The sequence below is a fragment of the Gopherus evgoodei genome, chromosome 2 (assembly GCF_007399415.2).
Source record: "Gopherus evgoodei ecotype Sinaloan lineage chromosome 2, rGopEvg1_v1.p, whole genome shotgun sequence".
In the NCBI taxonomy this organism is placed as follows: domain Eukaryota; kingdom Metazoa; phylum Chordata; order Testudines; family Testudinidae; genus Gopherus; species Gopherus evgoodei.
Genome location: NC_044323.1, coordinates 72,142,492 through 72,286,670, shown reverse-complemented (window position 1 = coordinate 72,286,670; position 144,179 = coordinate 72,142,492). Strand labels below are relative to the sequence as shown.

The following is a 144,179-nucleotide window of genomic DNA, read 5'->3' as shown; positions in this document are numbered from 1 at the left end:
TGAATAAGTGTTTCGGCATAATCTTAGTGGAGAGGGTACGACCAAGCTTTTGCAATATTGCATAAATGTTAATAGATGGCCATTAATGTGTCAGATAAATTGGTTTTAAAATATAAAATATTATCTGAGTGACTCCATGGGAATGAAGGCTGAATATATTTCAACATAAGTTACAAGATGACTTTATTTTACAGGAGTGAGTGAAGTTACATAGTAAATTAAGTCTTGGAATGCATTAAGATGTAGAATAATATTAGCAGTCCAGTTCTGCATGGTTGGGAAGCAATTCTGAAGACTAACAACCAATGAGATGCCCCTTTTATCCAAACTAGAACTATGAGTCATTTGCACGAAGATGGACATTCATCCCAAAGCTCTCAGTAAGGTTACCCCAGGGAAAGATGGAGAGCAAAGCAGGGCACTAGTGCAGTGTCTTAGATTTCATAGAATCATTTTCAGGACTTTTCTTCTTCAGGAAATCATTTGGCTATTCCTGAGAGATCAGACCATAAACGCTGAATGATCTTTGGGTCAAACCATAATTGTAAGCTATTCAACATTATGTCAAGGTTAGCAATACTAAAGGCAATTGAAATAACTGAAAGAAAAGGATGTCACATAACTATGAGTTAACTAATGCCAGTAACAAATCATTTGTAAAGCACTACAGTCAGTGCTACAGTATGTACACATAGGCAGTAGATGTCTACGGCTAGAGAAGGCTCAGGCCCCCAAATCTATTTTCTGAGCCACTCTGCCAGCCCCATGTCTATTCACACTAGGGACAGGAAAGGAGTGGGGCTGAGGTAGGACCCTACCTGTGCATTGATGCAAGGGTCAAGTGATGCTACAATGGGGTCTTCCGAATCTGCAAGCGGTAAGAATCAATGGGAGAGTGCAAGGCTGACTCAGCTCGCTGAAAGAATATTTTCACCAGCTGCCATTGTATATATACACATCAGAGGGATAAATACCAAGGAAGGAGAGGAGTATTTAAATTAAGTGCTGGCACCGTGCCTCAGTGGGTCACAACTGAGAAATTGCTCTAAGGACAAACTGCTGAGAAATAGGGCAGAAGTCAGAAAAGCAGTTTCCTTGGGTATTCTAGTCCTTGCATCACCACCAAAAACACTGGATTTAATGATCAGTGGTTCTTTAAAACCAATTTCATCAACCAAAGGCTTCCTCTGATCCCAAAGGACCAGCCACATACCCAAGTCAATATATAACTCAGATCTTACCCAATACTCACACGGTTGACAATCCTTTAGTAAAAAAGAAACAAAGAAAGAAAGAGATAAAATTGGTTAAACGAATCAAATATATACAATAAAGGCAAGGTTCTTGGATCAGGCTTGTAGCAGTGATGGAATAAATTTCTGGCTTGTTAAGTCTCTGGCTGCTTCCAGATCATTAGAAGATCCTCAGTCCTTTGGTTAGTATAAGTCCATAATCCAGAGGTTGGAGCTGGAAAGAGGCAAAATGGAGATGTTTCCAGGGCCTTTTATAGCTTCTGCCAAGTGAAGGGAAACCCATTGTTCTAGTTTGTGGAAAATTACAAGTAACAAGACGGATTTTGGACACACCTGGGCAAGTCACATGTCTATGCCTGCTTCACTTAGTCATAGCAAAGGCCGTCACCCATACTCAAGTTAGAATGTTCACAGAAAAGTCCTTCGGATGTGGATAGGATCTTCCATGGTCCATTGAGAGTTTAAGTGTTCCCTTATGGGCCATTTAACTTGAATAGTCCCTTCACGATGTGCTGGCTAAATACCATGTGGGTGTTACTACATGAGCAAACACATTCGAAATATAGGTACATAGTTAATATTCATAACTTCAGATACAAAAATGATACATGCATACAAATAGCATAATCATATTCAGCAAATCATATCCTTTCCATAGACACCTTATTTAATTATTTGTTGCAATTATATAACAGGGGTAGCAACAATGATCTACATGCTCATATTTAACCTGATAATGTCACAAGTGCGAATGGGAACTCAAGAACAAATGGATATAAACCCACCCCAGAGCCCATACCCTCAGATGGAGCCCTCACCCCCGCCCACACCACAGCCCCCTGAGCCAGCCCATGAAAATGAGCCAGTAAATGAGGCTGGGGAGTGCAAGCAATGGGGGGTAGGGAGAGGTGGCATGAGCGGGGCCTCAGAGGAGGGGTGAGGCATGGGTGTTTGGCTTTGTGTGAGTAGAAAGTTGGCAACATTAAATGTAGACATAACCAAAGAGATACTCCCTTCCCCCAAAGAGTTGAAGAGCTTATAATCAAAATATGGTGGTGTTGGGGGGTTTGATGTCCAAGACCAGCAGTATCACCTAGCGGCGAGGGTCCATAGCCATAGCACCAAGCCATAGGGGATCCCAGGTGCTCCCTGCTTCACTGGGTTCCAACCCAAGGTACTATGACTGGCTGGTCAGATATGCAGCCTGAAGGGCAGACACCACCAAGCCTGTTCCCTGGGTCACTTCCTAGCACGTTCTCAGCCCCCTCCAAAGTCGCAACAGGGGCCAACTTATGAATTTACTGGGGTAGATCTCACTGACCCAGAGGCTCTTCTCTGTTAGTAACAGTCATCCATTCCTGGTCTCCACAAGGGTCAGTGGTAGCTCTGCAGCAGGGTCTTGTCTAGGCAGTGTGGAGCTCCAGCAGCCTTTCTGCAGGAGCTACCAGCATAGGACTTCTGCCTTGCTCTGTCTACCCTGACTGAGATGGGCCACTCCCTTTTGAGCTCTGCCTCCACTGAGAGTGTGCCCAGCAGGTGTGGCTGGGCGGGGCCTTACTAACCCTTGGTTCCCTAGTGTGAGGTCTATACAACCCATCACAGGTGGATACAACAGATTGATTCAGACAGCACAAGTTATACATAGATCATATAAGTTAAGGGTGCTAAGTATAACTGCTATGTTCTTGAATACAAAAATAAAATAAAATAAATAAATACCCAATGCAACGTTGTGTTTGAGATTTTCCATGACTGCTAATTCATATTAATGGATATCAGATGAAACCAAACCAAATAAATGAGTACATTTATTTTAATGTGTGATTATTATTGTGTGTCATATCGTCTGGAATGGCTCACCAGCATGACTGCCTATCTCAGGGCAGACTATCAAAAACAGGGCAGACATCCCCACAGTGGTGGTATGTTCTATCTCTCTCTCTCATACATATATACACATACACATACATACACACATACATACATATACATATACATATACATATATATATACACACACACACACACACACACACATAAATACATAGATATAGATATATAGATATATATAGATATATAGATATATAGATATATAAAACAAAATGTGAACTCCTGGATCACTATAACAGTCTTACCATGGAGTCATAGACAATCCTGTTACACTCTCCAGTCTGTCTTGCCACCCAGGCAGCTGAACTTAGTGACAAATGATCACTTACGCCAAAAATCACAAAACATTCAGGTTGCTCCAGCCCCAGGAGACTAGTTACTTACCCGAGATCAACTGATACCTTAGACCTTACACCAAAGACAACACCTGTAGCCAACTCTGTAATAAATTATCTAATGGTTTATTAACTAGGAAAATGAAATAAGAGAATTATTTACAGGTTAAAGCAAGCAAACATATATACACAATTTTGTAAAGATAAATTTGCTTATTTTTGATAAGATCTTTAAGGCATTGTGATGTTCACAAAGGGTGCTACTTTGCCATGTGTGCTGTGGAAAGAAATATTTCAACAGCAGACTGGAAATCAGTTTTTATGTATAATTAGTAAGAGCAATGCTTCACTCATTTACTGACAGTTAAAGACTGTGCAGGGTAATAAATAAATCTTTTTGATTTTTAAAATGAATCTTCACAAATGAATCACACAAGATTAAAGATTATCATGACACCTAAATTCAAATAGAAGTGTCTCGATTTTCAACAGTTCTTTATGTGTGTTGGCAATTTATTGGGTGCCAAATAGTGATGGCTGGAGAGCGAACTTCAAAAGGCTCAAGAACACATAACCAAATTACTTTGGCCTGGGGAAAAAAATCAATTTTTCAGATTAAATAAATATGATAAGAACAGATGCTCATACGGGGTCGGGAAGGAATTTTCCTCCAGGGCGGATTGGCAGGGGCCCTGGAGGTTTTTCGCCTTCCCCTGCAGCGTGGGGCACGGGTCGCTTGCTGGTGGTTTCTCTGCAGCTTGAGGTCTTCAAACCAGTTTTGAAGATTTCAATAACTCGATCCTGGGATAGGGGTTGTTATAAAATTGGATGGGTGGGGTTCTGTGGCCTGCCTTGTGCAGGAGGTCAGACTAGATGATCAGATTGGTCCCTTCTGACCTATTAGTCTATGAGTCTATGAGTCTATTTCCTATACGTCCTAATGTTGAGCAGGTAAGAACAATGATGACAATATCTTCTCCTGGTATTTAAAGATTGTCACTTCCTGTCCTATTTGACTCCAAGTAATGCAAAAGTTTCAAAAATGTTTTTGAATAAAGTTTACTGAACTTTTTGGAATCTCAGAGAAAGGTATAGTTGGTCTGAGATTTATGTGAAAATTAATGCCAGCTCTTTTTATTAAAATCTGAACCAATTCAGCCATCCTGAGGTCCAAAGCACATAGGCAGTACTGCCAACCCCAAGTATTCAAAATTCATGAGTCAGGTCCTAAAAATCAAGAGCTTGGCAAACAAATCATGAGATCTTAAAGATAAATCATTTTCATTTCTTCTTATTTGCCTGCTGTTTTTTGAGCCTTTTGGAATAATGTTTTCAAGCTTTTTCTCTGCAGTCATAAAGGCTATAAAATTACCTTTTGAACAAAAAAAATGAAACCTGAAATTCTCACATAAACATAGGACTGAAGGAGCTGGCGCTTTAAGAAAAATACCAAATATTGTAAGACTTGGCAACACTGCATAGGATACTTGGATCAAGATCAACAATGTCTCAGCAACATTTGGGATATATGTATATAAGCTAGCATGGAAGATTTAAAATGAGTACAGTACAAACGGTCTGTGAGTTAGTGCAATATTCTCTCTCTCTAACATAGCCTCTAGGCATTCCAAGCTCTTATCTTGGAAGCAAGGAAAAGAGTATCTTCATTCTTGAATGGCAAAATAAATAATCCCAAATAGCTGTAGGCTTCAAATACAAATGAGATAGAGGAGTACATTGACCCAAAAGGAAGCCTTCCCAAGTGACTTTCACTGTTTCCTAAACTAACATGCAGAATCCTTTTCAGGTGTGTAGTAATATTTTGCAAATCTCTCTTTCATAATCCATCCTACAGTGAAAGTCTGGACCTACTGACGGGCGTGGGAACAATATTTATAGTGGGGGTGCTGATGATAGAAACCATGTATTTGGGGTTTGTTATTACTACTTCAAGCTTCAGGGTGCAGCAGCACCCCCAGCACCCCTAGTTCCAGCACCACTGTCTACTGAGGTAAACAGGAGTTTTGCCAAAGTCCAGAGACTTCAGTGGGGGCCATGATTTTACCCCTAGGATGGAACGTGAAGTCAATGGCAACACACATTTATTTCAATAGGGCCAGGATTTCAGTCCAGGTTTTTACATAGACCCAGTGATTCTGGGAAATGACTTCACGACTATCACTAGGTTTTATGTACTGGAGACTTCTAGCAAGAAGCAAGTGTTCAATAAAACAACCGTTTCTTTACATCACTGCTTAATCGTATCATACTAATCCTAAATTCCCAGAAATCTGAGACAAAAAACTAAGCACCACAGGGTAAAACTGAAATAGCTCCTTATTAAGGCAAGACGCTATGAATTATCAGCTAAAGATCCAGAAGTATCTAAACTCAGCATAGAGTAGAGTATACTACTAGAAAAATAATGAACACAATTCATTACAAAAATACATCTCTTGGATTTATAGATGAAGAAACTTCCCAGTGAAAAGAAAACAAAAAGAAAAGCCTATTTTCTTGCACTCCAGCAACTTTTATTAATTCTGCCCAAGCTTCCTCCCTTGTCGGTTTCCTCTACTTCCATCTTTACCCCCATTTCCTCTTTACCAGCTAACAGGAGCAATCTCCCTGCTAGTTTGCACTAAATTCCTTTCATTTCCTCTTTCAAGGAACAAACAAAAACCAATTTATTTCATGAAGTGTACAAGTTCTAAGGGCCAAATGCTTCTCTGTTTGCTCCATTTGTCTTCACTTGTTTTCCTCATTTTCCAGCCCATCAAGAACTTTCACTATTTTGTCCCATGTGCACTTATGGTGCTATAGAAATGATTATTTCAATAATACTGCGATAAGGAGATACAAGGTGGGTTTATATTATTTTGCGCCTACTATGGAAAGAATAGTTCTTAAGATTTGCAGAGAAATAAGTAAGGCAAAGACTTGAAAAAAGAGGTTTTTCTATAGAACTCAACATCTTACTATCTAAGCAAGAATTTTTTAGTAATACGAAATCAATTTAATCAGCACCCTGAAGCATATCAGGTTGGCATAATTGGTACATTTGCCAGGAAACAGATTCAATGTGTTATACAATGAATAAATTTCAGACATAGCCACTGCTTCACTAGGTAGCCCGTCTGCTCATCAGAAACAGTTTGCAAATAAGATGCTCCATGAGATATCTAGGATTTTGCTTTTAATTGGACCACTTCTATTTCCACCAAGATCTGTGCCAATTAAGAGGATTCTAGTGTGAAGAAAGAAGGGATTATGTATGCAACAGATATGAGAAAAATGGATTACCTATCCAAAATGTGCAAAGATAGATAATTACAGAGCATACAGTTTCAGGTGAATCAGACCTCCATTGAGTCCTTCTACTGAATGTCTGGCTGCATATTTAATTACAGCTGCCATGGGAGTAACAGATTCATGGACAGATTAAAAGTATCTATAACTTTTGACATTTTGGGATTTTTGCTCACTAATTAGCGATAGGATGAGTTGGTGAGTGAACGTCCAGCCATGCAAGGGTCTGAGGTTGCATATTCTCACTGAAGCTGCAAATTTGGCATTTGATACTGCGATGGGATATACAAACCCCACAGTGGACAACAAAGGGTTAAGGAACTGCTCTGGGCTCAGCTAGCTCCATCTCACCACACCTGCAAAGCATGAACAGGGTAGGGGGAAGAGTTTAAAAGGGTACGCAGACCAGGGAAGAGAACAGACTAGGCCTTCAGTCCTCTGCTCCTGAGGAAAGGGCTGACTGAAGGCAGGAGCTTCCCAGACAATCACTGCCTGACAGCCCCTCCCTAAAGGAAGGGAAGGCCAGATCCTGATGGATCCTGAAAGGAAGTCATTCCCCTCTATCTCTTACTAACTCAGTTTGTGTTCATTCCTCTTGCGTTTTGTTCAAGATGGACTACCCTAGAAATGGAGAGACTTTGAAGTGACCCTACCAGGCCTAGTTATAGGAAGAAGCAAGTCACTGCAGAAGTGGAGCAGCCACCATCTGAAGACCCCAGCAGAGAGAGAGCTGCCACTCCACTCCTAACAATGAGGAGGCGCCAGCAATGAGTTAGCACTTTCACAGATACCCATTTGAGTGAAAAATGCCCAATTTGCAAATTGCTGAAATAAAATAGTCATAGAAAATGCATGTGGGCTTCAACTTTCTGAAAAGTATGCCCTCAATCTCTAACTAGTGGCCTGCTGAGACACTGCTAAATTCACCTTGGAAATATAATGAAAGAGAAAAAGCATAATGTTTATAAGACAGATGTGATGTAAAAGTCTGATAGTCCCCCCTCTTCCAAAGATAAAAACACTTTGCAGGAGCAGTACGTTTTCCAATCACGGCTATGGGGCCAAAAAATTTCAGTCACTCAACATTTAAAATTCACACAGCCCTACGTATTACTATAATAACGCACTAGCAGCTCAACAAGAAGGTTGTAGACAACAATTCAGAAGACAACAATGTATATACATATATATGCATATATACATACCTGCCCCTGGAAATTTCCACTACATGCATCTGATGAAGTGGGTATTCACCCACGAAAGCTCATGCTCCAAAACGTCTGTTAGTCTATAAGGTGCCACAGGATTCTTTGCTGCTTTTACAGATCCAGACTAACACGGCTACCCCTCTGATAGAAGACAATAATTATACACATACCACATCCAGTTGACCACAAATCCAATCTGTATTCTTAATGTCAAATTCTTTTCATCATTAATAGCACCATTCACAAAGAGGCTTGAGATTTGTTTGCTGGTTTAATACACACTAGTAATGTTGCTGTAGAAGGCTAGTGATTCATCAGCAATTTCTGTGCAAAAGAATATATGTGTAAGAACTGGAGCTGACCGGAGGACGATAATTCTATTTCACAACTACTTCTGAGATTTCAAAATATGTTTTCTTTCCAGATTGGAACAAAAACACAACTTTTCAAAAGTTTTTGCAAAAATGGAATTGTGTTGAAATGTCCATCTTTGGACCAAAACTTGAACCATTTAATTTAGGAAGGGGTGTGTATATGTGTACCCTAGTGGGTAGGCCGCTGGCAGAGGTTTTCATCTCAGATCAGTCTGAATCAGGCAGAACAAGGCTCTCTACAGCCCAGGTCAGTGCCTTCACCACCAAGCAATCAGTGACATGGAATCTCTCTCACACACTCTCCCTCCTCACCTCTCTCTCCTTAATGCAAACTTAGTTGAAACCAGTACATCTCTGTGAAAGGTTTCAGCTCTGATGAAACACCACATGTCTCAACCGGCTCTAAAGAGAACTTGTGAATTGTTCCATTTCAGATTGATTATAGCATTTAAACAAGCAGAAACAAAAAGGACAAATCAGTTAATCTAGTTGACACAGCAGTACATGAAAGTGTGATGGGTAAAACTCAGTGAGAGGATCATCAGAAATGTCTTTGCAGATAGACAGGAAAGGAGCTCTCTTCATCTTAAAATAACAGAAGCCACAAGAACTTAGCAGAACAATGGGAACAAAGGCTATAAGACCTACAATTAGAAATTCTGCAAAGATGAGCAATGCTCAACACCCAGACAGAGCCCATTTGGCCCAATGAACCCAAGAGCATAGCTGGATGCCTGGTGAAGTGACAAACAGAGTGGGGAGAAAAGAGGTTGTTAGATGGAACAGAAGGCAGGGTGGAAAGTCAGCCATGGGGTGAGCTCAGAGCACAGTATGCTGAGAGTGGTGAAGTAGCAACCTAAAGGCTGAGTGTGTGTGTGGGTAACAGGAGGGTGAATGGATTTGCTGCAACTCTGATCTATGAGCAGCTCCAGCAGGCTACTGAAGTGGCATCTCCAGGTGAAAGAGTTAAATAACATCAACATTAATTGCAATTCATTTAAAACCAAACCAGAAATTTTTTAAAAGGTTCAATAATATAGGGGAAAGCACAGTGTGTCGGCTCTAATTTCTTGGTTTTACTCACAACTAGCCCAGTTAATTAAAACAAGGATTTGACAATATTATAAAATATAGCACTGACCAAACATCAGAATCTCTGTCCCATGGGAAATTTGGATATGCTGACATTTGTTTTCATCTCGAATTGGGATGAACAGTTGAAATATTGACATTTTTCACTGAATAAAAAGTTCAAAACGTTTTGATTTGAAAATGTCAAAATACTTTGTTTAGGTATGGTTTGACATTAAACTGCATCCACCTGAGCCATTGCAATGTGTCATGAGTAAAGCTGCAAGTTTGTCACAGAGGTCACAGAAGTCACGGATTCTGTGACCTCTGTGACTTAAGCGGCAGAGGGCTTCGGGCAGCACCTACCTCGGGGGGGATCCCTGGAAGCGGCGACATCTCTTAGCCCCTAGGGGGAGGCACAGCCAGAGGGCTCTGCTTGCTGCCTCCGCCTGCAGGCAGTGCAGTTCCCAGCCAATAGGACCTGCAGAACCTGCGCTCAAGGAGGAGGCAGCGCGCAGAGCTGCCTGGCCAGACCTCCGCCGGAGCTGAGGGATGTTGCCACTTCCGTGGAGGCACAGAGCTGGGTAGGGAGCCTGCCAGCTCTGCCAACCGCACTCCCCCCAGCACCATCACAGGTCCCTGGCCATATGCCACCACCACCCCACACACATACAGCATCAGCAGGGGTCCCACTCCCCCACCCCACCCCAAGCACTGGTGGTGCCCTGCCAGGCCGCCCCCGTCCCCAAGATTTAGTCAGGGGTATATAGTACAAGTCATGGACAGGTCACGAATTTTTGTTTACTGCCTATAACCTGTTCATGACTTTTACTAAAAATACCCTTGACTAAACATTGTAGGTTCGGTCCTTTCTGCCCTCATCTTCCCACTTGGACCAGGTTTCCCAGCCAGACTACATCTCCCAGATGCACTGCACACTCTCTTCTGGTTGAGCTTCTGTGGCTACGTCTACACTACAGGATAAATTCGAATTGGCTTAAACTGATTTTATAAAACAGATATTATAAAGTCGATTGTGCGCGTCCACACTAGGCACATTAATCTGGTGGTGTGCGTCCATGGTCCGAGGCTAGCGTCGATTTCTGGAGTGGTGCACTGTGGGTAACTACTGTAAAATAATGAGGCCAATAACGTCAATTTGCGTCCACACTAACCCTAATCCGATATAGTAATATCGATTTTAGCGTTACTCCTCTCATTTTGTAGGAGTACAGAAATCAATTTAAAGAGCCCTTTAAATCGATATAAAGAGCAGTGTAGTGTGGACGGGTGCAGTGTTAAATTGATTTAACGCTGTTAAACTCGGTTTAACAGCGTAGTGTAGACCAGGCCTGTGTGTTGGCAATGCAGTCCAGCAAGGAAAACGGAGACAAGAAGCACCTAGATGGATAATGATTAATTTTGAATTGACCTGAAACAAAGCATTTGACTAGGTTTGCCAAACTATAATGCTTTGATGTGGGTCAACATGACATAAAATATTTCATTTAAATTTCCTCAGTGGAAAACTGAAAAATTTCAGGAAAATTAACATTTTCCTGCAGAAAATTTTAATTCTGCAGAAACCATATTAGACATCCAAGTTTGGAAACTCTGACCAATATTACTAAAAATTTTAATAACATTGATAAGGCCAATGTTCATGTTGATGTGAAATCAGGCACTGCATGATTAAAATACAATAATAAAAATAATAAAATACACAAAGTGAAATCCGACTAAGGCCACTGGGAGTTTTACCAGGATTTCACCCACAAGCAGAACATTAAAAAGTCAAACAAAACAACACCATTAGAAATAGGGATCACAATAAATTATACCATTGTTTATTTAACACCTTTTCATAATCTTGGCTGGAGGCTTTGAGGCCTTACATTAGAGTCTCTACCCTTTTTCGTGGAGTGAGAGAGAGGGTGTAATTTTTGTTTAATATAAAAATAGCTCTAGTCTGAATCAAAGTCTTCTCTGGGTAAATCTGAGAAAAGTAGACAATACTTCATTTACTTCACAAAAATATAAGGAAAATAAAATAAAGTATTTGAAATTAAATCTTTGTAGGTAAATATCTTCTCTATTCAATTTTCTGTTCAAAATTTATAGCTAAAGGGTGAAACCCAGGCTTCAATAAAGTCAATGACAAAACTTCCCTTGACATCAGTGGGTCCAGGATTTCACCTAAGATTTTTATTACAGTGAAAGAGTCTTATATTTTGAACAAACAGCTTCTCTTTATGCAATAATTGGCAGTTATTAGTGTCAGTTTGGCAGATACAATGTTGCATGGGTCTGTGTGAAATTTGTGCCTGCCAGACTGTCATGCTAAATTTAAACTTGCTGCATAATATGCAGCTTCATTGCCACACATATAACACAGCTAAAAATATCTACAGAGAGTTCTAGGGAATTTAATATTCATACAAAATAAAATAAAAGGGTTCAAATGTGTCCTGGCCTTTGCCCCATAGAACAAAAAAGCAATAGTAAATTTGTGAGACACCCAGAAACCACAGCGATCGGCTCAGAATAAAAATGAGAGCAAGAAAGATAGGAGAAGAACAAAAAGGAACGCTCTGCATGCCAGGCCGCTCTTAGTCCCAGCTGCACATACACAAGAGACTTCTGAAGAGCTCTGTAAAGTTCAGATGCTTTCCAGATTTCAAAACTGGGTACCCTGCCTCCTTCGTGTCTTCCTCCATCTCTGGCCCTTTTTCTAGGTACCTAAAAAAACCTTGCTCTCACAAGATTTTCAGTGCTTTCTGTACTGGTGGGGCCAGTGAGACCCCATGGAAAACCTTTCTTGCATTTCAGCATTTTTGCTTCTGATCCCATGTGGGACCAGCAAATAGAGGCACACTCAAATAAAAACTGAGTATGCAATGGAAGGAATGTTATCTAATACTTACACCTTTCCGACCAAGAAAAATTCACTTGAGTTCTAGATGAAAGTTCTGGTCAGTTCTTATTTCCACACTCTTCACCTATCTCTAATTAAAAACCCGGATTAAATAAGGGAGTCTGATGAAGTCTTGTCTCTTTGACATTCAGCACTCCTGCTTATCCTTAAATGAAAACTTCCAGAAACATCAGGAGAGCAGTGAAAGAAGAAAATAAGGTTTCTTTTTTCTGTTGTGAAGGTTCCCTTCTGTGATGGATCTGTGGCAAGTAAAGAACATGCATGTACTACAAGAGGATCAGCAGCAGTACCACATGTACTGTATCACACACGTGGCCACTTCTGATTTTGTATGCACCAGCTAAGCAGCCTCAGCCAATATTTTTTTGGAGGCTTGCACACAGATGAGAATACTTCACCTATGATCTTATATACATTCACTTCTCAAGCTATTGCTCTTGCTCCCTTGCCCACTTACTCTTGATATATTAACATAAATTAATTCAAAGTGGGTAAAGCTAGGTCGGAACCTATGCCTAATTCCCAAGTTGCACACAGACCTTTTCCTACAAAATAAGAAGTCCATTGAGTCCAGGACTGGTTGCTCGCCTTCAAGTTTTGTGAATTCCTGGGCTTCTCCTGGGTCTGTGGGAGCTATGCCTTCTGACAAAAATATGAAAAAATAAAATAAAGAATTTAAAATTAAACCTTTGTAGGTAAATATCTTCCTGCAGTACTTCTGACCCGGAAGTCCTAGATTACACTAGATCTGTATAGAAAAGTCAGTTACCAGCACTGAGAGCAACAGACCTGAGAAGCACCTAACACCATCACTAGGAAGATATCATTAAGCAAAAGCTAGTCAAAAAGTCCCAAAATTCAAGTTTTCAAGGAAACATTAAACTTGACATTTTTCAACAAAAATTCAGGCTAAAAATTTCATTTTTTCAACCAGCTCTTTTTTCACAATAGAAAAATTTATATTAAATTTTGAAAAAACAGTAAAAAGAAAATTGAAAAATTCTTGTCAAATTTTTTACTTTTCCCCCCAGCTCTAGCCAAGAAACAGAAGCTGGGTAAGGACTACAAAAGAGGAGTTATATTTTCAGTGGTGAATCAGGGGCTCAGTACAGGTGAGGAGAAGGAATCTGGGAGGGTAAAAGTAACAAAAGGCTGAGATCAGGTTGGGGGAAGAACAATATACATAGGATAGGGAGAAGGATGAGAGGTAATTAAAGCAAACATTTTTAATGGTGAGAGTAATTAACCATGGGAACAATTTACTAAGGGTTGTGGTGGATTCTCCACCAGTGACAATATTTAAATCAAGTTTGAATGTGGTTTTTTTTTCTGAAATAGATGCTCTGAGAATTATTCTGAAGACGTTCTCTGGCCTGTGCTATACAGCAAGTTAGACTAGATTATCACAATGATCCCTTCTGGCCTTGTAATCTTGGAATAAGTGAAGAAGGGAGACCTGAAAAAATGTGGATAGGTTCCAAAGGAATACCTGAGCTTTGAGGGATTTATATAAAACATTTAGGTTTGCCTGCCACTGAAAACAATGCCCCAAAAAAATGAGAAGTGTAAAAGTAGAGATGGTGATAGGAAGGAAGTACCTGTTCTCCCTGGTCTGCCAGAGGAGCAGGTGGGCTGTAAAGGCAGTAAGTCGCCAAAGGCTTCTGCTCAAATATTTATGGTTACTCCAAGATTGTCTTCCACTTTTAGGACGCATGCAGGTGGGTGATGTAGTCAAACTGTTATCACAGGTCCATTGTAGTGTAAGAAAATAAATGTCTTTTTTTTGCCTCATTGAGCTTCAGATCACTATTCAGATTAGGGTTGCCAACTTTCTAATTCCAGAAAACCAAACACACTTGCCCCGCCGACTGCCCTGCCTTGCCCCTTCCCAAGGCCTCACCCCGCCCCCACTCACTCCATCCCCCTCCCTCTGTCACTTAGTCACCCTAGCTGCAGGAGACTTCCCATACCTGCGGGCCCCTCGCCCAGGAGGCTGCAGTGCTGCTGTGCCCGCAGGGCCATCCTTAGGCATATGCAGCATACATTGCTGTGTAGGGCACCAGAAAATTAGTGTCCACCATCCGGCCTCTTCCTATCCCTGTTCTGACCCTTCCTGCGGGCTCCCACCACAGCTAGCTGCTACAGCCTAGTGAGTCTTCCTCAGGAGGGGATCTAGTACTTAAAAATGAAAAAGCCTTCCAGCCTGCAAGACCTATTAGCTCAACATTGAAACTGTTAATTCAAGTGGTAATGAAACTATTTAACAGGCATTTGTCAACCCCCAGGTATATACTGTCAGTTTCTGAATTTACTGACAAAAACAATTGTGCATTATTGTAATATTTACTCAGAACATGTTAGCCTGCAGGACCTTAGTTTAAAATTTGCTTTAAAAATATGTCATTAATGTGTTGCTGAAGATTATAAAATCACATCTCTAAAAAATCCTTGCACAGATTTTTAGACGTACAATCTGAGTATTCATCTTTAGCCTTTAATGCTTGGATCTTCAGACATATAGTTTTTTTAAATAAATCCTTCAAAACACCACTCTTATCTAAAATACACATGTGAGCCTGGGCTGCCCAGGCATAGGGGCACCAGTTTAATAATACTGCCGGGCCGGGCCTGCCCCGACTCCCTGAGATGGCCAAGCAGGGCTGGACACTGGGTTCATCTCATTCTCCTCTCCTCCCCTTCAGCAGCCCGATTCCCAGCACTCAGAGATGGGGATACATACCTCGAACTCCTGGGTGCCGGCGATGGGGGCGACAGACAGCAGTTCACTGCAGGGCATGTGCCGCAGCTTGAGTCCAGCCACAGGAGGAGCGCGAGGGCCAGCAGCACTGGGAGAAGCACGTACCACAACCCTTCAATAGCTGCTGAGCGCTCACGAGCTGTGCTAGTTCGTCTCCTGCCCTGACCCAGACAATAGGAGCTGCACCTGCGGGCGGAGGGCGGGGCAGCACGCAGACTCCGTTGGCCGCTTCTAAGCCTAGGAGCCGGACATACCGGCTGCTTCCCAGGAGCTAAGTGGTGCAGAGGCTAGCAGGGAGCCTGCCAGCCCCACTGCATGGCGCTGCCAACCAGACAGTCAACAGCGCTGACCGGAGCTGCCAGGATCCCTTTTTAACCGGGTGTTTCAGTTGAAAACTGCACACCTGGTCACCCTAATTTCAGATTTAGAGATAAGGCTCTCAAGGTATTTTGTGTGAAATGTTACATTTTCGCTGGATATATACATTTTCATATGTATTTCCAGGCCCTATGTCTAATGTCTCAGTAGCTATTTTACATTTGCTTCCTTGAACATTGTAGAAATAACTGTTCAACTGAATGAGCAATTTTGACAGCAGACTAAATCTTTCAACCCAAATCCAGGCTGCAGAAGGCTATGAGGTTCAGCTAGGGACCAGATCACAGAGAGGCTACATCTGAAGTCCTGCCAGTGAGCCTGTAAAGAATGGGAATTTTCAGGGCAAGTCAGGGAGGCACGAATAGTGAATGTGTAACTAGGACCTTGTTTATGCTAGGAAATAGTGCCATTTCCGCCAATGCTTGTCAGTAATTCATTCAGCTAAACAGGTACTGACTGCAGTTGAGCTTAGCTGACAAGCACAGACCATAGCCAATTACAGTGATTGCTCAAATTGTGCCATTTCTTGGTGTAGATAAGACCTAAGAAAATCCACTGACTGAATCCCATATGTAGGGACTACACAGTGCAAGACGGACACTAATGCAGCTCGAGACTGATGTGATATCTCCAGAGGGACTCTGCAGGTAATTCATACCCTGCCCCCATTTGGGAGGAGTAGGAAGGATTCCATAAGCTCCCCTGTGCACAGCCCATGGAAACCAAATCCCTTTAGTGGGGTTTCCTTGTATTCTTCCTCATATGTAAGCTCCTTGTACTTGCCTTCCAGGCCCTGCAGAATTTAGCTGTTCACTTCCTCTCTACTCTCATCACTTTTCACCCATTCCCATCTCTCTGCCCAAGCTACTGGAATCATTGCCCCTTTGTTGTCCTCTCCCACTTCTGCCCATTCTTCCAAATGGATACATCTCCTTATAACTCCTCTTCCTGACCCAGCCTGGAAAAGTTCTCCTCCGCCAAGTTCCCTCTTAAAACAAGTTCCCTGAACATCTTCCTGAAGGCACAGACCCTAGCTCAACCCCATCCAAAATTAACCAAATAGGTGGTGAGAAAAAAAAATCCAGCCACAAAAATTGTGGAAAGGATACATTGCAAGAAAAGCACAATGCTTAATTACTTCACTGGCTGCTACTTCCTTCCCCTACTCCTCTGTACAGACTGTAAAGCAAAGTAACTTTTTCTTCATATCTTTCTGTTGAAGCTATATAAATACTAAATAATAATAATAGCCTACAAAGGCTGTGACCAGATACCAGGATTTGACATACAGTAAACACTACTAATCTGACACACACATCACAGGAATACAAGTGGGATTACTTTAATGATTTTTCCTTACTAGCTATTTTATATATGTGTATAATTTTCTTAACACAACCAAATGGCTTTGAGTCTCCCTTTCACATTAAATATCTTGTGATTATTTCTGTTACAGGTGAAATAGCCTAAGCACATATTGCCAAATCCCCAGACCAAGTGAGAGCTGCAGAGAGCACTGATCTTAAAAGAACTAGTGCAGTTGCTCTGTGTAGTGCCAGCTGATAGCACAAAGTCCTTGTGCCGACAAGCTGAGCTCTGCAGCAGATCATTGAATGTAGGGTAGGGTTGAGGTATTGCAGCTGGATGAGCAACTATCTCGATTGTGCCCAAATTTTTCTCTCTTTCCCTCTTTTGTCAAACGCTATAATAGAACTTACTCTCCAGCCAGACCTCTTGGATACACACAAGATTGACAGTGCTATGGTAGAAGACAGTGTGACACAGCCCCTCTTCATAGGTGGAGAGCCTAATGTCATTTCCAAATGCAGGTTCTCCCTTGTGGCAACATGCTGTTCTACAACCAATTCACTGGAACTAAGTTCAGAGACTTTTAGTAGAGTCAGGAAATTATTTATGCAATTCCTTATTCTTTAATCGCTCATTTACCGCACTGAGCTGGAGATACTGGGACCTGGGGGAAAGCACATTAGGTTTACAGGGCCTGGTACTGATCACTCAATACTTTCACGTTTTACACTAGGTGGAATTACTCCTGATTTATACCTGGCAAAAAAGAGTAGAATCAGACACACATAATGTAAATTACATTTAGATTTAGAATTACACAGGAGACGAATTTGAACCAGTACATTTTTTAAATGACGAGGTCTGTCTGCTTGTTTTTGCTACTCTTTCTGACCCAATCAAAGTTTGTTCAAACTAGCAATATTAAACTACGCAAAGAGAAGATTAGCTTCAAAAGGTAGTATTAAGGGAAGAGAAATTACTCACCTGAAAGGTTTTTTAAACAATCTTGAGAACCGTAGTCACACTATAGAAACCTTTTTAATCCCTAGAGTACCGAATGACATGCCGTGCAGGGTACATTCAGGCCTGACATACTAGTGAAATAAACTATTTTCCTATTGAAGACTACTTCCATAAATATCTATCGTATTTTCCAGCAGCAGCAATGGGCCTAAATCAGACAGCTCTCTGAAAATTAGTATTCAAAATTCAATAGTTCATCTGTTTTGTGCTAACCCTAAATCAGCGGTCGGCAACCTTTCAGAAGTGCTGTGCCAAGTCTTCATTTATTCACTCTAATTTAAGGTTTCGTGTGCCAGTAATACATTTTAACACTTTTAGAAGGTCTCTTTCTATAAGTCTATAACATATTAACTAAAACATTGTTGTATGTAAAGTAAATAAGGTTTTTAAAATGTTTAGGAAGCTCCATTTAAAATTAAATTAAAAAGCAGAGCCCCCCAGACCGGTGGCCAAGACCTGGGACATGTGAGTGCCACTGAAAATCAGTTCGCATGCCACCTTTGGCACGTGTGCCATAGGTTGCCTACCCCTGCCCTAAATAATGATAAGGAAAAGCACCTCTAGCCAGATAATTATAATCACAGACACTAAGGGTGCCTATAATCTAATCTATATATGAAGTAGGTGGGAGGAATTTAGGGTCCTAAAACTCTCATCTGAGGAGCACTGCAGGCCAAGTATATTAAGTTTAGATGTTAAGACTGGTTCTTAATATCAAGATTCACCCACCCTTCACAAATATAGGACTGAGAAAAGTTGGATTGGCTGTTGCCATTCTCCTGAGAGTTAGTGTTTGCTGCTTTGAGAAGAGTCAATAACTCATTTAGGATAATTTTTAGCAGATTAACTGAGTAGTTCATTGATCATTAGAATCTGGATGGAGGGTGGAAGATGAATGTGTGTCTTCAGCACCTTGCACAATGGAGTTATGATCTCAATTGGGGCCTCTAGGTGCCACTGCAATAAATAAAAATATAACAACAAAAGGCAGAAGCTGATATGATGGCTTACTTTTCCCTCCAGACGTGGTGCTGTCAATCAAAGGGCAGAAGAGAGGAGGAAGGTGAAGGATTGAGAATGAAGACCATGGCTTCTTGGCTCCCCGAGACATTTCAGGGGTAGTGGTAATACCACTTAGCACAAAAATGTCTATTTCACCTCATTCTAATTGGCTCTAGCTGTCTGTATAATAAAGCCAACCTTTTGCTTGACAAGAAGTTGTTTGTCTCCCTGATTGCACCTGCCATTTCTATGACTGTTTCAATGTAGAAAGAGGCTTGAATGAGGGAGTAAATCTTTTTCTTGTCATCAATGATGAAGTCAGGCTGTTAAATATTGCTTTCTATATATATAGTGGAGTTAATTAGCACTGGAGTTATAAGGCGTGCTGTTTCACTAGAAAGTCAGGCTTGTGTCCTGAATATGTTATTTTACATAAAAGTACAGAGGAGGAATGCTCTTTTGGTAATGCAGCCTGCATGTCTAAAAAAAAAAGTCCCTCACTTCTCTTTCTATCTCAAGACGTTTCTTATACTTTACAAACTGCAAATCAATTGTTCCAGTAGCAACACTCAGAAGGAGTGATGGGATTTCTGAAAAATTATTACATCCTTACAGAAGGACAGTAACTTGGGGTCAAATCCTGACCCCATTGTAATGAATGGCAAAACTCTCACTGACTTCATGAAGCCCAGGATTTCATCTCTGATGAAGAAAATGTTTGAAAATTGCTGGCTTGCAAGGCACTCAGAATTAGCATCTGTTGCTATAGGCACTGGCAGGTATACATGATACCATATTTAATGGTAAATACATTTTTTGTCAGTGACTGTAATTTTCTACAGTATTTCTGAAAGGAGAGCCATTCTTCAAAGTGATACAGCACTTCTCAAGCAGACATCATAGAATTAGGCAATCGGTGGTGTTACTTTCAAAAGTGGAACTTCCCATAATGAAATTCTAAAAGACATCAGTTCAGTTTTCAGGGAGTCAGATAACCACCCTGAACATTTGGATGATTTTCTAAATCAACACTTAAGGTTGGTTTTTCCAGCACCATTAAAATCAGGTATGAGACAGGAAAGATCTGGCAGAATTTACTGCAATTTTGCTGTCTTTAATCTGCTTTTCTCTTTTACTCTAGCTGATTATTAAGCAGTATGTATCATCATTCATCTATGAATGTGATTTGAAATTTTCTTCTTTCAAGTCCCCCTAAAGACTCTTCTTTTTGTTTCATTACAGAACACCAAGCTTAGCAATTCAAGAAATTCTCCAGGGAGCATAGAGGAAGAGGGAGGTGGAAGGAAACAAGTATGTAATAAGTAACTTTAAGAATGGAGTCACATTCACTACTTAGTTGATAAGAACTTTAAGGCTACCTCTATTTCTGTTTAAAAAATGATCTGGTATTCTGCAGGAAATTAATGATGCTAAAATATTAATGATGAAAACTGAGAGCAAGGAAATGTATAAGGAGACATATATATTCAATCTTCCCTGGAGACTGTGTGTATAGTCCATCGGTTCAACAATGATGTTTTCATACTCTCTCTTTTTGTGGATTCTGGAGTGACTCTGAAGTCCAACCTGTGTCGCACGTGCTCGTGAGCAGATTGGACAGACAAAGTCATTGGTGAGCATCTTGGTAGCTATAGCAGTAGTATGTCGCTTTCCCCTTGAAACTAACAATCGATGATTTATGTCCTCTTCAAGGCTTGAAAAGCTCTGAGTGTTGTGTGTTGCCATGCTGATCTATGTAATGCAGCCTTCTTGAGATCATTTGGTTTTATTGCAAAGTGTATGCTGTTTCGTCCTTGTAGTGCTTTCTGGGGAGGCCTTGATTCTAGTGTTCTTATGCCAACTCTCCATAGAAAATTCTTCTGGGGAGTCGATATTCAGGCATCCTAATGATGTGTCCAACCCAGTGTAGTTAAGCTTTTATCAACATGACTTCAATGCTCATGGCATTTGACTTTTGGCAAACCTCCAGGCTGGTAATTTTGTCCTGCCAGCAGATCCCCATAATGGCACACAAAGACCACTTATGGAAAGCCTTTAGCTGTTTGATATGCCATTTGTATGGTGTCCAGGTCTCACAGTCGGGGAGACTAAGGTACCTCCAAATATGGGGGATTCAGAGGCACAGTAAGGCACTAGAACACATGGTCTATTGGATACTATTTCTGAAAATGAGCCTTTCAAGTATATAGAGATTTGTTTCCTTTTCTAAACAGTGTCTGTGCCAGAAATTCAATAACGTGGCAGAAGTTTTGTTTTCAAACCTTACAGCTCCTTCAGGGCTGGAAACTATAGGGGTGTATCTCTCTGCAAACACCTATGCTCAGAGACATTCCATACCTTAGGCCACCTCTATTCTCTTTAATCTTGTTTTTTCCCCTTCTTTTATGTGTATGGGTGGATTTGATCCTTAGGAAGGAAGTTCACTGGCAGAGTTTCCGCCACTCATAGCTCTGCCAATACCTCTCATTCCTCACTTTATAGCAATACAGCTTTCCCAGGTCTCTCTCCCTCCCAAGCCTCTCCAGTTAGTATAATGGGCCTGTGGCTGCTGTGTACTCACGTGGCTGAGTGAAATGAGCTTTCTTCAGGGCAGGGAGAGGGGGGAGGTTCTATTAAATTTGCTTACTGCTGTATTCCTTCTTCCTCTCTCTCATCTCCCTTCCCTCCTCCTTCTCTATAGCTAATGCCATGGTTGTTGCTGTGTTAAAGAGAAGTGATTATTTAAATTGAGGTGAGACGTGAACAGTTACTTCTCCGAGTCAGTCTATACCACATACAGCCACCCAACTACTGAGGTTTTGGTGCCATCATGTGGTCATTCTAATTCTGCCCAAAGATGACATGGTTTTCTCTGTTTAGAATAACTGTGATTGATTTGGTTATGATCTTGTGATAACAAGGTAGAACTTAGCCTGTATTTGTGAGAAAAGGGCTGAGATTTAGTGACTTAAATGGACCTATGTGGGCCTAACCAAAGCTGTATTTTAACATTTAAGGTCTTCTGTAGTGTAGGTAGGCACCTTTGCCCATGCCCAGTTGATCCCCCACTTGTGCCCTTTCTTCTCCACCCCTGAGGATAAGCAGATAGATGGAGATAGGTTTCCACACTGTATCCAAAATATAACCATTGTAACTGGCACCCTCATTGACAGTCTGAGGTGGGACAAAGACTAATGAATGAAGTCTGAATTACTTTCTCACCTCTAGAGGCTGTTGCTCCAGGTCAGGGTTGAGGGACAGTTTAGAGAAGCTGGTACAAACATAATGGCTGTGCTTTGGATAAACAGACTACCTCATTCTCCAGGACTATCAGTCACAGCACCCAGTAAAGATGGAGAAGACTGCTAGGTTTCAGTAGATTTGAGTTTCGGAAGCAAGACAGTTTGGCTCCTATTCAATTTAGAGACACTACATTTTCCTTTAGGGTCTCTGTGTAATAGAAATTAATTCTTTTTTTCTATTATACAGAAGTATGCTGTCCTAATCCTGTAAAAACACACAAAATAAAGGGCGAGGAAAACCCTTGCACAACTTACATTATAAAAAAGACGGTTACTCACCTTATAACTGTTGCTCTGCAAGATGCGTTGCTCATATCCATTCCAATTAGGTGTGTGCGTGCCGCGTGCACGATCGTCAGAAGATTTTCACCCTTGCAACACTCGGCGGGTAGGCTGAGGCACCCCCTGGAGTGGCGCCCTTATGGCACCACATATATGCCCCTGATGACCCAGCGCCCCCTCAGTTCCTTCTTGCTGGCTACTCCGACAGTGGGGAAGGAGGGCGGGTTTGGAATGGATATGAGCAACACATCTCGAAGAACAACAGTGACAAAGGTGAGTAACCGTCTTTTCTTCTTCAAGTGCTTGCTCATATCAATTCCAATTAGGTGACTCTCAAGCCTTACGTAGGCGGTGGGGTCAGAGTGAGATGTCGCGGAGTGAAGGACCGCTGAACCAAATGCCGCATCATCCCTGGACTGCTGCACTATGGCATAGTGGGAAGTGAAGGTATGCATGGATGACCAAATCACTGTCCTACAGATCTCCTGCATGGGCACATGAGCCAGAAAGGCAGAGGACGAAGCTTGAGCCCGAGTAGAATGGGCAGTGAGGCGGGTAGCTGGGACATGAGCCAAGTCATAGCACGCATGGATGCATGATGTAATCTAAGACAAGATTTGCTGTGAGGAGACCAGGAGGCCCTTCATCCAGTCTGTTACCGCTACGAACTGCTGGGACGTCTTTCTAAAAGGTTTTGTTCATTCGATGTAAAAGGCGAGAGCCCTACTAACATCCAGGGAATGTAGCTGTTGCTCTCGTCGCGAAGCATGCGGCTTCGGAAAGAAGACCAGGAGGAAGATGTCTTGGTTGACATGGAAGGCAGATACCCCCTTAGGGAGGAAGGCGGGGTGTGGTCGCAGTTGTACCTTGTCCTTATGGAACACAGTATATGGTGGGTCCACTGTGAGAGCTCGAAGTTCCGCTCCAATAGCCAGGAGCACCTGTACCTCCTGTAAGAGGAATTGCTTGTGAGAGAGGTCCCTGAAGAGGGACGGGGAAGGAGACTGGGAATTGGGGGGTGAAACTGAAGATGGTATCCAGTTTCCACTATGCGTGGGACCCAGCTATCTGACGTTATTCGAGACCACGCCGGGAGGAAATAGGAGAGATGGTTGAACAAAGGCGGGAAAGGATCCTGCAAGGAGACTGGTGCTCCATCCTCGAGTGCACCTTCAAAAGTTTTGCTTGGGCCCCGCCGATGGTTTTGGGGGGCCCTGATTCTGGCCTGATTGAGGACCAGATTGTCTCCTCCTATTACCACAGCCACGCCTTCTAGCAAAGTCTTGTCGCGTTCAAGGGTTAGGGTAGGTGCGCTGTGACTGGGGCCAGAAAAGCCTGCGTTGCGTCACCGGGATATGCATGCCCAATGAGCACATGATGGCCCGGTTGTCCTTCAGACTCTGAAGTCTGGGATCAGTTTTATCTGAGAATAGCCCCTGGCCATCAAAGGGCTGGTCTTGAATCATCTGCTGCAGCTCCGGTAGAAGACTGGACACTTGTAGCCATGAAATGCGGCGCATAGCCATGCCCGAGGCTAGAGTCCTAGCCGCTGAGTCCGCCGCATCTACAGACACCTACAGGGATGTCCTCGCCACTTTCTTGACCTCTTCGAGCAAGGTCGGAAACTCCTCCCCGGACTCCTGGGGAACCAACTTCTTGAACTTCCCCATCAAGTTCCAGGTGTTATAATTATAACGGCTCAGGAGGGTCTGCTGGTTAGCAATCCTGAGCTGTAGGCCACCAGCTGAATAAATCTTGTGCCTAGCGTCCTTGGACTTAGGGGTGGGCGCTTGCTGGCCGTGTCTCTCCCTCTCGTTCACAGACTGTACCACGAGGGAGCAAGGCTGGGGGTGAACATACAAATATTCATAGTCCTTAGAGGGCAACATGTATTTCCTCTCCACCCCTCTGGCTGTGGGAGGAATAGATGCTGGGAATTGCCAGATTGTATTGGCATTAGCCTGGATGGTCCGAATGAAGAGTAAGGCTACACATGTGGGGGCATCGGCCAATAAGATGTCCACCACTGGATCCTCAACTTCCACCACCTCCTCCACCTGGAGGTTCATGTTCTGTGACACCCTACATAGCAATTCCTGGTGTGCACGAAGATCTATAGGTGGTGGGCCAGAAGACGACATGTCTGCTACAGCCTTGTTAGGTGAGGATGAGGAGGACACCCCTGGGACTAGCAGATCCTGGGGAAGATCTGGTTGAGGAGGGTCCGGTTGCCCTAAGTCCCCCACGCTAGTGGCATGGGTCTGATCTGGTGGCAAGGCAGTCGCCTCCGAGGCTACTGGGGGAGGGTGGCTCACAGTGGCCTCAGGCATCCAAGGCTCCGAATGGGCAGATCGAGAAGCGCCTGAGGAGACACCTTGGGCTTGATGATATGCACAAGGAGTCCAGAAGGACCATTGTGGGGGTCCCTGGTCAGGATCCTGTCCTTCATCTTGCCCCTGGCTAGCACCATCAGCGTCATAGCCCTGGATGTGGTAGCCACTCCCCACTTGGGACGACGTCGAATTTGTCATGAAGGCCAAGGCAGGGCCGAATGCAGATGCAGCATTGCACCGTCCCGCTCCATCACTCTGCACCTGGGAGCTGGAGACCGTTGCCGTGATCTCGGGCGGTACTGCAATTGGGATCGGGACTAATGGTCATAACGGTGTCGGGAGGTCGATCTAGATCTCGATGAGGATCTACAGCTCGGGCGGTGCGGGGAGCAGCTGCGAGACAATTAGTGCCAGGACCAGTGCCGGGAGCTGGATCGGTACTGATCATACTGGGAGGGAGAACTACGTGAGGTGGAGCGGTGCCACGAGTATGACCAGTGCCGAGATGGGGATCAGTGCCAGGACTGCAAGCGGTGCCGAGTCCGGGACCATCGGCAGGATTGGGACCACAACCTGGACCAGGACCGAGATCGGTGCCGAGCTGTCTCACTCTGCGAGGAAGGTCACATGAAAGCGGGTTTCCCTATGGATGGAACAGTCCGCACCGATGGTGCCGGAGGGTGAGATGGCCCAGGCTCAGTCAGTGCAATCAGGTCACGAGCGGTGGAGAAGGTCTCCGGAGTGGACAGCAGGCCGAGCTCAGCCACAGTGAGCACTGGGGAACTTGTGTGCACTGGACTCAATGGCCCATGCGGCGCCGGAATCGACGGTGCCGGAGTTGGTGCCTTTGCGGGGCGGTCCATCCTAGGCTGTTGCTCTAATGGGGGCACAGGCGGTGCCTGCAACTGCACAGGAGCAGCAGGTGGTTTGTGCTGCTTCTTGGGCCGCAGAGACAGCGAGGGATGTTGCGTCTGTACCAGTGCCAGAGACATCCGGTGCCAAGAGTCTTTGCTAGTGCCGAGCTGTTCCGGTGCTGGAGGCGCGTTTCGGACTGACAGCGCCTGGTCTGCGTGCAGTACCAAAGGTACCAGCTAAATGCCGCTTTCATTAGGAGCTGTTTTAAACAAAAGTCCCGCTCATTTTTAATTTGAGACTTGACAGACTTACAAATGTGACACTTATCTGGTTGATGGGCTTCCCCCAGGCACTTCAAGCAGGAGTCATGGGGGTCTCCTGTAGGCATCGGCTTGAGACAGGCCGAGCAACGCTTGAAACCCGGAGACCTGGGCATGGGCCCTGGTACCAGGGAGTAGGAAAGGGGATAAACTCCCTTTCCTCCAAGTACTACTTTTAGATAATGTTTTCACCTCTACACTATGTACAAAACTTACTATTAACTACACTATAACTATTAAAACTATTAACAACTACACTAAACAACAATCTACAGTACAACAAGTAAAGAGCTAGGGAGATAGAGATCAGCTATGCTGCGCTCCACAGTTCCAACAACCGTCATGGACGGTAAGAAGGAACTGAGGGGGCGCTGGGTCGTCAGGGGCATATATCCGGCACTATAAGGGTGCCACTCCAGAGGGTGCCTCAGCCAACCCATGGAGTGTTGCTAGGGTAAAAACCTTCCGACGATCCTGCACGTGGCGCGCACACACCTAATTGGAATAGATATGAGCAAGCACTCTAAGAAGAATTAAACTTCTGGGGCCAGATTGCTGCTGGTCCTGTATGGGGGAGGTAGGGCCCAAGGAATCTTCTTCTCCCTCCACCCCTTCCTCTTTGCACACTTGCATTTCCCCCCAGATAGCAAGTGTGAGGGGTGGAGGGTATTGCCTCCAGTGATGGCCCCACCCTTTCTGTATTGTTACACCAAAACTGGCATGGAGGAAGTGCATTCTGCATCCTTTTGAAGGTTGCTATAGTTGCCATTCTGGAACGCCTTCTCCCAGGGTTCCCAGGGGGAATTTTAACTGCCTGATACAGAATGAAGAAGTCACTTGTTTTCATTCCCATCCCTAGTACTGCCTCTCCTATTACTGAGCTGGGGAGAAGAGAGAGTAAGAATGCCTCTAAACCTGCTGCTAGCATAGACTCCCTCTTCCCTGTCTGTGCTAAAGCAGTAAAATCCCTAATGGACATTCTGCTAAGAGTCTCGATAGCCAGATTAGTCCTCCTGACTTTTAAATATTATTATAAAAGATGCTTCAAAATTAATACAGCATGGTTCAAATAAAGGTCATTTTCCTGTTGCTTTTCTGTGGAAAGCAAAGGAATTAAATATGAGCTTCAACTTCATAAGCTCCATCCAGCCTACTCTATTAAGAAGAGCATGTGGTAGTTGCATATCTTACTTGGCTTTATTGTATGGATAGCCTTGTCAAAAACCAGACACTGGCTATGATATACCCACTCAATATCTTGCTTTCCCCCCTTCTTTCTGTGGCCTCTCTCTCTTTTTCATGTGTAATCATCCCTCATGTTTTTATACAAAAGAAGCGGATCTGGACATCAAAGCAAAACACACAAAGGAATCAAATCAGAGATGGTCCTCAGCTGTGAGATTTTTGAACCAGAGCAGGATCTGAGCTTTCCCAGAGCTTGGGGATGTTTCGATACAAGGTCTGAGGCTTGGTCTACACTACGCATTTAAATAGATTTTAGCAGAGTTAAACCGATTTAACGCTGTACTCGTCCACACTATGAGGCCCTTTATATCGATATAAAAGGCTCTTTAAATTGGTTTCTGCACTCCTCCCCAACGAGAGGAGTAGCGCTAAAATCGGTATTACCATATGGGATTAGGGTTAATGTGGCCGCAAATCGACGGTATTGGCCTCCGGGCACTATCCCACAGTGCACCACTGTGACCGCTCTGGACAGCAAGCTGAACTTGGATGCACTGGCCAGGTAAACAGGAAAAGCCGTGCGAAATTTTGATTTTCATTTCCTGTTTGCCCAGTGTGGAGCTCTGATCAGCACAGCTGGCAATGCAGTCCCAAATCCAAAAAGAGCTCCAGCATGGACCGTACGGGAGATACTGGATCTGATCGCTGTATGGGGAGACAAATCTGTTCTATCAGAGCTCCGTTCCAGAAGACAAAATGCCAAAGCGTTGAAAAAAAAATCTATAGGCTACACAGTGCTGCGTCAGAAGCGTAACGGGAAGCCAGAGACTCAAATGGACGCTCATGGAGGGAGGGAGGGGGTACTGACTACTTCAGCTATCCCACAGTCCACAGAAGTCTCCGAAAAGTATTTGCACTCTTGGCTAAGCTGCCTGCTGGGGGCTTGTGTTGTGCTGTGTTGTGTTGACTATCAGGCGTCAGGTGGGAAGGCCATGACTGATACAGAGGCAGCAGTGAAAGACACAATGAGGATGACTGGATGTGGAAGCTGCGGCATGTACATGATCCTGGAGGGGGCGCCTGAAAAGAGCTTTGTCTGCATGAAGTGCTGCCTGATAGAGCTGATGGAAGAGAAGATCCGAGGACTGGAGATGCAGGTGCAAACTCTGGCTGAGTTCAGAACGGGGTTTGAGCAGACAATGGAGCACAGACACGAGGGGGCTGAAGGGATAAGCTCAGATGTGCAGATGGAAGCAGGACCAAAGAATTCAGAGGAGAGACTGCTGGGGGAGGAAAGTGGATGGTGGAAGCATGTGACTAAGAGAACCAGGCAGAGGAAAAGACGGGCCAGTGAAGGAGAAATAGAACTCAGGAACAGGTTTGCAGAGTTGGAAAATGAAGAAGGGGCACAGCAGGTGGTTGCTGAAGGAGAGAGGAAGAGGGAAAGGAAAAAGAGAAGAGCTGATAGTCCTGCAAGAGGAGGGGAGGAGTCAATGGAGGCAACACCAAATATGAGCCCCAGGAGGATTGCAAGGGGAAATAGGAATTGAGAGGACTTGCAGCCGGTGGGTGCGGGAGATAGACTGGAGAAGCGCACTGTCACCAGGAAAAGGCAGGTCTACGTGATTGGAGACTCCTTACTGAGAAGAATAGACAGGCCTGTGACTAGAGCTGATCGGGAGAACAGAAGGGTGTGCTGTATGCCGGGTGTTAAGATACAGGATGTGGACCTGAGGCTGAAAAGGATACTAGCGGGAGCGGGGAAGAATCCGTTGATTGTCCTTCATGTGGGAATGAATGATACGGCTAGATACTCTCTGGAATGTATCAAGGGAGACTATGCCAGACTGGGGAAGACGCTTAAGGAAATCGAGGCTCAGGTGATCTTCAGTGGGATTCTGGTGGTTCCTAGAGAAGGGCGACAAAGGTGTGACAAGATTATGGCGATCAACAGATGGCTCAGGCAGTGGTGCTATAAGGAGGGCTTTGGAATGTACGGCCATTGGGAAGCATTTACGGACAGAAGACTGTTCTCTCGGGATGGACTTCACCTGAGCAAGGAGGGAAATAGACTTCTAGGATGGAGGCTCGCCGACCTGATTAAGAGACCTTTAAACTAGAAATTTGGGGGAGATGGTTGGGAGATGTTCGGGAGATCTCCACGCCAGAATTTAACCTTGAGAGGGAAGTAAACAAAGTAAGAGGGGATATAGCCATGGACAGAAGAATTGGCATAAGGAGGAAGGTAGTGTAGATAACAGACTTACAGGTGATGTTGGTGGTAGAATGTCCGTGGCTAACAGGGTACAGAATGTGAGTGAAGCCGAACGGCAAAAATTAAGATGTCTGTACACTAATGCGAGGAGCCTAGGGAACAAAATGGAGGAACTAGAGCTACTGGTGCAGGAAGTGAAACCAGATATTATAGGGATAACAGAAACGTGGTGGAATAGTAGTCATGACTGGAGTACAGGTATTGAAGGCTATGTGCTGTTTAGGAAAGATAGAAATAAAGGCAAAGGTGGTGGAGTAGCATTGTACATCAATGAGGAGGTTAACTGTAAAGAAATAAGAAGTGATGGAATGGACAAGACAGAGTCTATCTGGGCAAAAATCACACTGGGAAAGAAAGCTACTAAAGCCTACCCTAAGATAGTGCTTGGGGTGTGCTACAGACTGCCAGGATCTGATTTGGATATCGATAGAGACCTCTTTAATGTTTTTAAGGAAGTAAACACTAATGGGAAATGTGTGATCATGGGAGACCTTAACTTCCCAGATATAGACTGGAGTACAAGTGCTAGCAAGAATAGAAGGGATCAGATTTTTCTGGATGTGATAGCTGATGGATTCCTTCACCAAGTAGTTGAAGAACCGACAAGAGGGGATGCCATTTTAGATTTGGTTTTGGTGAGCAGTGAGGACCTCATAGAAGAAATGGTTGTAGGGGACAACCTTGGTTCGAGTGATCATGAGCTAATTCAGTTCAAACTAGATGGAAGGATACACAAAAATAGATCTGGAACTAGGGTTTTTTATTTCAAAAGGGCTAACTTTAAAGAATTAAGGAAATTAGTTAGGGAAGTGGATTGGACTGAAGAACTTGTGGATCTAAATGCAGAAGAGGCCTGGAATTACTTAAGTCGCAGCTGCAGAAACTATCGGAAGCCTGCATCCCAAGAAAGGGGGAAAAAAACATAGGCAGGAGTTGTAGACCAAGCTGGATGAGCAAGCATCTCAGAGAGGTGATTAAGAAAAAGCAGAAAGCCTACAAGGAGTGGAAGAAGGGTAGGATTAGCAAGGAAAGCTATCTTAGTGAGGTCAGAACATGTAGGGATAAAGTGAGAAAGGCTAAAAGCCAAGTAGAGTTGAACCTTGCAAAGGGAATTAAAACCAATAGTAAAACGTTCTATAGCCATATAAATAAGAAGAAAACAAAGAAAGAAGAAGTGGGACCGCTACACACTGAGGATGGAAAGGAGGTTAAGGATAACCTAGGCATGGCCCAATATCTAAATAAGTACTTTGCCTCAGTCTTTAATAAGGCTAATGGGGAGCTTAGGGGTAATGGAAGGATGACGAACGGGAATGAGGATATGGAGGTGGATATTACCACATCTGAGGTAGAAGCCATACTTGAACAGCTTAATGGGACAAAATCGGAGGGCCCGGACAATCTTCATCCAAGACTATTAAAGGAACTGGTGCATGAAATTGCAAGCCCGTTAGCGAGAATTTTTAATGAATCAGTAAACTCAGGGGTTGTACCGTACGACTGGAGAATTGCTAACGTAGTTCCTATCTTTAAGAAAGAGAGAAAGAGTGATCCGAGTAACTATAGGCCTGTTAGTTTGACATCTGTAGTATGTAAGGTCTTGGAAAAAATTTTGAAGGAGAAAGTAGTTAAGGACATTGAGGTCAATGGTAATTGAGACAAAGTACAACATGGTTTTACTAAAGGTAGATCGTGCCAAACCAACCTGATCTCCTTCTTTGAGAAGGTGACAGACTATTTAGACAAAGGAAATGCGGTAGACCTAATTTACTTCGATTTCAGTAAGGCATTTGACACGGTTCCACATGCGGAATTATTAGTCAAATTGGAAAAGATGGGGATCAATATGAGAATTGAAAGGTGGATAAGGAACTGGTTAAAGGGGAGACTACAATGGGTCATACTGAAGGGTGAACTGTCAGGCTGGAAGGAGGTTACTAGTGGAGTTCCTCAAGGATCGGTTCTGGGACCAATCTTATTTAACCTTTTTATTACCGACCTTGGCACAAAAAGCGGGAATCTGCTAACAAAGTTCGCGGATGACACAAAGCTGGGGGGTATTGCTAACATGGAGAAGGACCGGAATATCATACAGGAAGATCTGGACGACCTTGTAAACTGGAGTAATAGTAATAGGATGAAATTTAATAGTGAAAAGTGCAAGGTCATGCACTTAGGGATTAATAATAAGAACTTTAGATATAGATTGGGGACACATCAGTTGGAAGCAACAGAGGAGGAGAAGGACCTTGGGGTATTGGTAGATCACAGGATGACTATGAGCAGCCAATGTGATATGGCCGTTAAAAAAGCTAATGCGGTTTTAGGATGTATCAGGCGAGGTATTTCCAGCAAAGATAAGGAGGTGTTAGTACGGTTATATAAGGCGCTGGTGAGACCCCACCTGGAATACTGTGTGCAGTTCTGGTCTCCCATGTTTAAAAAGGATGAATTCAAACTGGAACAGGTTCAGAGACGGGCTACTAGGATGATATGAGGAATGGAAAACTGGTCATATGAAAGGAGACTCAAAGAGCTTGGCTTGTTTAGTCTAGCCAAAAGAAGGCTGAGGGGGGATATGCTTGATCTTTATAAATATATCAGAGGGATTAATATTAGGGAGGGAGAGGAATTATTTAAGCTTAGTACCAATGTAGATACAAGAACAAATGGGTATAAACTGGACACTAGGAAGTTTAGACTTGAAATTAGACGAAGGTTTCTAACCATTAGAGGAGTGAAGTTCTGGAACAGCCTTCCAAGGGGAGTAGTGGGGGCAAAAGACATATCTGGCTTTAAGATTAAGCTTGATAAGTTTATGGAAGGGATGGTATGATGGGAGAGCCTAATTTTGGCAAATTGATCTTTGATTATCGCCAGATAAGTATGCCCAGTGGTTGGTGATGGGATGTTGGATGGGATGGGATCTGAGTTACTGCAGATAATTCTTTTCTGAGTGCTGGCTGGTGAGTCTTGCCCACATGCTCAGGGTTTAGCTGATCGACATATTTGGGGTCGGGAGGGAATTTTCCTCCAGGGCAGATTGGCAGAGGCCCTGGAGGTTTTTCACCTTCCCCTGCAGCGTAGGGCATGGGTCACTTGCTGGTGGATTCTCTGCAGCTTGAGGTCTTCAAACCACAATTTGAAGACTTCAATAACTCAGGCATAGGTTAGGGGTTTGTTATAGAAGTGGATGGGTAGGATTCTGTGGCCTGCTTTGTGCAGGGAGTCGGACTAGATGATCACATTGGTCCCTTCTGACCCTAGAATCTATGAATCTATGAATCAATGCCTGTAGGTTCAAACACATTGTCCAGCATGGTTCAGGGAATAGCTCATCAATTTACTCCCCCCCACGTGAAAGAAAAGGGAAAGAAATCGTTTCTTGACTTCTTTCAATGTCACCCTATGTCTACTGAATACTGCTGGTAGACGCGATGCTGCAGCAGTGAAGAGCAGTATCTGTTCCTCTTCCCTCCCTGGTGGTAGATGGTACAATATGACTGATATCAGTCATCACCATCATCCCGTGAGTGCTCCTGGCTTGCCTCAGGTGAGGTTGGCCGGGGGCACCTGGGTAAAAATAGGAATGATTCCTGGTCATTCCCAGTAGATGGGAGAGAACGGCTGGTAACTGTCCTCATCATTGCAACTGGTGGCTGAGCTCCATCAGCCCCTTCCCTTTCCTGTGTAAAGAAAAGATTCTGTACTGCCTGGACTATCATAGCAGCGAGATGCTGGGCTCCTCCCCTCTGCACCATTTAATGTCCTGCCTGGACTGTCAGAGGCTGCCTCCCTCTCATTTTATCTCACTAACAAGTCACGGTTTCTTATTCCTGCATTCTTTATAACTTCATGACACAAATGGGGGGGGGACACTGCCACGGTAGCCCAGGAAGGTTGGGGGAGGAGGGAAGCAACGGGTGGCGTTGTTGCAGGGGCACCCCCCCGAATGGCATGTAGCTCATCATTTCTGCGGGATCTGACACGGAGCAGCTGTGCTCTCTGATACACTGGTTCTCTAGTACACTTGCCCCAAATTCTAGGCAGGACTGACTCTATTTTTAGAAACCATAAAGAAGAGATTGACTCGGGGAGTCATTCCCAGTCTCAGCCAGGAGCACCCATGATAGCAGCAGACAGTGCAGAAGGACAGATAATCGTCATCTCATTGCTAATTTACACCAGCAGCAGACGGTACAGAACGATTGGTAACGGTCTCTGCTATCATGCAAAAGCAAATGAATGCCACTGTGTAGCGCTGGAGTATCACGTCTGTCCATGGCATCCAGTACACATACGGTGACTGTAAAGAAAAAGTGCTGAATGGGATCCTTGGTTGCCGTGCTATGGCATCTGCCAGGGCAATCCAGGGAAAAAGGGCGCGAAATGATTGTCTGCTGTTGCTTTCCCGGAGGAAGGAATGACTGACGACATTTACCCAGAACCACCCCCGACAATGATTTTTGCCCCATCAGCCACTGGGCTCTCAGCCCAGAATTCTAAGGGACGGGGGAGACTGCGGGAACTATGGGATAGCTACGAAATAGCTACCCACAGTGCAATGCTCCGGAAATCGATGCTAGCCTTAGGACCATGGACGCACACCGCCGAATTAATGTGCTTAGTGTGGTCGTGTGTACTTGACTTTATACAATCTGTTTTATAAAATCGGTTTATGTAAAATCAGAGTAATCCCATAGTGTAGATGTACCCTGAGCCTAGGCATGGCAAATATCTAAAGTAAACTGGAATGACTGAGAAGCTTCCCTCCTCCTGTAGCCAGATGTCTACAGCTGAACTGACTCGTATCCTGAACAGCTGAGATAGTGGAGTTTAGTTGACTAGGTATGGGACAGAGGACAAAGAACTCATTGCATTTATTCCCAGCTCTGATTCAGACTCTTTCATCGAGTCCCCTTATAAGTCACCTTGCAGTCTGTAAAGTGTAGGTAATAATGTTAACCCCGCAGCATGGATGGGAAGAAAGTTGTAAAGAGTAAGTATTCATATTTGTAAAATTCACAGAAAAGCACATAGACCCTCTCCTGTTACTGGCAAAGTAGCAGTGTCAAGATCTCATCTTCGTTGGCCAAGCATTCATTTTAAAGCTTTTAAATGCTGGCACCAATGCAATGAACCCAGCATAAGTTCCCTCTGTGCCACCCTCCCATCCCACTCCATTCCAGGGACTCCCTGAAGCACCCGCCCTCCCTCATACCCAGGGCTCTCTGTACTCCCCATACTAGAATCTCCCATTCTCCCTCCCTCCATGGCAAGGGCTCTGTATGTCCCCCATTCCACTATGGCAGGGGCTCTATATGCTCTGAGTGTGCCCCCTATTCTCTTCTTCCCCCTGCCATTCATTTCTTTTCCTTCTATCTGAGAGATATTTTAAACTGTATGGGCAGATCTAAAACTGGCAATACTGTTATGCTGCAATGTTTTAATGGCTACCATCAACCAGTTATTTCACCTACCTAGAGACAACTACTGAGGTGGTTAAAATGGATGGGTCTAACAACCAGATGGCAGGGACTCTGTATGTCCCCCACTTCCCCATTCTGGTTTTCCAATTTTCACCAAAACCAATAGAGTTCTGCCCACAGATGTCTAGAATATTCCCTGAGATTTTGGAATTGATCGGATGTGGAGTTCAAATATTATCCTATTATATAGGGACAAAAGCCATCAAGTTGAGTATAAGGCTTTACTTGCTTGGCCAATAACTCACTTCTTGTGGGGTTCATGGGAGAAGGGTTTTGGAGGGGCTTGAATGAGGTGGTGGCGGCTCCCCTTTAACTCTTAAAATAGTTAACAGGGTTATTTATTCTTTTTAGAAGCTCTTTCTGAACTAACCACCTGGAAACTTTATATTATAATTTTATATCAAATCAGTGGCAAGAGTACCAACAGAGCTTCCAAAAATCAGTAAGTCATTTACTTTTGCTTTCCTCAGCAAACTGGATTATTTTGATAATTTGTTTTCTAAAAATAAATTGTGCTCCTAGGATAATGGTAATGCCATATTTCAGCCCAGAGCAAATTTTGATAGAGTTCTGAACCCATGAAAACAGGAAGTTATAATGGAAACCCTGACAGATCACTGTCTATACTAATGGCAATATGACTTACATGCAGTTAGTGGAGAAAAAAAAAAACCTGACATTTTCTGATATCCTGATGCTGATATTATGGTGAAACTGTAAAATTATAATAGTTAATTTCTAGATGTTCCGCTATTTAACATCAACTCCTTAAAAAAATTATAAAATCTGTATCACAAACCATTCTTCTCTTTTTCGGTTACTCTTAACTTTTGTATTTTCAGTGTTTTTTATACACATACATCTTTATTCAACCCCTTTCATGTAGTCCTATTTTCACCTTTTGCTGCAACAGTCTTCTATATTACCAGCTGGTATTCCTGTATATTAGTTGTCACCATAAAATTATTGTGCCTCCTACGCAGAGACACTGAGATTCCAAGGAATGGATACTGACACATTTCTTTACAGTTCACTGACTGCTAGCAGAAGATAGATTTTCTAGCAGGCTAAAATTAATTACCACTGTTACAGAAGTTGGAATGATGTCTACTGCCTTGGCAGAATCTATTATATGCTTTGCTTGGGTTATGCAACTGCTTTCATCTATGTTTCTTATCGCAGTGATGCTATTCGCAGAAATCAATAAGGACCCTATTTTCTTCTCAAAGAGAAGACTGAAGTGTATAGCTAAAATGTAATACAGAGAACCCGTTATTCCTCATTCACACAGAGAACTCGATGCACATTAAGTTCAGAGTGCTTTCCATTAGGGCCGGCTTTAGGCTGATTCCACCGATTCCGGGGAATCGGGCCCCGCGCCTAAGAGGGCCCCGCGCCTTAGGCACCTTTTTAATTTTTTTTTTAACTTACCCCGGTCCCAGGCTGCGGTCTGCTCCAGGGTCTTCCATGGTCCCGCTCCTTTGAGCGAAGCGCCAGTGGGAGCGCGGCGCAGCCCCGCTCTCCCAGCTAGAGCTCCAACCAGGAGAGCGGGGCTTGCTGCGCTCCGGCCGGGGCTCCGGCCAAGGCTCTAGCCAGGAGAGCGGGGCGATGGGGCTTGCCGCGCTCTGGCCGGGGCTCCAGCCGGGAGAGCGGGGCGGCGGGGCTTGCGGTGCTCCAGCCACAGCGTGGCAAGCCCCGCGACCCCGGCTGGAGCTCCAGCCACAGCATGGCAAGCCCCGCGACCCCGGCTGGAGCTCTGGGCCCTTTAAATAGCCCCCAGAGCCCTGAGGGGCTCCCGGGGCTATTTAAAGGGCCCGGGGCTCCAGCTGCCTTTGCCACCCCGGTCCTTTAAATAGCTGCCAGAGCTCTGCCGCCCCCATGCATTCCCCAGGGCTCCCGCTGCTATTTAAAAGGTCCGGGGCAGGGTAAAAGGGGATTTGGGGGCTACTTAAAGGGCTGGGGTTCCAGCTGTCTCTGCTGCACCCCCTGACCTGCCCACACCAGTCTGGCTCCCCCCTGCCTGCAGCCAGCTCTGCACCCCGTGCCCACAGCCAGCCCCTGCCAAACCCCCTGTCCTGTCTCCAGCCAACCCCTGCCACACACCCCTGCAGCCCTGCCCAAAGCCAGCCAACCAGCCCCCCACACACTGCTGCCCGCACCAGCCCTGCACACCCTGCCCAGCCTGCACCCTCTGCCCTGTCTCCAGTCAACCCCTGCTGCACCCCACTGCCTGAAGCCAGCCAGTTCCACACTCTGCTGTCTCCAGACCTGCAAACCCCTGCTGCACCCCCCTGCGGCCCTGCCTGAAGCCAGCCTGCCCCATACCCCCTGTCTCCAACCAGCCCCACACCCCTTGCCCTGCCTGCAGCCAGACCCTGCCTCCAGCCAGCCCCATGTCCACTGCTGCCCTGCAGTTTCCAGGGCAGTAACCCTGCACACCTGCTTCAATGAGGGGGGCAGGGAGCAGCTGGGACCAACACATGTGCACCCCCCCAGGGAGTGGCGGGGACCCACACGTGTGAAATGGCGGTCATTAATAGCCAATCAACAGCATATATGATGCAATGTATATAATATATAATTTTATTATTCATATAGTTATGGAAAGTAAATAATACATGAAAGAAATGAAAGGCTTTTTTTCCCACTTTTTTTTTTAAGTCATCCCTGCCAGGGCCCCGCCGAAAATGTTCGAATTGGGCCCCGCACTTCCTAAAGCCGGCCCTGCTTTCCATGTAGGTAGAAATATCCAGTACAAACCCAACAAAGTGATATTTTGTCACAATTCTCTATCTCTGGCAAATGCAAACTGCAACCTCCATATATTTTACTTTGCAAAATCTATCTAGCTAGCTTAGGTACTTATCTGGCCCCGATTACCATAGTATCTGAGCACCTCACAATCTTTAATGTTTTATCCTCTATTACATCCATTTTACAAATGGGGAATTGAAGCACTGAAACATTAAGTGTGGGATCCATGAAGGGACTGAAGTGTTCCAATGCTAAGCATCATGGAGGTGCCTAGAAAATCACAGGAACAACGCTGTGTTCCACAAAGCTGAGTCCAGTGCTTAGGCTCCCCATACAGTGCTTGGGGAGAGATGAGTGCCTAAAATGGGATCCACAAATGCCAGCATGCTAGGGGGGGAGCCACCTAAACTAGACAATGGAGAGTCCAACAACAAGGATGCCTCTCAAAGGCAGGCACCTAGTTCCAGAGTGCCGGGAGGCACCTATGTCCACTTAGCGATCCATGAATTGGAATCAGATGTCTGGAGTCAGGCAGCTTAGGCACAAAGTGTGCCTTGTGGGAAAGAGTTAGGAACCTGCCTCACTCCACACAAAATGGTTGTGGTAAAGGGAGGGGAACTAGTACCTGCCTGTGACGGGGCAGAGTGGCCCCGCACTGCTACTTCAGGGGTTAACCCTTCCTTACTAGCAAAGGAAGCCACGCGCCAGAAGCTCTGCTGGGCATGCTCCAACTGGAGAACAGATATAAAAGCCTGCAGACCAGCTCAGTCTAGGCTGACCGCTGGAGAAGGACACATGCTGCTAGCCCCAAAGGAAGGAGAGCCTGCGTACCATGATCTGTGAGTCAACCAAGCCATGACACTCCCTGAGACCCTGCCGGTGGATGTCCTAGGAGGGGAAGAGATTGGAGGACCCCCCACAGCTGATGACCTGGCATTCATGGTAGGAAATGACCCAGGGGAACTTTAGAGACAAATGACATTAGAGCTGCATTGACACTTGGTGTGTTGAAGGTGGATCCCTGCTGAGAGAGTGGCATGGGGAGCTTGCTACTACCAGGGCGCTGGGCTGGGGATTGGTGAAGGTGGGCCCGAATCCCCCTACCACCTCACCCCTGAACCATGAGGAATACTAGACACTCCAGCTGCTAGGCCATGCTACCCTGCTTGTAAGGGGGGTTGTATGGACTCTCTGGCAACTAGGCTGCACTACCCTGCTCGTAAGGAGGGTTGTATGGACTCCAGCTGCTAGGCTGTGCTACCCTGCCAGACTGGAGTGATAGTGGGGAAGAAGGCCAAGAGGCTGTAACAGATCGCCCACAGAGAGGTGGACGCAAGGACTCAAGAGTGGTGAGGTGCTGACACCCCATCCTACCCCTGCCACAAAGGGGTGCTGCGGTGCCAAGTCTGCCACACTACCTTATAACTATTAGCTCAGGGGTTAGAGCACTCATCTGAGATGTGGGAGACTCAGATTCAATTCTCCTTAATAGAGGGGAAAAAGGGCCTGGAATAGTGGTCTCCTACTACTCAGGAAATGGCTCCTACCACTGGACCTCAGAGTCAGTCTCACATGTGCTCTTTCTCAAGCCCAGTGTCTGTTTTGCTGTGAATAGTCATTTGGCCAGACAAAGGAAGAGATAATGATTCTATAGGCCAGCGGTTAGAGCTCCTGGGTCCAGTCTCCATGCTCCCATTACATTTTCATTAGTTATGCAATGGTGGAACAGTTTCACTGAGAGAGGCCAAGAGAGCCCCATTCAGAATATTTCAGAGCTCAGTGATTGGAGCACTTGCCTGAGACATGAGAGACCCTTGTTCAAATCCTTTCTCAGACTCAGGCAGAGTGGGGGCAACTGAATCCAGGTCTCCAATATCCCAAGCATGTGCTCTAACCACTGGGCTAAAAGTTATAAGGTGGGCAGCACCACCTCCCCTGGCCAGATTTTGAATAGGACCCATTCGAGTAGGAGGTGCCTAAGCATGTCTACTGGATTTGCCCCACACTCAACTTAGGCGGCCAAATGCCTATCTTCCTCTGGTTTGTGAATTGCTGTGGGGCTGAAGTGGGAGACAGGTGGCTGGTTGCCTAAAGTCAGGGGCAGCTCTAGCTGTTTTGCCGCCCCAAGCACGGCAGTCAGGCAGCCTTTGGTGGCTTGCCCGCAGGAGGTCCCTGGTCCCTCGGATTCAGTGGCTTGCCTGCAGGAGGTCCACCAGTCCTGCGGATTTGGCATACCCACTACCGAATTGTCATTGAATCCACGGGACCGGGGACCTCCCGCAGGCATGCCGCCAAAGGCCGCCTGACTGCTGTCCTCACAGGGACTGGCAGGGCGCCTCCCGTGGCTTGCTGCCCCAGGCAGGTGCTTGGAGCACTGGTGCCTGGACCCACCACAGTAGTATGCATGCCCAGACAGGGGCACTGGAACAATTTGTATAGTGGAGGGTGCTGAGAGCCATTGAACCAAACTGTAAACCCTGTACATGATGAAATCACTTCAAGCCAGGGGGTGCAGCAGCACCCCTGGCACCTTTAGCTCTAGTACCTACGTGCCCAGAGGCTGTAACTTCACACCTATGGAACTTTCACTCTGAAAACATAGGTGTTGAGCAAGTTTAAGTGCTTACAGAGTTTGGAAGGAGTTTTGTGGACCGGAGTGGAGCTAGACCTGACACCTAAGCACAAGAAGAGCAAGGAATTGAACCCTAGCATTCTAAGACCCAGCCTAGCACCTTAACCACTGAACCATCCTTCCTGTTCTAGTCTACAAAAGGAAGCTGGGGTGGAGCTCTGGAAATCCACTGAATGTAGACAATCCAGAAAAACTAGTCTGATCAGGCTTCTTCCCCTTCCCCTAAAAAAAAATTAATGGTTCACTCTCTGCAGCACAAAAAGCCATTCCACTTGTTTTATGAAAGCATTTAACACCATGTATCTCCCAACTATCTGCACCTTTATGTTCCAAGCTATTTTTATTATTTGTATTGCTGTAAAATCATACACAGCTTTGAGACTAAAACTGACTAAATACAGCAAGAAGTTTTTCTTTTCCAAATAGCAAGATACAATGGTAACAATATTTAAACAGGCAGGGAAGGAAATAAGAGACAGAGGATGGAAAAAGAAAAGGAGGCGGCAAAAGGGAGCTTCCCTGTTTACTCAGTCTCTCTTTGGTATCAAAACTGCAACACGTCTTTTCCACTTCAGAACAGAGGGGAGCATGTACTGCAGAACTAAGTCTGCCCTTTGTTGTGGTGTGGGTTAATGAAGGTCATAGCAAGTTATCCCTTCATATAGGAACAAGGTAGGAACTCTCCATATAGTGCTCAAGAGACAAAAAGAGGGCTCTTGTACCAGGCAGGTTCAACTCTGACCCTGCATGGTTTCCTAACAGAAGGGCAGGGTTTCGTCCTAGAAATGGGAATTCCTTTGGCAGGGATCGTTGATGCCATTATCTTATTTTTCCAACAACAGTTAATATAAACCTTTACCAAGTAAAAAATTTCACACTGAACAAATCTGCACTACATCGAACCTACTAGTAAATTTGTACCATCCGTTATTTCATATTGATCTAAACATCAGTCAGCCCCAAGAGAATGTTGTGAATTTTGTCCTATCCAAAAATCCATTCCTGCAGGATAGATATTTTTTTTATCAGACTTCAAAAGCAAATGCAACTTCTTATACCCTTTATCATGTAGATTTCCCCTTTACAGCTTAATTTCAATGCACTACAATCCATTCCCCCAAAATATTTCAACAAATATATATATTTACATCCTCTGACAATCTTCAAATCCACTTCTGGTTTCATTGAAATGGATATAAACTTAAGACTACTTCAAAGAGAATTGGAAACTAACAACTTTTCTTTTTGCCTTCCAACAGGCAGCTTTATTTCCAATGGTTGAGACACTGCTGTAACATGACGAAGATTCTGTTCCACTCTCCCATGAAATGGTAATGAATCTGCCAGTGAATTGCCTGTATAACAGATGTCATTGTTTTGAATTAAGTGTCCCAGTGGTTTGCAGAGCAACCTTAAGGTTCCCCATGATCAGAATGATACACAATAAAAATATTTTAATCTACACTACAAAAAAATCCATGTTACTTGAACCCATCTTAAAAAACAAAGTGCACCGGCCAAAGAGTGAGTAATTAGGGACCTGAAAATAGTTTTACAGAATGGTCAGAGGGAAAAGCATGCTAATACCAATCAAAGCACTGTAAGCACATTTTAGGCTGAATATGCTTTTCAAAAATTGATTCACCCAACATGATTTTTTTGTATTGTTTAGAGGGACTAAAAGTAAAATTAAGCAAGGAGATCCCAATGAACTATTAAACAGGTGTAATTGTTTGAATAATTATCAGTTAAAGCTCTGATTCTGCCATCTTTACTCAGCTGAGTAGTATTTATTCAGCTAAGTATTCCTTTTGACACAGTGGGATCATGCATAGGAATAGGTTTTCTTTGGGGGGAAAAAACTTAAATTCACTAATTGGGAATCCCTTTCTCCAAATAGCTTAAGTTAAATTCTTGTCTTAAGTACACTTCTACCACTTGGAGACTAAGAATACTGATAACAGCCTTCCTGCACCTTACTTGGTTTTGTTATTTGAGGCTAATAAAAAAATATACAAACATTAACAACAGCTATACAGCATCTACCCCAACCATTTTATTCATTCACAAAAATTCACCCATTTTACTCATACTTACAGTAAGAAAACAGTATTACTTACTTTTTGCATATTCAGGATATGGATGCATGAGTCCAAGAAAGGAGTCATAAAAGCACACCTGTGCCATAATGAAGAGAAAATCCAGTTCAAATTTAAATTTCACCTACAGAGTTCATGTGCATATCCAATCCAAGCTGCAAAATTCTCTCTCCAGTGTTGTGGGGCAGGCAGTGTGAATGTTTTGATGCAGTTAACAAAAATGCAAATTAAATAAACTTTTAAATTTAGTTCTGGAGTGTGTTTTTTCTATAATGTATCACACCATTTAAAACCAGTAATTAAAAGATGGAAATCACACACACAAAACTATTAATAACATACTCCAGAATGTATTGCAAAGTTTTTATATTTAAACTCCAAATCCTAGGTTATTTAATCCTATATTAATAGAGTGCTTGTTTTGGTTTAAGAGAAAGCATTCTGCTCTAGAAAAGTTAATCCATTTATTCACTTCTTAGTTTAGTAACACAAAGAAATCTATTTGCCCTTCTATGCACGCAAGTATCCTAGTAAAACAACCATTAGCACTTTGTCACTGGTCAGTTGATTGGGTAGAAGTTGCAAAGAGATAATTCAGAACAAGTTCATTTAAAAGTGCATAAAATGAAAAATTTATTAACAGAAATAAAATACACATGGGTTACAACGTTCCAAAAATCTGGGCCATTGCGACAGGCTTTTTCAAATTAACTCTTTTATGGGTATCACATGCTGTACTAGTAGTAGATACTAATATATTTGATTTATTTGTTCCTGTCTTCTGTGGTATGCAACCCAGATCCTTGTTTGGTTGAGTTTTTTTCTTGCTACTATTAGATAATTCCCCAAACTCTCTTCTCGTTAGTATTCAATTGCACTTTTTGATCAGTATATATTACCTCTTGCATTTTTCTTTCAGACTTTGTATTCATTCATCCCTTTTGGACTGCATTTCTCCATACTTGCTCAGCTACTGAATTCTAATTCTCTCTGCATCTCTATTTAATAAGGGGAGAAAATGTAAAGATCATGTTGTTCAGTAGTATAATTTAAGACATATGAGACTATAAAAATATGATTTAAAAGTAATAAATAAAAATAATATAATATAAAATTGAGAATTTATGATCCTGTTAATCCTTGTTATATCCCACTGGTAATCTGTTTCCAGCATTAAAATGTTTTCACACCAGGGGCAGGCAAACTTTTTGGCCTGAGCGCCGCACTGGGTTTCCAAAATTGTATCGAGGGTCAGTTAGGGGAGGCTGTGCCTCCCCACAGTCAGGCATGGCCCGGCCCCCACCCCCATCCAACCCCTCCTGCTTCTCGCCCCCTGACGGCTCCCTGGTACCTCTGCCCCATCCAACCACCTCTTCCTCCCTGTCCCCTGACCGTCCCAGGAGCCCCTGCCCCTGACTGTCCTCTGCTGCCCCATCCAACCTCCCTGGGAACCCTTGCCCCATTCAATCCCCCTGTTCCCTGTCCTCTCACTGCCCTGACCCCTAGCCACACCCCTGCCCCTCTGACCACTACCTGGAACTCCCCTGTCCTCTATCCATGCCCCCCTGCCCCCTTACCGCACTGCCTGGAGCATCGGTGGCTGGTGGCGCTACAGCTGCGCCACCCAGAGCACCAGGACAGGCAGCCACGCCACCTGGCCGGAGCCAGCCACACCACCACGCAGCACAGAGCACTGGGTCAGGCTGGGCTCTGCAGCAGTCCTGCCCCAGGAGCTCGCAGCTCTGCTGCCCAGAGCATTGCACCAGTGGTGGGGCGAGCTGAGGCTGCAGGGGAAGGGAAAAAGTAGGGGAGGGGCCGGGGGCTAGCCTCCTGGGCCAGGAGCTCAGGGGCTGAGCAGGAGGGTCCCATGGGCTGGATGTGTCTCATGGGCTATAGTTTGCCCACCTCTGTTTTACAGTATGGCTACCCTATATTTCCTGCATTTTAAACCCAGCCTGCTAATCCTGCTTCATTTGCATAGATCTAAGGCTTAGATTTGAATTTCCAACCAGAAATCTTGTGAAATGTCTTAATATACAGAACAGTTGAAGTCCACCTTTCCCGCCATCACCTCACTCATGGGTGCTGTAACTTTTATAGAGGGGGGTGCTGAGAGCCATTGAACCAAATTGTAAACCCTGTATATAATGGAAACTACTTCAAGCCGAGGAGTGTGGCAGCACCCCCAGCACTCGTAGTTCCAGCACCCATGGCCTCACTTATCATGACAGCAATATTCTGAAAGACTAGCAAAGAACTAGATAACTAAGATGTCTGCTGATGCTACCAGGAGACAGACTAGGGGCTTGTCTAAACTTTCAGTGCTGCAGCAGCGCAGCTGCATCACTGCAGTTGTGCCACTATAGCGCTTAATAAATACATTACCTATGCCCATGGGAGGTAGGAGCTTCTCCCGTTGACATAAGTACTCCATCTCCCCAAGAGGTGGCAGTTATGTCAACAAGAGAAGCCCTCCCACCAACATAGTGTTGTCTAGGTCAGTATGACTACATTGCTCAGGGATGTGAATTTTCCACACCCCTGAGCAACATAGCTACACGGACACAAGTTTGTTGTTTAGACAATCCTTTGTCTTTCAGTTGTACCTTCCCAAAATGCTCCCTACCAGACCTTATAAAACAGTATTAAAAAAGTCAGTTCCCAAGTCTAACTCATCTCAATCTCTCACCCGCACTCTTTTTCTCTTAGTTATATATATGTTTTCTGCCTTCCCCCTTTTTAAATGCTATTGTTTCCTGAAAGATTGTGTTTGGCTTCCCAATTTTGAATGGCTTTATTCTCCATCCTTTGATTGCTACAGCTGTCAGTACTAACCACCTTTTCCTTTCTGCATAGTTTATTCAGATCTCAAGTGTCATGTTTTGATGAGATCCACCTACTAGTCCAGACCAAAACTTTGGAACAACTAAACAGACTACTCCTTCAAGATTCTATTCCAGTTTTTTATGTAAGCCCAGCACATGCTGGGACAGGAGGCTGTAAAAGGACCAAACAGAAGGGGATCTGAAAAATGTCACCATGGCCAAACAGCAGCATAAAAGACGCAGTTAGAGGTAAAAAAAGCATCCTCTAAAAACTGGAAGTCAAAATCAACTGAGCAAAACAAAAGCGCAGACTCTGGCAAGTCAAGTGTAAAAGTATAATTAAGCAGGCCACAAAAATGTGACAAACAACTAGCAAAAGACACAACAAATAAGAGCACTCTCTTTCTAAGTACTTCAGAAGCAGGCAGCATGTGAAAAAATCAGTGGGGTCACTGAATGATCAAGGAGCACTCAAGGAAGACAAGACCATAAGGAGAAGTTAAATGAGTCTTCACTACAGAGGATCTGAGGGAGATTCCCATACCCGAGCCACCATTCTTTTTAGGTGACAAATCTGAGGAACTGTCCCAGATTGAGGGGGTCAATAGAGGAGGTTTTGGAACAAATTGATAAATTAAACAGTGATAAGTCACCAGGACCAGATAGTATTCACTCAAGAGTTCTAAAATATGAAATTGCAGAACTACTAACTGTTGCTTAAATCAGCATCTGCAGATGACTGGAAGACTGCTAATGTAATGCTGATTTCTTTTTTAAGGACTCCAGAAGCGATCCTGGCAATTACAGGTTGGTAAGCCTAACTTCAGTACCAGGCAAACTGTTGAAACTAAAGAACAAAATTATCAGACACATAGGTAAACATGATAGGCGGGAAGAGTCAACATGGTTTTTGTAAAGGGAAATCATGCCTCACCAATCTATTGAATTCTTTGAGCATCTCGACAAGAATGTGGACAACAGTGTGTGATCAGTCAAAGACCTCCTTGGGACTGTCATTTGAGACGCTGAAACTACCTCTGAGCCCATTTTCCCTTCCAACTTGGGACTCCAGAACCCTATCTTGTTGAGCCAGACATGCTACTCCACTGCAACACAGACCCAGATCTGGTCCACACCCCCAAAGCTGCAGACTTTAACCAAAAACTGCTCAGCAAGTTACTTATCTCCAGCACCCAGACACCCAGCTCCCACTGCAATCCAAACCCCAAATAAATCCATTTTACTCTGTATAAAGCTTATACAGGGTAAACTCATAAATTGTCTGCTCTCTAGAACATTGATAGAGATACATGCATAGTTGTTTGGTCTCCCCGGTATTAATCATTTACTCTGGGTTAATTAATAAACAAAAAAGTTATTTTATTAAGTATAAAAAGTAGGATTTAAGTGGTTTCAAGTAATAACAGACAGAACAAACTAAGTTACCAAGCAAAACACACAGATCTAAGCCTAATACATTTTTGAAACTGAATACAGGTAAATCTCCCCCTCAGATGTTCCAATAAGCTTCTTGCACAAACTAGACTCCTTCCTAGTCTGGGCCCAATCCTTTCCCCTGGTGCAGTCCTTGTTACCTCCTGCTCAGGTAGTAACTAGAGGATTTCTCATGACTGGCAGTCCCCTTGTTCCATTCCACCACCTTTTATAGCTTTGGCACAAGGCGGTAATCCTTTGTCTCTCTCTGGGTTCCCACCCTTCCTTCTAAATGGAAAAGTACCAGGTTTAAGATGGATTCCAGTACAAGGTGATATGGTCACATGTCCTGTGAGACCCCCAAGCCTCCATTCTTTCCAGCCTGACTCACAGGAAGGCTTACAAGTAAACAACCATTTACAACTAATTGTTCTAGTTAATGGGAGCCACCAACATCCTAAGCCACCATTAATGGCCACACTTTGCATAGTTACAATAGGACTTCAGAGTATTACTTCATATTTCTAGCTTTAGATACAAGAATGATACAGTTATACAAATAGGATGAATACACTCAGTAGATTATAAGCTATGTAATGACACCTTACAAGAGACCTTTTGCATAAAGCGTATTCCAGTTGCATTATATTTACACTCAAACATATTTCCATAAAACATATGGAGTGCAACATCACAGGGTGATCCACTTAATACAGTGTACTTGGACTTTCAGAGAGTCTTTGACTCGGTTCCACACCAAAGGCTCTTAAGCAAAGTAAGCACTCATGGGATAAGAGGGAAGGTACTCTCATGGATCAGTAACTGGTTAAAAGATGGGAAACAGAGTAGGAATAAGTGGTCAGTTTTCACAATAGAAGTGGTCAATAGCAGACCCCTAGGGCTCTGAACTGGGACCTGTGCTGTTCAACATATTCATAAATGACCTGGAAAAGGGGGTGAACAATGAGATGACAAATAGATGATACTCAATTATTCAACATAGTTAAGTCCAAAGCTCACTGTAAAGCTACAAAGCGACTTCAGAAAATTGTGTGACTAGGCAACAAAACAGCATATGAAATTCAATGTTAAGTGCAAAGCAATGTATATTGGGGAAAAAAATCCCAACTATACCTACAAAATAATGAGGCCCAATTACCTGTTACCACTCAAGAAAGAGATTTTGGAGTAATTGAGGATAGTTTCTGAAAACATCTGCTTAATGTGGAGTAGTAATTAAAAAAAATTAAAAATGTTAGGAACCATGTCAAAAAAGATAATAAAACAGAAAATATAATTCCACTCTATAAATGTATGGTACATCTATACCTTGAATACTGCATGCAGTTCTGCATGCCCCATTTCATTAAAGATATTTAGAACTGGAAAAAGTACAGAGAAGGACAACAAAAATAATTAGCGGTATGGAACAGCTTCCATGAGAGGAAACATTAAAGAGACTAGAACTGTTCATCCTAGAAAAGAGACAACTATTAGGGGAGATATGATAGAGGTCACAAAAAATCATGAATGGTGTGGAGAAAGTAAATAAGGAAGTGTTATTTACTCTTCACATAACACAAGAACCAGGGGTCACTCAATTAAATTAATAGGCAGCAGATTTAAAAAAATCATAATGAAGTTCTTGTTCACACAATGCACTCAGCTGGTGGAACTCATTGCTGGGGGATGTTGTGAAGGCCAAAAGTATAATTGGATTCAGAAAAGAATTAGATAAGTTCATGGAGGATGTATCCATCAACGGCTATTAGCCAAGATAGTCAGGAACACAGCTTTATGCTCTGGGTGTCCCTATACCTCCAACTGCCAGAAGCTGGGTCTGGACAACAGGGAATGGATCACTCAGATAATTGCCTTGTTTTGTTCGTTCCCTTTGACGCATCTAAAATTTCAGACAATGACTTGTTTATACTGCTATATATATTATACAGTGAAATGTAAGTATAATTTATATTCCAATTGATTTATTTTATAATGATATGGTAAAAATGAGACTCTAAGCAATTTTTCAGTAATAGTGTGCTGTGACACTTTTGTATTTTTAAGTCTGATTTTATAAGCAAGTAGTTTTACATGTGAGGTGTAACTGGAGGATATACAAGACAAATAGACTCCTGAAAGGGGTACAGTAGTCTGGAAAGGTTGAGAGCCACTGGGCTATATGGACCATTGCTCTGATCCAGTATGGCCATACTTATGTTTTACGTTCTTCTTATGAGCATTATCGGTGCTGTGTGAATACTCCTGAAGCGCAGAAGTGGAGACATGATCAATAAAGCTCCTATAATTATGTACCTCTTCATCAAGTCTCACTGCCTGGATTTAAGGTACTTCCAGTAACACACTGCGGAAGAAACGATAAATTCTATAGCAAAGGTGAGAAGAAGAGAAGCTACAAGATAGAGAAGCTTTTGAACATTACCTGTGTGGAAAAGTCTATAAGTCTACAATATTTGGAAAAACAATGTCAGGGAGGAAAGACACAGCTGCAAATGTAGAAGGTACCAAGTGGGGACAGTTTATTAATATACCTTGTACCATCATCTTAGAGTCATCAATTCCCACACAGTATACAGAGATCCGGCTTTTTAATGGGCCCCCCTCAGCTTGTATAAACATTTCTAAGTAATTTTAGTGCCATGAGTATATAAAAGAGCTACCCCAAGTAAGTAAAAAGGCAGTGATCAATGTGTTACTAGTATTGGCATAATGTGGGTATCCTTGCACTATACTTACAACTTTTGCTTTAAAACACAACTTTCACATTTGCATCTATCAGATTTTGACACTTATTGTAAGCCCCTTGCGGCAGGGATGCTATTTTGTTCTGTGTTTGTGCAGCACCTAGCACACTGAGGTCCCGGTCAATGACTAGGTTCCTAAGTACTATGGTAATACAAATAATATGCAATTCAATGTTATTTTTTCAGCAGTATCTTGTATTGTTCACCATTAACACTTCTTAAAAATTGAACATCTAATCATGATAGGACCCCCATCTTTTTCCCTTTACTGTTAAATATTGTCTATCCTCATATAGCACGCTTTATCTCCCCATAAATTAGTTATCCATAACTTGACATGGTGCATAACTGTAGCTGTGAGAATCAATATAACTTTCATTAGGATCCATGTTTTCATCCATTAACTAGCAGTCTGGATAGGTCACAGTAACTGAAAGGGAACCTGGCTTCTGTTCCCAGTTCCAGTAATGTTCTCAATTATGTAAGCTTGGCTCAAGTCACTTATCTTTTCTGTACCCCAGTTTCCCTATCACCAAACCAAATAGGGATGATACTTACTACTATAAAGCACATGGAGATCTATTAAAAAAGCATGCTATGTAATTCCTAAAATAAAAATATTCTGTAGACTAGCACAAAGATGTATTCAGAGAGAGATGTATTCAGGAGACCATGAGTTCAAGCCTTCATTTTCAACGACTGCTCTTAATAGTTCTGTGCACTTAACAGTTCTTTTATACATATCATTGAGGCCAAAAGCTTAGCATGATTCGAAAAAGGACTGGACATTTATATCTATCTAGAATTATAATAGTAAATATTTTTTAAAAGATTTGGAAGATACATAAACCCTGATGGTTTATATCATATGCAAATCTCTAAGAACTGGGAGTGGAGGGAGGGAGAAATTTTCCCTATAACAGCCTATTGCACGATTTTGTGCACCTTGCCCCAGAGCAGCTGGTACTAGCCACTGCTGGAGACAGGATTGGACTAGATGGACCACTTTTCTGATCCAACAAGAAAGTTCTACCTTATTATATGGCATTATAGCACAACAGAAGGACAAATTTCCATCTGTCTTTGAGTGAGATTGTTTAACCTTATGTCTTCATTTACTAAATTAAATAGATACCCACATGTATAACCAGAGTAATTTCATCTTGATGAAGGTCTTTGAATTCAAACCTTGTACTAATGATGTGAGGAGCAAGTGTAAAAAAAGTTTCTAAGGTAAATATATTTCTGTGTGAAATTTTATATTTGATTCATTTTTAACAGAACAACTAAGTTGTTTATAAAGTCATAAACTGACAGATTCAAAATGATGTTACCAGGTAAGAGATGCAGCAGCTATAAATTCAGCACTTCATTTCATTTGAATTCAGTGCATCAAAAAAACCTCTCTTTATGAAGTTAAAGGAACCCTGTCAAGATAAACATGACATATTATTAGAAAACAGAAGCTGCGTTCTTATGCACCCTAACTTGCAAGGTGCTGAACTCATTTAACACCCATGGATTTCAATGGCAATATATCCCACATTAACAGCACAGGTCAGTAAAACTGAATTTTGAAATTATAATTTACTTTTCACTATTTATGCTATATACCTTTGCATATCACTTATCATGGAAAATTAAAATAGATGAGTCAGTGACAGACAGGATCTGGAATATCTGAACTGCAAACAGGGTAGGGGAATTTTTATTTATTTTAAATCTTTCTATTAAAATTTAAAACAAAATCAGGATTACCAATACATATAAAGAAAACACAAAACCATCATGCTTTCAAATCAAATACATTTCTGTTCACTGTTAAATCCTTTGAGGAAAAGGCAATTCAGCTGAGTCTACTTCTTTGATGTTGCAAAAGATATAGCACTGATGTAAATAAAGTCCTCAATTTTGACAGATTCCCCCTCACTTAGAAAAGCTGAAATAGGTTTATTTTTCTGTCTAACTGAGCCACATCTTTACCAAACCATTTGCAAGAACAATTCCATTTAGATTCTACTTTTACATGACCTAAAAAAAAAAAAGAGCTGTTGTTTTTTTTTTAACAGTGGTATATACTTTTGAATATCAATATAAAAGATTTTAGAGCATTTCCAACTTTAATACCTTTCTTTTTAAAATAAGACATTCCTAATTAAAGTGCTGAATTTGGTATTTCAAAGTTCTGCATAACCAGAAATAATACAAACAGTATCTTAAAGGGGAGAATGAGATGAACGGGGTTGTTGATCAAACAGGAACTGTAATATTAAGGACTAAATCCTGCCAAGTGCAGAGCATCCTAACCTCCCAGTGAAGTGAATGAAATCAAAGAAAGCACTTAGCATTTGCAAGATCAGACTCTAAAAGAGCAATACTCATTCTTTTGTAGTCTGAAGGATAAATAGGTAAGCGCTGTAAGACTTGGAAAAAAAAAAGCAAGTCTCCAATGTGACTGAATAAAAAGGGATGTGGTTCGTGTAAAAAGTGTTACAGTACAACAAAACATAATGAAGTCCACAAATCATTTTTCAGGGCATTGACCAATTTGCATTTGTAGTATTTACACACACATACACATTGTAAGTTAAACATTGGCAAAGCACAGTGTTGCATTACTACCACCAAAGCCAAATGAATTAGTGAGAGCAATGCGTCGTTTTTCACTTTTCCAGTCTAGGGCTGTTAGCGGAACATAATTGAGATCAAACTCCGGCTCGGTTCTATCCAGGTTGAGAGTAGGTGGTAAAATTTCATGGTAACAGGACAGGGCAGTAAAAGCTGCCTCTATAGCCCCTGCAGCCCCCAGGAGATGTCCTGTTGCTCCCTTTGTTGAGGAAACTGCAAGAGTGTATGCATGCTCTTTAAAAAGTCTCTTGATGGCTCGATTTTCAGCAGCATCTCCTAGTGGCGTAGAAGTGGCATGTGCATTGACATATGTTATATCCTCAGGACATATTCCAGAATCTTTTATTGCTGCAGACATACATCTAAGGAAAAAGAAAAAGAGAGAGCTTGATTTCCCGCTGTCTTTTGTAGCACTGTTACCTGTTCAGAGTGGAAATGGCTGTTAAATGCTAAAATCAGAATGGTTGCATTTCACAGGCACTTTGCTCCAATATAAATGACTACACAAGATGCAAGGCAGAGCAGAATGAGACTCATTCACTTTATCAGCAACAGAAGAATAATATACACACTTAGATCTTGGTCATCTTAAATATTTTATTCTTCTATAAAATATATTGACTGGAATTAAAGTCTACAGTGGAAAAACTGTTATACCACAGGTTGAAAAAAGGGATATAATGAATGAAGCCACAGGTCACAGATATAATTGTCCATTAGAGGTCTGTTTTTAATCCTGAGGTCAATCATTCTCCTTCTAAAATAAAGTTTTATTATCTTAAAAATTATTTTCCCCCAACTATTTTACAACTTCAGTTACCTGCTGCTGAAGTTTCCCTAGTTTAGCCACCAGGTCAAAAGCAGAGTTCCCTCAGTGATTATAGCAACCATCTTGATCATAGTAAATTAAACAAAAAATTTCCTAATTTTTACATTTTCTGTCTCTCGTGTTTATATTATTCCCTTTTGCTCACAACATCCCTAGACGCATCCTCACCACTGTTCAGAACCTGAGTGCAAATTGCTTTCTCCCCTGGAAAAAATCCAGAGTGGCAGGAAAATCTCACAGAAACTATATGCCCTTGACATTATATAAATTGGGAAGCAAATAACTGATATACAGTAATAAGTGTAATGTATACATTTCAGATTTCTTTGCTAACATAAAACATATAACAATTCATAATTTAAAATGTTTAATATAAAACTATTTCCTGTTGTGAATTTAATTCATATTCTACCACAATTATAAGATGCATATAGGAAAACTGTGTTACAAATGTATGATCGTATCAGCTCAGTGGTGAAAAAAATCTGTAATTTGAGATAAAGTTCATGGTTAATCTCAGTATCTCATCATAAATGTCTTAAATTCTAAATAAATGTCTAAAGCAATTAAGTATGAATCAAGTGCTATAAAGAGAAAACTGGTAAATTAGTCTTCTACTTTAATATCTGTTAACCAAGCAAAGATATGGTATTAAACACAGACATCAGAACAACATAAAATATAGAGAACCACCTGTTTGGTCATTTAGTCCATTTCCTTGCCAGGGCAGTTCTTCCTTACAAAGGAAAAAATCCTGGGAGGCATGGTATATTAAGAACAGAAGAACTGAACTGACTATGAACTATTACTACAATAATAATTCTAATGGGGTCAGTGCAATGCACTGGCTCATATAGACACACTCAGCAAACCCAGATTATCGACAAATAGGTTTAGTTTTGATTAGGTGCCACTGTCATCCATGCTTTCACTTTTTATTTAGTCTGTATTCTTGGATTGTTTTACCATATTCGCTTTTTCTTTGACCATTTCATATGGTAACAACAATATGACAAACACAAAGGGCATCCAAGCTGCTATGAAAACCATTACTTTGAACTGATATGTAACATTTTTAGCACAATATTACAATAAGCTATGAAGGCCAGTAAAACTACTACGGTACCTGTGATCTTTAGCAATGACCTATAGTCGGCCTACACAAGGCTCTCATGCAGTGTGTGTGTATAATATATATATATTATACACACACACACACAGAGATAAATTGTTTCATTGATAATTTAATTAATTATAGGGTATTTACACTATATACACAACATAAATATAAAATGTCGAAGCAGTAAAAAGGTATAAACTGTGTATAAACTAGTTTCATAAAGAAGATTTTCTATTTCAGTAATGGATAGAGCAACATGCCTTCTTTTCCACAGATATCCTATGTAAAAGCAGGCTTATTTTAAGACTGGCAAAAGATTGCTGAAAAATGGCACTATCCTATAAAAAATAAGACATTTAGTCAGCCTACAGCATGAAAATATCTTAATTCTAGGCAAAGATCTGAGGACATATCAAAGTGAAAATCCAAAGTGCATTTCTGCTGTCTACATCCACCAGCTCTAACCTTTTCCACCAATACCACACTGAAGGCACTGAGTCTGCATTAAGATCCCAACAAAGCAAGATATTTAAAACGTCTCTATTTTAACCATGCGCTTTGCCTAGACACATCTACGGAACTTTTTCAAACCAAGTCCTAAATCTTTTTGAGAGCATTTTAACTATTCACACTGATAATATCTAAGGTAATTATTCTGGGAAGTGACATTCTCCAACTACTACACAATTGCTAATGTACTATTTGGGAGTTCAATGTGGGCTAATTAAATAGCATTCCTAAATAACACAGGCAGCAGCATTACCTGCTTTCATAGCTGAATGTCTCTCCTCTTAAATATAGAGGTTCAAAAGTTTTTTTTATATTCAGAGAGCCTTTAACATCTGGCTGTAGTTGGGAGTCATTTATGGTGTGAACAGCTGTGTACATTAAAAATGAAATATTTTCCACATTGAATAAAGCTTCCATAATATTACATAAGAAGGCTGAATCTAGTGAGACTACCTTCCCACAAGAAAAATAAGATAAAACCTTAAAAAAATCTTCCATTGTTCAGATTAAGCTTTCAGGCCTTTTGAAAATCTGCATACCAATGTATTTTAAACACTCCCACATCAGTTAAAAGATATGTGGATGGTATTCATACTGAGGTGCACAATATTTCTCTAAGCAAATTTATAGAGAATACTGACCAACAGAAAATAATAGTTTAATAATTTATCTGTCAAATTAATCTACAAATTCTTACCTAAAAGCACCATCTCCATCTGGATTAGGTGCTGTTATGTGGAAAGCATCACCAGAGAGTCCATAACCTAAAATTTCTGCATAGATCCTGGCTTCTCTTTGCATAGCATGTTCATATTCTTCTAACACCAACACAGCTGCACCCTCTCCCATTACAAATCCTTCTCTTTGTGAATGGAACGGTCGACATGCCAGTTTAGGGCTTGAGTTAAAGTTAGTGCTGAGTGCCCGAGCTCTTGCAAATGCAGCTATAGACAAGGGGCTAATAGAAGCCTCTGTTCCTCCAGCCAACATCACATCAGCATCACCATGGCCTATAAATCTAAAGGAATCTCCAACAGCATGTGCTCCTGTGGTACAAGCGGTTGAAACAGCATGATTGGGCCCCTTCAGCTGGTGTCTAATGCTGATCTGACCTGCTGCCATATTGATTAAGATCTTAGGGATAAAGAATGGGCTGACTTTGTTATAACCTTTTGTTTTAAACGTCAAGCCTGTATTGAAAATATCTTCCAGTGGAACCATTCCCATTCCAATTGCCACACCAGCAGTTAAGTGATCCAGTTCAGACTGTGGATGCCAACCAGAGTCTTTTATTGCTAGCTCTGCAGCACCCAAGGCCATGATAGTGGCCGAAGACATGGATTTGCTTTCTGATTTTGACACAAAGTTTTCTTCACTGAACTGACCCTTGCCATTTCCTCTTGGCACACAAGCAGCCACTCTACATGGAACACTTGTATATTCTTCCCCATCCAGAGAGATAATCCCACTTTCTCCTTGGAGAAGGCGATTCCACACAAATTGAGTCCCAACGCCAAGAGGAGACACTAAACCAATACCTGTGACAACTACTCGCCTTTGACGTTTGGAAAGTGACTTGGTGCTGAAACCATTTTTGCTACTTCTTAAACATTGATGTAATTTGGGACTCCGGTGATGAAAATTTACAATTTTAAAGAAATCTGGTAAGCACTGTGAGATCATGGTGGAGACCAGGGTAACCTGAAATATGTTTCTGTAACAGGTAAAAAAGGTAACAATGAAATAGCTGATGTAAAAAGCATTTAAGGTACAGTAAAATTAGGCCTTGCCTTTTAAATGCATGTGTTTTCCAAATTGCAGAGAACGGTGTTTCCTGTGTGACTAGTGCCCTATCATGGCTATTTATTACAGTAAATTAAGGACCTCATCATAACCTTTATGGGAGACAGCATGGTCTAGGGGATGGGGCACTAGACTGGGAGTTAGGAGACTTGGATTCTGTTTCCAGCTATACCACAGATCTGATCTGACACCTTGGCAAGTCACTTCACCTCTCTATGCCTCTTTCCCCTCACACCTCGTCTGTCTTGTTTATTTAGACTGTTAGATCTCTGGGACAGGGACAGGGATCTCTTACAATGTGTTCGTACAGCTATTACACTTGGGCCTCTATCTCGGATGGTATCGTATCACAAATAAATAAGAGCCATCACTTGGGTATCCCTTACTTTGCACTTTTATAGAGATTTATACTTTCAATATGCTGTAAAAATATTAACTAATCCTTTGATTGCCCTGAATGTTAGTTTAACATTGTATTTGAATGAATATCAATTTATATTGTGCAAAAATTGCTTTGCTCTATCAAGCCATTTTTGATTTAACAACTTAATAAAATCAGATTTTTCACATTTGAGATAGTTTTTTGATTAAAAATTAACCATAAATTTAGATAATGAAATTCTATAAATTAGACCCTAATTTAAACTACATTGTTGCTAACTGGGGAAAAATGTTATTTAAAGTCATATAGTATATATCAAAATACTGTGGAACATATGAAGTAGTTAATTTACATTTATTAAAAATGTAGTACAGTTGCAATTTAGAAAGCCATGAAATATGACCATTTGCTCTTTTTAAGCAATTATTTGAAGTGTCTCCAAAACACCGTATGTCACACAATCAAATGTATTGGCCTTCATCATATGACATCTATGCCATTAGTTGTATTGGTATAGTGAAAATAAATGCACTGGAATATAATGCTGTTACAGGATTAATAGCTCTCACTTTGAAAATAACCATATCTAGCATCATAAAACATTGCATTATTATATTAATGTTTAGTACATCTTCAGCTGAAGAATCTGGTATTGATCACTGTTAAAGAATTAGATACTAGATTACTGGTCTGATCTGGTTTGGCAATTTGTATTTCTGTCGTGCAGATATTCATGAGGGTATTATTTGGCTTGCAGGAACTTTATTACCTATGATGATACACAAGAAAGAAATAACCCAACTTGACTATTAAGTGTCCAAGTAGAGTTTGCAGGGCTTCCAATTAGAAAATAACCATTTTCTCTTCTAAATGGAACAAATTTGGTTTGACATCCATGAGAAACAAATAAACTTGGAACCCCCCACTATCCCATTTTTTTTACCAAATAATTTTTCTGAGGGGAACTGCACTTGGAGATAATATCGCTGTAATAGAATGCTGTTACCTACTCCTGCTGCTAGATAAAGAGTTGGATGGTTATTTTTGAACAGAGAGTTTTAATCCTGTGACAGCATTTGGTTCTAGTGCCTTTATTTCTATTGTGCCAAATGTTCAATGGTATGACGTTATTTTATATGAGTAAAATCATGTGATTGTATAACACTAGATATTTTGGATGTTGGCCTTGTTGTTGTTTTTGCCACGGACAAGTACTAGCAGAACTTTTCTCGCTTTTTTCTTATAAAGTTTCCCCTTCATACATATGGCCAAAGGGAAAAAACAAAGAGCACTGAAAGAATAGGGAAATCTATTTTATATTTTTTATGTAGCTTCTTCAAGTTTGATGAATATCTTTTCCAGTTGGAATGAGTGGGAAGAAAAACTAAAAGTACGGTAATTTTATTCCCCTTGACAACAGGCTGCAAAACACTATTGGTTTTAAATTCACAAGAGCAACATGTTGTATCTTTAAGGCTGCTGCTTTCATTTTTATATTCTGCTGTGGGTCAACAGTCAGCATATTTGGCAGCCAGACTTCAGGATGTGGCATAATATGCTGTGTTTCTCAAACTTCGTTGCACCGCAACCCCCTTCTGGTAACAAAAATTACATTACCCCATAAGCAGGGACTGAGCTTTCCCAAGCCCTGCTGTCCCAGGTGGGGAGGCCAAGGCCAAAGCAGGAGCCCCACCACCCCAGCAGAGAGGGAGGGGGCCTGTACCCTAAGCCCCGCTGCTCAGAGCTGAAGCTGTTGGGCTTTGGCCCAGGCAGTTGGGCTCAGGCTTTGGCTCCAGACCCCAGCAAGCCTAAGCCAGCTCCAGTGACCGGGGTCACAACCGACCCACAGTTTGAGAACCACTGAATATATTGTCAGAATAAACCTTATAAGAAGATGTGTTCTGAAAAAACTACCTTCATTTAATGGCTATTAATGTTCCATAAAAAGAAATAAATGTTAAACTAACATTAAGGGCAATCACAGGATTCGTTAATATTTTTTACAACATACTGAAAGTATAAATCTGTATAAAAGTGCAAAGTGAGGGATACCCAAGGGAAGGCTCTTATTTGTGTTACAATAGCAACACGTTTCTAGCCCTTCTGGCTTTGGAGAAAGCTTCAAAATGTGACACACACCCTCCCAGTGCACCCTAAAGGCTCATAAAGCAGAACACACACAAAAAACAAACACCAAAGCTATTATTTTACTTAATCTCGTGATTTTAAAGCCAATATCATGATTTTGGTGCATATGACTCATGCTTTTTTAACATTTGGGGTTGACACTACTGCTAGAGTAGCTGCGATTACATAGAATACTATTTTGTTACCTTACAGACTAACAGATGTTAGTCTATAAGGTGCCACAGGATTCTTTGCTGCTTTTACAGATCCAGACTAACACAGCAACCCCTCTGATATTTTGTTACAGTTTGAAAACCTCAACAATTCATAAAAGGAGTGGAGCCCTCCAAACTGAATATACTAGGGGATATTTTACTGTTTTGCTCCCTCCCCTGGCTCCACTGCCAGCACCTAGGCACAGCATTTAAAATAGGGTTACTGAAAATCCTCTAGGATTGTCCTGGAGTCTCCAGGAATACAAGATTAATCTTTAATTAAAGTTTATGCCATGGGATGAAAACCTCCAGGAATGCACCCAACCAATATTAGCAACCCTATTTGAAAAAAACAGTGGATTTTCAAGCCTCACGCCTGTAAACACCTGGGGGCTAGGAAAGCGGTTACACCGCATAGTTCGTGGAGGCCTCTCTCCAGTGACTCTAGCTCAAGCTCTAACGCTGCCTGCGCAGCCTGGCGGGCAGAGGGGCCTGGCAAGCACAGGGGACACTAGGACCGCGCCTCCCGCACCAGCAATGGCAGAACTCGGGTGGGGGGCGCCGCTCAGCCACGCAGCTTGTCCCTGGCTGTGAATACAGCCCCACAGGGCGCGGCAGCACCGCCCCTATTCTCTAGAAGAGGGGAAAACAGCCCCGGCCCATTTCCGGGGGTGGCAGGATCTCTCCCTCCCCCCCCGCGCCCTTCCCGAACCTTCCTCTTTCATTCCATCTCATGCCTCAGATCGGCGCGGAAACAGACCCATTCCTCGGATGTCTGTATCTCACCTCCCCCTCTCCTCTGTGGTCAACTCTGTCTCCCTGCCTTTCTCCAATGGCGGTGGGCTAAACCACGTGAGGAAAAAGGGGGGAGGGCCTCAAACCTCGACAACCAGATAATCGACTGCCGATTCCTCGATTGGTCAGAAGCGCCGGCACCAATCGAGAAATCGGCGCTGGATTGGTAGAGTATGTGACCTACTGCTTCCTTGGCTTCTGCCTATTTATCTGTGAGGCTGGGGGAGGGTAAGGTGAGGGTGTGTTTATCTCGCACTCTCTGCTTGCGACACCAGTTAGAATCCCACCCATGACAATAAGTAGAGTCTTTCTTCACTCTGCTCTTAGGTGGTGGAAATATTTTCCCTACTTATCTTAGAGCACAGCCTGAGCAGAATCCAAGAGCTATTAGGGTTATCTACAGAGACCAAAAAGAGGAGTCAGAACAAACACAACGAGGCAGATCCCTAGAAGGAGGAGCCATAAAGATTTTAAAAGGACACACAGAATAAAGTTATATTAAAAAGGAAATTAATTTAAAAAAGCCAAGCACTCTTGAAAAAGTCACGCCCAGAAATAGAAAACATGTAAAAGAGCACCGAGAACTCAAAAATTCACTTTCACTCACTTTATTTTTTTCACATCATCTTATTTAGTATTACACACATAAAACTATATTAAAAAGAACACTAGGGTTACAAATTCTGAAGTTAGGAAATGCTAGAATATTGCTTGTCACAAAAAAAGTCTTTTATCACACAGTTATGCACAAGGGGGACCAAATTCAGGTTGCACAGCATGTCTGTGCCCCCAGTCTCATTTTAACATGCCACACCTGCATCAGATCCTCATTCCAGTCACAGTTCCTTGAGCATCACATCTCAGTCCTCTTCCACCCCCACACTCTAGACTTCATGGGCCTTTGTCCATCCCTCCCAAAAATCAGACTTACCAAAAAAAAAATCAACTCCCTTGGATTGGCAATTTATTCCTCTATATTCCAGTCAGATAGCTAAACTTCCTCCTCCTCCTCCTCTCTGCCTGGATGCCAGAAGGGGGGCATTAAAAGCACGGGAAAGACAAGATCCTTGCTCTCAGTTCTCCTGCCTGGCACTTCAGCAATCTCCAGCTGTTGGGAGGACCAACTGAGAAAATACTGCTCAGCCTCTGCATCCCTCTGGCGGAGTCTGCCCACAGCAGATAGAATCTTCAGAGAAGCGAGTTTCCAAACTCCCTAACTGAGATTTTCAGAGGCTCATAAATTTACCAAATGTGGGCAGATTTTCATGGGGATTGCAAAAAGGCACATCCCTGACACGAGGGCAACCTGCCACTGTTAAATTTCATGTACTTACTCCAAAGTATGGAGGCACTAGAGTTCCTCATCAAAATGGTCATAAGATTTTTTTTTTAACACGGGCAAAACATTTTTCCATAAAATTTTGTTCTAAGAAACAACAGAATTGTTTTTGCTGAAATTTTCCAAAAAAAGTTCAGCATGAGGCTGGCACCCCAGCATGGAAAATTTCAGCCCAAATGGTTACATTTGGCAAAGTTATAAGCAACTGAAAACAGGGTCTTATAATGGAAAGTGTCCAGGTGATGAGTTTGCCTTGATGGCTCTGTTTTGCTTAGCGAGGCCTAGTTCTGCTTAGCAACCCAGTTCAGCTTAGCAACTGATCAAGGCCTACTGAAAAATTTACTGGCTGGGGTAGACAGGCAAGCTGTGTGACCTTGCTAGATAAGAGAATGCTTATAGAGGTGGGGAAAAATGCTTGCAGACACTTTTTGAAATAACGTATTCTTTTTTGTACTAACCATGAAGTTATCAGGACATAACAGTTGTTCTTTGTTCCTCTCATGTATGCTGGGAAGGTACAGTGATGACGCAACGAAGTAGCTAATAAAAAACAGTTTGCATCTGCGGGGGGGGGGGAGGGGGCTGGTTCTGTATAGAGTGAGATGGGCAGTTCTCTGTTGTATGACATGCCACAATAAAGAACTTGATAGTTGGATTCTTGCTGGTCGTTGCCTATCTCTTTGCGGTCGGACAACGAAACCTGAGCCGTCTGGGATAAGAGAGATCCCCGACAAGGCAACATTAAAATGATGGATGTTGCTATCTGCGTTGCTTATAATAAACTCACTGACTCACCCTGTGCTCTTGCCTCAGTTTATTCATCTATAAAATGGGGATCACTTTACCTCACGGGGTGCTAAGGATTAATAAAACAAGCTGTGTTTATAAAATACTATGAGATTCTTGGATAAAAGCACCTGTAAATGCACATTATTTGGTAGGAGGAAGTTTCTCAGGTGTGTAAATGAGCTGCTCTAGTTCAAAGACCCTGGTGATCTTTGGCTTTCTGAGAGAAGAAACTGAAGAAACTTGTGTGTACAACTATCCCTAGAGAGAGGTGGCCAACCTGAGCCTGCGAAGGAGCCAGAATTTACCAATGTACATTGGCAAAGAGCCAAAGTAATACGTCAGCAGCTCCCTCGCTGCCAGTGCCTTCCCTCCCCGCACTTCCTGATCAGCTGTTTCATGGTGTGCAAGAGCGGGGGGGGGGGGGGCAGGAGAAGTGAGGGCACTGCAGGCTCAGAGGAGGGGGCAGGAAGAGGTGGAGAGGGGACAGGGCCTGTGGCAGAGCCAGGGGCTGAGCAGGGCGCATCCCCAGCCCATTGGAAAGTTGGTGCCTGTAGCTCCAGCCCCAAAGTTGGTGCCTATACAAAGAGTCGCATGTGGCTCCAGAGCCACAAGTTGGCCACCCCCTGCCCTAGAGGTTCACTGCAAGCAGCCAAAAGTGAAATATACATTGTTGGTACTGGCAAAAGTTATTAAATGGGGTGCCATACTAATGGGAGGTCATCTAGTCCAACCCCCTGCTCAAAACAGGACCAACCCCAGCTAAATCATCCCAGTCAAGGCTTAGTCAGGGTACTTGCACATTTTACATACTCCTTGTGAAATGGGATGGATCTGTCCTTGCATGGTAAAAGATCCATTTTAGGGGTTTATAGAACAACAGTATTAGAAAAGGATAAGCAGCTTCAAAATTACTTTACAAGCAAAGCAATCAGACTACACCATGTAGAAACTGACATTATTTTGTACACTACATACACCTAGGGCCCAATTTTCAGAGGCTACACCCCCCAACCTCAAGGGAAACTGCACAAGGTTAGTACATCTGAAAATCAAACCCATAAAATACATTTTTAGCTAAAAGGGTAAAAAATTAAAAAAAAAAAGGTGAGATTCACCAGGATATATTTTTAAAGGACCCATTTTTTATTAAATGTAACTCAATCTAACAGATTTATTTGAAAATTCTCAGAAAATTCAAAATTCACTCCGATTATGTTCGGTAAATTTGGGGAAAGAGGCACTATATTTGTCATAGAAAACAAGGACGTTGAATCCTAGAGTTAAGTGAAAAACTCAATGCAATTTAGCTATGGAGGCACTGACTGTGATACTCATGAAGCTGCTTGAAACTGAAAGGGAAACTTGCCCGCCCGCTCCACGTTCAGCCGCTGGGTAGGCCAGCAGGTCCCGGATCTGGGAGCGGGCGCGCGGGTGCGCGCACGCTAGACTGCAGCGCCCGCTCACGGGGGAGGACACCCTCCCATCCCCCGCTCCCAGGAAAGTAGCACGATGGCGGGCGCGGGGGGTCCCTCCGCGCCACCGCACTCTCGAGCCGTGAGTGAGCTCTGCCAGAACGCCCGAGACACCTTCCTGGAGGCCTCGCGGCTACTGCTCACCTACGCGGACAATATTCTCAGGTGAGCAGGGCGGACGGGCCCGCGAAGCTGCGGCGGACGCGCCGAGCTGGGTCAGTCAAGTCACCGTCCCAGTGGCGGGTAGAAATCTTCTGACTCACGATCTGCTGGCTGGCGCGTGGCGCCCGATCTGAGCCTGGGTAGGGCACCCAGCGGGAAGAGCTGCTGTCTCAGCAGGGGAGGCGGCGGTGGCTTAGCCCAGCCTGTGGCGAGCCGCTGACCGCAGAACTCTGCCCCCCGTTGGGTCAGTTGCACCCGCTTTTCCCTTAGAGAGCGGAGCTCCCCCTGGGGGGGCAGAGCTTCCCCCTCCGAGCCCACGCGGTGTCGGCCCAAGCAGCGTGTCGCTGCCACCTCCTGCTGGGCCTAGGCCCGGCCTTGTGACCTGCCTCCGCCCCCCTGCCCGGCACCCGCGTGGACGGGCCCCCCTGGCAGCCCTTTACTCCCATCTCCTGGGGCTGGACAGGGTGGGGGTTTAATGAGTCAGTTGCATTTCCCACAGTAAGGGTGCAGGTCTCCTGCATTTCACACCTGTCCCCCAAGTGCGCACACAGTCTGTGAGCAGTTTGGGTGTTTAAACTGTACCTATCACTGGGGTATTCTAGCATCATGGTATTCATGTATTTCACAGTACATGTACAGTAAACGGCCATTCATCCCAAGTCAGTCAGTCATTGAGTAGGACCCTATTATGCTAGGTGTTGTACAAACACACACAAAAAGAAGGCCCCTAGCCCAGAGAGTACAACTGTAAATGTAAGACAGATGGACACAGACAGATTGGGGAGGACAAGGAAACAATGACAGAATATGAGTCAGTATTATGACCACTGATGTCTGCACAGCAATAGCCTAACCTTTTGTCAAGTTTTTTGTAGGATGTAGATTTAGAAATGATCTTTCATGGGCTGCCTACACTCTGTACATAAAAGCAAGTCTAAGTTTCTTAGCTTCTGAAAAATCCAGTGAGAGGTGTCACTACCCACACTGCAAGTTTCCAAGTTTTTTAGCTGATGACATAATTGTTTTAATTTTTTTTATTCCTATCAGACACCCAAATGAGGAAAAATATAGGTCTATTCGGATTGGAAATCCAGCGTTTTCTACTCGGTTGTTACCTGTCAGAGGAGCAGTTGAATGTTTGTTTGAAATGGGATTTGAAGAGGTGAGTATGATAGATGTTTGTCTTCCATGTTTGTTTTATCCTGTTATAACTTCAGCAGTGTTCCATCTATAGTATAATAGGTGATTTGTCCTCCTTCTGGTTCATGCTTAAATTTACAATTGCAAGGCTATAGGGCCTTCTCTAGGGCTGCACCTTAACATGGTGGAAAGGCTTGTGTGTTCCAGTGACCCTGAGAGCTGTGCTGTAGTAGTTTAAGTCCTGGTAGAGCCTCTCCAACTGGACAAAAGGTAGACATCAGACAAAAAGTCCATTATTGGGATTAATCAGACCCCTTAGCCCTGGTAGGCAGCTAGTCTAAGAAGAAGGTATAGTCTGTATTCAAACTGAGGTTGTCTGACATGCTAGCCAATCATGGCCCATGGACTTCAACGGAGCAGCTGCTTTCTGCTTCAATTTGCAGTGGCATTAGCAAGCTATCTTTTGCACTGCTGTACAGCATGGTCATTGGGCTGTGGTCACTTTGGCCTTCAGTGGGTTCTGCAAGCAATTTTCTCAATTTTGTTTCACATACACCTTGCAAAGACCTGTGTTGTCAATCCACACAGTGCAGTCTTCTGCACCAGTGGACAAAATAGCCAACGAGGACTACAAAAGTGATTTTTTCCTCCCTTGGCATTCACCCCTTGTCAACTGTTGAGAATAGCCCACTTCAACCTTAATTGAATTGTCTCGTTGGCACTGACCCCCCACACACACTTGGTAAGGCAACTCCCATCTTTTCTTGTGCTGTGTATTTATACCTGCCTACTGTATTTTCCACTCCATGAATCTGCTGAAGTGGATTTTAGCCCACGAAAGCTCATGCTCAAATAAATTGGTTAGATGCCACAAGGACTCCTCATTATTTTTAAGGACAGGAGAATGTGACTGGTCATGCCCAACCTAGTACCACTTTAAACAATTCTTTGTGCATGTCTGTAGTCCTTATTCCATGCTCTCTCTTCACTCATTTTGTTCTTTGAAAGTCCTGTGGTGATGGGAATGGGGGGGCCCTAGTCACAAACCTGCAGTTAGGCAGTGCCAGTGTGATAGTTGTTTATTGTTGACTTGGAGTGATCTTGGAATCCATATCCTTCTTATGTGACAGATCAGCCCTCTTTAAAGATAATGCTGCTCTCCCTAATGCAGGGAAGGGGCAGAAATGGATCCCTAAATATCTTTCACTCCATTAACAGTTTACTAGTATACCATGACGAGCTGGTCAAGCAGCATATGGTTAAAAAGCAGCATCACACACACCTAACCTTTGCAGCTTGGAAGTGTCTGCACTCTTTCTGATGTTGTTGGTGGGCTTGGAAAGTACACTGCAGTCCTTGTAAGATATAGCTGCAGTAAGTGAGACACATCTCCCAGGCAAGTCCCATCTTGAAGAGGTCTGTGCTGGATACACATTTACTGGATAGGCAAGTCTGCAGAAGAATGGAGACTATTGGGAGTGAGCTTTGCTATTTGAATGTCTCTTGCGCGTGCACGCCTGATTGTGTACCAAAAGGAATAAATGATCACCTGATTTTCCTTCACCTCAGCTTGACATCTGCATGTCATGTAACAGTTAGTGCACATGTACTGATGGTGACATGTTCTGACATTGTCAAAGTCTTCATAAACTTTTTCTTTGACAATGCCATAAACTCAGCTCATCAGTGTGACAAATTAATCATCCTAGGCAATTTTAACATCCAAGTTGGTTGCAATCACAAAGCTTTGCCTAAAATAAATGGGTGAACGAGGTGTGGATAGAAATGGCACACTGTTCCTCACAAAAGTACATGGAGAATTAGCTAGTCGTCAGAAACTTGATATTTCAACAAGCAGCAAAGTGCAAAACAACATGGATGGATCCCCTATTGTATACCAATGCAATCATTGGGATGTCATAATCACCTGTGCAATGCAAGGAGCTGCATGCAGTCTGATCATCAGCTCATGAGATGTAAAGCGACACTCATCCTCCAGTTGAAAGAGCGCAGATGTTGTCAGTTTCCAATATCCACGCTCAATGTGCACATGTTGAAATCTGAGCTCACGTGTACAAAGCTTGTTTTAAAAACTTCATGAAGTTCTCATCACACTTTGAGTCAGACTCTATCTGGTCATCTTTTCAGGAAACAGTGTTCAATGCATCTAAAGAAGGAGCATCAGGAATGATTTGACAGAAATGATGCTGAGATAAAGCAACTCTTGAGATCCATGCATGCTCTTCACACATGGATAAATTATCAAAACTCATCTATTAAAAAGATGGCTTATTCACATACAAAGTGTAATGTGCAAGCTGACCTTCGCACATGAAGGATAGCTAGTGGAAAATGAAAGCCAACCACTTTCAATCAGTGGCAGACAAGACTCTAAACAGGTTTTTGATGAGTTGAAGACTGTATGGCAAGGATTCTCAACGTGATGCCCATTGGCGCCATGGCGCCCACCGGGGCATCTAAGTGCACCCGCGTATTGGCTGGCGGACGAACATCTGCCGAAATGCCGCCAACAAGCCGCATCATCCAGAAGCGTCACCGCCAAAATGCTGCTGATTTTCAGCGGTATTTCAGAGGCGACGCCTCTGGATGACGCTACTTGTCGGGGCATTTTGGCGGCAACACCTATTGATATTGCCGCTTGGTGGTGTTTCGGCGGATGCTTGTCTGCCACCATAGTCCTCCGTGGCTCATCGAAAAAGGTTGGAGACCACTGCTGTATAGCTGGCAATCTAAGGGCGACCCCCATCCGAAATATAAACGATTCACTGCCACTTAGTGATCGTGGACAAATTCTGTAATGATGAGGTGAACACTTTAATAAGGCTCTGAACTGCCCATACACCAGGTTAGCATCAGCACCTGATGATCTTGAACAACTTCCAATTCAAGACCAACTCTCAGTTCCACCAAATATATCTGAAGTATGGAAAGCTGTCAAGCAAATGTGAAACAGCAACGGATCATGTACAGATGGTATTCCTGCAGAGATCTTCAAATGTGAGGGACATAGAATTGTCGGACTAGAAGGGAGCTGATCAGGAAGCTCACTGGCCTTTGCTTAAAGTTTTGGGAACTGGAGGCTATGTCACAGGAGCTGAAAGATGCCAGCATTATCCACTTTTTCAAAAGGAAAGCAGTCATGCTTCTTGCAATAACCATCGTGGCGTCTCACTTCTTGCCACTGCAGGAAAGATACTCTCCTGAGTCATGCTAAACTAACTAACCGATCAACTTGCAGAGAAAATTGGCCTTTAGGCACTACGTGGCTTCTGTCCTGGGCATGGTACTTCAGACATGATTTTTTCACTCCAGCAAATACAGGAGAAATGTTGTGAACAGAATCAAGACCTATATGTAGTTTTTGTCAATCTTATTAAGACCTTTGACTCTGTAAATTGAGATGGCTTGTGGACTCGAGTTCAGTTTTCCCCCTATAAGTTTGTTAGTATTATTAACTCTTTTCATGCAGGAATTCAGGTTCATGCCCTTGACCAATGCTACTTCTCAGCTTCCTCTGTTGTCACCAAAAGAGTAAAACAAGGCTGTATTCTTACCCCAATATTGTTTAGTGTCATGTTTGCAGCTGTTCTAAAAGATGCATTCAGAGACATTGATTGTAGTTTTTATATGAAGTACCATATGGATGGAGGTGTCTTAAATCTCTATTGCCTGTGTGTAAAGACAAAAGTTATGAAGATAACTATTCATGAATAGTTATCACTGATGATTGTTCTTTAGTGGCCCATAACCTCAGGGACATTCAATTGCTCAGTGATTGGTTGGTGTGTGCAGCCAAATATTTTGACTTAGCAATCAGCCTAAAGAATACAGAAGTGACCGTCCAGGCTCCACTGGTAAATACTGCAACTGCTCCTGTTGCCTATTAACTATGTACCACTCAAGGTTGTTGATAAATTTTGCTACCTACACAGTGTTTGCTTTTTGAAATACAGTGATGACAACATCATTACAATGATGATAACACCATTGGTGCAGCCAGTGATGCCTTCAGAAAATTTTAGCGTTTTCTCTGGCTTGAACACCGTGTCAGGCTGCAAACCATAATTGATATTTACCACTATGTATCGTCACTACTACTCTCCTCTATGGCTGCAATACATGGACAACTTATCAATGCCACATAAAATGCTTGGACAAATTCCCTCTACAATTTCTATAGCAGATAACTGGAATTAAATGGCAAGATTTGATTCCAAACACCAAGGTCTTTGAGTGTTGCAACATCAAACATTTAAGCTTTTATCGTGAGAGCACAGCTGAGATGATGTCGTCATATGGTCCGTATGTCTGACAGTAGAATACCAAAGGCTGTCTTTTACAGAGAATTGCAACTGGAACGCATTTTAGAAGCAACCAAGAAAAGTGTTAAGAAAACACTGGAAGGGGCCAAATTCCAATTTTGCAGAGTTGACCTCAACATCTGGGAGCTTTTAGCCCATGATCTGAATTGCTGCAAGCAAGGAGAAATGGGTGAGGCATAAAGCTAAAAGTAGTGCATGTTCATCTACAATTGCCTTCACCGGTGGCACTTACAGATGGAGCTGCAGATCCAGAATTGGTTTATGGTCTTGTTGTGGGGGCCTGAAACCAGTGATTAGCTCATCCATTGAGCTTGACTGAAGACTCCATCAGATTCTGTTTTCTAGCCATTTGCAGTTTAAGGAGCACTTTTCCTTTCATTTTGCATATCTTTACTTTGTCCATAAATATCTAGTGCCAAATAACATGAAAGTTAAGGAAAGCATCATCATAAATCTGTAGAGTTAAGGTAAAAGAACATTCTGAGTGAAATCTTGGCCCTATTGCAGTCAGTGGGAGTTTTACCACTGATTTCCGTGGAGCTAGGATTTCATCCTTTGTGTGCTAAGATGGCACCATCACTGTAGCAGAAATAGAAGTAGAAATAATTTCCAGTTTTAATTTGTGTATGGAATATTTGAGGGAAAGCTAAGCTGAAAAAACAGGTTTTGCTTTCAGAGCTGAATTTGGCTAGTTCCAGTGTCACTCTTATCTCTTATGGGGTTGAGTTCTCTAATCTAGGTCCAGTGGTGGTGGGAGCTCTGTCTTTTGCACTTCTGAGCCTCCTCTATTGGTCACACATTATAACTGCCCTGATGGAAAGTAGCTGTCATGGGAGAGCCTGACTGCAGAGGAAGAGGTAGTGCCTCAGGTTTCTAGGGCTAATCTCATGAAGAGGTCCAGGATAACACCTTGAATGGCACAGTATTAAATGGAGAATCTGTGTAGATAACTGCACTCCAGAGTGATTGTGTTTGGGAACTGGTGTTACTGGGCAAACTGCTGCTGTATTTTGTATGAGTTAGAGCTTTGAGATTACGCTACTTCATCTCTATACAAGTTGTGGTCATCAAGGTTGGAGGTCACAAACTTATTTTTAGTAGCCATCTGCAGGGTGGTTATGTTCCAGCTGTGTATGCTAGTCCATCTTTCTCAGATGTTTGGAGAGGGGAAGAAATCCGAGTTACAGTTACCCCATCTCGCTTCGGCTATTCTGGCTCAGCACTCTCCATGTTTGCGCCATGGTCATTTCACTGCTTCTGGGATTTCTTTCAGGCTTGGCAGTTTCCTTACTAGCCTTCCCATTGCACAACTGCTGCACGAGACCTTGCTTAGAGGAGGAACTGGACACTTCCCCTTACTTCTGGAGTAATAAGAGAAAAATAAAAACATGAGGCCCTTTTCCTCCTTCTCTCTTAATTCAAGCTGAAGATAGGCAAATACGTTTAGAAACATTGAGATCTTATTCCAGTTTTCCTGGTTCTCTATGGATAAGGAAGCCTCTTCTCTTTGCAGCGAGGCCAGCAGAGAAATGGTTAAATTGCATTGTTCTATTTGCATGCACTAAATACAGAAAAAATAACTTTTCTATGTTTTTTACATTTCAGGGAGAAACTCATCTGGTTTTTCCTAAGGAAACCTCAATTGAACAACTCCACAAAATCCGAGATCTGATTGCTGGAGAGAGAAATGTCAGATTAAGTGAATCAAGTCAAACCCAAAGATCAGGATCTTCTCAAACTGTAACCAATATGCAGCCTATTGTACCTCAGTCTTCAACAGCTGCTGACTCAACCCCAATCCCTGTCAGTAGGCAACTACAAACATCAACTGCACAATCTGCTGCAATGGTAAGCAACTTTTAAAACCCTCTTATAATACGTATCCTGTAAAAGGGATTGTAGTTATAAGACTTGGAAAAACTTTCATGAGGGCAGAAGTCGAAACAACAACTAGACTACTGGGGACAACTGAAGATTTGATTCCCTTGATAACTTTCTTGGGAACATCTTTTCCCATTACCTTAATAAGGTTATGGAAGTTCTTTGTCTATATCCAGCCTTAAAGCTGAATGTGCCATGGGCCCAGCATGAACAAATGACACAACAGAAAAGGTCTTTGAGTGTTCAATTTCCAGAACAGGATTCACTGAATGTATGTTTTTTAGATGGAAAACTTTTCCAAAGTAACAGTAGAATTTACACAAATCAACAGTCCATCCAGCTCAGTAACTTTTAGCCAAGAATGACCTATGCAGAATAGTTCAGAAGAAAACTCAATTTTTAAAAAAAAATCCTGTTTGTGATAGGCAGGAAATTCTCAGCTTTTTCATAGTCTGGACCTGTCTTATTATTTTATGGGTCAATTTCCCTAGCATTTGCATTCATAACATTCGTTTGGTAATAAATACATAATTATGTACAGCAGTTACATCAAGAAGTAAGTATTAAGACGGTATTATGTATTTAACTGGTTTGTATGTGATATATACCAGCGGGAAATGAAGGCAGCCAGCATCATGTGATCAGCCAGCTCTCTACTGATCACCAGTGAATTCCACAAGTTGGTTATATTGTGGAAGTGTACCCTGTAGGGTTATATATTGTGGAAGTGTACCCTGTAGGGTTTTTTTTATGCTTTGCCCTGGGATATTACAATGTCTAAGACTAACTGTTAAGAAGTTAACATTAGTGGAATCAGTATGGAGGGTGCTTAGCTTTTCAGCTAATCTTGTTTTTTTTAACTTTAGTTCTTTAAAAATCCATATCCCCATTCTTTAAATTTCAGTTACGCTTCCTGAATTAACTCAAGTCTGTTTCTAAGAACTGTGTTGAGAATAGCTTCTCTGCTTGTATGCTTCAGAACAAGCTGTCCAAAGAAATTTTTTTTCCAAACGGTGTTTATAAGTGATGTTTCAACCATTGTATGATATTGGGTTGGCTGGATATTGTTACTGTTGTGGATTTTATTGCCTCTTTAAACTGTCTTAAACTTCATCATTGCTGCTCTAATCTAGAGACTGAAAATTAAGGTTAAGATTTTGTCACATGTATTTTTAGTAGAAGTCATGGACATGTCGGAGGCAATAAACAAAAATTCACTGAAACCTGTGACCTGTCCCTGACTTTTTTACTAAAAATACCAGGGGATAGGAGGAGAAACACAGGAACTAACCGTCTGAGTCCCGTCAGCTGCTGCTCCAGTCCTGGGGGGCTGCGGTGGGGACAGTAGTCACGGAGGTTCGTTAAAGTCACAGAATTCATGACTTCCGTAACAAAATCATATCCTTACCTGATAGTATACCCCCACTATTGTATTCATATTTTTAAGATCTTACATATATAGCCATATATGGTTTTACTTCAGGATCTTTTTCAGGAAAACAACCTAACCATCCTTTCTTTGTATAGTTTTGAAGCACTGATGGTTCTTATTCCACCATTTTTTCAAAAGTATCAGTTATGTAGAGGTCCTTTCCCCAATGCCAAACATTTTAGTTCATTCATTTTCGCTTTTAAGCTTCTCATTGTAAATGAACAGACTCATGGTATCTGTAAATATGTGCTTATTTTAATATATATATAGTTTTGCTAAAATTGCTCCTAGTTTCCCTCCTTCCCTTTTCTCTGTTGCAACTGTTTGTCACTAACTGATTCCCATGCTGCTGAATGTGTAACATGACTTCTGCTTATTAAAATTTTATTCTGTTTTCCAATCTTCTCTAATAAATTTCTTCCCACCACCCTTTTTTATCTTTATTGCCAGCAGTCTGGTTAAGATGGAAACCTTCCCTAAAAGTTTTCCAGTGCCTGAAATCAAAGCCTCTTTCTTTTCCATCTCATTTTTTCTCATTCGTACATTGAGACTAAGTCCCCCCTTTCCCCCTCCCCCCGAAGGCTTTTCTGGGATATGATTCAAATGTTGAACATAGCCCATTTCACTTTCACAATAACCTACTCTTGAGCAGTTTCCTTCAGACAAAGTGAATCCAACTTTTGCATGTGAGATTAAGAGGATGGACCATAATTGTCCAAATTGTCTTTATTCTCATTCTTGACATTCAAACATTCAGGGAACGTCTACTGACTTAGAAACCTCTTCATGAGATAATTAAAAGCAACCCAGAAAAGATCATTTATGGTCCTGGTTTTCAGAAGTGCTGAGCACCCACAAATCCATCTGAAGTAAATGGACGCTACAGGTGAAAATCAGATCTTTAAGCTTTATCCGTCAGTGTATGCCTACTGTCCATTCACATGGCAAGCAGTCAATATGACTATAGTTAGAAAATGCACCAGGGATGTGCAAAACTCAGTGCTTCTGTAAAAAGATTAATGATCGTTAATAGTATAGTTCATTTCAGTTTATTTTGTTTTATAAATGTTAATTAAACCTTATAATATGCTAGTATATAAAGGATTATATCTATTTACAAATAAAAAACTAGAAGCCCAGTGTGGGTTAAGTAACTTACTGAAGTTCACCTAATGGTAGAACCAAACCCAGGAAGTCTTGACTTTAGCTTTTCGGCTCTACCTTATTTACAAAAGAGACCTAGATAATTTAAGTACAAAATGGCTTAATTCTCAAAGACAGTAGGTAATATACAAAAAACTATCTACTTATCTACCTTAGGGTTTTATACTGCCTCCCATTGGTGTAGGATCCGAACATCTTCCACGTAAAATCATTAGCAAAGTCTCTAGTAGATTCATGGGTTTTATTTCTCTTCACCCTTTATACAGTGAGAACTCTGTTTTGGGTAGGCTTTTTTTGGTGGAATTTGTGGGAGGGAAGGAGTTGATGGGGGTGTTCAACTTGCAAGTGTCACTTACGGTGCAAAAGCTTCCTCTCTGAGAGAGCATTCCTATCATGTTGGGATGGGATACATACCCATGCCTCCAGAGGATGCTGCAACCTGAACACAGAATCTTATATTACTCAGCTACCCCGATGACCTGTGGCATGGGCATTCAGCTACCTGTCGTTGGAGAGGGCAGTGCTCAGCTGAAGTCAAGGTCTGCTCCCTCAGGAGATGGTCAGACACTAGATTGCCTGATCTCTGCAAGATTGTTCCATAGCCTGGTCCTCTCAGAGAATGCTTTGTCCCCAGCTCTCAAATGCTTCATCCTGATTTGGGACAATGAAGATCATAAAGAAGAGTGCAGCTGTTGCTGTGTTTCATAGATCGACATTTGGTCTTTGATGTAGGTGCTGCTTCATGTGTTGATTGTTTTGAAAATTAGGATCAAGGCCTTTAAACTGGCATCAAAAGCTGACTGGGAGCCAGTGGAATGACGTGAGCACAGGCCTGGGTGTACTCACAGTGTCTTAATCCATGGAGAAGGTGGGAAAATGCATTCTGTACCAGCTGGAGCCTGTGCACAGCCTTCACGTTCAGATTCAGCTGCAGCGAGTTACAGGAATTCTACGTGAAGTGACAGATAGATGGATTACTGTGTCTAGGTACTCATCAGGGAAGAAGGGACGATGTTTTCTAGCAAGCTGGGGGTGAAAGAAGGCATTTCTGGAAATTGTGATGTTATCTGATCATCCAGGCTTAACAAGGAGTCAAACAAGAGCCGAAGACTCGTATGTCCATGGCCATGAAGAAATCATCTTTTAGTGCCAGAAGAGCAGTTTATGCTGTGTCTTGGTCTGAACCTGATTGTGAGGCATCCAAGATGTTGACACTTGATAGTTACTACTTTCTTAATTATTTTGCTCAGGAACAGGAGGTTGGGGATATGATGGTGGTTTGAGAGATCTTCAGGGTTGAGTGTTGGCTTCTTGAGGATTGGGTGAACTATTGTATTTTTTCCAGGAGCTTGGTTGATGTTTCTCTGAAGGAGGCTTGACTATTTCCATAAGGAGGGATATGGATCCATTTCACAGATTGTGGCTCTAATATTTCTTAGGAATTCTTGAGCTTTGTCTTGAGTGATGGAGCCAAAGTCAAGGGTAGTGGGGTAGGTAATGTTCTCTGGTCAGAGTGGAATTTTTTCCCAGTTAGCTCCATACACATTTGATTGATTTTTTTTTATCAGTGGAATACACTGAGAGCTCTTCACAGTGGTCAGTTCTGGGCCTGATGTCTGGGCTATGCTGTATGAGTTGATTAGACAGTTCCCTGCAAAATAGCTCTGTTGGTTGTGGTTCTTTTGCACTCATTGCAGAAAAGTGGATGGCTTGTTTTGTCTCCTTTACTGCAGTAGCACAGTCTTGTGACTGTTGTTTGTGCGGCTGCCAAACAGGTTCAGAATGATTTTTGTGCCTCTCGCATCCTAGCTTTCTGCTTCTGCACTTCACTTGCCATAGCTCTTGGTGATCTTCAGGGTCTGTGTGGGGAAAAATGGATGGTTTGGAGCCAGGGTAGTGGACGACAAGTGATTGTTTTGGTGTACTCACTCATCAGCACCCTTGCCTTGTGTTTGGGTGGCTTATTTTCCTAGGATGAGTTGAAAACCTCTGGACTTCAGGAATTCTCAGGGATAGAATAGTTTTAGTTGCTCACTCCTCTAGTGGGAAGGCAGGATGGCTCTGATCTCTGTCTAGATGAGGTGATGATCGTACCAAAAGAGTGGTATGTTGATGTCTCCAGTACCAAATCCTAGGTTTAAGATAGGATCCAGCATATTTCCAGTTGCATATATAGGTTCAGGGAATGCCTGTGAAAATCCAAGTGTTTCCACATAGGCCCTGAGATCAAGTGCTACTGTATTACTGAGGTGGTCTGTAATGGTTGGTCACTTGTAAACATGGAATCTGGGGATTCCAGAACTAGGGTGGGGAAGCAGCAGTTCTGTTAGTACCTATAGGAAAGTTGACTATGTTTCCATCTGGAAATCTGTACACTGCCAGGAGTCCTAGATTCCTTTTGTCCTTCACGTCACAGTGCATATGATTGTATTTAAATGTTTGTTTCTGGGATGGAACATCTGAATACAATAATAAAATATTCAATAAATTATAAATGAAGCTTTTTTCAAAAACTTTACAATATTTGGCTATTTACAGACTGTAACAGGCTTTTTTAAATAAGTTATTATAAACCTTCTAATGAGGCCATGAGGTGGGGGTACAGGGCTGGCAATTTCCTAGGGGAAACTAGTTTAGGCCAGGACACTGGTAAAATCGGCTTGGACAGGGAATCTGATGCAGTTATTTTACCAATGTCCAGCAAGTTCAGCAAGTATAGAACAAATCTTTTCAAATGTTGGATACATCCGTTTAAAACTGAGGAATAGGCTTGGCCTATCTACTATATCAAAGTCGGTCTTCTGCTGCAAACTGCTATGTGGCCAAATGAACCTGGACTGGTAGTCTGCAACTCTGGCTGCTTCTGATTGCTTAGAGTTTCAAGCCTACAACGCAGCATTGTTGTCATTTTCATATAATGACTTTTGTTTATATAATACTGCAAACTGAAATGAGTCATGACATGTAACTTCCTGGAGAAAATACCAAACTAAAATGCATACAGACATTCAGATGTTCAGTATTAGTTACATAAATTAGTATTACGCCCCCTGCCATTTTACTTATTTGTGTAACCATAAATTAATCTATGAATCTGCTGCTTTATGTCACCACAATATGACTATATAGCTAAAACTAAGTGTAGTGTGGTGTGCATTAATTAAACCGTTTTTAAAATAGAAAATGCTTTAAACTGGGACTAACTAATTTTTCCCAGGGTGGTAAAAAACATGATTTTACAGATTGCAAACTGTCTCTGGTAAATACCATGCCATCCCTGGGAGGGAGGAGAATACATGCTTCCCAAATTCTACCATGACTTATGCTCCATGCAACTGCATTGAGGTGAATCAGGGCAGAGTTTGGCCCATTATATTAAATCAGTTACCTACAGCTGATGAGCTCCAGGAAGAGCGAAACCAGTTCCGCCCTGTTTCAATAGTTATGAAAAGTTCGGACTGGTCCTGTAGTACTGTCCTGCAGCAAAAGGGTCACTCCTGAGTTTAAGAATAAGGCTATGAAGGAAGCTATCTTCCTAGGATTCTCCTGCCCACCTACAATGTCACATTATTTCTTCGTCTCCCTACATTACTCCTGGGGGAATTCTGCGCCCCAAGCAATGCAGAATTTTGCAGAAATTAATGTATTTTGTGCAGAATTTCCTTTCCCACACAGAAATGGGCTGCAGTGCTGCTGGCTGCCACTAGGGGCTGCTGTACCTGGCAGAGCCCAGCTTGCATGTAGAAGACACTGCTGGGGAGAGAGCTAGAGGGTTCCTGGCAGCTGCAATTCCCCGCACGCCCTGTACAGCCGTGTGCAGGAAACTCTTTGCAAGCCTGGGACCCAGCATCAGGCTGTTTCTCCCTCTGGATCCGTGGGGCGGCCGTGACTGCGCTGGGGGGAGTGGAGTGCAGATATCTGGGCTAGGGTGCCCCTGCAGCTGGACTCTGAGGGAGAGGGGTACAGGAATCTGGGATGGGGGGCCATGGCTGGGCTCAGGGATGGAGGAGGCAGAGAAACAGGAAGTATGTTATCACAGGGGTTTCTTTAATTCTCTACTCCTGGGGGAATTTTTGTGTGTCTCTATATCGTTACAGATATACTTGCTGACAGGTATTTTGAAATAAATTACCAAAATAAGTGAAACTGGTGTGATTATGTAGTGTTATTGTCACAAAATGTGCAGAATTTTAAAATATTGTGCGCAAAATTTTTAATTTTTCTGTGCAGAATTCCCCTAGGAGTACATATATAGGGGTCTTAGTGCTAATGAAAAATGCTACATTAACACCACTGTAGAATGCTCTAGTCTCAGAAAATATTCATCAGTAGTGTTGCATGCTTCTCTGAGTGACTTATGCATATTCTGGAAGGACAAGCCTCTGGCATGAGTTTAGTTTTCATGCCCAGACATGAAACTTTAGCTATTACAGAGGCTGTTCATGTGGCCACAAATTTTATATAGCTACTCATATAACTATCAAATAGTAATCACTTCATACCAGGAAAAAGTCTATTGGCTGAAAACTGGAGCAGCCAACAATTTGGTCTGGACAAGCAAAAACTGAATGACTTGCAGCCTGCTGGACAGCCTTTAACTTAATTCTCCCATCTCTCTTTCCTTGTCCTGCTATGCCAAATGGGAGGGCAGGGAATGCTTTTGTCTGCTCAGCTACTACTCTGTTAAATTCTCCAGCTAATTACCTTAGGCTTCGTCTATACTACCTGCCAGGTCGGCGGATAGTGTTCGATGTATCAGGGATCAATTTATCACGTCTTGTCTGGACACGATAAATCGATCCTCTAATCAATGCCCATACTCCACCTTGGCAGGAGAGTAAGCGCAGTTGACGGGAGTGCCGTGGCAGTCGATTCGCTGCCGTGAGGACGGCCAGGTAAGTCAAACCAAGAACATGAGAACATGACCTATGAAGGAAGGCTGAAAGAATTGGGTTTGTTTAGTTTGGAAAAGAGAAGACTGAGAGGGGACATGATAGCAGCTTTCAGGTATCTAAAAAGGTGTCATAAGGAGGAGGGAGAAAACTTGTTCATTTTAGCCTCTAAGGATAGAACAAGAAGCAATGGGCTTAAACTGCAGCAAGGGAGGTTTAAGCTGGACATTAGGAAGAAGTTCCTAACTGTCAGGGTAGTTAAACACTGGAATAAATTGCCTAGGGAGGTTGTGGAATATCCATCTCTGGAGATATTTAAGAGTAGGTTAGATAAATGTCTGTCAGGGATGGTCTAGACAGTATTTGGTCCTGCCATGAGGGCAGGGGACTGGACTCGATGACCTCTCCCTTCCAGTCCTAGAATCTATGAATCTATAAGATTGCATATCTTACTTTGACCCCCCTCCCCCCCCCCCCAGTGTAGACCAGCCCTTAGAAAAGAAGGTGCCATCAGTGTAGCGGGGTGTAATTGCTGTTAGGTGGTACTTAGCAAAACTGACTGAGGGAGACCAATTCCCATCTTCATTGATTATATTTATAAGGTACCATTGTGATCATCTAGTCCAAGGGTAGGCAACTTATGACATGCGTGCCGAAGGCAGCAAATGAACTGATTTTCAGTGGCACTCACACTGCCCGGGGCCTGGCCATCGGTCTGGGGGCCTCTGCATTTTAATTTAATTTTCAATGAAGCTTCTTAAATATTTAAAAAACCTTATTTACTTTACATACAACAATCGTTTTGTTATATATTATACACCTATAGAAAGAGACCTTCTAAAAACGTTAAAATGTATTACCAGCATGCGAAACCATAAATCAGAGTGAATAAATGAAGACTTGGCACACCATTTCTGAAAGGTTGCTGACCCCTAATCTAGTCTGACCTCCTCAATAGCACAGACCTGAATTAGTTCCTGTTTGGTTAGATATGCTACTAAAAAAAAAAAAATCCTGGGTGCACTCATTAAGTATACGTCAGAGCAGCAGCTGCCTTTAGAAGGAAGGAAGGAACATACAAGAATCTTCCTTGCATCCAGATATCAGGTTGGTTTTAGATGACAGCCAGCAGCAGCCTGCCATCCTCTCCTACTTTCACCTCTGACCTCAATACCAAAAAACTCTCCATCTTTCCTTATTAGAGTAGGAGGTTCACCGAAGAACACATCTTGGTCCTCTGTCTAGTTAGCTATAACATCACACTCTGTTTATTACAAGGTACAACATTTTGAGAACCTAGAATGTTACTGACAAGCTTTCAGAAATGGAGGCGAGCCAGTGACTAACTTGGGTCGGCAATCTTTCAGACATGGTGTGCTGAATCTTCATTTATTCACTCTAATTTAAGGTTTCGCGTGCCAGTAATACATGTTAACGTTTTTAGAAGGTCTCTTTCTATAAGGCTATAATATATAATTAAACTATTGTTGTATGTAAAGTAAATAAGGTTTTTAAAATGTTTAAGAAGCCTCATTTTAAATTAAATTAAATTAAAATGCAGAGCCTCCCCCGGACTGGTGGCCAGGACCCGGGCAGTGTGAGTGCCACTAAAAAACACTCGTGTGCTGCCTTTGGCAAGCATGCCAGAAGTTGCCTACACCTGGACTAACTGAAAAAACATACATACAATGTCAGACAAGTGGGGCATACACGTAGCTTTAAAAAGTGGAAAAGCATTGTATTAGACAACCATACTTGATGAGCAAGTACAGGGGAGTCGCATCTTACATGGGGGTTAGGTTTTGAAGTCAGCGCATAAGGTGAAAATTGCATATAGTCAAACACTCATTGAGTGGAAGGGCAGGCGGACTCACCCGCACTACAGGTACAGTATTTAAATTATTTTTCTCTTTTTTTGTTTTGTTTTGCCAAGCGCATATAGTTAAAATCGTATAAGTTAAATGTGCCTATGATGTGACTCCACTATAGGTAGTGTGAAAGTAGAATGAATTATATTGTAAAAATAAGAATGAATTAAAGAAATGCTGTATGTACCTTTAAGCAGAAATAAGAAATGTTTAAAATACAGGTGTGAAGAAAAGAAACATTAAGGCATAAACAATGAGTCCACTTAAGCTAATGGTAAAACATTAACTGGAGATTGGTAAAAGTTAGTAAGAAAATTAACTATGTATGTCTAGCCTCAGGTGAACTTGTCGATTCTCCTTCCTTTGTTATCTTGTTAAGTTCGTGCCCTTTTATCTATATAAATAAGATAGTTTATGTCTTGCATGGTGCTCACATTATCTGGGTGTTGTTATTAGCAGAGCGCTGTGCTAATAAAACAGAATGGTCTGACAAATTGTGAGTCCTGAGTCTGACTTTGACAGTAGTCCATGGACAACTCAGTTAACAATCTTTCTTAGCCTGAAAAACACTTCATCACTGCCTATTTAGGCAGTTTTTGACTAGTGAATGGTAAAAGGTTCCATACTTCATTACCAAGCCTCCCCTTAGCAAATGTGTGACAAACAGCTGAAATGTGAAATGTATATTTTATTGATTCCCACCATAATTTATAGATTGAATTTAAGTACTAAGTTAAAAGAAGTCTTTTCACTGTGTGAACCACACAGTGCCATCTGCCATTATAAATCAGCAGCAGGCTTTGAACCCCTTGATCTGCAAATTGCTGTCTTAGGCCAATTCAGTGGCTAATAATTGCTATCTACTTTGTGGATTAGCCACTGAATGAGAACTTGACGTGCTTTCTGAGTGGCTGAGACAACTGTTTACTAGTCAGCAGTAGAATATTGATCAGGAATCCTGGATTCTGTACTTGGCTCTGAAAAGTATAGACCTGGCTTGACATGACTAAGGCCTGGTCTACACTACGCGTTTATACCGAATTTAGCAGCATTAAACCGATTTAACCCTGCACTTGTCCACACAACAAAGCCCTTTATATCGATATAAAGGGCTCTTAAAACCGATTTCTGTACTCCTCCCCGACGAGGGGAGTAGCACTGAAATCGGTATTGCCATGTTGGATTAGGTTTAGTGTGGCCGCAATTCAACGGTATTGGCCTCCGGGCGGTATCCCACAGTGCACCATTGTGATCGCTCTGGAAAGCAATCTGAACTGGGATGCACTGACCAGGTAGACAGGAAAAGCCCCGCAAACCTTTGAATTTCATTTCCTGTTTGCCCAGCGTAGAGCTCTGATCAGCACGGGTGGCGATGCAGTCCCAAATCCAAATAGAGCTCCGGCATGGACCGTACGGGAGTTACTGGATCTGATCGCTCTATGGGGAGACAAATCTGTTCTAACAGAGCTCTGTTACAGAAGATGAAATGCCAAAGCATTTGAAAAAATATCCAGGCTATGATAGACAGAGGCCACAGCAGGGACTCAGCACAGTGCTGTGTGACAAGCGTAACGAAAAGCCAAAGAATCAAATGGACGCTCAGGGGGGGGGGGACACTGAGGATTCCAGCTATCCCACAGTCCCGCAGTCTCCGAAAAGCATTTGCATTCTTGGCTGAGCTCCCAATTCCTGAAGGGTCAAAAACATTTTCTCGGGTGTTTCGGGGTATATCTTGTCAATTTACACCCCCTCCCCGAAAGAAAAGGGAAAAAAATCGTTTCTCACCTTTTTTCAATGTCACCCTATGTCTACTGCATGCTGCTGATAGATGGGGTGCTGCAGTGCTGAACAGCAGCATCCCCTTCCCTCCTCGGTGACAGATGGTGCAAAATGACTGATATCCATCCTCATCATCATCCCGTGAGTGCTCCTGGCTGGCCTCGGTGAGGTCAGCCGGGGGTGCCTGGGCAAAAATGGGAATGACTCCCTGTTATTCCTGGCAGATGGTACAGAAGGATTGAAAACCATCCTCATAAAAACAACTGGAGGCTGAGCGCCCCCCCCCCGCCCCCTTTCAAGTCTAATGAAGATTCTGTACTGCCTGGACTATCATAGCAGCGGGAGGCTGCCTTCCCCTCATTTTATCTCACTAAAAAGTCAGTGTTTCTTATTCCTGCATTCTTTATTACTTCATCACACAAATGGGGGGATAACTGCCATAGTAGCCCAGGAGGGGTGTGGGAGGAGGGAAGCAACGGGTGGGGTTGTTGCAGGGGCACCCCCTAGAATGGCATACAGCTCATCATTCCTGCGGGATGATCTGGGGCTCTGACCTGGAGCGGCTGTGCTATCTGGTTCTCTAGTAAACTTGCCCCATGTTTTGGCAGGACTGATTCTATTTTTAGACAAAACATAAAGAAGGGAATGACTTGGGGAATCATTCCCATTTTTGTCCATGCGCCCCCAGCCGACCTCAGCAAGGCCAGCCAGGAGCACCATGACAGCAACAGACGGTACAAAAGGATTGATAACCGTCATCGCCAATTTCCAATTGCAGACAGTGATATAGGGCTGGTAACCGTCTCTTCTACCTTGCAAAGGCGAATGAATGCTGCTGTGTAGCACTGCAGTACCGCATCTGTCAGCAGCATCCAATACACATACGGTGACAGTGACAAAAGGCAAAACGGGCTCCATGGTTACCATGCTATGGCATCTGCCAGGGCAATCCAGGGAAAAAGGGCGCAAAACGATTGTCTGCTGTTGCTTTCACAGAGGAAGGACTGAGTGACGATATTTACCCAGAATCACCCGCGACACTGTTTTTGCCCCATCATGCATTGGGATCGCAACCCAGAATTCCAATGGGCGGAGGAGACTGTGGGAACTATGGGATAGCTACCCACAGTGCAACGCTCTGAAAATCGATGCTAGCCTTGGTACATGGATGCACACCGCCGAATTAATGTGCTTAGTGTGTCCACGCGCACTCGACTTTATACAATCTGTTTTATAAAACCGGTTTCTGTAACATCGGAATAATCTCGTAGGGTAGACATTGGACGTGGGTGAGACTTCATTTTTTGGGAGACAGGATTAGGATCAGTGGGCTGAAAGCAGAATGTCTGTACTAGCTAAAACAAGGGGGAACCTCAGGAAATCATTTATAATGGATAAAATAACTAACTAAAATGAGCCTGGAATATAAGATCAGGTAAAGAGTAAGTCATATGGACAATGTGTGCTGTACAGGGATTGTTTCCTAGAAAGTGACCAAGCCAGTCCGAAAATATATGATGCAATGTATAGTAAATGCAATATAATGTGTAAATGTATATAAAGAAAGAGATTTGCAGTGCAACTTTGGATGTGTGGTATGCCCTATACTGGAGCTGCTGGAGGCGGTACGGTCCAAGGGACATACTGGCCGCCGCTTCAAGCAGCTCCCATTGGCCTGGAGCAGTGAACCGCGGCCAGTGGGAGCCGCGATCGGACGGACTTGTGGACACAGCAGATAAACAAACTGGCCTGACCCACCAGGGACTTCCCATAAACAAGTGGCATCCCAAGTCTGGGAAACACTGCCTTATATCAACCTGCTACGCTTGAGTGTGATCATCTCAGTGTAGCTTTGCTGTATGCCAACTAAAAATATGAGTGACAATCTGAAGTATCAGAGGGGAAGCCGTGTTAGTCTGGATCTGTAAAAGCAGCAAAGAGTCTTGTGGCACCGTATAGACTAACAGAAGTATTGGAGCTTGAGCTTTCGTGGGTAAATACCCACTTCGTCAGATGCAATCTGAAGTTGAACTAAGTTCTAGGAAAGCTGATTGGAAGAAGGTCTCAGAGGGAATCCCAACAAGAGGGGAGTGCAATTATAGTGGTTAGAAATACAGTAACCAAAACTGGTTTAGTCAATCTGAAAGGCAGTGTGCTACAGTGAACAAGCTGAGAGTGGGAGATCTGGGATTAGAATCCAGCTCTCCTGAGTTTCATTCCAGCACTCAGGCTCTTATAAGAAGAAGTGCTTAGAAGCCTTAATAGGCATCACTACCTCCAGTAAAGGTTTTTTCAGCAGCTCTTTGCTGGTTGTGACTTGCATGAAAATACAAAACAGTTAGCTTTAAACTCTTGGTCTCCTCCTTCCTAGGTTAGGGAATTATCCCCTTGGTTGTAGAGGTATGCTAACTCTCTGTCTTTCACCCCAGTATTTGTGCCAGGTCTGCTAGGTTGTCAAATTCAGCAGCTTCAGCTTGACACGTACATTTTCCATTGTGGCTAAAAAGTTATAAAGCGTTCTCTAGTCAAGCACAGCTATGTATAACTGGTACTCTGGGAATCAGCACATGAAGAGCAACAATATGCACGAGGGACGGATCCCACAATCTGAGTATATTAGATTCCTGGGAAGGGCATACAAAGAAAAGTGAGACAATCCAGTGAAAAATTGCCAAAAGGGTTAATTTTTGAGTTCTTACTTCTCTCTGTATCAGTCCATTTTTCAATCACACCATCATGAAAAATTCAAATAGTGCTCAAAGTTTACATTCTGTGTTTTAATTTTAGCCATGTTATTCATATTTTTACGTTTAAAACTCCTTTTAACTGAAATCTGTAATGCAACCTTAACTATGGAGTCACGATCAGAAACTCTATAATAAATATACAAACAAGCTTACACATTAATGAACCAAGACCAGATGTTTTGAAATCATCCAATTACTAGAAAATGGTTTGCATAGATTGTAATAATATCTATATATTTTTCCATATTAGGAGGCTGAAACAATCTTCTTTAAAACCCTTCAATCAAACTTTCAGCATGTGCAAGTGTATGAGAACCAGTCTCTTCAGAAGAAAGCATTGGCTTCTATTCCAGTTCAAGCATTGAAAGAGAGAGCTCAAGAAAAGTTAGCACAAGCCAAAAAAGTGGATGGAGGTATTAGTTCTGACAATTTACGAGACATTAAATACTAGGCTAAACATTTGGTAATAATGTGCATGTTTATAGACTAGGGTTGTCATCATATTTTTGTGAGTTCAGAATACTAGTTTTAAACTACACTAGTATTCAGAATGTGTGTAATATGCCATATTATTCAATTAGTTTATCTTCTTTGTCAAAAAAGAAAAGTGCTTGGAGAATTAATGCTAATTCTTAGTTTAGGTTTGTTCTCTCTGTTTAAAATCATATTAGATGAAATTTTGAGGCTCACATTTCTTCTGTTCTTCAGGTTAACCTGTTGAGTACCAGCACATCATATGGATTCAAAATTCATGTGTGCACAGGGCTGAAGCAAAGTACTGTATTCTGTACAGATGGGGCTTTGAGAGGTTTCATAAATTCAGTACAGCTGAACCATTCCTTAAATTTATTAACCCTCTGTCCTGTCTTCCATTCTCATCTGTCCTCTCCTCATCCACTGTGCACTGATATCTTTAAATTTTGTATTTTCTCTTCCTGTCCATGCTTTTCTTTTATGTCCATCTGCTGTCCATATGTTCATGGCTGGGGAAGGAAGGAGGGATGAGAGAGCAAAGGAAATTTACGGTACTTGAATCCAGATTTCTGAACTAGCAGCAAATAGCATTGGAGGCAGCAGGATATTGCTTTTCTGCTTGCATCTGGAGTAGAATGAAGATAGTAAATGTATGTTTTTAAGGAAAGGCAGAGCAATTTAAATCAGTGATTAAGATCACTTGTTTTTTTTAAATCATTGATTCAGGTCATCTTGAGACAGTGTAAAATTAATTTCAAAACTTGTACTATTTTAACTTTACTTTAAAAATGTATAATGAACTAAATTACAAATGCTGTTTCTTTTTAAAACACCACTTTTGGTAGTTTGTCTTTTCTAAATGTTATAGAAATACAATAGGCAAAAACCAAAAAAATGGAAGTTAAGGCCTTGATCCTGCAAACAAGTATGTAACTTCATTCACATGAATAATCCTTTTGATTACATGCCTAAAGTGAAGCACATGCATAAGTGTTTACAGCATCAGGATCTAAAACTGTCTTTTTAATAAAAACTACTCTTTGTGACATAAAATCTTTCTCACTTCAATACAAAATTGCTTCACTTTTAACAGTGAAAAGTTAGACTTTCAAGATGTTAAGAAATTTATTTTGAATTTTTATGCTCACAAGCCAAAAAGTTCCAAAAGAAAGGAGTGTAAAATTAGCCTTCCATACCCAGATTTAGGCACCAAAAGGTGGGATTTTCAAAAGTACCATAGTGACTTATGTTCCTAAGTCCTATTGACTTCAAACTGCATACCCTGATTGAAGAGTATCAGAGAATTTCAGCTTTCTTTACTTGTGGAAGTTCAGTATATTACAAGGTTATGTTGGTTACAAATACATAGGGCCCTACCAAATTCATGGCCACAAAAAATGCCTCAAAGACTGTAAAATCTGGTCTCCTCCCCATGAAATTTGGTCTTTTGTGTACTTTTACCCTATACTATAGATTTCATGGAGGAGACCAGTGTTTCTCGTATAGGAAGTTCTGACCCAAAAGGGAGTTGCAGGGGGGGCATGGTATTGCCACCCTTATTTCCGCATTGCCTTCAGAGCTGGGCGACCAGAGAGCGGCAGAGGTTGGCTGGGCACCCAACTCTGAAGGCAGCTCTGAAATAAGGATGGCAATACCATACCATACCATGCCATCCTTCTTTCTGCACTGCTGCTGATGGCAGTTCTACCTTCAGAGCTGGGCTCGCAGCCAGCAGCCGCTGCTCTCCAGCTGCCCAGCTCTGAAGGCAGCAACGCCACCAGTGGCAGCGTAGAAGTAAGGATAGCAGTACCACAATCCCCCCTACAATAACTTTGCGACCCCCCCCCCCATTTTTGGGACCCCTAAAATTATACCATCAAAGTTCAGATTTAAATCCTATGAGCGTGAAATTGACCAAAATGGAGCATGAATTTGGTAGGGCCCTACAAATACAGGATAGAGTATTCACTTATCAGTTTTATGTTTGAGATTGTGTTCTCATAATAATATTACTAAAATGTTTTCACTGAGCATTTAAAGTATGGAATTACCTAAAAGAAAGAAATCACCAAGTAAAATATGAAATTTTTCTAACAATTAGGAAACTAAAAAATTATTACAAAACATCCACTATAGCAATTTGAGACTAAAATGGAGGGAAAGAACTAGTAACATGCAAACAAGAAATATTATTTAACTTTAAAAAGTTGATTTAAACCAAAAAATTGATGATTTTGATTTTTTTTAAATAATGATTTTAATCCACTCTGCTTTAAGGGGGATGGGGCTTGTGTTCATGTGACCCCAGCTTCTACAACTGAAGTGTCCAAAGCAGCACTCAAGGTTTCAGACTTTGCACCTTAAACTCAGGTGTAAAAGAGTCCGAGGAAAAGGTTGCCATTTGTTAGGCAATGACAACTTAAAAGCAGAGGTAGTGGGTTAACTTTAATTTTAAAAGCTGTACGGAAAGATAGACTCCATTGAAAATGGGCTGTATAGAAGGGAGTAGCTACTGTTGCTGAGAAATAATCTACCCTTCCTGTTTCCTGGTAAATCTGTCACTGTTGTATTAAGACAGCCTCCTGGAGAAATTACCATTGCTGTTAGAGAACAGTTATTACAAGCAGATCCAGAAAACCTTTGGGATTTTGAAGAACAAGTAAAAGTCATAGGCATTTTGGCTCATAAAGACTACTCTGATAAAGTTATGGTCATTTGAACAAGAGATTACAATGCTTGTCTTTATCCTCATTGGCCACTTGCCATTAGCAATGTAAATTGACCAGAATTGTGTATACTTTTAACTTTTGTGATATCTGGGTATTTTCAAACAATCATTTCTTGTTGAAACAGATAATATTTGTCATTATTTTTATGCAGGATTTACTTTATGACCCAGAGAAGAATATTTATGTAATAGTAGCAATTTTCTTTCCACCACTAACCAACAGAAAGAAAAATTGTCCTTTGATTGAAATTACCTCATTTTGTTTCTGACAAACAGCTCAGAGAAAAGGTAGCACTAAAATAGACTCAAAGCATATGCAGTATATAAGCAGTAGATGCTATTTCTGTTGAATCGCTTATGGAACATTTTTAATTTGTATAATATCAAAAAGGTGCAGTATCCTGTCTTCCGACAGTAGCCAGTACCAGGTGCCCCAGAGGGGATGAACAGAACAGGTAATCATCAAGTGATCCATCCCTGTCACCTATCCCCAGCTTTTGGCAAACAGAGGTTAGGGACACTATCCCTGCCCATCCTGGCTAATAGCCACTGATGGACCTATCCTCCATGAATATGTCTCGTACTTTTTTGAACCCTGTTATAGTCTTGGCCTTCAGAACATCCTCTTGCAAGAAATTCCACAGGTTGACTGTGTGTTGTGTGAAGAAATACTTCCTTTTGTTTGTTTTAAATCTACATATTAATTTCATTTGGTGACCCCTAGTTCTCGTGTTATGAGAAGGAGTAAATAACACTTCCTTATTTACTTTCTCCACACCAGTCATGATTTTATTAGACTTCTATCATATCCCCCCCTTAGTCATCTCTTTTCCAAACTGAAAAGTCCCAGTCTTATTAATCTCTCCTCATATGGAACTGTTCCATACCGCTAATCATTTTTGTTTCCCTTTTCTGAACCTTTTCCAATGCCAATATATCTTTTTGAGATGAGGCAACTGCATCTGCATGCAGTATTCAAGATGTGGGTGTACCATGGATTCAGACAGAGGCAATATGATATTTTCTGTCTTGTCTATCCCTTTCTTAATGATTCATAGAATCATGGAAGATTAGGATTGGAAGAGACCTCAGGAGGTCATCCAGTCCAACTCCCTGTTCAGAGCAGGACCAACCCCAACTAAATCATCCCAGCCAGGATTTTGTCAAGCTGCGCCTTAAAAACCTCTAAGGATGGAGATTCTGCCACCTCCATAGGTAGCCCATTCCAGTGCTTCACCACTCTCCTAGTGAAATAGTTTTTCCTAATATCCAACCTGGACCTCCCACACTGCAATTTGAGACCGTTGCTCCTTGTTCTGTCATCTGCCACCCCTGAGAACAGCCTAGCCCCATCCTCTTTGGAACCCCCCTTCAGGTAGTTGAAGGCTGCTATCAAATTCCCCCTCAGTCTTCTCTTCTGCAGACTAAATAAGCACAGTTCCCTCAGCCTCTCCTCATAAGTCATGCGCTTCAGGCCCCTAATCATTTTTGTTGCCCTCTGCTAGACTCTCTCCAATTTGTCCACCTCCTTTCTGTAGTGGGGGGCCCAAAACTGGAGGCAATACTCCAGATGTGGCCTCCCCAGTGCCGAATTGAGGGGAATAATCACTTCCCTCGATCTTATGGCAATGCTCCTACTAATGCAGCCCAATATGCTGTTAGCCTTCTTGGCAACTAGGGCACACTGTTAACTCAGTGGCATAGCCAGGTGGAGGGAAGAGGGAGAGTGGGAAAAAAAGGCGCTTTTACTGACAGGGCAGCACTGTGGGTCTTCAGCAGCACCTCTGCGGCGGGACCTTCACTCGCTCTTCAGGTCTTTGGCGGCATTTTGGCGATGAAGCTTCAGTGCCACCGAAGGCACCTGAAGCGAATGAAGGTCCCGAAGACCCAGAGCGCCACTCCCTCAGTAAAAGAGCCACAGCAGGTGGCGCCTTTTTTTCACTCTTAGGTGAGTAAAATTAAAAAGGTGCCACTTGTACTCGGTGGGGGAGCAGCTGCTCCTCTGCTCCCCCCTAGCTACGCTACTGAGTTGACTCATTTCCGGCTTCTCATTCACTGTAACCCCCAGGTCCTTTTCTGCAGGACTGCCACTTAGCCAGTCGGTCCCCAACCTGTAGGAGTGCATGGGATTCTTTCATTCTAAGTGCAGGACTTTGCACTTGTCCTTGGTGAATCCATGTTGACTGTTCCTGATCACCTTCCTCTCCTTCAAGTGCTTCAAAATGGATTCCTTGAGGACCTGCTCCATGATTTTTCCAGGGAGTGAGGTGAGGCTGACCAGCCTGTAGTTCCCCAGATTCTCCTTCTTCCCTTTTTTAAAAGATGGGTACTATATCTGCCTTTTTCTAGTCATCCGGGATCTCCCCCGATTGCCACCAGTTTTCAAAGATCAGGGTATGGAAATTGTATGGCAAGCTATGAATGCTCATGAAATTGGGGGTAGTGGTGTGGGAGGGGGTGAGGGTTCTGGCTGGGGGTGCAGGCTCTGGGCTGGGGCCAGGAATGAGAAGTTCATGGTGCAGGAGGAGGCTCTGGGCTGGGGCAGAGGGGTTCAGAGGGTGGGTGGGGGATCAGTGCTGGGGCAGGGGGCCAGGATACGTGGTGGGGGGTGTGAAGGCTCCAACTGGAGGTGTGGCCTCTGGGGTGGGCTGGGGATGAGGTGTTTGGGGTGGAAGAGGGTGCTCCACGCTGGGACCAAGGGGTTCAGAGGGCGGGAGGGGGATCAGGGCAGAGGATTGGGGTTCAGGGGAGCCTCGGTTGTAGGCTCCAGCTGGCGCTTACCTCAGGCAGCACTCAGAAGCGTATCCCCCATCCGGCTCCTATGTGGAGGCGCAGCCAGGCAGCTCTACACATTGCTCCGTCTGCAGGGGCTGCTCCCACAGCTCCCATTGGCTGGGAACTGTGGCCAATGGGAGCTGTGGGGGCAATGCCTGCAGATGGGGCACCATATAGAGCCCCCTGGCCGTTCCTCCGCGTACTATGTAGGAGCCGAAAGGAAGTCTTGCCGGCTGCTTCCTGGCAGCTGCACTGGAGTGCCAGAGCGGGGCAAGCGCCTGACCCCGCTCCCTGAAGGGAGCTGAGGGCCAGATTAAAAGGTCTTATGGGCTGGATGTGGCCCGCAGGCTGTAGTTTGCCCACTCCTGCTTTAACCAGGAGGCTGCTCACCTCCTCCCCATACTGTGCTGCCCAGTGCAGCAATCTGGGAGCTAACCTTGTCTGTGAGGATGGAGGCAAAAAAAGCATTGAGTACTTCAGCTTTTTCCACATCATCTGTCACTAGGTTGCTTCCCCCATTCAGTAAGGGTGCCACGTTTTCCCTGACCACCTTCTTGATGCTAACATACCTGTAGAAACCCTTCTTGTTACCCTTCACATCCCTTGCTAGCTGCGACTCCAATTGTGATTACACCTCGGCATGCTCGAGGAATATATTTATACTTCTAGTCATCTGTCCAAGTTGCTATTTCTTGTAAGCTTTCCGTTTGTGTTTAAGATCACCGAAGATTTCTCTGTTAAGCCAAGCTGGTCGCCTGTTTGCTATTCTTTCTGCACACCAAGGTGGTTTGATTCTGCACTCTCAATAAGCCTTCTTTAAAATAAAGCCAGCTCTTCTGAACTCCTTTCCCCCTCATATTAGCCTTCTAGAGGATCCTACCCATCAGGTCTCTGAGGGAATCAGTCTGCTTTTCTGAAGTCCAAGCTCCATATTTTGCTGCTCTCCTTTCTTCCTTCCCAATATTGTTAGCTTTTTTGATGGCCACTGCACATGGAGTGGATGTTTTCAGAGTACTACAAAATACATTACTTTGCATTTATCAACATTAAATTTCATCTGCCATTTTGTTGTCCAGTCACCCAGTTTGGTTAGATCCCTTTGTAGCTCTTTGCAGTCTTCTTTGGACTTAACTATCTTCAGTAGTTTTGTATGATCTGTAAATTTTGTCACCTCACTATTTACCCCTTTTCCAGAGCATTTATGAATATGTTGAATACTACTGGTCCCAGTACAGACCGCTGGGGGACACTACTATTTACCTCTCTCCATTCTGAAAACTGACCATTATTCCTACCCTTTGTTTCCTATCTTTTAACCAGTTGCCAATCCTTCCCTCTTATCCCCTGACAGCTTACTTTGCTTAAGAGCCTTTGGTGAGGGACCTTGTCAAAGGCTTTCTGAAAATCTAAGTACACTATATCCACTGGATGCCCTTTGGCCAAATTCTTGAAGACCCTCTCAAAGAATTCTAGTAGATTGGTGAGGCATGATTTCCCTTTACAAAAACCCTATTGACTCTTCCCCAACAATTATGTTCCCCTATGTATCTGACAATTCTGCCCTTTACTATAGATTCAACCAATTTGCCTGGTATCGAAGTCAGGCTTACTGGCCTGTAATTGCCAGGATCACCTCTGGAGCCCTTTTTAAAAGTTGATGTCACATTCACTATCCTCCAGTCATTTGGTACAGAAGCTGATTTAAATGATAGGTTACAAACTACAGTTAGTAGTTCTGCAGTTTCACATTTGAGTTCCTTCAGAACTCTTGAGTGAATACTATCTGGTCCTGGTGACTTATTACCGTTTAATTTATCAATTTGTTCCAAAACCTCCTCTAAGGACACCTCAATCTGGGACAGTTCCTCAGATTTGTCACCTAAAAAGAATGGCTTAAGTTTGGGAATCCTCAGCTGTGAAGACCGATGCCAAGAATTCATTTAGTTTCTCAGCAATGACCTTATCATTCTTGAGTGCTCCTTCAGCATCTCGATTGGCCAGTGGCCCCACTGGTTGTTTAGCAGGCGTCCTGCTTCTGATGTACTTAAAAAAATTACTTTGAGTCTTTGGCTAGCTGTTCTTCAAATTCTTTTTTGGCCTTCCTAATTATATTTTTACACTTCACTTGCCAGAGTTTATGCTCCTTCCTGTTTTCCTCACTAGGATTTAACTTCTACTTTTTAATGAATGCTTTTTTGCCTTTCACGGCTTCTTTTACTTTGTTGTTTAGCCACAGTGGCACTTTTCTGGTTCTCTTACTATGTTTTTTAATTTCGGGTATACATTTAAGTTGAGCCTCTATTATGGTGTTTTTAAAAAGTTTTCATGCAGCTTGCAGGGATTTCACTTTTGGCACTGTACCTTTTAATTTCTGTTTTAACTAACTTTCCCGTCACAGGGATATTGCATTTAATTATATTATGGTCACTATTACCAAGCAGTCCAGCTATCGTCAGCTCTTGGACCAAATCCTGTGCTCCACTTAGGACTGAATCAAGAATTGTCTCTCCTCTTGTGGGTTCCAAGAAGCAGTCATTTAAGATGTCAAGAAACTTCATTTCTGCATCCTGTCCTGAGGTGACATGTACACAGTCAATATGGGGATAGGTGAAATTCCCCGTTATTACTGAGCTTTTCACAGTCACTATCACCATCTTGGTCAGGCGGTTGGTAGTATATCCCTACTGCTATATTCTTATTATTCGAGCATAGAATTACTATCCATATAGATTCTATGGTACATTCTATTGTACAGTTTTTCATTTAAGGTTTTTACTTTATTTGATTCTACGCTTTCTTTCACATATAGTGCCACTCCCCCACCAGCACAGCCTATTGTGTCCTTCTGATATATCTTGTACCCTGGTATTACTGTGTCCCATTGATTATCCTCATTCCACCAGTTTCTTGGATGCCTATTATATCAATATCCTAAGTTAATATGAGTCAGTCTAGTACACCAACCTGGATCATCTCTGCACACCACATCTTTTTCTTCAGAATGTTGAAAATAGAGTGCAAGTTTGGTTTTGTATAGCATCTTTTTTATAAAAATATATTACAGTTAGTCCAATTTGTAAATGCAAACAATCAAAACAGATTAAATATCGTATAGGCATTAACGTCTGTGACTGTGATGTGATCTAGGTTATGAAGGAGCAAATGTCAGATTTATGGAGAACATTTATGAATGGGGGACAGAGGAAGACTCGGCATAGTATTCAAAATATTTTTAAGCTAAAGATGGTGAGGAATCAGAACAAAGAAGAGATGGGTCTCAAAATTGGATTTTAAAAGTCAGTCAATTAGGTGCAATGAGGCTGTTCCAGATGGTAGGATATCAACAGTGCAAAAGAAGGCTCTACCACCTGCTGCAAATAAACAGAAAAACTGGACAGAAGACTCTGTTATTCAAGCATAGGGGAACTGGCTGGACAATAGAAAGATATGGGGCCAGACAGCAAATTTCTAGTTTGGATAAGTTGAACTGAAAGGACACATTTGCTTAAGAATGAATTATGAATGAAATCAAAACTTTGTTCACAAACCTTAATTACTGGAAAATATGCACAGTGTTGTACAACTTATAGAAGTCTGTTTGTACTAGACATATTTGGCACATTTTTTTGCCACTAGTTCCTGGTAAAAAAACAACAACAACCCTTTGGGATCTAGGAGTTAAAACAATTGTTGTTCGTTGCTTAAAAGCTATTCTTCTTCAAGTGATTGTTCATGTCCATTCCAAGCAGGTGTGTGCATGCCACGTGCACGCCAGCTAGAAGGCTTTCCTCTAGCAGCATCCATAGGGTTGGCCTGGACGCCCCCTGGAATGGCGCCTTCATGGCGCCCAATATAGGGCTCCACCAACCCTCCACCCCCTCAGTTCCTTCTTACCATCGGTGACGGCTAGCTGGAACTTTGCTCACTCTCGCAGCAAGCGCCTTAGCGCAGTGTCTGATAGACCTTAGTTGTATATAGTTCTCAATTTGTTAATAGTTGTTTCCATATAGTTATAGTTAGTTGGTTGTTAGGACGTTTCATTCCCCCTCCTGGGGTATGCTCAGGTCTCCAGGATTTAAGCTCTGCGAGGCCTGTGGCAAATTTATGCCCAAGAGTGATCCTCACTCTTCCTGCCTGCAGTACCTTGGTGAGAGTCACCAGAAGGAGACGTGCTGCATTTGCAAGGGTTTCCACCCCAGAACGCTTAAAGACCTAGAGCAGAGACTAAAATTCCTGCTAATGGAGGCGGCGTTGTGGTCACAATCCAACCCGGGACCCACTGACCGAGCACCTCCTCAGTGCGCAGTGCTCCGGCACCAACGGCACGCGAAATGAGCCTGGATAAAGACTCAAAGGCCCACTGGCACCACCATGGGTCGGCCTCAGTACGGCACCGCTCACCAACTCCGGTGCCAGTAGAAAAGAAGTGGCCAGTGATGGGCCGCTCACCCCTCCCAAAAGTTAAAGGATCGGCGGCATCCACAAGCGGATCAGGACAAACTGCCGCCTCCTTGCTCCCGCCCAGGGTTTTGTCAACTCCCACCCCAGCCGGGGTCCAGTCAAGTCCGAACCCTCCTCCTCCCCCCACCCCGGTCACCGGATCACCAAGGGGACATAAAGCCACCATCGACGCCGGAGGCGTTCGAGGCGGCCTCGGACTTGATGCACCTCCCGGTGCCATCCTCCCCACAAAGGACAGATAAATCGCCGGCGACTGCGCACTCCCTGTTCCACTCCAGGGGTAAACCGCCATGATGGCCCGCTGGTCTCCATCTCCGGCAGCACCTGTGCAAATACAAGAACCGCACTGCTCCCTGGAGTCAGGGCACCGATCGTTGGCAACTCAGGGTACTGCCCCTCCATGATCCTCCTACTTGGAGACCTCGGAGTCGGAGGCAGACTCTAATTATTCCAGCAGATCACAGAGCAGGAGGTCAGGTTGCGGCAGAGTTACCAGTTATACCCAACACCCTGGCAAGAACAATGGCATCCTCCTTCCCAATAGCCCTTCTGGACACCCTGGGCTTACCATCAGAGCCAAGGCTAAGTCCATGGTCTGCGGTCCAGAACTGCAACAGTGTTGTCGGCATCCTTCATCCCACAGTCAGCACTGGCACTGCCATTTGGAGGAGCAGCACCATTGGCTCAGACAGTTCAGGCACTGATACTTCAACCAGCTCTGGCACTGTTTCTCCAGACACCCCGCCAACACCATCAACCTCAGTACTGCCGGACTTGTCAGCCCCAGCACCAACCATGATGCTGATCTCTCTGTCAGCTCCAGCCCCACGGATCGAACACTGGGTGCCGAGGGACCCCGGGGTGCTGAGGGTAGCGAACAGGGCCCGCTATCTGTTCTCTCATCCTCTTCCTTGACGAAGCGTTTGTGGGGACATCTACAGAGACGGCCCCGGCTCTGGAGGACAACTGTGTTCTTCAACAGCTCCTGAGGCAGGCCACCCAAAGCCTGGGGATTCAGGCATAGGGAGTGGAGGAGAATGTAGACCCTGTCGTTTGTATCCTGGCCCCCTCCGGCCCATCCAGGGTTGTGTTGCCACTGATTAAAACTATAACTGATACATCTAAGAATCTGTGGCAAACTCCCACTTCTCTGGCCCCTACAGCCAAGAAAACCGAGTGCCAGTACTTCATTTCCTCTAAGGGTTACGAACATCTTTATACCCACCCTCCCCCGGACTCTTTGGTGCTCGATGCAGCCAATCAGAAAGAAAGCCAAGGTTTTCAGGGCTCTACCCAAAAAAAACAAGGATGCCAAGAAACTGGACCTATTTGGCCAAAAGGTCTATTTGACTGGGGTCCTGCAGCTCCGGATAGCCAACCAGCAGGCTATAGTAAGCTGCTACAGGCATAACACCTGCTTGTCTATGGCTAATTTTGCGGAGCTCCTTCCCCAGGAAGCTCGGGTGGAATTCTCCACACTCATGGAGGAGGGGAAACTGGTCTCCAGAGCATCGCTACAAGCAGCTCTAGACACGGCGGATGCAGCCTCCCACATGCTGGCTATAGGGGTAATGATGAGACTAGGCTCCTGGCTGAAGGTCTCTGGACTACCACATGAAGTCCAACAGACCATCCAGGACCTTCCTTTTGAGGTATCAGCTCTTTTCTCTGAAAAGACAGATAAGAGACTTCATAGTTTGAAAGACTCAAGAGCTTCCTTGTGATTGCTGGGACTTCGCATGCCGGCTACCCAGCACCAGCATTTTAGGCCTCAGCCCGCCCCTTGGCCTTATCAACCACAAAACCACCAGAATGTTCTGCGTAGGCTCAACAGGAGTACTCGGAGGAGACAACCTTTCTCCTCTGGGCAAAACTCTGGCCAGCCAAAACTCCCACCTGGGCCTAGATGGCTTTCCAGTATGATCTCTGGATCACAGAATTGTAGAATGTCAAGGTTGGAAGGGACCTCGGGAGGTCATCTAGTCCAACCTCTTGCTCAAAGCAGGACCTCTTGCTCAAAGCAGATTTTTGCCCCAGATCCCTAAATTGCCCCCTCAAGGATTGAACTCACAACCCTGGATTTAGCAGGCCAGTGCTCAAACCACTGAGCTCTCCCTCCCTTGATCCTTCCCATTTCACCTTCTCATTCCATCTATCCCCTTTCTACCATGCCTGGGTCCTCCGCATGGTAGAGAGGGGATATGCCATCCAATTCTATACCCCCCATCCTCCCAAACCTCCTTCACCATCCCTCTTCAGGGACCCCTCTCACGAGCAACTTCTAATTCAAGAAGTGCAGTCCCTCCTCTCGGTAGGGGCAGTGGAGGAGGTTCCTCAGGAGCGAAGGAGCAAGGGTTTCTACTCCCAGTATTTCCTAATACCAAAGGCCAAGGGGGGCCTCAGACCCATCCTGGACCTGTGACAGCTCAACAAGCATGTCCACTCCAGTCTTGGCTAGTGTCAGTGTATCGGCCAGCTCGAGACGCTCTGGACTGCATTGTAACCCTGCCCCGCCCTGTGTTGGACTTCCTTCTGTGGTGGCTCGACCCACGAGTAGTTTGCGTGAGAGTGCCCTTTGCCAGCCCTCAGCCCTCTCTCTGGTGACTGATGCCTCGGATCTGGGCTGGGGAGCTCACCTGGGGGACCTCAGGACTCAAGGCCTCTGGTCTCAGATGGACCTCGCTCTACACATCAGTGTCAAAGAGCTGAGAGCAGTGTGTCTGGCATGGTACGCTTTCACAGCCCACATAATGGGCAGGTGTGTTTCAGTCCTCACAGACAACACCGTGGCGATGTTCTATATCAACAAATAGGGGGGTGCATGCTCCTCTCCCCTGTGCCGGGAAGCCCTCGCGCTGTGGGACTTCTGCATAGAACACCCGATCCACCTACAGGCATCATACCTCCCAGAGGTTCAGAACGCACTGGCAGACAGCCTCAGTCGGACATTCCAGGTCCACAAATGATCCCTTCGACCAGATGTGGTGAACTCAATCTTCCAGTCCTGGGGCTCTCCCCAGATAGACCTTTTCGCCACTCGTGGCAACAGAAAGTGTCAGGCGTTCTGCTCCTCAGGAGTCACAGCCCTGGATCCATCAGGGATACCTTCCTTCTCTCTTGTGTGAGCCATCTGCTCTATGCTTTTCCAACTATCCTGGTGATCCACAAGGTGCTCCTCAAGATCCACAGGGACTGGGCTCAAGTTATACTCACAGCGCCAGCGTGGCCACGCCAACACTGGTTCATCTTGCTCCTGGAAATTTCTGTAGCGGCTCCACTCACTTTACCGCTGTTCCTGGACCTAATCACACAGGACCATGGCTGACTCCAGCACCCAAATCTGGAGTCCCTTCACCTCACAGCCAGGATGCTCCGTGGCTAAGTGCCGTGGAGCTGTCATGTTCGGACTGGGTCAGGCAAGTCCTCCTGGGTAGTAGAAAGCCTTCCACTAGAGCAATGTACCTTGCCATGTGGAAACGATTCTCCATCTGGGTGGAGCAACGCCATCAGTTGCCTCTCCTTGCCCCCATACCATTCATACTGGACTACCTCCTGCACCTAAAACATCAAGGTCTGTCTCTGTCATCAATAAGGGTCCATTTAGCTGCCATCTCTGCCTTCCATCCGGGCTCAGATGGGTTCTTGATTTTTGCAAACCCTATAGTCAGTCCCTTCCTCAAGGATTTGGACGGGCTCTTCCCGCACACTCGTCAGCCTGCCCTGGCCTGGGACCTCAATCTAGTCCTGTCCAGACTTAAGGGCCCCTCATTTGAACCACTGGCCACCTGCTCTTTCTTGTATCTCTCGTTCAAGGTTACCTTCCTTGTAGCAATTGCCTTGGCTTGGAGGGTTTCAGCGCTCAGGTCCCTCATGTCTGAGCCCCCTTACACAGTTTTTCATAAGGACAAGGTCCAACTTAGATGTCACCCTGCTTTCCTCCCTAAGGTTGTTTCCCAATTTTACATGGCCCAGGACATTTTCCTCCCAGTCTTTTACCCGAAGCCACACTCCTCCGATAGGGAGCGCTTACTGTACTCACTGGACATATGTGGAGCCTTAGCCTTCTATATAGAAAGAACTAAGCTGTTTCGGAAGTCTGTCCAGCTTTTTGTGGCCATGGCGGACAGAATGAAAGGTCTTCTTGTATCCTCTCAGCAAATCTCGTTGTGGATCACATCTTGCATTAGGGAGTGTGATGGCCTGGCAAAGGTGTCCACCCCGCTGATTACTACCCACTCCACAAGGGCACAGGCCGCCTCGGTGGTGTTCCTGGCGCAAGTCCCCACTCAGGAAATTTACAGGGCAGCTATGTGGTCCTCGATACAAGCGTTTATGACGCGCTATGCAATTACACAACAGGCCAGAGACAATGCGGCCTTTGGGCAGGCCGTGCTTCAATCTGTACATGACTCCGACCCCACTTCCTGAGCTTTGGCTTGTGAGTCACCTGCTTGGAATGGACATGAACAATCACTCAAAGAAGAAAAAATGGTTACTCACTTTCTCGTAACTGTTGTTCTTCATGTCCATTCCAATACCTACCCTCCTTCCCCTCTGTCGGAGTAGCCAGCAAGAAGGAACTGAGGGGGTGGAGGATCGGCAGGGCCCTATATTGGGCGCTATGAAGGCCCCACTCCAGGGGGCACCCAGGCCAATCCTACGGATGCTACTAGGGGAAAACCTTCCAGCTGGCATGCACGCAACACACACACACACACCTGCTTGGAATGGACATGAACAACACATCTCAAAGAACAACAGTTATGAGCAAGTGAGTAACCATTTTTTCCATACCTTTGGAAAAATATAAGAGTTATTACGTTCTATGCTAAATTTCTCTGTGTTCAATCCTTTTCTGTTCAATTCCTTATTATAATTTCATTTTGGCTGTTTGTCTTTTTAAAAAACATTTACCATTATTAAGTCTTTAAAATCTAATTTTTTAAAAAATACTATCTATATAATAATTTCTTGGTTGATACTTCAACTCTGAGTTATCATAAAGGTCCAGATATCGTAATTATGTAGATATTGGAAAGGTCAAATGAATCTGAGCTTTGTTAATGTTGTTTGAATTACTGTGTTTTAATGTTATAGGAGCCCATGTGAATGAAGATGATTTTTTGTTGTTGGAGCTCTTGCAGTGGTTTAAGGGTGAATTTTTCCAGTGGGTGAATAACCTTCCTTGCAGCAAGTGTGGTGGTCAGACAGAATCGAAAGGTATCTTATCACCTAACGATGAAGATCTGAGATGGAATGCGAGCAGAGTTGAAAATCATCACTGTAACCAGTGCAAGTTCAGCAATAGATTCCCAAGGTAAGCATAACCTTGGAGTTTCTAAAATGCTACTTTGTGTTTGTGTATTTTGTAAATTATTGGGAGATTGTTGCTTGTATTTTGTTTTACATAGATTGAAAACCCCTACTATAATACATACATAGATCATTTTAAGCAGTACCATGGGGTTGTTGTGGGCTCTGATATTTATATTTTATCACCAATCAGCCTAGAATGCTTAATTTTAAACAAATTATTGCATTTAAAAAGCGGGCCCTGTTTTTATACTGAATATTTGACTGATCTTACCAAGTGCATTTTCTGTATATAATGATTGTAATTAATAAATGCCATTATCAAAATGGTTTTTAAAAAGAAACAAATAAACCATTGCACTCTTTTGGGGAGCCCACAAAAGAGGGCATCCTTCTGCTGACTGTAGCAGCAGATATGTACTAATTTCAGAATTGTCCTGACATCTGTCAATAAGGTTAGGGTACAAAAATCCTACTTACGCTGAGTTTTTTAAAATAAGAACAGTCATGTAAATTTTCTCTCTCTTAGAAACAAGGAGATGGTCAGCCAAATGTTAATTTTGTCCAGTGCAACAGTCATCTTCAGCAACTAGTGTGAACTCAATGGCACTAAGAACAGATATCCTGTTAATCAAGAGGACTACAGTAGAACCTCAGAATTATGAACACCTCGGGAATGGAGGTTGTTCATAACTCTGAGCAAAATGTTTCAAAAGTTTACGCCTGCACATTGACTTAATACAACTTTGAAACTTTACCGTGCAGAAGAAAAATGCTGTTTTTAACCATCTTAATTTAAATGAAACACACAGAAACAGTTTCCTTAGCTTGTCAAATCTTTTTTTTAAAACTTTTCATTTATTTCTAGTAGTTTACGTTTAACACAGTACTGTACTGTATTTTCTTTTTCCCTTTGTCTCTGCTGCGGTCTGATTGCATACTTCCAGTTCCAAATGAGGTGTGGGTTTACCAGTCAGTTCGTAACTCTTGTGTACATAACTCTGAGATTCTACTATATAATGGTTTAAAGATTTTGAAGGGGGAAATATATATTCCTGTTAAAGTCCATTAATGTGTACAAAGCACATAATTTACAATGAATAAAGTTTAATTTTTCTAGGTATAATAATCCTGAGAAACTTCTGGAAACAAGATGTGGGCGTTGTGGAGAGTGGGCTAACTGTTTTACGCTGTGCTGCAGAGCTATAGGATTTGAAGCTAGATATGTCTGGGATTCGACAGGTATCAGTGCTCTAGAACACCTTAAACTTAGTATAAGCATGCATAAAAATGGGACTTACACCCATTAGATGTATGTGTTCTTGTTAGCTAACTGGTAACCTCTGAAGTTTCACAGTATCTTATGAACAAAATCTAGGTTAAATTTCCATCTTGTCTGATTACATGAAATATTCTAAAAATGAAGTTAGACTGCTATTTTCAACGTGATGAAATCTTTATATCTTACATTACATATTACATTCAGGTTCTCCTACTTTCAGTACAAATAAGCAGAATTCATTGTTTGTGCTTTCACATTTAAAAGGAGATATTTCTGAAGGAATAAGAAGAGAAAATGCATTTTTCCCTTTTCACAGTTCCATAATATTACTCCTGGGTGAATTCTGTGCTCAGAATTCATATCCCCTGCAGATTTTTTTGCTTCCCTGCAGAAAAATGACACTGACAGGGAAGCAAAAGGAAGCTGCAAGAGCAGTCACGCACCACTCCCTAGCTGTGCAGGTACATTGTCGCAGGCACCTGGAGCAGCAGCAGGGGAGGGGTCATTGTACAGGGAGTTGCTCCCCCATCCACCCAACCCCTGTGCATCCAAACCTCCCATACCCAGACATCCCCCACCAAGTCTCACCTCATACACCCAGACCCTCTGCCTTCGAACCCCCACCCCTGTACCCAGACCACCCTTGACTGAGCTCCCTGCATTCAATCCTCTACTCTGAAGAGCCCCACCTCCTGTACCCTGACATGCAGACCCCCATGCCACTGACCCCCACCACAACAAGCCCCGCTTCCCCAGAACCCAGACCTCCCTGATGAGACCCCCACACTCAGACTCCTCTGCTGAACCCCAGCCACTTTCACCTAACGCCCCTGCAGAGTCCTATTGCCATGGCACCTGGAAACCCCCACAATGAGACTCTGTGAATCCAGATCCCCCATTGAACTGCCTACACCCAGATTGTCCCACACAGAATCCTCTCACTCCACACCTGGATACCCCCACACTGAGCCCGTTCACACTTAGTTCCTGCCTGCTTGAGCCTGCTTGCCCCACACCTGATGTGCCTCACGGTGTTTCTGGGGCAGGCTCAGGCCTTATGCTGTGTCAGGGTTGGGTGCAGCCTTACCCCTAAATGCCTGTCCCCAGGGTAGGGAGCGGGGAGGCTACAGGATGATCTCCCACCTTTGCGCAGCTTGTGGCCTGTGCTCCCCACTGCTATGCTGGAGACTCTGCATTTATTTATTGACAAATAAAACTTGCAGAATTTTAAAATACTGTGCACAGAACTTAATTTTTTTTAATGCAGAATTTAATGTTTTGGCACAGAATGCCCCCAAGAGTAATGTTATGCTCCCCATTTAATTGATTTGGAAGAGTTTAAATATCTCAAACTGTAAAAATAGAAAACCCATCTGAAACATTCATTGTTTTCCTCGGCCTGTCTCTCATGCAGATCATGTGTGGACTGAGGTATATTCTTCATCCCAGCAGAGATGGCTTCATTGTGACCCTTGTGAAAATGTCTGTGATAAACCTCTTCTCTATGAGATTGGCTGGGGAAAGAATCTCTCCTATGTAATTGCATTCTCCAAGGATGAGGTAGGAGTAGGGATAATAATATACTATGAAATAAAAATACAGATTTGCCTTGAGAAAGACACTGTGCATCATATACCATTTTAATGGGATCTGCTAGATCAGGGGTGGGCAAACTATGGCCCATGGGCCAGGATAGTCCTGCCCGGCCCCTGAGCTCCTAGCCCGGGAGGATTGCCCCCAGCCCCTCCCCTACTGTCCCCTCCGCCCCCGCAGCCTCAGCTCACTTGCTCCGCCGCCAGCGCAATGGTCTGGGCAGCAGGGCTGTGAGCTCCTGGGGCAGCACAGCTGCAGAGCCTAGCCTGACCCAGTGCTCTGTGCTGCGTGGTGGTGAAGGTGGTGGCGGCAGCATGGCCTGGCTCCAGCTGGGCGACATGGCTGTAGCACCGCCAGCCACCAGTGCTCCAGGCAGCGTGTTAAGGGGGCACGGAGTGGGGGGGATTGGATAGAGGGCAGGGGAGTTCGGGATGGTGGTGAGGGGGCAGGGGTGTGGATAGCAGTTGGTGCGGTTGGGGAGGGAATAGGGGATTGAATGGAGGCAAGGGTTCCGGGGGGCAGTCAGGAAGGAGGGGGGATTGGATCGGGGGGCAGGGGGCAGTTAGGGGCCGGGGTTCCAAGGGCAGTTGGGGACAGGGAGAAGGGGTGGTTGGATGGGGCAGGAGTCGGGGGGGGACAATCAGGAATGAGAGGAGGGATTGAATGGGGCGGTCAGGGGACAGGGAGCGGGAGTGTGTGGATGGGGACAGGGGTCCTGGGGGTGGGGAAGGTGTCAGGGAACAGGGAGGTTTGAATGGGGCAGGAGTCCTGGGAGGAGTGCAGATAGGAGGTGGGGGCCAGGCCACGACCCCCTGCCCTAACCGGCCCTCCATACAATTTCCGAAACCCGATGCAGCCCTCAGGCCAAAAAGTTTGCCGCCCCTGTGCTAGATTATTGTAAGGGAAGACAGTCTCTTGATCACATTGTCTATTTAAAATACACACATTTAAGAGGCAGAGTATATATGTATTTTTTTAACTTCTGCAACTTATACATGAGGTTGTTGATGTCACCTGGAGATATTCCTGTAAACACGAAGAAATACTTTCTAGAAGGACACAGGTCAAAGAAGCAGCATTGCGTGAAACCATAGAGAGGCTTAATAAATTGGTACGTAGCTTTACTTCAACTGATTTGTTAAAATGACATGTATTGGAAACAGACTATGTAAATTCTTTGGACAAGGGAGCCCAGTCTTGATAAAGGTCTCTGTGTACTACAAAGAATTTAAATATTGCTATTTATATGTTGTTTGATTTTTCATAAGACCACTTCAGGACTAGTCACAGTATAGCAATTTTGTCAGTTGAGAATTCTTAAAATGAAGTTTTCCTCTGTGAAGTAACTGTAAAAGTGTCACCTACTTATTCCAGTCTGTTCTCTGCATAGTCAGTCATATTTCCTTACTTTGACTGGGGGAAAGGAAATTATTACCTTTTACTCCTGTTGGCTCTGCAGAGAAAGTTTGACATGGAAATCATTGAGACAAAAATAGACTCTCAATCCAATGCATCTTAAAGTCACTTTATTAAGAAAACCCAGCCTTTTAAATCATATGGTAAGAGTACGGTATATAATTCTTGCTCTACATACAAGACTTTTTAGGCTCACTTGATTTATCTTGAAATGTAATGGTATGATTTTACTCAGTTCTATTGCTTCTTAAAAATATGCAACTCATACTGCATTTGTAATTGCATTCATCAATGTGAATCTATTCTTTCAGGCATGATATGATTTTTATGCTTAGACTTATTCACCAAACCAAGACTTCTGGTAACCAGAACAGTCCACGATGTAGAAGATATAATTATTGGGTCAAGCCTGTTTTTTTCTATTCTCAGACAAAAAACTACATTAAGATTGAGAGTACATATCTGTAATTTAGAATAAAATACATTACAAGGATGTTTTAATGATGCAAAAACATGCATGAATACCATGAAATTCAATTAGAGTTTACTTTAAAAGAAATCCAAACAGATTAAGGTATGGACATATGCAGTTAGACACGCAAACATTTTTTAAAGTCACTGCATGATGCCATGCAGTAATTATGCAATTAGGATTGAGGCATATTAATGCATGTGATCCCAGTTTAATTTTTTAACAATCAGTTTAAATCTAGATTTTTTCATGTTTATTTCTGTATGGTATCATTCCAGGACTGAGATACAGTTGGAACTAATCTGAAAGATTATTTCTTCTTTGAGGTTTTTTGCACTTTATTAAATTATTACAGAGACAGCAAATCTTATCAGAAAGCAGAAAGAGAGTGCTCCTGGAGAGGATAATTGTGGAACTTGTTGAGTTCATTTCTCCCAAAACTCCTAAACCTGGTGAACTTGGTGGAAGGATATCTGGTTCAATGGCTTGGAGAGTAGCCAGAGATGAAATTGGTTCAGAGGTATTTAATTTGTGAACTGGTAATCATTTTAAGGGTGTCTAAATTGTTTGTCTCTTAATTATAGGCTCATGGCTGACATTCCTTTGATTAAAGCTACAACATAACAAAAGCAGGAAATTTAAGAAAACTGAAATTAAGATGTTTGGGGAATCAACACATTAAATTGATGACAATTGCCTCAAGAATTCTGGGGAATCTAATTAAGCTTGAGAGAGAGAGAGAGAGAGAGAGAGAGAGTGTGTGAGAGTGTGTGTGTGTGTGTGTGTGTGTGTGTAAAATATAAATCAGGGCCCATTGTGAATGTGTAACTGCAACTCCCATAAAATGAGATTAATTAATATTTACATAAACCTCCCTAACCTCAAGGTTCTTGGTTAAGTGGAGTTTTTTATGTTCTTAATTCCTTATGTTGAGAGACAGAATTTCCTAAAAACAATCCCTCTAGATAGGCCAGTATGCAAAGGTATCAATTATTCCTGTCATTTTGCACATCCTTTTCTGAGTGATCTTTGTCATCCTTTTTACATCAAATGACGACAATCTAAATACTGAATTAGAGCTAGTTAAGTGGAACTAATGGATTTCATAGCAATGCTCAGATTTGAGATACTAGTGTTTATTTCAACTATACATATTTTAGGGGACATTATTTCTGTCTTACTGAATCTCATGATATGAAGGATGATTAAAAACCTATTTTTAAGTGCATATACTCCATTTTCCCTTGTTTTCTGATTATCTTTATGAAATTCACACTTAATCTTAATTTTGAAAGCCCACCTTTATTTTTGTTTCCCTATCAGATTTAGAAAGGCATTGTTCTGTAAATTGCTACAGTTAGCTGCAACTTTCAGCATTAGTCATTGAGCTATGCTTGCTCTCTTAATATACCTTAATAATTTGCTTTTTTGTCACTGTTAAATCTGAATAACACACCTAATTCCTGCAGCCCCGTGTCATAAAGGAGCATGAAAAATCTTTTGTAAACAACTATTTACTGTAGACAGACTCATGGTATCAGTTTTAAATTTAAAATAAATTAATTCTTCTTTCTCTGTGGAAGATTTATATTTATTCTAGCAAAGTAGTGTAAAATTTCAAAGTTGGGGCAAACATTTTTCAATGGCAAAAAAAATTCTAGTATTTTTAAATAGGCTGCTGTACAGTTTCTCATAAAGAACTGAACCTCTTTGATATACTGCTTATATAATAGATACATTATCAAATATATATATTTGCCAGATGTTTATGCTAAACAAAAAGCAAAAATAAAATTAGCCTGATCCCTTCAAATATATCGCAAAACAACAATGTATAGCTTTTGGTTTTATTCAGATGAGAAAAGAAGTCATTTTTATTCCAACTGGGAAAGAGAAGACGTCTAAACTCTTCCACCTCAGTTACAATATAGTGGAAGATAGCTATACACGAGTTTCCAATAATAATGAAAAAATCACTGGCTGGGATAAAGGTGTGTGGAAGACCGAGTCTCTATGGAGAAAGGTTGAAACGGATTGGAAAATGGTAAGGATTGCAATTAAAGAAATTTCTGTAGAGTTTTCTAGATTAATAGTCCCATTAAAGTCTAAAATTACTAAGCATATTTTGCATCAAATTTCTCTTAATGCTTAACGATTCAGTTGGAGTTGCCAAATTTTACTGTCCCACTTCAGATAAGATTGTTAACTGATATGAGAAATTGGAAATAAAGTCAGCTTGCCTTTCAGAATGGGATGACTGACTTCTCTGCAGATAACAAGAACCCTACTGGAACACTAAAGTTTATGCCCTACCTTCCCCCTGTGTTCACATAGACACACACACTACTGCACATATTAATAAGGAATACTTCTTTTCAAAGAATCTAAATTGTTTTTTCAGCAGGGGTGAAATAGCTTTGTAGTATATCATATCTCTTCATTGCACAGACAAAAAGGAAGAAATTCCTTATGCTAAACGTTACAGCTCCATCTGCAAGAGGGGAAAAAGCTGTCAGTTACCCAGATTATTGAAGACCCTGCCTAAACCCTTCCCATCTGCTGACACACTGAGCAACAGAAGGATCATGCACTCCAAATCTAAAGAAGGAGAGGAATTAAGGCTAAACTGGGGAAGGAGACATTTACTAGCAAACAGCCACCAAGTAGTGACTATTGTTTTGCTCTCCCTAACATCGTTAGCCTGACAGCTCCCTCTGTCCAGTCATACCAGCAACTTAGGCCAGGCTTTGCCTCCTATCCACAATGGAAAATGAAGCTTACCAGAGAAGTGAATTTCACTCTGAAATTTTCTGTGCTGGCCCTGCAAATAACAGCCTGTCAGAGCACCCTGGGGAAGTGCACAAAGAGGAAAGGAGGGAAAACAGCTAGAGTGTAAGATGAAAGGTAAAAAAAGATGCAGCAGAGTGGGATAGTGGAGGAAGAAGAACAGGGAAGGGTAAGAGATCAGACTGGGTGCTCCCTAGCCTTCTCACCTCTCCTGACAGCGTGGCTATACCTCACACCTTCAGATACTCATATGATCAGCCTTCCCATTTTTGCCAGAAACATATGGGCCCGGTGAAAAAACCAGCCACTAATCAGGGGAGTGCTCTGTTCAAAGACATATATCTGCTCTTTTGCTCAGCTCTCTACCCTGGGTATATGTAACAAGTGGAGTAGGGAGGACTGATTTGCGTGACTGAGCAAGAAGCGTTTACCAGCAGTAAGGAGCTCTTCCATGAAGTTGGAAGAATTGGGGGTGGGTAGGAGAACTGACAGCAGATACCCCTCAGGCTTGTAGCTGCGATATGGCACGTCTATAGAATGCCACCTTGTGGAATGTTCAGTCTTTTAACTTGAGCAGATGTACAGCTTAAGAAGTTTGAGTCCAGCTAAACAGCTGTCCAGGAAAGTCTTCAGCCAGAGAAGGCTTCATAAAAAAAATAAAGAAAAGAAGTAGGTTCATCTTTTAATTTGGAATGAAGGGAGAGGAAACCAACAAAGGCTACCCAAAAGATAAAGTTCCTCTTCCAGATGTGTTGCACATGTCCATTTCAATTTAAGTGTGCAAGCACCCTGAGCACAGCTGTCGGAGATTTTTCCCCTAGTGGTATCTGTCAGCTCGGCACTGGCGCCCCCTGGTGCCACATGCTCATAGCGCCAGTGTAAGGGGCCCCCGCCAAGCCCACATTCCTCCGTTCCTTCTGACTGCCCGTGCAGCTGTTGGAACTTCCCCTCTTTCTCTTGAGCAAAGTGTTTTAGTGGTTTCCACTATTTTTCATTGTTAGATTTTGAAAGTTTAGTAGTTTCAGTACATTTAAGTAGTCATAGTTTAGGACTGGGACTCCTCTCCATGCTTGGAGATGCACTCTGTCCCTCCCCCGGTACTGGGGCATGCCTCAGGCACCAGAGTTTAAACAGTGCTCTTCATGTGGCAAGCCTATGCCTATTAGTGACCCTAACTTGAGTTGTCTCAAGTGTTTGGGAGAAGGTCACAGGAAAGAGTGCTGCAACATCTTCTGGGAATTTAAGCACACATGCAGAAAGTCAGAGCAGCAAGGTTGAAAGTCCTACTGATGGAGGCGGTGCTGAGACCAGCCTTGGAGAAGAGATCAGACTTGGCACCGAGTATTTCAGCGTCAGTACAAAGTGCTCCACTGGCAGCTAAGAGCTCTTGGCACTGGTCCTCCTCATTGGTACTGAAGAAGAAACATCGAGGCCACCAGGAGAAGACTTCCTTGCCGGCAATGAAGGGAGACAAGCAAGCAGATCAGGACAGAGCGAGATCCATGCTGGGCTGTTCTCCCTCCCTGGCACTGTGGCAACCACTGGCAGAGGCACCAGCGTCGCAGAACCCAGTAGCACCCAACCAACCAGCTGGTTGGCACCAGGCGGACCAGTTTGCAGTGCTTTTGACCCCAGAAGCCTACATGGCTGCTAGTGAGCTGATGACTTTATCAATACTGAGCCCAGAGAGGAGACAGGACACAACACCAGTGGCGCGACACAGTGGCACCATGGCATCTACCACCTTTAAGCCAGTTTCAAGACGAGCCTCCAGGGGGAAACCCCCTTCATTGCCTTGCCAGAGATGTCTCCACAGCACTGATCTCCAGCACTGGGAGGATCGGCCCAGCCATGGTCACCATGGTCCTCCACCTCCGTGTCATCATCTTCATCGAGTTCGGACTCGGGATCTGACTATTCAAACACCGGCACCAAAGGGAGACACTGCGTCAGTTCCCACAGACAATGCTACCGTTGGGAGTGCTGGGAGCAGGGATGACCCAACGCGCCAGGCCTGTGGTGTCTGGCACCCCTACAATGGAGCTTTTGGAACCTGCGGGGGCTTCCCCTAGGCCAAGGGAGCAGCTCATGTTGCTCCTACTTGGAGCACTCAGAGACTGTTATGGCACCAGGGGCACACAGGGAAACTCTGGAGCCAACACCCTGTACCGATCCTGATGCTGGAGCAGGGATACTCCCTGGTACTGATGGGAACTGGTATTGGTTCCAGTACTGGCAAGTTCTTGTGCCTCAGGAAGAGGCTGCAGTGGATGCTATGGCAGTGCACACCTCTTCCTCATCATCTCAAGAGGACAAGCTCATGCTCAAGGGGCTTTCTCCGCTGCAGGATGACATAAGGGCCCACCAAGACTTGTTAAAGTGGGTAGCCTCTGACCTTGGAAGGCAGAGATTGTCAAGGAACCATCAGATGGGTTCCTAGACATTCTGCTGGCCGCAGCCCCTGCGAAGGTGGCCTGCCCTTACACAAATCCATTTTGGGACATATTAAGGCCATTTGGCAGACTCCTGCCTCCATTCCACCCACAGCAAAGAGAATAGAAGGAAAATACTTTTTGCCTGCAAAAGGCTGTGAGTTCTTGTTCTCTCATCACTCTCTGGGGTCCCTCATTGTTGCGGCTGCCAACAAAAAGGACCACCAAAGTCAGACGGGGTTTACCTCCAATCCAAGGGAGTCCAGGAAAATGGACCTTCTAGGTAGGAAGGCCTATTTGATGGGGGGACTCCAGTTGAGGATAGCAAAACAGTAGGCATTGCTGGGTCATTATGATTACAACATGTGGGAAGTAATGAATAAAGACAAAGACAGATTTCCCCAGGCTTGGTGGGGGCCCCTTATACCAGTGCTATGAGCACGCTGCACTAGGGGACACCAGCGCCAAGCCAATGGACACCACTGGGGGGAAAATCTCTGACAGCTGTGATTGGAGCACTTGCACACCTAAATAAGAATGGACATGTGCAACACATCGCGAAGAACAACAGTTACAAAAGGTAGGTAACTGTTTTTTATCCTAAAGCTAACTATGGATCTCAGTCCACAAGCTGTAGAGAAGAAATACCAACTGCAGTGCAAAGCAGTAGAGAAGAAATACCAACTGCAGTGCAAAGCAGAAAGATAAGAAAGGCAAACTGATGCAGGTAAAGTGGATTTGCTGCTCCTCTAGCTAGTATCCCAATTAGCAGTAATCACCATCTTATTTATATACGGCAGTGCTGTAAACGAACATGTCCCTGAGGTAAAACTTCATAGAATTAGATCCTAGAACCAGCTGAAGAAAACTAGAATTTAATAGGCCAAATTCCCCTAGAACCATCTGCATCACATGGTGCTAATAAGCACAATGTAAGGAGCAACCTAAAAACTTGTTCATCTAAAATCATCGGATTTTTAAAACCTTGTATCCTCAGGTTCTCTCTTACAGTCTACACTAACCATCTTCCAAAAAAAAAATAATTGCACTCATGGGTGAGAATGTAAACTGGATTTTATCCTTCTAGATTCAGACTGCTTGCAGTTCCTTCAGTAAAGAGTAGCAGTATATATAGGTAGCACAAATAAGAAGGCTATGTAATATAGGCAGGAAATTTCAGGTCTACTCAAGGTATGCCAGCTGCTGATGGCCCCATCATTACAGTGATTGAGATCGCTGGAATATAGTGGACTCTAGTCATCCCCTCTCTGACTCCTGGCATGCCAAGGCCTAGAAAGGGTGGCACAAAGCCAGCTGCACAAATTGAGGAGTCCCACACATCTTTGTTTGTTACACAGGCTTTCCTAGCCCATTTGCGCTACCATAGAAGGGCAAAGGAGCCAGAACAGGGTGGAAAATCTGGCCCATTGTATTTACTTAAAAGCAGAACCTTACATACTTAAAACAGTATGAGTCTATGTTGCTAAAATACCACGCAGCACATTAAAGATCTTCCCCTACTATTTCAATGAAGTAAACTTCACTGAAAATGTGCAGCTACCCAATATCACTGTAAAAACAGGAATAAGGTATTAGAAGGAGATTCTGTGCAAAGTTTTATTGTGTACAAACTTATTTTTCAATGATTTAATAAAGACTAAATTTTTTTATGCCAAGGTTTAGTGCCCTTATACAACAGTTAAAGACATTTCATTTGATCTGTGCTCAGCATCCATCTTTCAATACCTTAACCATGATGTTTTTCCATTTAGGTTTATTTAGCCCGAAAAGAAGGGTCATCCTCTGCTTACATCTGCTGGAAGTTTGAGTGTGGGTCTGTTGGTCTAAAAATAGAAAACATTTCCATTCGAACGAACAGTCAGACATTTCACAGTGGAAGAATAAGGTGGCGATTGCGCTCCAACATAGCAGAAGTTGATCTGACTGGAGGTAGGTGTGAAATCTGATTGATTTTATTTTTTAAATCATGAAATATAAGTGCTAATGCAAATCCAGTGCACTAGTACGCAGGGAAGTGGAGGTGGGAGAAACAATGTAAGCAATAAAGAAAGTTAAAATGCAATTAGATTTTAACCTTTTCCCACTCAGGCTTTTTGCCAGGGATAAGGAAATATGTGAGAACAATCAATATATAACTCCAACCTGCCACATTTTTCCATATTTGGGGAAAATAAAATTAGGATCCAGCAAAACCTGATGTGGCTACAGGAGAGATATGGGCTCTTCAAAGCAGGGATTGTCTTTATATTTGTACATGATGTAGCAGAATGGGGCACCCAGTCCTGACTGGAGCCTCTTGGAGACTACCACAATACAAATATTAATTTGATTATCTGCAAGTCAGACACTTTAATGTTCATTACAAATTGCCTCTTGAACATGTATTCTAGCAATATAAATTATCTGTGGCAGAACTTTAATTGTTTGGGGGTTTTTTCTCCCCCAACAGATAAAATTCTTCGCTCTTATTCAGATTTCTCTGATGCAACAGAAGTTATTTTGGAAGCTGAACTAAGTGGAGGGGATGGTGATATTGCATGGCAGCACACCCAGCTGTTTAGAGAGAGCTTAAGTAACTATGGAGAAAATTGTTTGGAGATAATTATAAAACTCATTGGTCTCTGAGAATCTAAACAGAGGAGAAATGCTATTGGCAACAAGGATTTATTATATATAAAATGCTGTGGATACAATGTGAGGACTTGATTGTCAATTACCAGGGTTCATACTGCTATCTTTTTTCTTCCCATTTGCCAGTTTTAATTTGGCCATCATGAAAATAATAAATTTTATACTATGGACCATAGAGAAACATTGGAATTTTGCAGGTTTTATTCTTGTGTAAACTTATAGCAAATATGGAAATGTCAAAGTAAAAACATGTTTCATCCAAAACACAGAATTTAAGGTATTCAGAGTTACAATTGTTGCTCCATCCTGAACTTGCTTCATAGTGAGAGGGGGAAACTGGGTGAGGAATATACAGCAGTTTTAACTTTGAATTTGGGGGCTGGTTGGTTTTCACAATCTCTGCTGTTATTTGGAGTTAAAATTTGCACTTAGGTGTCTGGTAGGCAGCATGTGTTATGTTGTTTTTAATGTTAAAAGACTTGTATAAAGGATAATATTAACCCCTAACATCTCCTGTGATTAAATCTACATACTATTTAGACCTTTTAAAAGATACAGTATTATTTTACATGATATACTAGAACAGGAGCTTTGGATAAATATTAAGGCAGTTTTTAAAGATGGCCTAGATATATGCGTGTATTGGTCTAGGTAATAAACATATTTTGGAGTATAATAGTATATTGGGTAAATATATTTATGTGAATGTCATGTTCAACATGTACCTAGAAATTCTGTTATGGTCTATCATGTAAAATAGAGATTTTAAATTGAGTAAAAACAAATAATTTTTGTCCTGGAAAATGCCTAGTTTGTTATACATATTTTTGTACTGTATAAATCCAGATTTATCCCCCTTTTTATTAAGTTGCTTATTGAGCAGATGGATCATAATCACTTTTTAAGAAGCTATTATCTTGTGTCAGTCTGAGTCACGTGCACCAGATTTGGTGCTAGAAGTACACAAGGTGCTTTTATTGATCCCCTTGATGCGTAAAAAAATTCAGACCATAGAATTCAGTTTTTAACTTTTTGCCCCAAACACAACCAGCACTACAATCCAGGAGATCAGACTTCGTTTTCCAGCCTGCTCTAGCTCCATGGCCTGTCGTGGGCTGGGAGTGCTGTGGATGCAGTATAATGAGCCACTGGAGAGTGATTGCTTGGTTACAACAGCCTCCATGAACTATTAAGAAATTATGTAACTCTGTCTCCTTCTCCCCTCCCTCCCCAAACACAATCAAACAAACATCTGAGGGACGGTGTTGGGATTTTTAAAAGTGTTGGACTACCTTATTACCTGTGTAGTTATGCAAACTAAGAAGAGACTTCAGGATTTAAACTGATCATTTGTGGGGGATTAGGAAGAAATACTCTGCACTCCCTATGTAGAGAACACTTGAGCAACTCAACACAAGTGAAATGCACAGAATTGCACCAAACAAAACAATATTAATATACACACACATACTTCCATGCACACTTAGTACAATGTGACATCATGCCTTGATTAACCTGTAGCTTCAAAGAAAAAAAAATCAAAAAGTTCCAATAGTGAGGAATAAAATATGAGACAGAGCTAAAGGGTCAGGAAATAGTCCATGTAGAAAAAGGGGTTGTGCAGAAGATAGGAGACTTTGAAAGAACTAATTATGAAGTAGAATCAATTGAAAATACTCAAAAGAAGAAGGAATAAACTGAGAGTAGAATATTCTACATTCTGCTTGAACAGCAGGAGCAGCAAGAATTACAAAGGTATGAGGAAAACTAGTAGGATTGAGGATCTTAAAGCAATACACAGTAAAGAGGGGAAATAAATTGATTAAGTTTGTGGACATGTTACAAGACCATTTCTCTAGAAATTATGGGCTTCAACTCCCATTGAAATCAGTGGCAAAGCTCCCGTTGACTTTAATGGCACTGAACCAGGGCTGCTTATAAGGAAGATTGAAAAGAGTTTGCAATGTTTTGTAACACAAAAGATGACTGGTGATATAGAAGTGAGGAAGCATCCCTATATCAGTAACTAATTGTCAAGGTTCCTTCCCCACTCTGAACTCTAGGGTACAGATGTGGGGACCTGCATGAGAACCTCTAAGCTTAACTACCAGCTTAGATCTGGTTTTGCTGCCACCACCCAAATTATTTATGAGTCATTTGAGAAACTCTGTCTATCCCCCCTCCCCCCCCCCCGAGAATATTTTCCTCCCAAGTACTATAACCCTTCCCTGAGTAGCCTTGAGAGACTTCTCCACCAAGTTTCTGGTGAACACTGATCCAAACCCTTGGATCTTAAAACAAGGAGAAATTAACCATTTCCTCTCCTTTCTCCCCCACCAATTCCTGATGAGTCCAGATCCATCCTACTTGGATCTTAAAACAAGGAAAAATCAATCAGGTTCTTAAAAAGAAGGCTTTTAATTAAAGAAAGAAAGTTAAAAATCATTTCTGTAAAATCAGGATGGAAAATAACTTTACAGGATAATCAGATTCAAAGAGCCCAGAGGAACCCCCTCTAGCCTTAGGCTCAAAGTTACAGCAAAAAGAGGTAAACCCTTTAACAAAAGGAACATTTACAAGTTGAGAAAACAAAGATAAAACTAACACGCCTTGTCTGGCTGTTACTTACAAGTTTGAAGTATGAGAGACTGGTTTAGAAAGATTTGGAGAGCATGGATTGATGGTCTGGTCCCTTTTAGTCACAAGAGCGAACAACCCCCAAAACAAAGAGTATACAAATAAAAGCCTTCCCCCCACCAAGATTGGAAAGTATCTTGTCCCCTTATTGGTCCTTTGGCTCAGGTGTCAGCCCGGTTACCTGAGCTTCTTAACCCTTTACAGGTATAAGGATTTTGGTATCTCTGGCCAGGAGGAATTTTATAGTATTGTACACAGGAGGGCTGTTACCGTTCCCTTTATAGTTATGACACTAATAAAAAGCAGAAATATTCCTTTACTGCAGGATGATGCTCAGGCAAACCAAAAATCAGTTTCCTATAAAACAGACCCATAACAAAATGGGTTTGGAGGACTAAGTGTTTTTGGAGGGAGCAAAGCCTCACAACCTCCTTCATCTATGGAGGCAGACATAATCCGCAGAAGACTGCATACTTCTCTGCAAGTCTCCATTCCCCTGGCGAGCAAGAGCAGTGCAGTGTCACTCACAAAGGGCACACACCAGGAGTTAATGTTGAGTTACAAGAAAATCCTCAGCTTTCCCTGATGTCATGTTTTTAAACAACCTTAAAGAGGAGGAGTTAGTAACTCTGACCTTGGAACCTATTGCTGCTTAGCCCTGCATTTAGTTCACATTTAACATAGCTTTTTCTCTAGAGGCATTAGTAAGAGGAGTAGCCTTCTCCCCACACAAAAGTTATAAGAGTGATCTCATTGTGATTGTTAGCCAAAATGGCTGCCTTGGTACTTCTGTGAAAATTTTGGAATAATCTCAATAATAAAATGTATAGCTAGATGTGGATTTCACAACCTAATTTAAATTTTGGAGCTCTTAAAAATCCCAAACATCTCCTTCTTTTTACAGAAAAAATAATGTGAAGACTCAACTAGTGCAAAAATTAATTGGCAAAATTGTTTGCAGTGTTGTAACCATGTAAATTTAGTCAGTTTCTACCAGATCTTAGTTATGAGATTTGAGGACAAAACAGGGAAAGAAAATGTTCAGGCCATATATTCTACTAGAAGTCAATAAGCAAGAAAATACTATCTAATGATACTGGACTACTGTGTAATCTTTGCTGCCTTGATAGAGTTGTTATTACAAGTCAGAAATTGATACACAGTCCTCTCTTTTCAGTATCCTAAATTTTATATCTATATCTGTAGAGATAGATCATTAGATTACTGCAAAGAGAGGGTTATTAGGAATTCCAGAAAACCCTAACCTTATTTGGTAATTGGGTAAGCAGATAGTGGATCAGATTTAATATTAGTAAGATGAAAGTTATGCCTGCTCAATTTTCACACACAATTTTGGACTCTGGGTTGGCCAGACCATCTCAGGTTAAAAACCGTGGCTATGGATAGCTCAATAAAGTCATCCACTCAAAGCAATGCAGCAGTTAATGTGCACTATTAAAATGTTTGAATGAAGTGAGGAGATTTAAAATATTGCAGTCCTTGTAAATCAACAATACATTTGCAACTCAAGTATTACTTTCATTTTGATTATAGCAATAGCAATCAGTAGAAATACTTATTTTAGGAAAGACTTGATGAGGGAAACCCAAAGATTAAATACAAGTAAAATCCAAAAGTTATATTGAACTCCCTCTTGTGTCCCTGAAGTGCCCTTTGTAAGGCAGAATAGTTTGAACTCTAGCAACTAAATTCTATAAAATGACCTCTTTTTCTGATCTCCATTTCAGTGCAGATCAATTTTTATTAAAAAGGCAATTTTTTTTTACTTAAATGCCAGTTTCTTCCTGTGACAGCACTTGCTTTCTTTCATCAATGATTCCTTGACAAAACCTTATGCTAGAGTGAACTTAAAATATTGCAAGGTAAAAAGGTTCCATGCTATGAAGTGCTTCAAAAGTATGGGTATCAATTTGTGACGACTGTGGTGTGTGTTCTTGATTGAGTTAAATGGGGAAATTGTTAGGCCATGTGTAGATGGAAGGCACCACTTACATGGCTTTTTAAGAGTTTGGGGGGTGAAAAGAAAAAAAAATACAGGTTCCAATGCTGCAAGGCCAAATCATAATATATGTAGGACCTCAGCCTATTACAGACTGTATGTAATTGTGTACAAAAATGAATATATAGCTACAGGGCGTATCCACACTTCCTTCAAAGCATCATGGAAATGTAACAAAAGTAATCTTTTCAAACAGGTTCTTCTGATAAGCACAAAAATAGCCAAATTAACACTTGCAATATAATTTTAAATGCCGTTAATACTCAAAGAGTTACATGAGCAACCTGAATAGAAAGTCCCTTGCTCTTGGATAGAATTTGCCTTATTGGTATGACATGCCTCTTTACAGCCGATCATAATATGTCTTTTTGTGTTAAAATACAATATTAACAAGGTTGGGCTGTGGAATTACCAGTCGCTTGTGGCCACCAAAGAAATAACAAAAAGTAATATATTGCATCCCTGTAAGTTTCTAGGATACCCGCATCTGATCCATGATCCGAAAACATGGTCCATGGATATCCACATCCGCCAATGTGGATATCCGCAGATTTGCAGGGCTCTACTTGTCTGATTTAAAAGCCAGGGGCACTGTATGTGAAGGGAGCTCTATGCAGGCAATAAGATGATAAGAATCTCCACACTGGGTCAGACCAATGGTCCATCTAGTCAGTCTCCGACAGTGGCCAGAACCAGATGCTTCAGAGGGAATGAAGAGAACAGGGCAATTTTCAATGATCCATTTCTTATTATCCAGCACCAGCTTTAGTCAGTTGAAGGTTGCATCCCTGACCATGTCAGCTAATAGCCACTGATGGACCTATCCTCCATGAGGTTATTTAATTATTTTTGAACCCACTTATACTTAGGCTGTCTGTGCATTGTGTGTTTTAAACACACTGCCTATTATTTCATTGGCTGACCGCAGTTTCTTGTGTTATGTGAAGGGGTAAATAACACTTCCTTATTCACTTTATCAATACCATGCATGATTTTGTAGACTTCTATATCATTCACCCTTAGTTGTCTCTTTTCTAAGATGGACAGCCTAAATCTTGTTAATCTCTCCTAGCTGTTCTATACTCCTAATCATTTTTGTTGCCCTTCCCTGTACCCTTTCCAATTCTAATATATCTTTTTGAGATGGGGTGACTAGAACTGCATGCAGTATTCAAGGTGTGAGTATACCATGAATTTAAATGGGGGCATTATGATATTTTCTGATTTACTTTCTATTAGTTTTTTTGACTGCCACTGCATATTTTTCAGAGGACTGTCCACAATGACTCTCTTTCTTGAGTGATAACAGCTCGTTTAGACTCCCATCATTTTGTATGTGTAGCTGGCATTATTTTTTCCATTGTACATTCATTTGCACATATCAACATCGTCTGCCATTTTGTCCCCCAATCACCCAGAAGGAGACCTTCTGCTGTTGGTTTGGTTAATCCACCTCCACGAAAGGCGGTAGCTATGTTGATGAGAGACACGCTTCTGTTGAAATAGCGCTGTCTACACTGGAGGTTAGGTCAGTATAACTATGTCACTTGGGTGTGGATTTTTCACACCCCTGAGAGATGTAGTTATTCTGATATAAGTTTGTCATGTAGATGTGTTCTTAAATGCTCACATAAAGAAGCAGGCAATCCTTTAAAGTGGAAATGACCCTTGCTGATCCTGAATGATGTTTTGTTGCCTTTACGTATCAGGCAACAGTAAAAGCTTTTTCCACACATTGGTTCAGAATGAAATATACAGAACACTGAAAATAAACTACATTTGTCTCCTCGGTACAATGACAGGGGGAGGGATAGCTCAGTGGTTTGAGCATTGGCCTGCTAAACCCAGGGTTGTGAGTTCAGTGACCGCCTTGAGGGGGTCACTTAAGGGTCTGGGGCAAAATCAGTACTTGATCCTGCTAGTGAAGGCAGGGGGCTGGACTCAATGACCCTTCAGGGTCCCTTCCAGTCCTAGGAGATAGGTACATCTCCAATTATTAGACATGAAAACCGGCACTCAGATTGTATGTACCCTCACTGAAACCTGGAAACACCTATCAGGAGAGTTCTAACAACATGAAATGAAAACAGCAATTCCCTTGAAGGCCAGTGATGAGGCCAGTCAGCTACCAGGAGTCCTCCTATCTCCCTCCCCACCCTCATTTGTGGCAATGTTACTGTCTCCCAAGTGATGATCAGTTAATGCATTAGTAGATCATTAATGTGGACCAGCTTCCATATTGGAATTGTACAGCCTCATGTTATGATAGGGTTAGGAGCAAAGGGTCTAAACTGTGGGTGAGGTTGAGAGAATAAAAATAGTCATTATCGACTTCACATAAAAAAAAGACACAATATCTTTATTTAACGCCTGCACTCAAAATGATGGAACAGGGATTGTATGCTAACTAGACAGATAATGAAAGGAACACAATCAACTCTCATCTAGCACTTTACAAATGCAGGTAAGTATCACCTCTATTTTACAGATGAGAAAACTGAGGCATGGGTAGAAGTGATTTACATAAATTCGCACAGCATGTTAGTGGCAGCAGCAGGAGCAGAAACTGATCTGATGACCTAGCCCCTGAATGACATGGTCTAGTTCTCAAACTGTGGTGACCTCTTATTACAGACAAAATACAATATACAACCAAACAAAACATCACATTTGAGATGCTACCCTAGGCTCCCTTAAATTCAGTTTTTCACACATTGCACAGTCAACCTATGGAACTCCTAGCCAGAGGATGTTGTGACAGGGTTCAAAAAAGAACTACATAAATTCATGAAGGATCGGTCCATCAATGGCTATTAGCTAGATGGGCAGGGATGGTGTCCCTAGCCTCCGTTCGCCAGAAGCTGGGAAATGAGCAACAAGAAATGCATCACTTGATTACCTGTTGTGTTCATTCCCTCTGAAGCACCTGGCATTGGCCACTGTCGGAAGACAGGATACGGGGCTAGATGGACATTTAATCTGACCCAGTGTAGCCATCCTTATGTTAATATTCTTCATTAAAAGGTAAGGAGAGTTATGCATGAACAATAAGATGAATTAGCCTTCAGTTCACCAGCTACACACACCAGTACATGGATGTCATGACTCAGATGAAAAATCTTAACACTAAAGAAGCCACAAAGTTTAAAAACCAGGTATCTGACAGTTGGGTTCACTCAGTGATGCAGCTGTGCAACTATAAGAGTTGGCATGTTACGGAAGAGTGACCAAGTTCTCTCTCAAACATGCTGAGTCAGAACTTATAAACACAGAACAACTTTTCCTGCAGTCCTTCCAATGATCACACTGTTATTTATTGTACAGTTTGCCATGCTGACTGAAGCACATCATCGCCATGATATATGGGAACCGTAGTGAGGTCAGTGATGCAGAAAAACCCAATGGCGATTTTACCCAGCCTCCAAGTTACCAGTTATTGGTGAAGCTTGGTGTGCCAGAATATATCTGTGTTCACACCCTATACGCTATTATAAAAATTTTTGTACAAGCCATGTCTTGTGAGGTATCATTTAAAGACTCAATTTGCTGACCAGTAATACTATGATAAAATGCATGTAGCAGCATTATTTTTGAAGTTATAAAAATAAGCTGAAATCATGACTAAAAGTATGTTTCCCAGAGAAGTCTGGGGAGTGGCTAAACCAGTTCCTCAGAGACAAAGGGCAAGCTGATGCTTCAGCCAGGTATAAACAAGGCTGATGGGCCATTACCTACTAAGTGGCCATTCTTTGTCAGGAAAGGGGGTAGAAACAAAAATCTACATCTTAGCAAAGAAACCGCATGGAGTTCCCTTCCACACAGACTGCCTGTCACCATGCTTCGAGCTGGAAATGCTTCGATGAGGCACAAGTAAGCATTTGATCTTTTTCGCTTGTAACCAGTTCTGACTTTTATGCCTAATTACTTGTACTCATTTAAAATCTCTCTTTTTGTAGTAAATAAACTTTATCTAATCCAGTGTGTTTAAGTTAGAGTGTCTGGGTAACAGGTTGTGTGCAGATTACTCCCTTAAAGGAATAATGGATTTAATATAGTCATACTGTCCAGGAGAGGGCTGGGCAGTACAGGACATACATTTCTGGGGGGAAATCTGGGATTAAGAGTGTCTCGTGGTCACCCTGTAGTAATCTGTAGGCTAGTAAGAGCCGAGGTGTGGCTGGCTGACTGCAGCATGCACAGTCACAGTTGAGAGCGACTTACATGGTGGAGGCTATGAGCAGTCCAGGTTGGAGGCTACGGTAGCAAGGCATTGTAAAGGGCACCTGAAGTAACAGGGCAGGGGTGACACAGCTGCACATTAGTTTGGATTGCATCCTAATATGTATCATTTAGATTCAACTTTTTGTCTTTCAACACATAGAAGGATATTTGACAGTGAACAGAAACCAGAGAAAGGCACCATGTAGGAAAAAAACCTGTGTCTTAGTCCACACTAGCTGGGGCATACATTTCTTATTCAGACTAGAATGTTGTGCACTAATTGGCCTCTGTGGATCCTTTAACACACACTAAGGTGTTTTTAGTGCATGCTAATAGGGTCTACACGGGGCAGTTGGTGTGCAATACAATGGTGCTCATTAAAATTTACACCCCAGCTTGAGTGGACTAAGGCATCAAGATAGAAGCCCAAAGGAGGAAGGACGGATGGACACACGCTCTCTCTCTCTCTGAAAAGGAGAACACATAGCAAAGAAAAGATATTCAGAGGGACATAGAAAAGTCATTCAAGAAAGACAACCTTTAGACTTGATCATGCAAGATCTGGAGCACCCTGAACTATCCTGATCAGCAGCTTGCAGGATAAGGCCTTTAAACAGAAAAGAAATCACCATACTTCACCACTACCCTTCCTAAAGATAAAAGGAAACACAGAAAAAGTACTTTGTGTGGGGTGAACACCCCCCCCAAGCCCTGAACAGGTTAATATGAATCAAAGGGGGTCAATTAATCTTACATGCTACACGTGGAGGGAATCCAGGGATTGATAAACACTAACTGCAGATGAAGCCCAGCTGGGGGAGTATAAAAGCAAGAAGGAAGAAGTTCCAGGGAGATCTGCAATCAAACCCTAAAGGGCAAGGGAGTTGGCCAGGGACAATGAGGAAGACCGGGAGAGAGTAAACCCTGGGGTCCTACCCTGGAATAGGGAGTCTTACAAAAGGCCTAGAGGGTACAGTAGGTGGGGGAGGGGTGTGTGGAGGAAGCACCAGTGGTAAACCCAGAGATAGGCAAGGAGACAACTGTGGGGAGGAAGGAGCCCCAGGCACAGCAACTGAGACTGAGCAATCCTAGGTTACTAAGCATAGGTCCCTTGCTGGAACCCAAAGTAGCAGGCAGGCCTGGGTTCCCCTGTCAGTTACTGGGAAAGTGACACAGGACCTGCAGGCAGAACAGACTGCCTGAAGCAGCATTGGACAGCTTATCCAGTGGGACTTCATCTTGGAAGGAGGGGACTGTATAGTGACCTGTCTGGAGGGCCAAGTCATTATGAGGGCACACACAGCATCACACAGAGAAGGGTGACAGTGCACACAACCACTAGAAAGGGGTGCCCGTGGCATGAGCTAATTCCCAGATCCAACTACAAGGAGGCACACCTCACATAATGACCATTGTGGATTATGCCATCTAGTATGAAAATAAACCGTGTTGGTTTATGTATATTACTAAAGATGTTCTGAAGTGTTTTTGGTTTGGGTGTTTTGTTCGTTGAGAAGAACTTGCTGCCTATGTCTTTGTAGAGCAACTCCCATAAGGATAGTAATGGTTTTTGCAGCTCTAGCATGAGTAAACAAAACCTAAAATGACAGACTGGAATTCCCAAAAGAAATACCAGAGAAAAAGAGGTTGGGGGACTGGTTCCTGTAGCTGATGACATTTAAAAGTTGTTGAAAATCGAATGGCAAACTGACTACTGATTTTTGTTCAGCAAAGTAAGTCAACACTCCAACTCTCTCAGGCAGGAAAGGAAATTAATGTCATGACACCCTACAAAGAAAACAACTATACGTATAAATGAAACAGTTCAAGTCCAATGACTTTTTACGTTTTTTGGTATGAAAAGCTCCTAGTTTCCAAATAATATTGTGACTGAAATCAGTAATTCAATGTAAAAGTATTTGACCATGTACCAAGGATCAAAACCTAAGGATCATATTTTAATGGGAGTTTCTGAGTAAGGACTTCAGGATTGTTTTTTTACTACCTACTTGCTGGGAATCTACAGAACTATGGTTATACCACCTCCACTGTACAGAACTAATTGCTGGGGAAATTCTGCATCACTGCACAGGCACAGAATTCATGTCCCCTGCAGATTTCTTTGCTACTTTACAGAAAAGTGACTTCTGACGGGGAAGCAAAGGGAAGCCTCAAGAGTGGTCACACACCCCTCCCCGGCAGCTCAGGCCCATCAGTATGGATGCCTGGAGCAGCCGATAGAGATGTAAATCACCAGTGGGGGTGGGGCTGGGTAGTCGTGTGTGTGAGAGAAAGACATTCTGTCCCTCTTGCATGCTATTCCAGCATGCTTGGCATGGAGGGGCAGGGCTTTGGGGTGTGGCTAAGCAGGTAGGTATGGGGCAGGCTCTGTCCCCTCAGGCCGAGAAGAATGTAGCAGCCTACCTGCTTAGTGAATTGTTCCCATTGTTTTTGTGAATCCCCCAGGAGTATAAAACAAGTGTAAAGGTTTTAAGGCTCCTGTACATTGCCACAGGGTGTAAAGGAGTCTTACTGTAAGGGCAGTATGGCTTATAAATGTTTATAGTGCTTTAGTGATTATCACTGGTCTAAATTATTGGACTGAAATCATTTCCTATCAAAATATGCTCCATGATCTGTTTGCTACTGACCTTTCTGGAGACCATAGTAGCCAATATAAATTGTGACTTTGATTCACCAGCCCTTACTTGCTCTTCAGTTATCTATGATGTAATACTGAGCATATTAGTCAACAAATATATGCAGCCATAACTAGAAATAAAGGTCAAACTTAGCTATATTATTATTAGACAAAGGAGGTTTGGGGATTTCCTCTAATGTTCCCCACTCCCATTCTCCATCCATTGTATTGTAGTTTATTTAAATTACCAAAATAATTGAAACCAGCGTGATTATATTGTGTTATTTTGATAAATAAAATATGCAGAATTTTGAATAATTTTAAAATAGTGTATGCAGAATTTTTAAATTTTTTTGGAGCAGAATTTAAATTGTGTCACAGAATTCCCCCAGGAATAAAATATGAATGCTGGGAAAGGCTGAAGAACACTGGATCAACATTTTTTATTCTTGCCATCTTTGTCAGCTGCTCCATATCAGGAGGCTGGACAAGATCGGAAACTAGGACATTCAAAGCCAAACCCAGCAACTGCCTCCAACAGCAGTGGTTCAGTTTTGGCAGCTTTCTTAGTATTGACATATTACTAAAATGGAAGACCAACAGATTCCAGGGCATGCATACCAGGGAATGTAGCTACATGTCTGGCTATCTCATGGGCATCAAAAGCTTTGGTGGCCCAATAAGATTGCCAGTGATAGACATAAACTGAATATCCAGACAGACCACTTAAGCACTGGCAGAGATCCGTGTGGGTGATGCTCGATCTGATAGGAGGTCACCTCCTCTTGGGATTTGCCATACTTGCTGTTACTATCGATATTTTACTCCTATATTTCACATTGTTAGAATTTTGATGCCTGTCACAGATTCTGAACTCTTTAGGGAAAGAACGTGTAGTCCCTCTTCTGTTCTCAATTCCCTTGCTTTATAGCAAAAGCAGAAGTGCATCTTTGTCATATGACTCACAAGCTGTTCAGAACTTTGTTTTCCAACATGTAGCTCCTTTGCTACCTGATCTCCTACCACTAGACAATAATAGTCTACTTGAAAAAATTCCTGTTGACAGGACACTTTTTAAAATGTGATACTTAAGGTGTGTCTGTCTTATAATATATAATTATTTATTAATAAATAAGGAATTATTGAATAACAAAATGAGGCAAAGGAACAGGCATTCAGCCTGCCTTGGCATAAATAACCTTCAGAGGATAACAAGTTTTGCTTGTATTATTTTCCCAGACCCAAAGAAAAAAAAAAAACCTAAACAGAAAGAAACACTGGCCAGAGGCAATTTGTCTATATTTTGTAAAGTTTTTGTATTTTATTGCATTTGCTTTTCATGCAGTATTGGTAACAGATCATAAAGAAATGATATGTAACTCAGCCATTTGTGAATATTCAGTGCCAAAACACCAGCACAAAGTCCACTTTCCCACAGGATGCACAGGCAATGTATATGGTAATAAACAGGAGTGAGTCTGATTCAAAGAAATTAAAAAAAAAATTCATTCCACAGATAGGGTAGATGGAAGGGAAAGCAAAGGTAAGAACATATAGTTCAGTATGCGAAGCATATAGATTTGCTGATACAGAACATGTAGCATTAGTTGAGCTATTTTAAAGAAAATTAGAACTAGTACATTACAAGCATTGCACATTAAATCACAACTGGAGCAACATTTAAAGAGGTGTAGGCTGTTGGTGTGCTGTCATGCTGATCCGTTGTCTCACTGTGTATTTGTACTCCTCTGTCTGCATCCATCTGCTATCTCTTGTCTTATACTTAGGGTACGTCTACACTACAGGATAATTCCGATTTTCCATAAATCGGTTTTATAAAACAGATTGTATAAAGTCGAGTGCACGCGGCCACACTAAGCACATTAATTCGGCGGTGTGCGTCCATGGTCCGAGGCTAGCGTCGATTTCCGGAGCGTTGCACTGTGGGTAGCTATTCCATAGCTATCTCATAGTTCCTGCAGTCTCCCCCACCCCTTAGAATTCTGGGTTGAGAGCCCAGTGGCTGATGGGGCAAAAATCATTGTCGCAGGTGGTTCTGGGTAAATGTCAGTCATTCCTTCCTCTGGGAAAGCAACGGCAGACAATCATTTCGCGCCCTTTTTCCCTGGATTGCCCTGGCAGACACCATAGCATGGCAACCATGGAGCCCGTTCAGCCTTTTTTTTTTTTTTTTTTTTTACAGTCACCATATGTGTACTGGTTGCCGCGGACAGAGGCGATACTCCAGCGCTACACAGTAGCATTCATTTGCTTTTGTATGATAGCAGAGACGGTTACCAATCGTTCTGTACCATCTGCTGCCAGTGTAATTTGGCAATGAGATGACGGTTATCTGTCCTTCTGTGCTGTCTGCTGCTATCATGGGTGCCCCTGGCGGCGATCGGCCGGGGGCGCAAAAGCAAAACTGGGAATGACTCCCCGAGTCAATCCCTCCTTTATGGTTTCTAAAAATAGAGTCAGTCCTGCCTAGAATTTGGGGCAAATGTACTAGAGAACCAGTGTATCAGAGAGCACAGCTGCTCCATGTCAGATCCCTGCCATTCACGGGGGGTGCCCCTGCAACAACCCCACCCGTTGCTTCCCTCCTTCCCCAACCTTCCTGGGCTACCGTGGCAGTGTCCCCCCCATTTGTGTCATGAAGTTATAAAGAATGCAGGAATAAGAAACCGTGACTTGTTAGTGAGATAAAATGAGGGGGAGGCAGCCTCCCCATGCTATGACAGTCCAGGCAGGACATTAAGCAGTGCGGGGGAGAGGAGCCCAGCATGCCGCTGCTATGACAGTCCAGGCAGGACAGAATCTTTTCTTTACACAGGAAAGGGAGGGGGCTGATGGAGCTCAGCCCCCAGTGGCTATGATGAAGACGGTTACCAGCCGTTCTGTCCCATCTACTGGGAATGACCAGGAATCATTCCTATTTTTACCCAGGTGCCCCTGAGGCCAGCCAGGGGTATTCACCTGTTATCAAGCATGTACCGTCTGCCACCAGGGAGGGGAGAGGAGCGGATACTGCTCTTCACTGCTGCAACATCGCGTCTACCAGCAGCATTCAGTAGACATAGGGTGACATTGAAAAAAGTCAAGAAACGATTTATTTACCTTTTCTTTCACGTGGTGGGGGGAGGGAGTAAATTGACGATCTATTCGCTGAACCATGCCAGACAATGTGTTTGAACCTACAGGCATTGGGAGCTCAGCCAAGAATGCAAATACTTTTCGGAGACTGCTGGGGACTGTGGAATAGCTGGAGTCCTCAGTACCCCTTCCCTCCTTCCATGAGCGTCCATTTGAGTCTCTGGCTTCCCATTATACTTGTCATGCAGCACTGTGTAGCCTGTAGATTTTTTTTTTCAAACGCTTTGGCATTTCGTCTTCTGTAACGGAGCTCTGATAGAACAGATTTGTTTCCCCATACAGCGATCAGATCCAGTATCTCCCGTATGGTCCATGCTGGAGCTCTTTTTGGATTTGGGACTGCATTGTCACCCGTGCTGATCAGAGCTCCATGCTGGGCAAACAGGAAATGAAAATCAAAATTTCGCGGGGCTTTTCCTGTTTACCTGGCCACTGCATCCGAGTTGAGATTGCTGTCCAGAGCGGTCACAGTGGTGCACTGTGAGATAGCGCCCGGAGGCCAGTACTGTCGATTTGCAGCCACACTAACCCTAATCCGATATGGATTTTAGCGCTACTCCTCTCGTCGGGGAGGAGTACAGAAACTGATTTAAAGAGCCCTTTATATCGATATAAAGGGCCTCGTGGTGTGGATGGGTACAGCGTTAAATTGGTTTAACGCTGCTAAATTGGTTTAAACCTGTAGTGTAGAACAAGCCTTAGACTGTAAACTACTTGAAGCAGGGACCATCTTTTTGTTCTGTATTTATACAGTCCCTAGTGCACTTGGGTCTTAGTCCATGAATAGGACACCTAGATGTAGGGTGGCCAGATGTCCCGATTTTGGGAACTTTTTTCTTATATAGGCACCTATTACCCCCCACTCCATCCTAATTTTTCACACTTGCCCTCTGGTCACCCTACCTAGATGCTAAGGTAATACTAATAATATACGAATGGAAAACTCATTTGTGGCAAATTCTAGTTCATTCACTGATGGCTGGGAGTCATTAAACAGTCATCAGCCATTTGCAGTATTTATCATCCACTTGCACTGTAGTAAATGTGAAAGTGAGAAAATCTAATGAATCCAACACTAGCAAGGGAAAAGTAAAATGAACTAAACAGTTTTATATAATCACATGCCTTGCTCACCTTCCAGAAAATTCTATATTCTATTGAACCAAGCCCTCTTCCTCTCACCTATTCCACAACTTCACTCACTTCCCTCTTCAAGATCTAATGACAGCTGAGTCCACCCTCTAGTTAACCCATTTCATCCCACTCAATGACCCACCCATTCTCCTTCCCCAGAAAAGTTCTGACTCTTCTATTGTTTCCTAGTAGGCATTATGACACTATGCCCCATATGCTTCATAGAGATATTGTTGTGATATGAATATGGCATAACTAAGTTGTATTTTATGCAAGATGGGTCATGTGCGGTATCATTGGAAAGGTTATGATTTACTGAATACGATCATCCTATTTATATGTATGTATCATTTTTGTATCTGAAGTTAGTAATATTGACTATGTAACAATTACAAGTGGGTTTACATCTGGGGAATGCCCACCAGATAGAATGCAATCAGTTTGGATGGGCCATTAGGGAGAACAATAGGACTTTGAAGATGCTAATCTCCCACCTTCTGGGGAGGTCTTCCTGAGAATTTATGGCTGCTTTGCCACTGCAAAGTCATGTGATCATGTCACCTGTTACTGGACTCCATCTTGGACTGCTAGTATTTTTCCACTAGTATGGGGCGGGGATCAAACTGGGAAACAAAGAATTCCCACCATATGTAAATCCTATTTAAGGGTGGTGAATGAGTTAATCAGGGTCAGTTCTTCACTGAATCCCCACCTAAGATGACTGCTGAAAACACCCTAAGGCTGATCTGGGGAAGAAAGGACTGGACTCAGGCTAGAAGGTGTCTGGCCTGTGAAAGGAATAGCTGGAGTTCTAAGCTGCAAGCAAGAGCAGTTTGTCTTCCAAAAACTCTGCAACTTGCTTAAACCAACGTTTAGGTAAGAAATTACTACTTGTAGCCAGCTTCTTTAGTGTATTAAGCTTAGTTTGCATATTCGCTTTATTTGCTAAGTGTAAATGTCCGGTGTTCGGGCTCAGCCCTCTCAAGCGCAGCTGAGAGCCAGGGCGTCTCACTACAGACGGCAAAGTAGGTCAGGGTTCAGACCGCTCAGCAGGGGTAGGGCCAACAAATAGTCTCTAAGCCCAGGCCCTGGGTCAGGGCGGGGCACTAAGCAGTTCAGGGCTCAGCTCCTTCAGCAGGAGCTGAGCAAGCAAGTAATCTATAAAGCCCAGGCCCTGGGTCAGGGCGGGGCACTAAGCAGTTCAGGGCTCAGCTCCTTCAGCAGGGGCCTGAGCAAACAACTAGTCTATAAAGGAAGGCCTCCTCAGGCCAGGGAGAGGGGGAGTCTGCCACCCTTGGAAGGGTGGCAGGGGTAACGCAGGCCCTCCCACTCCACTGCGTTCCAGCCCGGGGCCCTAGCAGTGGCCAAGACTCGCTGCTGTCAGTGGGGATCCTGGCCGCAGCACACTGACATGAGTTCAGGCTCTTCGGGAGCCAAACGAGGGTCGGCTACCCCTGGGCCACTTCCAACCTCACCCTCTCTGGGTACCCTTGTTTCTCCGGCTTCTTCCGGTGGGTCCCAGACCATGGGTTCCTCAGGATACCGGACACAGGGAAGCTCAGGCAGTTCTTCAGGATACCGGGCACAGGGCAGGCTCAGCCAGTCCTTCTCAGGATACTGGGCATGGGGCAGGCTCAGCCAGTCCTCCTCAGGATACCAGGCATGGGGCAGGCTCAGCCAGTCCTCCTCAGGATACCGGGCATGGGGCAGGCTCAGCCAGTCCTCCTCAGGATACCGGGCATGGGGCAGGCTCAGCCAGTCCTCCTCAGGATACCGGGCATGGGGCAGGCTCAGGCAGCTCCTCAGGATACTGGGCACGGGGAAGTTCAGGCCAGGCAGGAGCTTGGCCACCCACGTCTGGACTCTTTGGTGGCCAGTTTCCAAGTGGGCGCCGGGGCTGTGCTTTTATACTTCCTGTCCCGCCCCTTGACTTGGGGGGGGGGGCGACGAGAACGGGCGGCAGTGGCTCCACCCACATTGGAGGCTGCAGGGGCTCAGCCCTCTCAGGTGCAGCTGGGAGACAGGGGCCTCACTACACTAAGTAATCTACTTTAATCAGTTTGCTAACCCTTATAATCACTTAAAATCTATCCTTTGTAGTTAATAAACTTGGTTTTGTTTTCTTTAAACCAGTTTGTGTAATTCATAACTGGGGAGCAAAAATCTGTGCATTATCTACTTGGCACAGTTCCCCCCACACACACCCCCGACACTTGCTCCTTCTGTGGCATGAGGGAGACACTGGCATACACCAGGTTGCAGCCTCTTTTCCAACTCCTCCAGAATCTTCTCAGGTTTTGGCTGCCCTTCTCCCCGCACCTCCTGATATTTGCACACCCCATCTGTGGCCCCATGAAGTCACAAAAACTCTTTGTCAACCTCCTTCTGGCACTGGCCAAGGTGGCCATCCATCATACCAGGAGGAGGATGTTGGCCGGGAAGGTGCTCTGCAACTGTGGGGCCTATGTCCTCCCTCCCCACAATCTTTGGACTCTATCTGGTTTCAATCTTCAGTGTGTATCTGGATCCGACTTTGATATCAGCTTGTCTTGTCTTTGGACTCTTACCACTCAGCTTTAACCTCTGGCCTGCACCTGGACTCTGGCTACATTTCTGATTCTTGTTTGTTTACAGACTCTGATCTTGGTTTTGACCCTGGCCTCCCCCCTGATCTCAATTCTAGGACCAACCGTGGCTCAGACCCAACCCTATGCCCATATGAGACCTGTGCTCCAACCACTAGAGCTGATTGTCAGAGGCAGTTCCTTACACCCACTTGCCTCCAGCATGAGGGAGACTTGCTTGTGCCTAATTGGGAGTCAGCTCCCTGGCACCACCAACCTGTAAGCCACTCAAGCATTTTTCTCTGGGCTATGTCAGCCCTTTTATTGTCTTTTGCAGGTTAATAGTAGGTGCAGCTGAGTCCCTGAACCCCTTTGAAGCATTCCCCTGTAGTGTCCAGCTACTTATCCACTGAACCGTCAGAAGAATACCAGGTCTGCTGTCTCCAAGGGAATAGAGTACACACCAACTTGTATGATTCAATTTAGGATGAGCACCTATCTTAATATCACTGCACTGAGATATATTTATAGTGAAAAACAATGTTTATTATCAAAGATTCAAGAAGTAATGAGTAAGGGTAATGGAAACAAAAGGTCACGTATAAAACAAAATCATAACATGTTTTCTACAGACTAAATTTAACTATTAGGCTTACCTCCTGTCTAATAAAGCTTATCTCACCCAAAGCCTTTAACAGTGTTTTCAGCCAAAGCTGGTTGTGGTCCTATTTTCATGAATGTAAATGCACTGCCTGTGTACTTCCAAGATGTCTTCTTTGTTCCCCAAATATACTCCAGCAAATTTTTGATGTGTATCTCAAGAAAAGGTTCTTTTCCCGTACTGTGTTTCTCTACCTGTTCCTATCTAAGATTCTTATAATCCTTCATCTGAATTCAGTTTAGATGGTTAATGGGAGACCCACTATGTACAAGACAATACTTAATTTACATTTAAGCAGAGAGACTGGTGATCCCATCTCTAACAGGAAACTTGTTTGTCAAATCTGCCTTGATAACGTGTGTTTGTATATTTTATTTATATATAAACTCCTTATGTAGCATCTGTACATGTATTTCACAATGATAGTAATGACCAGTATGCCCTTGCTTTTCATTTAAGACATCTGTGATGAGGTGTCCATCCCACATAAGCCTGCCATGGTTAAAGGGGTGAGGTAGGCTAATTAACTTGCTGGACTGCACCTGGAGGAGGAGCAAGGGAGCAGGGATTAAATTAGGGAGGCTCAGCTGGAGGAGGAGGAGGAGGTGCTTATGTAAAGTCCAGGGGCTGAGAGAAACTGTAAGGAAGTGTGCTGCAGTTGCTTCTGGTAGAAGAGAGGTGTGTTTGGAGGCAAGTGGTCTACTGTTACTCCCTGGGAAGAGGGAATTTGGGCTGGCAAATCCAGAGAGTGGGGAAAGCCAGAGGTAGGAAAGACTCAGGGGAAAAAGCAGTGAGGTATGGGATAGTGCAGAGCTTAGCTGCTGATGGGTGGGCCCCTGAGCTGGAACCCAGAGTACAGGATGGTACTGAGTTCCCCTACCAGACACTAAGGAAGTGGCACAGACCAGGCAGTGGAGAGAGGATGGCCTAGAACAATTTGTGCTGGAAGACTTTAGTACCCCAGAGGGCTGAGTCACAAAGAGGAACCTGGAGCAAGATAGGGGCTGTGGACTGAGCGCGACAAAGGGAGGGAAAGAGAGAAGCTGCAGGAAGGGGTATTGGCCTGGCAGAGCTAATCCCCAGAACTGGCAGGAGGCAGTGGCCAACCACATGACATTCTTTGGTGAATCAGAATGTGCATACTGTAATCAGGATATTTTTGTAACCCCCTGGCCAGCTGGCATTGAGGGGTTCTTGGATCGTAGCTGATAGCTAGTTATCAGTTAGGCACTAGTGCACTCCATGTCCAGTAAGAAGGTCTGGATAGTCTGGCAAGCTGCCCTAGTAAACATAGTTATTTTTCATGTTGTTCATAAAGGGATCTCACATGATTGATGAGAAGTGTGATGTTGCCTCCAGGGATTTAACTGTGCCAGAGAGATGGGGTTGTTCAACAGGTCTGTAAGCATTCCAGATAATACTGTAAGGATAGTTTAGTCAGTTTCTAGAGGCCTTTAAAGAGATACTGAGACTACCTCTTGCATTTAGTGTAGATGGACTGGTGCATTTATATGTGGGTATTGTGCTGTATGTTAGTTCCATGCGATGTTGCTAGTTTTAAAAGCCTTACAGAGTTAAATCTTAATCTGTGCTTTAAAAATGTAGTAGTTAACTTCAACTATTCTAAAAAGTTTACACGGGAAGTGATGAAAACATCCAGGTTTTTTATATGCCTGTGACTGGTTATCCCCCACTCCAGAATGCACCTGATGTACTGGGTACCACTGAGCCTGCCTATTCCACCAGCCTGGGCTCCTTTACACTGTTCTGCTAAGCCAGGCCCTCAAGCTGCCTTCAACTCACACGCAGGTATGGCCACACCCAGTTGCAGAAAGACACAGACACTGAGATCAGCTCTGCATGGGAAGACTCAGGTTGGGAATTGCTCAGCACTCAAGTGCACATCCCCTCTGGCGTGTAAACCCAAAATTGTATTGTCTTGCACTGCACAGAGAACTGTACAGCATAAGCTCATGAAAATCACCCCCTCCCTCAATGGGAGGAAGTCACGCAGCCAGCTAGGGTGATGCAGAGGGATGGCGGGGCGGGGGGATTCACAGGGCAGGGGCCCAATGGCAAGGTTCAGAGAGCCAGCGGTAAGGGGTGCGCAGGAAGTACCCTCCTGAAGGACCCCCTTGAGAGAGGCCCAAGAAGCAGGCAGCAAGGCTGTCCTCATCTTCTGGAGTATGCACCAGGGGACAAGAAGGATGGAGATCCCCATGTTCCATCCGAGTGCCCAGAGGTCCATACAGTCCCTCCGGTCATAGTCCAGGAGGTCTCTGAACCTGGTGGTACCTGTCAGGATCAACCTCCGGCACACCTAGAGGGACTCTGCCACCTGAACACTGAGCAGGGGATTGTGTAGCAGGGGCTCTGTGAGGAGATCTTTTCCCGTCCCTCCCTGGTGGCTGCCATGGACCTGGTCACTGAGACCAGCTCCAGGTCTGGAGGAGGTGCTGGTGGAAGACTGGCAGCTCAGGGAAGTCTCACTGAAAACCCCTTAGATGGAGGTAGAAGAGCTGCTGGTCATATTGGAGGTGGTGAAGGAAGGCGTGTGCCAGCACACACCATGTCAGACTACCTGCACCATAAAGGAATCTCTGCAGGGCCTGGAGGTGGAAGACATGGATCTGACTGCAGAGGCACAGCAGACCCCATCCCCCTTCCTCCAGGGGGAGACTCAAGGCCCCTGCAGAGACCAACTGCAGCCCCAGCCAAAAGAACTCCAGAATTTTCTTCTGGGTTGCAGACCAGGGTACCTGGGGACAGACTTGGCGTGTTGAGCTGGTTCCAGAGCACAGACAGGACAACTGATTAAGCACCAGCGCCTTCCCCCACAAAGAAAGGCGCTGGAGCAGTCCTATCAACCTCCACAGCCACTCAGCCACTTTGCACTCCAAATCGTGCCAGTTTTCCAGTTGGCAGTGATGGGTGGCCAGATGCCCAGATAGAGCAGCAGGCCCACACTCCACCGGATGGCCTGGAGCACAAGTGGGAGGGATCTTTCCTGTCACCCATTCACGACCATCAGGCCAGAGCTCTTGACGCAGTTGACCCAATGGCTTGGCAGGCCTTCATCTGTACCAGGTCACCCGGGTCCTGGACCATGAGGAGCATGTCATCAGCATACACTGACAGGACTGTCTATAACTCAGATGTAGGATCTGATGCAAAAGAGGACCTTTGGCTCATCCCTGCCACCCACCACAGCAAAGAAAGGAATTCAACACAAGGAAATCATGTTCACCAAGGTGTATGACATACACCAATGATGTGAATACAGAGGAACCACTGTTTGTCTTCAAAGATAAATGGGACTCTTATGCTCTGTACCAAGATACTAAAAAATCTGCAAATATGAGGACAACTATTCATACAGATGCTGCATTTTCTAACTTTTGAAGATGTAGACCAGAAAAAAACATTAATATTACACAAAGCAAAACTGATACCGTGTTGAACAATTCTTTTTAAGATGTACCACCTCCTCAGGAAAAAGTATGGGGAAAAAATAACAAAAGTTAATGCTTACCAAATGAAAAATACAGAGATGCAAGATACAACAGCCATTTGCAAAATAGTCACTTTAGGCCTGCAGATACTTCTTCTACCAAATTTAAAGAGCCACTCCTACTCATTGAAGGCATGCTCAAAAACAATTCCAATAAAAGAATAAGCCTAAAAGAGAGTTTTATTAAAGGCCAACTGTGGGAAAAAAAGGCCATTGTTTGTATATGCCATTTTATCATAGGTAAAGACTTTATTGTGTTTGATAGTCAATGCAAAGTACAGTGGTACTTATTTGTTATCATTAATGGCTACAGAAGGAAATAATGCTTCACTAACTAGTAGAAATTAGTTTAAAAAGATAAAACTGGATCTATTTCTTGTATTCCATTTATTAGATTTGGTGGAGTTTAAAAATATATGTAAACTCTTCTCAATACAAACATGGGTTTGAAGACAAGCATAAACCACAAAACTTGGAATTCAGTGCTTTGTATATAAAATGTTAAGGTTTATCCGACATTCCATCTTTTGCAAAAATATGTAAAAAGGCAGCTAGAAGAACTGAAGAGACAGGGAATAGTTTTATTTGTAGAGTTCATTAAATTGGATGCACCAATTGTGTGGATGTGCATCTTTCCAACAGAAATGTGAAATTCTGAAAACTTATAAGTAACCATATTCTCCTGGCTGAAAATGCATCTGTATATAATTCCAATACAAGAGACTTATTTGCCATACTGGTAGGAAGTGTGAAGATTACAAAAAGTGACTTATTTCAAGCTTTTCACCAGGTAGCATAATAATCCCTAGCTTATAGAATATAAAACTCTTTATGGGGAGCAAACATTCAGATACAAGAACTACTGTATTGTGTAGCTTGTGCCAATGACCTATTCCATGTATTATAGATCACATTCTCCTAGTTTTGTATTATGTTTGTTATTTAGGAGATAGATATGTTAATAAGAGGTAGAAATAGACAGAAGGCTGCAAAAATTTGGGGTTAGAGTTAAGCAATGTGTACTTTCTTCTAGAACCAAGGTGCTTATTTAAGACATGGCACAGATGCTGAGGAAACACGGGCAAATAGCCACACTTAAGGGTTTCAGAATTAATTTAGCTACAGTATTTAAACTGTTAAGGCAAGTTTTCTTCTGTTTGTCCACATTAATGAGTCTGACTTCTTTCCTGCAGAAACTGCAAAATGGGTATGGACTATGTAAATAAAACTGAAGGAGAAAAAGCAAGACTGAGTACTCCTAGCATTTTGGTATATTTTATCCAGGCCTTTCCTTAATATTAACACTGCATTGTTTCTCCAGCAGTAGGTAGGAGATATTATTTCACAAAAGTGAGTAGAAATTCATAACTTGCAGAACATTAAATATTGAAAATAATTTCACATAGGCCCAAATTCAACAGTATACTGAAGCATATACTTAAGGACTAAAGGAGTAGTTTATTTGCCTTCTATAGATGAGAAGAGAAGGTATAGGTAACATTCTCAAAACAATAGGTGACTGTTGAGTCAACATTCTTTGTGAGTGGCAGAGGGAGGGATGCTTCTGGCAGTCAATCTGGACTGAGGATAATCTAGATGTTCTTGCTTCAGCAAAGGATTTAGGTAATTTGATTTATTTTTCCACTTAAGAAGAAAAGAAGATACTAAGAAAATATGAAGTGTCTACGGTGGTGAAGGAAGTATGAAGTGGTTAGAAGAAAGACAAGATAGGAATGTTACAGTAAAAACAGAACAGGAGAACCATAGCCTGAGCATTCAGACTAAAACTGAACAAAACGTAAAACAAAATCCTTGTCTTAGACACTTAATCTTTTTCTCCCAGTAAATATGGTAGGAATTAGAACAAAGAACAGCATATGACAATCATCTAAGTTGACATATAACTATCAGGAGAGTGGTACGGTAACTAGGACTGACTCAGTATCAAATCTCATGAGGCTAGGAATGTTTAATGGTATAAAAATTAATTAATGGCAGAGTGTTCTTAACTGTTTAACATTCAGCCATTTCCAGATCTTGTTTGCTTAACATAAATTATTATTCAGTGAAGAGTTAAACAACTGCAGTCATCTGGAAAACAATGCTCACAAATATGATATTCTTTCCTGAAACTTCCTCTTATGAATAAACTACTTTCTAGTTGTCTGAAGCACATAACAAGTGTGTTCTCTAAATTCCATTCAGAGTTAAGCCAATAAAGATACAATAAGCAACCATCATTTCACAGTATTGTCATTCATCAAATAAAATTAGACCTGTTATTTATCAATTATGTTAATACATTCTGACTGACTCAATCGAGTGGCAGTGGAGAATGTTAATCATTTCCTCTACCTTGGAAGTCATCTTTCATCTAAGGCAGATATTGATGCAGAAATTCAACATAGCCTGAGCTGTGCCAGTGTAGCTTTTTCTTGTTTATGGCATAGGGTCTTTGAAGATCACGACATTCGAACAGACACCAAGCTTCTTCTTTATCAAGCCATTATTCTCCCAACACTGTTGTATGGATCCAAAACTTGGACAACCTACAGACACCACTTGGAAGTTCTTGAGAGGCACCATCAACGCTGCCTTCGTAAGATTCTGAAGATCAAATGGGAAGACAGGTGCACCAATATTAGTGTTCTGGAAGAGGCAAAGACCACCAGTATTGAGGCAATGATCATCCATCAGCAATTCCCCTGGACTGGTCATGTTGTCCGGATGCCAGACCATCGCCTCCCAGAACTCGTTCTGTTATCTCAGCTAAAAGAAGGGTACCGTAATGTAGGTGGACAATGGAAGCGTTATAAGGACTTGCTGAAGGACCGCCTAAAAAAACTTAATATTGACATTGATACCTAGGAGACACTTGCCCAGGATTACTTAAAATGGAGTGAAGTCCTACGTGATGGTCTCCTGCATTTTAAATTTGCTCACCGACAAGCCAAAGAGGACAAGAGGCGCAGGAGGAAGGAGAGATTGGTCTCCAGTCATGGTCAGCAGCCTCTGGCTGAGCCTGAAAACATCTGCCCTCATTGTAATAGAACTTGTGGTTCAAGGATTGGCCTTATTAACCACCTGAGGACCCATAACTCCCATGGAAGATGATGATACTCGGTAACGAGTGATTGCCATAATAATTCACATTCTGACTGAGATTTTTAAATGCACAAACGTCAGGACATAACTCTTCCCTTTTGTAAATGTAAGTATTTTGTATTACGCATGGTGTTCACTTATACCTTATTGCAGCTATGTGCAATATGGTAGACTTACAGTTGTCACAATGTTATAATTTAACATCATGATTTTTCTTGATTAAAATTTCAGACAACATTGTATTTATATAGTTTTTAGCCATGTAACTTTTTCTGCCTTCAGAAAGCAAGAACTATGATTACACATTCAGATAAATGCCAGTATTTGAATGTGTGTTTTAAGAATAGTTGAATGTACATAGCTCTAGATATAGGCAAGCTCAGCACACATCAAACTAGTTTTCCTGCCCTTCAATCAGGTGCCAAGAAAACAACGGAAAAAACAGCAGTTTTATTAAATAGCAAGCAACTAAAGCAGTCAGACTCAGATGGTTTACAAAAGATAGTAAGTCTCTAAATACCAAAACATACTGAAACTTTTAAATATCATAAACACAAGATCATAATGGTTACTAACAAAATATCTTACTGGTGTATAATATGAAAGCTATTGCTAAACTTACTATATAAAATAGTACTATGCTAAGTGCTTAATTTAGTGCCTAAAACATCAAAATTCCATCATCAGTTATGAACACACAATCGTCACTGAAATCAATAGGGACCATGTGTTTGTATTAAGGTCAAAGTTAGGGCCTGATCCTCAGAGGTGCTGAGCACCATAAGTCTCATTGATTTGAGTGGGAGTTGGAGTGCTTGTCACCTCAGAGGATTATTTTAAGGATAAAGACATTTCTTAAGTGTCAAGTTTTCCCCACAAAACAGAAGCTGGTGGATTTACCCATTTTGTCTATGGGAATTGGGGCTCTCCTAAGAGATTCCACTCCTCTGAAAATTTTACCTCATGCTTTAAATGTAATATCTAACTATACCTTTTTTCTTTCTGGCAGGAGCCAACTGAATCATAACTTATTTAAGATGACTTCTTTACAACAAATCCCAAAAAGTCATGATGGGCAGCTATTCCTTCTTTCCAAGAGCACTGTCAGTCTCACAGGGCAGTCAGTAATGCCACCATTCAATATACATATTACCATGGGAGATATCCTGAGCTAAACCAGCTGTGATGTCAGTGACATGCAGCTCTACGTATCTCTTTCATCAAACACAGACAGCACTGTCTCCCAGCTATCTCAGTTCATGAAGGGAACTGAAGCCCAGATGAAGAACAACTTGAACAAGATTACCTCAGGAAAGACTAAAGCCAATGCTAACAGGAAGAGAGAAATGCTCTGAGGAATCAACATCTCCCCTCAGTTGGAGACATCTCCCCTCCAGTAGTTAAGATAGTATTACCCGGAGTTCTGTCAACCAAAAGGTCTTGGTAACTTTACTCTGTGTGAGGAGGTGTCAAGAAATAAATCAGGGCAGACACGGCCGTCCAACCGATAGATGGCTGGCACAAAAAGGACAACACAAGAGTGCTTTCACTTAAAGCTAAACTTTACTTAGTCTCGAGCACTTACACACGTCCGCAACAAGTTAGTAAAACACCTCCAACCCTTGATAATTACCAAAGCTGAGTGTGGCTTTCAAGTGATACAGTGGCAGCCCGTCTGTTGCTGGGGAACACAAGATGCATCCAGAGGGAGAGGCCAGTCCCGAAATGAGTCCCCTCATCTCAAGCTTTTCCCCCTTATTTATACATTAGTAATTAAAGAAACCTTGTTAAGTAAGCAGGGCCTTAGCAACAAAGAACGTGGCCCCCTTCGAACATATGTCCGGGACCCCTTGCAATACAGAAACTGGAATGCGGTATTTATTTTATACAATATACAGGGTTCATATTATGTATATATAGGCCTACAATGTACATGTATTCCGTATTTACGCAAAGCGCTTCTTTCGAGCCTTGTTCTCCGCAAATTGGTTAATCAATGCGTCATAGTCCAGAGATCTGGCAATCTTGTTTTCGATTGAGATAACTGCAAGCTCAGAAAGCCTGTCATCTGTCATGGTTGAGCGCAGGATATTCTTGATCAGTTTCATTCTGCTGAAGCTCCTTTCAGCACCAGCGACAGTAACTGGTGTGGTCAGAAGAATTCTGATGCAAATGCAAAGATTCGGATATATCTCCTGAAGGCTGTTCTTGTATATGTATGTTAAAAAATTGTTTGCCGTGACAAGTCCTCTGTCTTTCTCAATGACGTAATAAAACGATTCAATTCCATTATGAGTTCGTTGGCATCAATGTCTCCCATTTTTCTTTCAAAATTTTTGCTGTGATTCTCCAGTTCATTTTCTCTGTGACACTGCTTCAGGCTGTTAGCATTGTACAGAATTCCAAACAACTTATACCACTCCACGAGTTGGTCAAATCGCGACGAAACAGAAAATATGGCCTGATCAGGGAGAACAAGAAAGAACTGCGATTTGAATTTTTCTTCAGCAGAAAGACGACTCGAATCATCAGCACATTCGTAATCAAACATTCTCTTCTTACGTCGCACCCTGGTTTCTGGAAACACCTGCTCAATACCCATATGCTCTGCTATTTCACGTGCATTTGTGACCACAGAGTTATATCCTGTATTTCGATAGTCTTCCAAAAACGTCATTGTAGCACCGACTTCTGCCTGCAGTACGTCAATTGATACATCTGGTGACTGAATTAATTTGCTGGTTTTATTGACGTGAAATAGTATATCGTACCACGTGTACACAGTCAGAACAAAAGGCCACGTAGTATCATGGTCTAAAAGCGCACCGGCTTCTGTTGCTGTATTGCCATCTTTCTTTTCGAGCGCATATTCTCGCAAAGATGACAAAGCATTGCACAATTCTTCAAGGTGATAACGCAATGGCTTCACAGCATCAATTCTCAACTCCCAACGAGTGTCCGATAACCCTTTAACAGATATTGGCATATGTTCTTGAAGTATATCCCAACGTGAAGGTGAAGAAGAAAAGATAACGTATATTCTGTTAATCAGACCAAAAAAGTCAACGGCATATTTCGATGACTTTGCCGCGTCTGAGATCACAAGATTCCAAGTGTGAGCTCCACATGGTACATACAAGGCACGGTCATTTATTTCTAGCATGCGGGCTTGAACTCCTTTATTCTTTCCTCTCATATTTGCGCCGTTATCATAAGCTTGGCCTCTCATGTCAGCAATGTCTATTCCTAAGTTGTTTGCCTTTTCAAGAAACGCTTCCAATAAGCCCTTGCCAGTTGTATCATGAACATTAAGAAAACCAACAAATGCTTCACAAATATTGACACCATCTTCACCGTTGCATTCAACAAAGCATAACACCACAGACCTCTGTTCTTCATGTGACACGTCGGGAGTACAGTCCAAAATAACTGAATAATATTTTGCTTTTTTAAGCTGCGCTATGTTGGCCTCTTGAATGTTACTGGCAACAAGTTGAATCAGCTCGTTTTGGATCTGTCGACTGAGGTACCGAACATGTGTCTCTGCCTTCTTAATCCTCTGTAAAAGTTCGCTGAGGACAGTATCATACTTTGCAAGCAATTCAAACAGTCCCAAAAAGTTGCCATTCGAAGGATCGCCGAGTTTTTCATTACTTCCTCGAAATGCCAAGTTTCTTTCGAACAAGAAAATAACGACATCAACCATGCATTTGACAACATTTCTCCAGAAATCTCTTTCTTTCAGAAAAGCCTGCAATTCGAGTTGGTCAATAGATGTACGGTTTACTATACCTGACCGAAGGTCAAACCACTTCACCATACAGTCTTGATGACCTTTGCCTGTTTCATGCTGCTGAAGTCTTTTTGACAGTGCTTTCCAAGCAGACGTTCCACGACGTAGCGGTATGCCACCAGTGCCAAATAATTTACAACAAAAAAACAAAAAATAGCATCTTTCTGAACTGAGTACATTAACCATGAACGTCTTATTTTCTCGCCATTTGCCATGGTTCGATAGAAATGAGTACTTGTGAACCTCCGTCTTTCCTCGTTAAATGGAAATTCGTAACTTTCATTCTGCTGCAGTGGGCCACGTGCAACAATGTCACACATTTGCCTGTCCGATATTATAGACGGCCAATCTCCTGGATCATCAGTCAGTGGTTCAGATTCAGATACTTCTTTCCCGGCAGCAGCTGGAATATCTGTCACAGTTTGTTTGGTAGAACAACTGTCTTCACCTTCGACCTCACTTGAAGCACTTCTGGATACTTCTGGATACGATTCGTCGCTGCTAGCGCTGTCCATTTCATGTGCCTGTACCTGTACGTTGGATTGCAGCGCAAAATACGTTGACAACTTTGGAATTTTCTCAAGTTCCTTCTCGGCATCTTTTGCTGCCTTTCGTTTACTAGCTCCACTCTTATACATTCTCTTAGACATCACAAAGCACGCTTCTGCGTTGGAAACGATAAAAAACTAAACAACTAAATTAATAAGATTTATCCGCCGACTGCCATTATGAACGCAAATACACATTCTTTGAATGGGTCCAACTAAAATTCGAAACTGACCGACAGACAACTGATGTAGCCAATAGCATTATGATGTATCATAATGACTTCACAGTTTTGTCAGTAAAACCGACATGGATTGTGCAATAGTGTCAATAAATGTCACTTACCTAGTTATACCTTACATTTTTTTTGCCACTTTTAGGGGCCCCCTTCCTTGCGGGGCCCCCTCCGGTCAGAGGGTACGGAGGGCGCTCGCTACACCTCTGTAAGTAAGCAGTTTCAAGCAAGAGGTTCCTTCTGATTATTGATTAACCAGGTGTGGGTTTTCCAGAACTTGCAGCCTTGAGACCTCAATAGACATTCCTGGGGCATATCCTACTCTTTGAAAATGCATGTATCAGCAATTTAAACTCAATTCTTATCAGGAAGGACGTGGGGTTAAGCTGCCCTTTCAGTGGCACTCTAAATCCCCCTCCCCTCTTGTCTTGGTCAAGCTGAGACTTGCTTTTAACAGCTTGCTGACTAGGCTGTCTTTAACAATAAGCCATAGTGGTTTCAGGCACTTTACTGGTTTGCCAAAGTCTCTCCATACAATAGTTCTGAATGGCCCAGAGGCTGTGCACTCACTTGTGACTCTGCTCACTCAAACAGCAGTTGCCAAGATCACCTTCTATTTCTGACTATCAAGAAGATTCTATTATTTGTGGAGAATGATCTGCCTGTAGTAGTTCAGGTGTTTGCCACCTCCAGCCTGGACTACTATAACTTAATACCCAAATGTAGATAAGTTAATGAAGATACATTTGTTACACACAG

The 144,179-nt window shown here is 43.0% G+C and overlaps 2 protein-coding genes and 1 long non-coding RNA gene across 7 annotated transcripts; 1 reads left to right on the top strand and 2 right to left on the bottom strand.

The window, feature by feature from the left end:
- Positions 1-41,137: 41,137 nt before the first annotated feature.
- LOC115644879 lies at positions 41,138-46,290 on the bottom strand. The gene is made up of 4 exons (XR_003998614.1): positions 46,130-46,290; positions 43,270-43,368; positions 42,369-42,449; positions 41,138-41,626 (listed from the first exon to the last, which is right to left on the bottom strand). It is a non-coding gene; the product is annotated as an uncharacterized LOC115644879 (long non-coding RNA).
- A 2,855-nt stretch (positions 46,291-49,145) lies between these two features.
- On the bottom strand, positions 49,146-59,892 carry OXSM (3-oxoacyl-ACP synthase, mitochondrial). 4 transcript variants are annotated; one of them, XM_030550979.1, is made up of 3 exons: positions 59,795-59,892; positions 55,179-56,195; positions 49,146-52,384 (listed from the first exon to the last, which is right to left on the bottom strand). In XM_030550979.1, the coding sequence occupies exons 2-3, from the start codon at positions 56,162-56,164 to the stop codon at positions 51,982-51,984; spliced, it is 1,389 nt and encodes a 462-aa protein (XP_030406839.1). In that variant the 5' UTR covers positions 56,165-56,195; positions 59,795-59,892; the 3' UTR covers positions 49,146-51,981. The 4 variants fall into 4 exon arrangements, with proteins under 4 accessions (XP_030406839.1, XP_030406840.1, XP_030406838.1 ...); XM_030550980.1 differs by having other exon boundaries at positions 59,769-59,886; XM_030550978.1 differs by having other exon boundaries at positions 59,721-59,807.
- Positions 59,893-63,331: 3,439 nt separating this feature from the next.
- Positions 63,332-114,000, top strand: NGLY1 (N-glycanase 1). 2 transcript variants are annotated; one of them, XM_030550976.1, is made up of 12 exons: positions 63,333-63,568; positions 64,613-64,727; positions 70,654-70,896; positions 85,062-85,224; positions 100,347-100,566; positions 101,683-101,804; positions 103,259-103,404; positions 104,438-104,548; positions 105,681-105,845; positions 107,181-107,369; positions 112,317-112,494; positions 113,015-114,000. In XM_030550976.1, the coding sequence occupies exons 1-12, from the start codon at positions 63,441-63,443 to the stop codon at positions 113,188-113,190; spliced, it is 1,956 nt and encodes a 651-aa protein (XP_030406836.1). In that variant the 5' UTR covers positions 63,333-63,440; the 3' UTR covers positions 113,191-114,000. The 2 variants fall into 2 exon arrangements, with proteins under 2 accessions (XP_030406837.1, XP_030406836.1); XM_030550977.1 differs by lacking the exon at positions 104,438-104,548 and having other exon boundaries at positions 63,332-63,568.
- Positions 114,001-144,179: the final 30,179 nt, after the last annotated feature.

Excerpts from the sequence above, each read along its gene's own strand:
- OXSM (XM_030550978.1), bottom strand. The coding sequence starts at position 59,743 with ATGAGATGGAATGAAAGAGGAAG. Across the intron at positions 56,196-59,720 it reads AGATGGAATGAAAGAGGAAG|AAACATATTTCAGGTTACCC; the intron begins GTTCGGGAAGGG and ends TACCTGTTACAG. Across the intron at positions 52,385-55,178 it reads GATGGAGATGGTGCTTTTAG|ATGTATGTCTGCAGCAATAA; the intron begins GTAAGAATTTGT and ends CTTTTTCCTTAG.
- NGLY1 (XM_030550976.1), top strand. The coding sequence starts at position 63,441 with ATGGCGGGCGCGGGGGGTCCCTCCGCGCCACCGCACTCTCGAGCCGTG. Across the intron at positions 100,567-101,682 it reads TTCAGCAATAGATTCCCAAG|GTATAATAATCCTGAGAAAC; the intron begins GTAAGCATAACC and ends TAATTTTTCTAG. Across the intron at positions 101,805-103,258 it reads ATATGTCTGGGATTCGACAG|ATCATGTGTGGACTGAGGTA; the intron begins GTATCAGTGCTC and ends TCTCTCATGCAG.